Source organism: Rhipicephalus microplus, chromosome X, assembly GCF_043290135.1.
Source record: "Rhipicephalus microplus isolate Deutch F79 chromosome X, USDA_Rmic, whole genome shotgun sequence".
Taxonomy (NCBI): domain Eukaryota; kingdom Metazoa; phylum Arthropoda; class Arachnida; order Ixodida; family Ixodidae; genus Rhipicephalus; species Rhipicephalus microplus.
In genome coordinates this window covers 332,368,426-332,472,321 of record NC_134710.1, presented here as the reverse complement: position 1 = coordinate 332,472,321, position 103,896 = coordinate 332,368,426, and the positions used below count along the sequence as shown (strand labels likewise).

The window sequence follows — 103,896 nt, the reverse complement described above, 5'->3', positions numbered from 1 at the left end:
TTACAAAATTATGAAAGTTTATGGGTCGAGGGCTTCTTGCTCTTCGCGTGCACAGTGAAACTCCTATATGCCTCATATTCAGTGTTAGTTTGTGTACACTGTCACTCAACCGAGACGTTCTTGTCTCAGAAAATGTATATTTTCCATAAATATGCAACCTCAAAATTCCTATCATTGGTCCAGTGATGCTATGAGAATCTCAAGAGTGTACCGCCGAGAGTCTTTTCATTTCTTTTTCCGTGTGTTACCAGCCCTCCGAAGACGGTAAGATAATGATGTTTTCGAAATGCAACTTGCAGTGCAGATTTATTCAGTATCTCTCAAGTCTACCAACCTCGTCACGCCTTCTTACAAGCTCTTGAAATGAGTTTGAAGCTCCAACGAAACCATCCATCAAGTACGAAAACGTTTTATTGCTGTGTTCACTACAGTTAGCTTATCACGCGTTTTGAAGTCGTAGTGGTCGCCTTGGTGTAAACTTCACCCTGATGCCTCCGAACACCGATCGCGGATGAAGAATGGGTTGTGGAGAAAGTATCAGTCTGTCCCGGTGGTCAAGGGACATTATGCGGAAGTGTCTGAGCACTCTGGCCACTATGATCTTTTCTTCTGTGATGGCAAACTTCTGACCTGCGGGGAAAAAACATATTGTACATCTTGCGGTCATAGCATTTCTTGCTTTCTATTAGAACGACTGATATGTACACGTTAAACAGTTAAATTGGACTCAATGGGGAAAAGTCTGTTCAGGCTATGATGTGCCAGCTATGATGTGGCCATGATGTGATAAAATTTCAGCGGGAAATGCAACACGCATTGAAGAATAATAACTCTGATTCTAAAACAAATTTGTTTTGTATAAACAGTTTACCGCGTCAACGAGATGTACCAGTGGATCATATGCTAAAGGCAATATTGGGTGAAGTTGTATGTTTAACTTATCAAATACGCAGAAGTGTTTGTGTTTTTGGTATGTGGGAATGCTATCGAAATCTGCGTTAAAGGTAATGGTTCATGGTATTCATCGCATCTTGGTAATCCCTTTTCCGTTAGTAATAATTCTATCTGATGTGGGTGTTTTTACTATTGTAAAGGGGTTTTAGTGAGTGACCCGAGCACGCGGGTGGTATGTCGAAAAGTATGCAGGTGGACCAATATGATGGCGCTGAACTGCCAATCTTGTGCCTTCGTCTCGTGGTGATGAAAGCTCAACCCATCATATCAACGTCTTCCTTTCTACATTGTTATTACCCCGTGAAAAAGATGAAGCTATCCTGCCAATCTAACAGGTGGGCACAAGCGGGCTGAAGTACGGCTTGAGGTGGTCTACGTGAGCGATATCACGTCCACGCAGACGACGGTCGCTCAGTGGCGTTAGAGGTTCAATGGCTTAGTTCACTGGTGATGTACGCTCGACCACGTGGGAGGGACCATTGTAATTGGAAAGTTGCTTGGGGGATAAACCAGGAGTGCTGAGCAAGAAATGCAGCGATACAAGTGCCCCAGGAACGAGCGTCGCTGCTGCTTAAGGAGTATGGTAATCGTAGCGGGTATTCTTCTGGTGATGTTGGTCAGCTGTGGTAAGACGCTTGGTAAGCTTGCGGCACTCTTCTGCATAACGGGTGGCTTACGAGACAGGCATGCACTCAGAGGGATCTGGTGTATGTGGCAGCAAAGAGTCGATGGTGTGCAATGATTGGCAACCATACAGAAGAAAAAAAACGGGGAAAACCCGGTAGTGACTTGCGTAGCGGTGCTATACGCGTAGGTCGCAAATGCAAGAACGAAGCCTTAATTTGATCAAAAGTGATATGTGTCGAGAGCATGTCACCCAGATTACGATTATACCACTCAGGGAAACTGGTTGTCTCAGGGTGGTAGGCTGTACTCTTCCAGTGTACAATATGGCACTGTTGAAGAAATGCTTGGATTTCACTTGAGAGAAATACACGCCCGGCGCCGCCGCGGTGGTCTAGTGGCTAAGGTACTCGGCTGCTGACCCGCAGGTCGCGGGATCGGATCCCGGCTGCGGCGGCTGCATTTCCGATGGAGGCGGAAATGTTGTAGGCCCGTGTGCTCAGATTTGGGTGCACGTTAAAGAACACCAAGTGGTCAAAATTTCCGGAGTCCTCCACTACGGCGTCTCTCATAATCATACAGTGGTTTTGGGACGTTAAACCCCACAAATAAATCAATCATCAATCAGAAATACACGCCCGCGGTCACTGAGGAGTTGGCAAGGAGGACCATGACGAAGCAAACAACGATTGATGATGAAAGATACGACGTCTTCTGATGTCACTGTGGGAAGAGCAGCAGTTGCGGCGTACCGTTTAAGATGCTCCGCAACAGCAAGATCTTAATTTGGGTGTGTTGGTTCATCGTGGCTCTATTGTAATAACGGTGCGACTATGGTAGGAAGAGACATAATGGATAGGAACTGAAGAGTGTTTCCGGTCTATTTTTGCTCTTCCTACCGTTGTGGAGCTGGTACCACAATACGATTATATTCCACAACTGCGATAATCCATTGGTTGCCTGCCGTTGTCAAAAGTAATGGTGCATAGAGGTGAATTTTAAAGTAGTAGAATGGGCGGCCTGGTCATGGAATGGCTGCAATGAACCTGCTGCAGGATGTGACAGGTTTTTCTGCCGCTGACACTCGTGGCAGCCGCGAATGAACTGGCGGACGAAGGTGAACATTCCACTCCAGTAATACACTTTACGCGTAGGCACCCGCAGGTATTGAAGGCACCGGCGTGCGCAAATTGCGGGCCGGAATAAAACGACGCACAGATTGTAAAGCGCAGCGTTAGGGGAGTGACGTAGCGCCTTCCAACTATCTGGTGTGTTGTTGCACCGGTACAAAAGGCCATCACTAATAATGAAGTGCGGAGCCTGGCGTTACAGTGTTCGTGTGCTTGGAAGTGTGGGTGTCTCAGGTAACGCATCAAGAATCGAAGCTATTCATGGATTATTGCGTTGTGAAGAAGAGATGGTGGTCACGTCAAGAGCTAACAACATGTGCTCTGGGGCATCGATGCGATGCCTGAGCATAGTGCGGACCACGACAGTGGATCAGCATCGGCATGCTTGTGGCCGGAACGGTGTGTAAAGCGAATGTCATATTCCTAAAGGGGCTCTGAAACACTTTTTCAAGTACTATGAAAGTAATTCATTAAAAAAGCATATTGCCTCACGACTTCAACGCCGTAAACATTTTCGGAATGTGTCCAGTATGAGCGGAGTTACAAAGATGTGTCACACGCTGCTATCACATTGTCTCTTCTCTTGTCCGGACAAAAGTGCTTCAATACAAACAGGGAGGGATAGTAAGAACAAAGAAAATGCGTCATTCGCGACTCGCAACCTTTAGCACTGTTTTCATTTCCTTCGGATACGCGGTTTTGTTTAGTGGGACTGCGCGCGCACGCGTGCACAAGTCACGGCCTCCCATGGCGATCCTTGTAACGACTGAGCCTGCCATGTTGGCCTTACGAGTAATTTTTTAGCGCCTTCCGTCATTTGTCGGGAGAAGAGAAAGTAGCTTTAGCTGCCTTTGATAATTCATTGTGAATTCCAGGCCACGTGCTGCGCTATACTATTTCGCTCTCGTATTGTTGGGAGCCTCTACTGCCGATCATAAGCGCTTTCTGACCATGCTCAAAAAGTATTGCAGGGCCCCTTCAAATCCGAATGCCCCAACGGGCCAGACGACCTCATCGATCTTTCAGTGAAGACAGTCAGCATAATGTGTGGTGGTTGGTTAATAATTCATAAGTACGACCGTAAAGTTATGGGTGAACTTCACCAGCGCCCAAACGATCACCAAGCATTCTTTCTCCGTGACACTAAGTTCGACTCAGTCTTGGCGAGAGTGCTGCTGGCCTATGTGACGACATATTCGCTGAATCCAGGCTTTCGTTGCGCGAGAACCACACCGAGGCTGACACCGCTGGCGTTGGTGTGGACGCCACTTGCCACCGCATGATTGTAGGGACGCAGTATTGGAGGTGAATTCAGGAGACGACAAAAGGTGGAGATAAGGTTTCGTCACGCTCGGCAGACCATGACGAAATATGGGTGGCGCTGCCTAAACGTTGGGTCAAAGGCGCAAGATGAAGGCGAATCTATTAACTGAATAAGGGTGCGTGCACAGACACGGACACTAAAACATGAAATTGCAGACCAAGAGCTAGCCCAATTATCTGTGTTACTGCAATAGATGCGAAGTTGCGCATGAACCAGCGAAAGTAGGAGCAAAGCCCTTAGAAGCTCCGTAACTGCCTTACAGTCGTTGATTTGGGGAAGTAGGTGACAGTCTGTAATTTAGCCGGGTCTGGAAGTGTACCCTTGAATACGACGACACCGAGAATCGTAAGTGGCCGGGCAGTGAAGCAGCACTTTTTAAGGATGAGTTGGTTATGAGCATTCTTCGGGCAAGTGAGGCCGTGTTTAAGGTGATCGAGATGTGTTGCAAAGTCTGGCACAAAAACGACAATATTGTAAAGATAGCAGAGACACGTTTGCCACTTCGAACCCAAAAAACCCTAATCCAGCATGCGTTTGAAGGTGGCACGTGCATTGCAGAGGCTGAAGGGCATGAAATTAAATTAACATAGACCGTCGGGTGTTACAAACACTGGTTTTATCAACCAGCATCTGCTAGGGGCACCTACCAGTACCCTGAACACAAACCTCACGATTACAAACTCGGCACCATGTAAAGTATACATCAATGACATCGTCAATCATGAGTTTAGGGTACAGGTCTTCTCAATTGATCTTGTTTAGGCGCCGGTAATCCGCGCAGAAGCGAATAGAACCATCTTTTTTTAACGTGCACTACAGGTGAGTTCCATGGATATTGTGGAGGTCGAAGCACGTCCGGTTGCAGCATTCTGAGAATCTGCTTCATATTGACGTGGTGTTCTACCACTGAAACACGGTATGGTCGTTGCAGCACTGGTGCATGGAAGCCGGTGTCTATGAAATGAAGAGTGGTAGAAGTGCGGCCAAGACCAGGTTGAGCAACATCAAAAGATTCTAGAAAATTGTACAGGAGCTGGAGCTGGATCGTTCAGATGCAGTCAGTCTGCGTTCGTCGAATCGAATTCTTTGGAACCTGGTACATCAAAGTAGTTAAGGGCACTGATGGCGTCGAGGTCACATCAGGATGATTCTCACAGAACGGTAAACATTTGTCCCTTATTAATGGGCTACGCGCATCCTAGAGATTCACCTTCAAACAGTTGACGGGATACGGAAAGGGATTGGTGAGGCAGAAAGCTCTGGCTGCATTTGAAATTGAGAGGTCAAATAAGGGAGAAGAATTGGTTCGATTGATATGTGGGGTTTAACGTCCCAAAACCACCATATGTTTATGAGAGACGCTGTAGTGGAGGGCTCCGAAAATTTCGACCACTTGGGGTTCTTCAACGTGCGCCCAAATATGAGCACACGAGTCTACAACATTTCTGCCTCCATCGGAAATGCAGCCACCGCAGCCGGGATTTGATCCCGCGGCCTGCTGGCCAGCAGCCGAGTACGTTAGCCACTAGACCATCGCAGCGGGGCGAAGGAGAAGGGGTTTCCGACTTAGGAAATTGATTGATGGCTCACAGAATGCAACTTCATCAGTGTCATCACACATGTCATAGGAAAGTAGAGGGAGCAAAACAGCTGCTGTCGGTGAAATTTCGATGTCTCCTCTGACGAGCTCGTATGTGGCTTGATGCGTGTGGTCGTATGGCTGGTCGCAACGGGAGGAGCTCAAGTTCGGATCGGAAGAAGGAGCCAATGCGGTGGATGGCTGAGTTAGAGCGAGGGCACACGGCAATCCATCGAACGGCAAGGGCTGGCGTAGCTGCTGCCTTTTTACTGTCTAAGGGTAAGTAAGAGGCGCTGCGACAATGGGCTGCTGAAAAGACACCGGCATAGCCTGGAGAATCTGGCCCTGAATCACAAGTCAGAGCAGGCGAGCCAATGGGTTGGTGGCCGCAGCAGCTGCTGCGGCGGGAGCTAATGGCGCTGAGCAAACAGAAAGAGGGAAAGCTGACGTGGGACCTCCTCATGCACAAAGTCTTTCATTTGTGTGAGAAGGTGCGATTGGTGAGGCATGACGTCCAGTACAGCGAGCGGTTGGTTAGGTCGAGATGAATTATGGGTGAGAGCGCGTTGCCTCGTAATTCGTCGTAGTCCTGTAACAGAGTTATACCTTTAGACACCGTGCCAGGAGACTTCGCAAGAAGCATTTGAAACATGTCGTCGTGCTTCATATTGCGTTTCATAACCTTTCAAAATGTACTAGATCTTGGAACTTTTGCTCATTGCGGCATCGACGCGCCTGCAAAGAACGAGTATGTCCTCTTCAGGCGCCAAAATAACAAAAATTTAGGCGCCAAAACCACAATCTCTTTACGCAGCATGCCGTAGTATGGGGCTGCCGCAATTTGGATCACCTGGTGTTGCTTAACATGCACTTCCAAGTGTAGCATTTTGCCTCAATGGAAATTAAATCACAGTGGTGTCCAGTTTGGTGCAATATTGTCACAATGCAGAAACAGCAGCAGTTGAATACAGGAAACTCATTCCATATGTACCAGAACACTGGCAAACTGATCGGAAGAGAACCTCGTCTTTTTTTCTCTTGCTGCGCGTGTTCTTCGTTGTTCTCTTGGTGCTGCAAATTCAATGTGGTATTTGCCCCCCTCCAAAGAGCAGCGTCCCGATGCTCTTCTACAAAAGACGGTGTAGTAGATGTATGGTGTAAATCAGTCCGAAAAATAGGGCTTCATTCGCACAACGTGCACGATTTCTGGTTTTTGCTGGCGAGTTGTCGAGCGGCTATCAGGAACGACCACGTAATTAACGTCGCTCAGGCGTTGTAAAACTGTGTAGGGGCCAAAATACTTCTTCAGCAATTTCGCAGACAGTCCCCGGTGGCGGATAGGACTCCATATCCAGACTTTGTCGCGGGCCGTTACACGACATGTCAGCAGCGCAGATTATAACGTTGGGCGTCGTAATTTTGCTGCTGGGTGATTCGGACGCGTGCAAGCTGCCTCGCTTCTTCTGCTTGTTGGGTAAAAGATGCAGCGTCCAAATCAATGCCATTGCAGACGTGCAGTAACATGGCGTCAAGCATCGTCGTCACTTCACGGCCATGAAGGAGACTGAACGGCGTTATTCGTGTAGTTTCTTGCTGCGCTGTATTATAGGCGAACGTGATGGGCGGTAGAATGTCGTCCAAGTTCTTGCGATCCACGTCAACGTACATACTCAACATGTCGGCAATAGTCTTGTTGAGGCGTTCTGTTAAGCCGTTGGTTTGTGAATGATAGGAAGTGGTTTTCCGATGGGCTGTTCCACTGAGCTCAAGCACTGTCTTCAGGAGCGCGGCCGTGAAGGCGGCACCTCCATCCGTTATTATGATTGTCGGAGCACCATGCCTAAGGACGATATTTTCTACGAAGTATCGTGTGGTTTCAACGGCGGTGCCACTTGACAAAGCCTTTGTTTCTGCGTAGTGTCTAAGATAATCAGTGGTGAGTATTACCCACTTGTTGCCAGGATGAGAAGTCGGATATGGTCCGAGGAGATCCATTTCAATTTGGGCAAAATGTACCGTGGGCACTTGAATTGGTTGTAATAGTCCAGCTGGTTTTAACGGTGGCGATTTTTGTCGTTGGCAATCGAGGCACGTGCGCACTAATGCTTCACAATAGCTGGAAGTCTTGGCCAGTAGTATTTCTGTTGGATTCTGGCCAATGTGCGTGTGTATCCGAGATGGCCAGACGTTGGCTCATCGTGGCTAGCACAAAGTATCTCCTCACGAATTGACGTCGGAACGACAAGTAGGTGGGTGCTTCCTCTGAGAAAAAAGTTCTTATAGAGAACACCACTACGTAAGCAGAATGACGGCAGGCTCCTTGCAAATCTTCTAGGAACGGTTGTTGTCCGGCCATTCAAAAATTCAATAAGGGGAAGCAACTCGCTGTCTTCTTTCTGCTTGCACGAAATCGTAGTGGTGTCGACGACTCCTACAAATGCCTTGCTGTCATCTTCTGTGTCATCGTCGCGCTTTATCGGTGACCTTGATAAGCAATCGGCGTCAGCGTGCGGCCATCCGGACTTATACACGACCATCATATCAAACTCTTGAAGGCATGAGCTCTACCGTGCGAGCCAACCAGACGGGTCTTTCAAGTTTGTCAGCCAGCAGAGGGAATGATAGTCGCTGACTTCGTGGAAGGAACGACCATAGAGGTACGAACGAAACTTCATAACCACTCATACGACAGGAAGACACTCTTTTTCCGTTGTGGAGTAGTTGGACTCGGCGCGGGAAAGCGTCCTACTAGCATATGCGATCACACGCTCGGCTGACTCTTGCCACTGGACGAGTACAGCGTCTAAACCCACGTTGCTGGCATCTGTGTGGACCATGGTAGGAGCATTTCCATCAAAGTGAGCAAGCACAGGCGGAGTCTGCAGGCGTTGTCGGAGATCGTCAAATGCCGCCTGTTGATCGTCGCCCCATGTGAACGAAACGTCTTCTCTTGCGAGTCGTGTTAACGGCGAGGCTATGTGGGAGAAATTGGCAATAAACCTTCGGTAGTATGCGCACAGGCCAAGGAAACGCCTGACTGTTTTCTTGTCTGTTGGCACTGAAAATTTTCTGACGGCCACAATCTTATCGGGATCAGGTCGAACAATGCCACATTGAATATGCAGCACCAAGAGAACTACGAAGAACACGCGCAGCGAGAGAAAAAAAAGACGAGGTTCTCTTCCAATCAGTTTTCCAGTGTTCTGGTACAATTAAAGTGAGTTTTCTGTATTCAACTGCTGCTGTTTCTGCATTGCGACACTGGTGGAGGCGCTGGGTACATGTTCGGGACGCCTGACAACAGCCCCGCATCTAGTCCAGAAAGACTTCCGCGCATCGACACCCCCGTTAACAGCAGCAGGTGAATACAGGAAACTCACTTTAATTGTACTAGAACACCGGCAAACTGATCGGAAGAGAACCTCGTCTTTTTTTCTGTTGCTGCGCGTGTTCTTCGTTGTTCTCTGGGTGCTGCATATTCAATGTGGCAATATTATGAAAGTGAATAGACATACCAGCAAACACAAATGCCGTTGTCCCAACCACGATGGTGGTGTAAAGCTTATGGTGCTCGATTGCTGACCCACTTTTCGCGGATTGAAGCTAGGTCGTGGTGGCCACACTTTCGATGGAAACAAAAATACTTGAGGCTTGTGTGCTTAGATTCAGGTGCACGTAACCATAAGTCGTCTATATTGCCGGAGCACTTCACTATGGCATTTATCATAAACATATAGTGATTTTGAGGTGTTAAACACCAAGATCTATCAGAATTATTTGGCATTACCCCGAAACAAAGCTTCCAAACTGCCTTTTCCTGAAGCTCGTAAAAGCTCTGCCATGGCGTACTTGGATCCTATGAAAAATAGCTTCGTTAGATTACGGTTTCAGCAATGATTTAACTTTGGCGCGGGAGCCTTAACGCTGTCACGTTAAGATGAACAAAATCTATTCTCCTGTCACCATAGGCTGGCAAAAGTTGTGGACCCCACTCAAACTCACTCACGAAATACATTTTGCGCTTTGCACTCACTCAGACTCACTGAAAGTTTCCTGAGCCGAATTCCCTCAGACTCAAGCTCTCCAAAATGTTATTCAATCGGACGCTCTCGGATTCATACTGACCGAAGAATTACACACCCATACTGACTCACCCTCAGACTCACGGCTTGATCTGAGCCTTGTGACTTCGAGTGAGCGAGCACACAAGTCCATAAGCCTGAAATTAGCTTGTTCAACCATAGTGAAAATGCTCTTTAAACCAATATTTGTGGTAATCAGTGCTCGTTTTGGCGCCTTTTGATATTGTACCTTGCATTATGAGTAACAAGTGTTTGCAAACGAGTAAAGTAATATTTTAAAATATATATCAAAGTACGGTATATTTATCAAGAGCTTCGCTGGAAGAGTTGGCTGGGGGAGGTCAAGGTATGCCCTTACGTAAATCACGCTTCACACCTATAAATATCGAAATGGTGTATGAACGATACTACCTTAGAAGACGTGACAGTATAAATGTGCATTTAGGTAAGGTAGATAGTAATGCTGAAGAAGAACAGACGGAATCATAGGTCGGAAAAAATAAGTGGAACTCACTCACACTCACTTAATAAGTGCAAGTTGTGCTTTGGACTCACTCAGACTCAGGTTCACCAAACTTTTCCTGAACCATACTCTCTCGAACTCATACTCGCGAACTTTTTTCTCGACCGTAATCACTGGAACTCAAACTCTCCAAAACATTATTGACCCGGACTCATGCAGGCTCATACTTACGGTTCGATCTATGTCCGAATGAGTTCGAGTGAGTTCGGCAACCGATGCCTGTTCCTGTGTTGATGAATGTGAACCACCTGTGGCGCACACCAAGGCTTGCGGTATGCAGGTATTTATGACTTGTGACTGGTGGAAATAGTCGTATGACGTACGCGAAAGAGTGAGTCACGTTACTTATGTGATCACCTGTGAATCTTGTTCTTCACTGAGTCATGTCCTCCTATGCCAGGTTTTGTATAATGCCATGTTGAGGAGACGACTACGAGAGCGTCAGGACGTAGGCTGCTAGTTAGATAAATAGACCAATAGTAACGGTCAAAGATCCTTCTTGGATAAGAAACGCTTGGTGTTTGAAATCACAGTTTTGCCTCAAGGACGAAGCAATGAATGCGATAGCGACCAATCGTAATGGTATATCAAGGAACGCAAGCCGCTACCCGCCACGGTTGTCTGGTTATGGTGCTCAATTGCTGACTCGAAGATCGCAGTATCAAATATTGGCCGCGGCTGCAGAATTTCGGTGAAGCCTGCACACTTAAATTTGGGTGCACGTTGAAAATGTCCAGACAGTAAAAATTTTGGGAGCCCGGCAGGACAGGTTCTCTCATAAGCCTATAGTTTTTTTTCGAGGCGTAAAACCCGTAATATCATTATTTAGGCTAGCAGTTGACCTTTTTGCGTTCGACCTTGCCTAACTCTACACTTTATGCGTGACTTTTGCAGGCCGAATATCGTAAACCCTCATGTAAAGTGGAGCTCAGTGGAAGCCTTAACGATGAAACGACATAAGTGATCAAAGCTAAGCAAACATGGACATGGTTTTGCACCAAAGTAACTTCCTTAACCTTCCACCACCCATAGAGTTTCTCAAAATTAACTAGAGGGCACTCTGGCGCTGCGATCGTTCAGCGACCATGGGAGTGATGGGTAGTACACACATTTGCCTAGTCTTCGTACTTGCGGGCAGCGAATCGTACTTGCGGCTTCGTTTATTTCTAGTTACAGTTTCGTTTTAAAGAAAAGAACAAACCCTTTTGAACTTCACCACCTGATTTGAAAAAAGAAGTAAAAAAAATTGGGTGGTGAAGCGCAATCGCTGAACATTTGCTGCTTTTTGTTTTGTGAGAAAAAAACTTTAAGCCACATGAACACACACGGAGCCAAAGGCAAGTCAGAAGTACGAAGATTAGACAAATGTGTGTACTACCCATCATTCTCATGCTCGTTGAAGCGCCATGCGTGGCAGCTCCCATAGACACTAGTGCCAGAGTTCCTTCTAGTAAGTATTGTAGGAAACTCTATGCCACCACCAGCGTGTCTCCAACTACCAACTCGCCCCACTCCTACACTCGCCTCCTCTATACTATGTTATACTACCCCTCGTTTGCATCTTCAACACCCTGCCTCCCCCCCATCCCTGCTTATTTTACCATACCATGTACTCCAGTGCGCCTTTCTATGTTCTCACGCGTTTTTCGCCCAGTTTAGATTTGTCTGCTGGAATACACTACGCCCACTTGAGCGCGGCTTTCAAAGTGCTGCTGCATAATAGAGGTTTTTAGTCTGTGCGGTATTTTGGTAACGCAAAGGGCGTACGTATTACCGGATAGCGTGCGTCGTAGCTGCCACTACGTCATGTGACGCCACCAATGAAAGAAAGGAGACAATAAACAAACACGTGTTTTACGACCTCTAAGATTCCGGGAGCATAACTTACTAAGTGAGGAAACCAACCTTAGCGTAGATACAATGAATGATAATCTGACGAGTATCATTACGGAGTGTGCAGTGGAAGTTGGAGGCAGGGTAGTTAGACAGGACACTGGCAAGCTTTCCCAGGAAAGGAAGAATCTAATTAAGAAGCGTCGAAGCATGAAAGTCTCAAGTACAACAGACAAAATAGAACTGGCAGAGCTTTCGAAGTTGATTAATAGGCGTAAGGTATGCGCTGTAAGAAGGTATAACTTGGAGTGAATTGAACACGCTCTGAAAAACGGAGGAAGCGGCAAAGCAGTGAAGAGGAAACTTGGGATAGGCAAAAATCGGATGTATGCACTAAGGGACAAAGAAGGCAAAATAACTACCAATATGGATAGGATAGTTAAAATAGCAGAGAAGTTTTACAGAGATCTCTACAGTAGCCGGGACAACCACGACCTTAATACTATAAGAACTAGCAGTAACCCTGATGACACCCCACAAGTAATGATAGAAGAAGTCAGAAAAGCTTTCGAGAGCATGCAAAGAGGCAAACCTGCTGGTGAGGATCAGGTAACATCAGATCTGCGGAAAGATGTAGGACAGACTGTGTTAGAAAAAATAGCCAGCTTGCTTACGAGGTGTCTTCTGACGGGAATAGTACCAGAGTCTTGGAAGAATGCTAACATCATCTTAATACATAAGAAAGAAGATGACAAGGACTTGCAGAATTACAGGCCAATAAGCTTGCTCTCTGAAGTATACAAGCTATTTACAAAAGTAATTGCTAACAGAGTAAAGAAAACATTAGAATTCAATCAACCAAAGGAACAAGCGGGATTTCGAACAGGCTACTCAACAATCGACCACATTCACACTATCAATCAGGTAATAGAGAAATGCTCAGAATACAACCAACCACTATACATAGCCTTCATAGATTACGAGAAGGCGTTTGATTCAGTAGAAATATCCGCCGTCATGCAGACACTGTGAAATCAGCGCGTCGAAGAAGTATGTATAAACATCCCTGAAGAAATCTACAAGGGATCAACTGCTACCATAGTGCTTCATAAAGAAAGCAACAGAATACCAATCAAGAAGGGGACACAATCTCCCCAATGTTATTTACCGCGTGCTTACAGGAGGTTTTCAGAGGCCTAAAATGGGAACAGTAAGGGATAAGAGTTAATGGAGAGTACCTTAGTAACCTGCGCTTCGCCGTTGACATTGCATTGCTGAGTAACTCAGGGGAGGAATTGCCACTCATGATTACGGAGTTAGACAAGGAGATCAGAAAGGTGGGTCTTAAAATTAATCTGCTGAAAACGAAAGTAATGTACAACAACCTAGGAAGAGAGCAGCGCTTCGAGATAGGTAATAGTGCACTTCAAGTTGTAAAAGACTATGTCTACTTAGGACAGGTAATAACTGCGGAGCACAACCACGAGATTGAAGTAACTAGAAGAATAAGAATGCGGTGGAGCACATTTGGCAAGCACTCTCAAATTATGACAGGTAGATATCCACTATCCCTCAAGAGGAAGGTTTATAACAGCTGTACCTTGCCGGTATTCAGATACGAAGCAGAAACCTGGAGACTTACAAAGAGGGTTCAGCTTAAATTGAGGACGACGCAGCGAGAAATGGAAAGAAAAATGGTAGGTGTAACCTTAAGAGACAAGAAGAGAGCAGAGTGGATTAGGGAACAAACGTGGGTTAAGGATATCATAGTTGAAATCAAGAAGAGAAAATGTACATGGGCCGGGCATGTAGCGCGTAGACAGGATAACCGCTGGTCATTAAGGGTAAGTAACTGGATTCCCAGAGAAGGCAAGCGAGTTAGGGGGATCCAGCAGGTTAGGTGGGCAGATGAGATTAAGAAGTTTGCGGGTATAAATTGGCAGCAGCAAGCACAGGACGGGGTTAACTGGCGGAACATGGTAGAGACCTTTGTCCTGCAGTGGACGTAGTCAGGCTGATGATGATGATGATGTTGATGAACTTACCAAGGCTACAGCATTGATTATTTGAGTAAATCTCACAAAAAGAGTGCCAAATTGGCACAAACACATTGCTGCCGAAGGTTATGGCCGTCAATATCAAGCAAATGAAAACATCTATTCGAAGCTAGCAAGATACACAGCGCGCGGCAGCCACTCGATAGATTTGAGGTGGCAACAATCGTTTTGAGCGGCGCAGCCATGTTTTACAGGCACACGCATGTGCAGTTCACGCCCAGTATTCTGGTACACGCTAAGTATTCTGCGTATAGTGGTGGACCAGACAGAATAAAAACCTCTAATGCTGCTGTAAGGGCATACAACCACTACAGTTAAGAAAGTGATTTTTGTGCAGTTGGTTGCCTGAAAGCGAAGCCACTAAGAGCACAGCACGTACAAGGACATACGAGCCGTTTATTGATGTCTGTCGGGAGAGCGCATGTGCCAGTGCTCGGGACTGCACCCTCGCAGTCAAAGTCTACACTTGTTGCTCGAGCGAAGCAGCGTTCCACTCACATCGCCCTGGGCAAGACGGGCGCGAAGTTTCCTGTTTGTTTGAGGAGCACTCGACGGCATGCCTCGCACGAGGGACGTTATCACAAGCGCACTCCACGCGTGACATGAACCGTTTAGTTTAATCTGTGCTTCAGCTGTGTTCGTCGCCCCTACTCGTGCACTTTTACCGACCTGTAGAACATACGATGTGCGGGCTGATGTTATCGATTTTGACTTCATCCCGTTGAGAGTGTCCCTTTAACTGCTCTCACAACGTCACAATAAACCCTTCTAGACTGAAATGGTCCACCAGACTGAATGCTAGTCAATTCTGACGCTGCATGAACAGACTGGATGAGCAAGGGTTACCGACACGATGCTTACTGACATATTTTGTTGCTTACCAACACAGTTTCTTGGACCGGCGGAGAAAGGAATAAAGGCGTATGGATGCCTGCCCTTTGAGTTCTCCGGAAGAAACCTATCTGGATCAAATACCTCTGGATCAGGAAAGTAGGTCGGGTCCTTGTGCAACATTTGGCCAAGAATGACACAGGTGCTCCCTTTAGGTACAACATATTTTCCTGTTGACAAAAAGAATTCACAAATACTATGAATAATGAGGCGGCAGGGCGATGCTTTTTCTTTCTAAGAAACTGTTTTGCCGATGCACATTTCGGAGCACCGGAATAACCACAAATTTTGTTAGACAAATCTCAGGTGATCGAGGTGAAGCCTATGATAAGTTCTATGAAAATGTAGCCAGGTGACCGGTTATGTTGATATCGTGACCTATCTCGCTAACACAGCCTTTTCGTACTTGAATAAAAAAAACATAATTTTAAGAGCTCGTTCTCTTCATTAAATCCAATAGTAATGAGATTTCCCATGTTTAAGTACACACATATGTCGACGAAGGGATGACTGCCACCGTAGCTCAGTTGGCAGAGCATCGGACGCGTTAGTAAAAGGTCGCAGGTTCGGTATTTGCTGGCGGCAAGTAATGTTTTTGTCCTTTTTTACTTTTTTCCACTTACTTTGCAGTTACTACGAATAACATCCCTAAACGTTTCTTCGCCTCATTGCCTGTTAGGCCTCAGTAACGTTGTTGAACTTGGTGTGATAGCTGCCTATTGATCGCCAAGAAACATAAGGCCACTTGATGAGACGTTGCTAAACGCTGAACTATAGAAGAGCCAGCGTATCTCGTAGGAAGTACTGTAGGATACATGCACAAACACAAATATAGAGATACCCCCAAAATATTTTTATTACTGATATAAAAATACCTCGCAGGCCTCAGATAGAATTGTGTAAACTGAAGTTCTTCAAATTCAGAGTGAAACAACATCTTACTTGGTGAAATGAATGAATGAACTTGTCAAGCACACTTGTCAGCGTCCATTATACATTGCTTGTACGATTTACATGACCAGTAGTGTACACAAAAATTTTTAACAACTCGAATTCAAAAATGAATAATTAGTTCAAGCAGCATTATTAAACGAAAAGAAAATTCGTAAAGGTAGAACGTATAGTAGGGGACTAATAACCCAAAATATTTCAGTATTTTTTATTCGGGCAATTGAACATTGTAGTGCAGTACATTATAAGGTTTGTAAAGGGAAAAAAAAACGGCAATATATTGCAGGACTATAACATGGTACCAAAAATATTCATATAACGCAAAAAACGTGGTGTGGTAATAAAAGATGTCACATTTTTCTGACCAGATATAAAATCATCATTGTTAAACAAACATGGCAGCGTGTAGTAGTGAAATACATGTACAGGCGTGAGCATAAGTGTGCAGACCACGGGATCGTGTGGCCGAAGGCATGGACGCGCTATCTAGCGATGACACGCCAGCTGCGGTGCGCATGCGCGTCCCGTCGTATCAGTTGGCCTCTCAGGTCGCTCTCTCCGACGAGCTCGTAGCCATAACAACGCTTGGTTGTCGCGGTCCTTGCTCTATCAAATTTGTGGCGTTTTTTTTAATGCCGAGAATTTCTTTCTCGCACCATGTCACTCGTCGTCGGCGTCCACACCCCACTGCGCATGCTCGGCTTGTCTCCCTTCCCCCTCTCTCCTTTCATTCTCTCCCCCTCTTTCGCTTGACTTCACGCTTTGCTTAACTCGAGTAGATGCGATGGAAGCAACAGATAGCAACAGCACCTTCGACCAGTACTGTAGCACAACCCAACATCATCGTCCCACCACTCGTTGAAGGCAACGTTGCCCCACCCTGACCGTCTTCAGCGTCAACAACAGCAAGCAACGCAGAAGACAAGGCTGCGAAGAGACGAGCATACGACACTGAACGCAAGCGTTTGAAGCGAGCTGTGGATTCCGAACTTCGTGCACGAGAAGCAGCTGCGAAACGTGAGCAGCGAGCTTTAAGACAAGAAGTACGTGAGCGAGAAGCGGCGTGCAAACGTCGTCATTGAGAGGCGACTCGGAAGCTGCTCGTGAACGTGAGCACGCTGAGAAATGGGCGGAGCGAGCCAAGCAGTTTGCGAAGCCGGTCGCTCGTTTCAAATGCGACTTCGAAGACCACAGCTTCGGACGCAGCAGTAAGGTTGTGCAGCCGACTGCACTTCCACAACGACCTTACGCTGCTCGGGAGCATCAAGGGCAAAGCGAAGCAGACCAACGCGTTACGGGTTCTCTGGAGCACGTTTGGCGACGTCGACTTGAAGGGTGGCGGCGTCAACGACAACTTTACCAGCGACAAGGATGACGACGAGAGACTGCTGGAGCTGTTTAAGTCCTACTTGGTGTGCGCATCGTTTAAGGACTCGTTGGTACATGGGCATGTACCATTGATGAGCCTGACCTACGGTTACCGTTACCCGCCTCGACCCACACACCTACCCGAGATGATCGCTACCCGGTGAGTTCCAGACAATACCTAATTACGCAAAACTCACGAGATACTCCAACCACTCTGAGACGCATTTACTCGAGTTGCCCCCGTGGGAAGATGCGGGCGGCTTTTTTGTAACGTAGAGACGGCGACGGTGCCGCTGCCAACGCCAAATCGCGTAGTTATTTATACCGATTGATTCATAACTAAGCGTAGCCTTCATAAGCGTAGATTCATAACTAAGCGTAGATTCATAACTAAGCTAGTGAAACCAAGCACACAAAATTGAATTTCATCAGCTCAGCTCACCTTTGTGACAATAGGTCAAGTTAAACGTAAATGAGCCTAGTTGTAAGTGTAGCCGAATCTAATTCAGCCTAGTTGAGCATGGTATCACCTGATAAATTCGGCTGTAATCTTAAGCCCAGTCCAGGTTGCTGTTTTATCTTGAGCGTAGTAAAGCTTCGACGCGGCCAGATGGGTCGACAAAAGTACGCGTACAGCCAAATCAAATTAAGCATAGTTGACCATGCAATAATTTCATTTAGCCGAGCAAAATTTGGCCGAATAATCCAAGTCAACTTCCTAATGAGCCTGGAGGCGCCAAACCCTGGAATATAATAAGTACTCCCTACTGACACTGAACCAATCAATCAAATTTATGTGTTCACTCGTGTTAGTTATGACGTGTACCCGTTATGGTTGAATAATTAGTCTGATATCCAATCACACACGCATAACTAAGCTTATGAGGCAGTGCCATAGTAAGCATAAAAAATCTCACTGTGGGTGATCGTGGCATCATACAACTAGTCTGATTATAATTTGGTTAATAAAACAAATTCTGATAGACAACAAATAAAGTGTTTGAAGTTGAATTTTTATGAGCGCAGAGAAAGATACTTATTACTAGTCATCAAGTTTAGTCACATTAAACTAACCGTAATCTAAATACTCCAAAACTAATTTTATTTGCGTATTCGTATTTATTGTGCTTGTTTCATTATAACTAGGCTCATTTAAGTTCAACTTGTCCTAACGCAACAAAGGCAAGCTGAGCTGAGAAAACCTAATTTTGTGCGCTTGACTTCATCAGGTTTTGGGAGGCTGGCTACGCTTAGTTATGCTAATAAACCGTTATAATTCACGACGCGAGACCAGCAATGGAACCGGCGCCATTGCAGTTGCTACGTAAAAAAAGAATAGAAAAACAAAATGCACAAATTTTATGGAGCGAAGACAGGGGCACCCAGTTGTCGTTTTGGCTTCGAGCCCGGCAGAAAGAGCAACATGAGAGGCCAACTGATACGACGGGACGCGCACCACAGTAGGCGTCTCGTCGCCAGAGAGCACGTCGACGCCTTTGGCCACGTGACCCCGTGGTCTGCAGACTTATGCTCACGCCTGTACATTGGTAAGAGCCCGCATTCGGCTGAAATATTTATAAAGCCTTTGCGACGTGTAGTAGGGCCCTTTCAAGCATGCTACCGTTGTTGGAGACGGATGAAAAGAAAAAGTGAAACAGTGAATTTCACAAGGTTCATTCATTCGTGTGAGAAAGTTATTGTTTCGCCGTGAATAAGCGAAACAATACCTTTTGCCACAAACTTTCGCGCCAGGACTTCACTGAGCTTTCCGCCGCAAAGTTTACGTGGTGTCGCCGTATATTTGTACTGAACGGGACCAATTGCCTGCAAAAATTATTGCACCACGTGTTTAAAACGCCCGCGTGTTTGTTAATCCTGCACTTCTGTAATCAGCCGTTAAGAAGTGATATAGCAATTGTGCTACGCTTTGTGGACATGGGAGAAGCCACTAGTTTTTGTACTAATATTATTACAGAGAAAATATGCGAGTCTGTGTACTGGCTCCCTTAACGTGGCAATTTGTGATAAAGTAAACCATTGCCGGACTGCCCTCTGAAAACGTTGGTGAAAGTGAAAGTCATGGAGAAAAAAAAACTCTTTTCTTCTTCCGTGATGAAAGTGAATGAACTGGCAGCGCCATCTCTTGGCGAGAAGCATGCACAAAACGCCTTCCTTGATCTTAAGGTTCTGACTTTCCCCGTTAGGCGGCGACATCATTCCATTGACGCAAGAACCACAAATAGGGAGCCCAAGCGAATATGTGTTAAGCTTCGTTAGAAGAGGAAGAAGCTCCAAGCAAAGTTTGGTTTGAAAAAAATAAGGAAAACTATTGAAAGATAAAGAGGCTAGTAGTGTGCAGAAATGCATGTAACTTGAAAGCAGGGTGTGGGAATAATTGAACAAGGAATCAAAGGAGTTCGCAGCCACTAGCAGAGTAATAAAACGTGCAAATAGACGACGTTGGGTCAAAAGCAGAAAATAAAAGAATAAAATAGAAACAAAGACGGTGGATTGCCCAGAAAGTTTGTAAACAGAAAGACAATAGCGGCTTTCAAAGGTGCAGATAAAAAATACGAAAAAAATTGTAAAGGGAAAATTGGTATTTTACAGAGAGACCTGCGCTTTATCGCTATTCGAAGCACGAGCTGACTACCGGAGTATTGAAGCATGCCGGTGCAAGTATTCACAAAAAAGTGAGCCATGTGTCCAGGGCGAGAAAATCTGGAAACTATAGGCTGACAATATCGTAGTTTAACTCGTTGCTATTCATGTCACAAGACTCGCACAAAGCGCACCTCTGGTTTTGACGCAATCAGCATTTGATGCCAGTAAGACAAGTGCTGAGTATGGCGGGAGAATAAGCACCGATGAGATTTATAGAAAAGTAGTCGTTATGGACGTAGAGAAGAGGAGATTGTCGAAACCGAAGCTTTTAAGAAGCAGGACAAGTACGAGAGATAGAAAGGGAGCCAAAATACTAGACTGTAATGGATGGTGCAATACATGATTGCAACGAAAACGCTCCGACTATTGGCCACCGCTTCATGGCGAAGAGTATGTTCATGGCTATTATTTCCACCCTTACCACCGGGAATGTTAAAATATCAATTTTTGATGGGCATAATACGACCGTAGGACAAACTTGTAAGGCGAAATTCACATCGATTACAAAGGAATAAATGCGTGTGGTTGCAAAACATTACTTCACATTCATAGTGAAAAAACAAATCGACAAGGTGAAGAGTAGGTTCCTTTTTTTTTCCATCGAACCACACTTGGCATCCAAATCCGGGGGTGTTAAAAGATATACATTAGAGTGCCTATTTGAGCCGACCGGTACATGTCCAAGGAAACGAGAAACAACGGCAACCAGAAGACACAAAGCAGAGAGTGGCCAAGCACAACAGCTTTGACTCGAAGAGGCTCCGACTGCATATGGCAGGCTTCCCCTAAACAATTTACTGCCTTCAAGAGCAGAAGATGTTTTAGCAGACATAAAACAGCGAAAAAAAGAGAGAGAGATGATCATCAAGTAGAGAGTTCGTCTTCAAGAATGGTGGCCATTTCTTATTTACACAAAATATAAGAAAGGTATAGCACGAAGGTAGCACATAGTATAAAAAGAAAGGTAGTACGAATGCAGGCGTTACTGTTGTTTTCTCTGCAAAAATGTCTCTGGTATGTGCAATAAGGTAAACAGGGACGACACAGGGCCTCGTGCGTGTGATAAAAAACGCGCAAAAATGTTTGTTGATTACTCAAATAATGTAATCTTTGAAATACCCTTTCATGGGGTCGTTGGGTGCCACATCGGCCTAATTGTTCGGTGTGTATGTGACCCCATTAGACAACACTGAAATACATTGAAGGGTTCTGTTGGCAGCCTATTACCAGCGTACAGCTCCATATGTGATTGCCATGTACTTTTGACCAATGAAAAAAAAAACTAAGGCGTTCTAGTGACCAACGAGCAGGGGCAATATTTGAGGCCTATAGCGTTGACAAAAAAGAATTTATATGATTGAGTGCGCCTTCAATAGCACTTCTTGCCAATGAACTTTGATATCTTTCACGTGTAACATGACGTTTTCGTTTTTCAGTGCACAACATAGAATTGTTAGAATTATCTTTTCCCTGTTTCCCCTCACCCACATCATTTCATGACCAATGTGCTTATAGGGTGCTTAAAGAAACATGTGCAATAATTTAAAAAAATTACGAAAAGGCGTTATTTGCTCGCAGTCTTCCCATTTGCTTTTTATGTAGCGGCAGGCATCTTAAAAGGGTTAAATACATCATTTATACAGCATTAAGAAAAGTTATATTACATAAATCTTTATTTAGTGGAGTAGGCAGTTACGTCGAATGCAGAATTCCTTCATTAGAAGAACCATTTGCCGCTCAAGATCTTGGAAAAGTGGGCAATAGGCTGGCATTCTGGGTATAGTAGGCCGGCATTCGCCACGCCATCCTTCGTCATTTTTCTGAGAAGCGTGGTATCCGCTAAATATTTGCAAGGAATATTGTCTATTGTTCATGCAGTGGCTGACGACGATGAGGAGTTATGCCAGAAGTGGGTAGGCGCCACAGTTAATAAATTATCAAGACCAAGCTTTTGTAATGGGTTGGAGCATTGGACGACCCACTCGTTACGCTATTCGCACTGTGAGATGCCTGGTTGTTCTTTAGCTGTTTTAAAACGCTTTATTGCTCATATTAAAGCTATTTTTTCCCGACATAAGTCTGTTTAAGGCAAGTTTGCGAACAGGTACCAAGCACCGGCGTGGCTCAGTGGTAGAATATTGAGCTGGCACGCGGCGTACCCGGGCTCGAGCCCCACTGTGTCCTTGGTACTAAGTTCTTTTCTTATTTCGTGCGATAGTTGTTACGGAAATCGGCGGTGGTGGCAGCGGGCTACTATGGCACCGCGCGTGACCCGAGTTGTGATCTCGTAATAGCTTTCGCTGTAAAACAGGAAAGCTGTCCAAAGCCAAGAGGTGGTCGACAACAAAGAAAAGGGCCTAGTGTTGGCCCACGAACATGAAGACTAGACCGACGAGTAGGAAAATGCGATTCTAACCAACTAGTCAGTATTTACCACAGGGTGGGACCAAAGGCGGTGCGTCTGGACCTTGAACAACTGCCGGTAAGAAACAGCTCACGTGAGTCGAGAAATTTGTGCGTAGTAAGTTTAGAAGAAAATTTAGTATGCCATCAACATCATGTGCACTACTTATAAGGCGTAATATCCAATCTTTTTCGTTTCAAAATATAGTGATAGTAAATATTATGGAAACTTGAAATACAATGTTCCCACAGCCAGGCCACGCATTGTTTGCGGCAGTAAGCGTGGAATACGTGAGTACAACCAATTCTTTCATGAAATTGCATCGCTAGTTTTTATCTCGGCTCAAAACTCAATTCTGCACATTACTCCAACATTTCTCATCGTGAAAAAGGGTGGTGAAAGCTCGCATACGTAGGCACACAGACTTTTGTGCTACAAAAGTTTAAATACACTTCTTAAAATTTCTACACGTTTACTGAGCGTGTTCATGCCTATCAGGAAGTCCAAACAGGTGCACAATTTTGTATTGTTTTTCTTCTATAAGAAAGCTAGGCTTCCCAAAAATATTCCTTTTCCCTTGGATTATGCCTGAATTCATCCAGCGGGTAGCAGCGAGTGGTCATTCACCTCTGAGTGTGTGAGGCACACTCCACTTGGGAGGCCGGGGAACCTTAGTGAGGATAGAGAACAAATTTACCGCTGACATGTGCTGTTAAGTCCTGGATAATGTCATGTCACCAACAGAACTTTATTATTGCGATAGCAATTATATGGACCCTCTTGGTTGGATTTCACCACTGGCGTCACTCACCGTATATGAATACGTATCTATCTATATATATAAAAGCGCTAGAAATAAAAAAAAAACTCCAGAAAAAGACACCGGCGCACGGAATGAAACTTCGGACCACTGAGACGTGAGTGCGAGGCGTTAACCACTGAGATATGGAAAAGCACGTCCCAGAACGTTCACACGGCTAGATAGTTATATCCACAACTTACCGCTGATGCCGGGAATTTCGGGGGGGGGGGGCTATCGTGTTTTCAGCATTACCAGAAAGATGGCGCAATGAGCGCACGTCGTCACATAGTCACGCCGCAGCGGCACGCACTCATATCCCACGCGTATAGAATAAAGGTGTGTACGCTCGATCACGCGCCCTTATCTTGCATTTGTGAGGATCGTACGTTTTGGCTAGCCATTGGGTTTCGCCGGAACAATGTCGTTGTAGTTACCAGGCGCACAAAGGTCACTGCGATTGCTGCACAGTCTCTATTTGTGAAAACAGCGCGTTTTTCAGACACGGCGAAGTAACAACTGCCACGCTAATTCGCGTTCATCTGTACCTAGCACGTTTCTTGCGTTATTTGTGCGTGAGAAACGCGGGGCACGTTTCGATCGGCTTGACATTCTACGCGTGACCTTCCGATTCGTTGCTATCGCATTCATTGCTTCGCCTTTGCGGCAACGCTGTGACTTTTTTTCACAACACCAAAAAAGTTGGAGCATCACCATGGAGTCTCGACATGTGGAAAATTCTTGAGCGGCGTGTGCAATTTCCAGACCTCAATATTATTGAGAGCAGGTGGGGCACCGTGAAAGCGTCAATGTTACACCGGCTGCTCCTTCGACTCTCGGCGGATGCACTGTGGACCACTGTAGAAACAGAAGGGGAGCAGCGTAGAGCCATCAGCAGCCGCTTTGCGCGTCCTGTACAGCTCCCAGCCAGCGTGATGAGGGCTTTCATTTACGCTGCCGGAGACGCCACCTGTTACTGAAGCTAAAGAACGCTCAAGATCGAATTTATCAGAAAGCCGCGATCTGTGTTGATTTGGTGTCGCATAAAATCCGACTCGCAATTTAGTTCACCTTCTAGCTGCGACGTCACCAAGAAATATTTGCCGGGTCAGATAGTAATTTTGTTTCAACCATAAAAAGTTTTCGCTATTATCGTTCTTGAAACGCCTTTCGAACTACTCTTCTTTGATTTACAAAGCTCCAATGTGTTGTTTTATTGCTATCGCGACAAAAAGGCGAGATATTTGTGTATATTCTCTTTTGATCAGTTGTACACTCTTAGAAAAAAATTTAATAATCAGTTAGTAAACGCGTTTGTTTAATAGTTTCTGGAGTATTTTACTACCTTCACAACATACTTTTACTAGCCACCGGCTAGTACAGCTAGCAACTTTAGCCGTTACTAACCAGGGAACCTTTCTTAGTGTTTTTAGCTAAGCAAGTACGAAGCCGCTTACGTTGCCAGATCTGTCGTAGATACCGCAGTACATTTTGCCTTAATGGCGAAATCGTAAGTAAACTTTAGGCAAGCTCTATTATTTCTTGACTACCTTGGAATAGAAGTTTCATGCTACGTAATGGTGCACACATAAGTAAATATAAGGGTAAATGATGATGCACATAATACAACAATTATCTTATACATTCTGTGACTGCTAACCAGTACGAGGTGTGCGGTCCCAAAGCAGGGGTATATTTAGTCTTCAAGCTGCTGCTACGGTAGAATTCTAATACTTCCAAGTCTTAAAGATTTCCTTGCCGTAGGACTCGGCTTTATCAAGTGTGGGGCTCTTGGGACGGCTTTACGATCTCCCATAGTTGACTACCCAGTACACTAAATCGTTAAACATTTTTTCTAAACACACTTGTAAATGCATTTGCATGCGTGCTCTCGTGATCTGCTCATATGAGTTCTCATATGAGCATATTATCATGTGACCATGAGGATCATATGCTCCTATGCACTCATATGTGCATATTCCTATGGACTCATATGAGCATATCATATGCTCATATGAGTCCATATGAGCATATGAGCTTCACATTTGATCATACACATGTGAATATGATTTCATCATATGATCGTGTGGTCAATTCTCTATAGTATGTTGCTGTGCTGCACACTTACCTCAGTATAGATATATGATGTAATTAAAAGCCATTAATAATTTACGACCGCCATGTGAATTCGTTTTTAGCCTATACTTTTCTAATAAAATCATATTGATATGGCTACGTCCACGAACTATTAACAAAATAGGCTAAACCTTTGTTTGCGGGGGTTACTAACAACTTAGTAATGAATTAACCACTCGAATTAGCACTATTCATTTACCAACTAGGTAGTAACTTTAACTACCCAACCACGTAGTGCTTTCACCCAGCCTGTAAGTCTTTGGGCTAGTGTATGTTACGAGACCAACGAGGTAGTGTATTTCACTAGGGTTACTTTTACTAGCTGCATTTACTAGCTGGTTAGTGGATTCTGTAACCAGTAACGGGCTAGTACTTAGTGAATATACCAACCTTTTTTTTGAGTGTATGCGAAACAGTTGCAATTTAATTATTCATGTTTATGTTTTAAACTGAAAAGTCCTACTATTTTTATATTATCGGATGATACCAATCACGCCATCAAACGCCTGCGATCAAGACCGTAAACCAATGGTCAAGAACAAACCCTCAACACGCTCCCTCTGAAAATTCACGCGAAATTCTTGTACTCACTACACTCGTTAGCGCCGGCACCTAAACGTCTGTGCTAACGTTGCCTTGTCAAGTATTTTTTACGAAATTTAGAATTTTCTGCCACTTCTCACTGAAACATATTTATTTATCACCTTCAATTCAAAGCTGCGAAACTGTATTTTTCTAATTATTTCTATTACGAAGAGCACTTCACTAGCGTTCGTAATCTGGTGGTCTCCAAGTAGCGACACTAAATCTGAAGGCTGTTTTGGCTGCAGGAAATACGCCACATTGTAAGCAAAGTCTGTTTCGTGGCAACGCAAGCTCGGTGCAAAAAAGAGCGTGAGCATTGCAGTAGACGACACGAAGCCGCGCCTGCAGACACTGCCACACCGACGCGCGGACGGACTGGCTGTAGTTGCGCGCGCACGTTCGCCCTAACAGTGGCCGGAAGCGTACGTCGTATACCTAAAGCAACAAGTTCAAGTTTACCATAATAGTCATCGCCATACCACAACTTCTTGAAACTGCTGCGGTATTTCAAATTTTTCGGTAATGTCTGTGTTACGCAGAAGGAAACCCTCAAGCCCTGATTGTGTTGCGCATGTGCCCAGTCGTGGCCTGGATTACTATCATTTTTTTACGATGGGTGAATCTACAATACGTTGACTATCGCAAAGTTCTCTCATAACTAGTGCTTTTTTGTGTTACTCTTCAGGGTGCTTAGTGTGTGCCCTGGTTATAACTTAAATATTTGTGGGCCTTAAGCTCCTTCTTTTGAGCACTGAGCCACTGACAAAGAAATAAGGGTTGTGTATGGAGAGCGCAGTGCTAGAGTTGTCAGAAAACATCCTGCCAGATATGTAAAATTTGTACAATTCCACTAAACTCCGATTAAAACTAGGATAGGGGAACAATTTACAGGCGCATTTACCGGTGCAATGAGGGTCATTTTGTATACTCTGTCTTTACTGCAAGTAGTCGGTGAACAAGTACGTCGGCGTACATCTTTTGCAGTGGTGAGAGCGATCTTTTAACGAAAATGCCCGCGTTAAACCATCGCCATTGACTCATGTGAGCATAAAAACAGAGTAAATGCAGCTAAAAATATAAAGAAGTCACAACTTTGCCGCAAAAGCAAAAAAATCAACAAAATAGCAACAAATTGAAAGGTCATGCGAAGAATGGTAAGCACATCAAAACGTGTTCAGCGCTTATCCCGCACAAATAACGCACAAAACGTACTCACGGTTACAGATGAACCCGAGTAAGTGTCTCGGTTGTTACTTCGCTGTGTCTGAAAAGTGCGCCCTTTTCGCAAACGGAAACTGTGCAGCAAGTGCAGTGGCCTTTGTGCACCCGGTATCTACAACACAATCGTTCCGGTGAAAGCCAGGGGCATACGATTTCCCCCACCACGAGATAAGCACCTGTACGTGTGAGCATCTTCCCCACCCCTCCGCGGAGCAAAGTACGCGTGGGATGTGAAGTCCTGAGCGCGCGTCGCCGCGTCATGACGGTCTCGTGACGCGCGGCGCTCATTGCGTCATCTCGCTGGAAATGCTGGAAACACGATCATTGCCCGGACATGGGCATCGCCAGCGGTAAGTGGTAGATATAAATAGCTTGCCCTTTCAGCTTTCATGGAGATGCTCTTTCGTGTCTCAGTGGCTAACACCATGCCCCCACAAGGTCGGATGTTCGATTCAAAGTGCTAGTTATTTTTCTTTATTGCGTTTCACACACACACACACACACACACACACACACACACACACACACACACACACACACACACACACACACACACACACACACACACACACACACACGTGGTGCGCACGCACACAAACACACAAATATTTTCAACACACACACACACACACACACACACACATATATATATATATATATATATATATATATATATATATATATATATATATATATATATATATATATATATATATATATATATATATATATTTATATATATATATATATATATTTGCGATGTGAGATGGTGCTCGCCGGTGGCAAAATCCAGTGGAGAGTGACCATGTAATTGCAATTGAAATAACTGAAATACGAAAGACAAAGCTCCCAGAAAGGACGGTACATTCCCCACGGTTACGGTTGCTACAGCAACGGCACGGATGCATAGGGCCGTATCCCGATGAGTTCAGCCTGCCTTCCTTTCTTCCCTGCCCTTCAACTACAGCTCTGTACTGTACAGTAGTTGCTGTGCAAAATGTCGTTTTATTCTTTACAATGTACCACACGGGTTCTCGTACAAGCTTACTCACCCACATTGAAATCCTCTTGTACTTTCCGGCCATAGATTGGCAGTATCGTGAATATTCTTTGAGACTCCTGTGACAAAAACAAAATTCAGAGTGAAGCATAGCACGTGAGAGAGAGACCAAAATGACTGACGCAGATGGCTGTACTATCAACACTGTGGAGTCATTTTTGTTGGGGGGGGGGGGGGTTATGTGGTGGTGGCGGTGGGATGAAGAGAGGTAGTTTCGCAAAACGTGGGGTTAACTTAGTATTTTTAGAACGATATAAGGCTACTTGTATACATCATAAATCTTCGAAGCTCATGTGAAGGATACCTCTCCATTGTAGGCTGTCTCCAATGTTAGCAGACAAGTCTGAATGCGTGAAAACATACTTTTTCCTTGTACACCTTGCGTATCTGCAGGTGGTAAGTTTTTTTTTTCAAACCACGAAGGCATGCGAAGTCATTTTTAGTAAAGCAGTGCTAACCAATAGTTCAAACATATCACCGGCAGTAATAAGCCTTCAAATGGTATGCTTTCCTGTTCAACAGTAGTGCATAAGCTTTGGTGCCATCACTGTGTTAGAAAGCTTAACACATTGGCTAAGTTTGATGTTAGACAGAATAGAGCTCCTCCTCGTATACAAGGATTCACAGAAAGGGGAACTGCTAAAATCTAGAATATGCTTTACAATGTGTTACTTTTAAGATTACACTTGCGTGAACTGAATCTATTGAGCTAAATTATTAGGCTCGATTAGTTCACATCACTTTACACCACGAAACAGGCAGAAAAAGTCTTCACTTGTGAAACACACCTTGATAACGCACTCGAGGTACTTCATGAGTGAAGCGTCTTCTCTAGTCACATCACGTTCCACGTTTTCGTGAAATATTGAGTAGATTTCGTCGACAACTTTATCCTGGACATCTTGGTGGAGTCCTAAAATGTACAGCAGATACGTCAAACCCACTGCCGTCGTTTCGTGGCCCTGAAATTGCAGGTTCAGGTTGCTTAAAATGTGTGATCGAAGTTAACTGTTTTTACATGAAGATGCAGTGAGTACAAGGTTACATTCGTCAGTACAACGAGAAGTGCTGTGACCTCCTCTGTTTTGTTTGGTGCTATTAGTAATGACAGAATCACGTAGTGGTATTTAAATATGTTACCTGCTTCAATATTTTACCTTGAGTCTGAAATTTACACGTGCTTTCTGTAGACGCCATCTATAGCTGTTTTTATATACCCGGAAATTGACTGAAGAGAGCTGTAATGGAAAGGCTGGTTGTGGTTGGAAACAGTGCACTGGGATTGACAGGTTAGGAGGAGAAGCAAGGTTCACACTATGCATACAAACGGATGCTCTCACTCCATAGAAAAAAAAAAGCATTCGGTGTCCAGTCCGTTACGCGCGTTTCAGCCCGTCTGTGTGCATCAAGAAGCGCATCTATATACTTATGATAATAAAATCCCCCCCCAGCCCCCCTTGAAAGCCCACTGTCAGAGATATTACTAACTGCTCTTCAAAGAGGAACAAGCTTATTATCATTGCATGCAGAGCATTCATATAAGATGTTATATAGTTTCTTTTGTGTCGCAGGTGTTGCAGCTGGCAGTGTCTACCGTGTGCATTAGAAATCAGTTAGTATTACTGTATGCAACTCTCAGTAGGAAGCATTGTAACAATAATTCATGCGGTCAAGTTTGATCAGGTGTTACAGTAGGACTCAGATGAAGGCATACTGGAGAACATGTCACCTATTTTCGTTTGAAAGCGACCATTTTCGGTTGAAAGCAAATTTCCTTGTCACTGAAGACAGTGAGACGTGAGCGTTGCTCTCTTTTGTAATCGTGCGTATATGTACATGTGGGTGAGCTACTCCTGAAGAGCAATTGCACATGTTTTGTGCAATACTTAGCCTGTTAGAGGGACTTTCCTAACCGAAGCCTAAAAAGGGGTTGAATGAAACATGGATCAAAACCAGATCTTGTGGGTTTCTAAGGCTCGTGTAGTCATGTATAGATGGCCAATGCTCGCTAAGTACGAAAACGCTCTTTTTTGAGTCAAGTATTTCCGAATTCACCGAAATGTTCAGCTTCTGGCGTCAGCTGTCAAAAGCACGTCAATATTGAGTCCGTGAGAAGCGTCAACGTGGTTGGTCCGCGCGTCTGTTGGCTGCGAGATCGAGCGGAGTCGCCACCTGTGTTTATTAGGCCAGCTCGACATATATATTCATGACTAGATCACCAGCATAAAATTGAACCCATTTTCGCTCGCACTAATCTGTTCTATCACTCGCCACTTCTCATCGCCATTCGTGCATGGAACGTTCTGCCTACTGACATCGCTCACATTGTCGATCACGAATCTTTTGTTAATCATGTAAAGTCATTCCTCAAACTCGAAGCTAATCGTTATCAAGACTTGTGTTCTCCCTCTGATGAAAATACTAGTTATCGTTCAATGTTTGAATCGTGGTTGCTTTTCTTGTTATGATTGTTTTTCTTTAGCCATTGTTTACTTTCAAACGTTTCTGTTTTTACTTACTCTTTTCATGTATTTCTATTGTATTGTTTAGTGTTTTGTAATAATTGGCCCCAATCACTGTTAACCTTCCCCCTATGTAATGCCCTCTGGGTCTTTAGGGTATCTGAATAATAATAAAAAAAACAGAATCCGGCAAAAAAAAACATTAGCGTGTAAGGGCAAATGGTGGCACTGAACTCATCGCACAGATATGCGGGCTTGCTACGATCTTGTTTTCGCTCTTTTTAGGTTGTATGCAGATGACAAAAAAGTAAATAATTAGTTCAGTCACGTGCGTAGCAGGCGGAAAACAAACAGTCATTCACGGTGAGTATCCCTTTGAAAGACATAATGCGCTTAACTCGCTGTTAATGGTAACGTTGCGTAGACTTCGTGCACCGATTGAGCAGAGAGGAGCGTAGATATTGCTAAACCGCCTATCTAGACTCCGCGGAGACGGTGGTGCCACCTATAGACCAATCTTGCCACCAATAGAATGAGCGCTACGGAGATGCACTTGGCTGACTACTATTACTTAATCTGAGGCCTAAGGTCGACCCTATTGTCGACTGAATAACGCTGCGTTGTCAAGCGACATGATGCAAAGTCAAGCGACATGAAAAAAATTCAAGGTACGTGATAATTATAACTTCGGTTAGCTTACCAAAATAGGTATAATGATAGCAACCAGTGGATATCAGGTTAGTAGGAGAGGAGCCCTTTTTTCACTTTAAAAAGAAGCACACGCTTGCGGCGTCTCCATTCATATGGAGGCAACATCACCCCTTGAGGCACCTAAATTATGTGGTAGGATAATATATGCATTAGGATTGAGATGACGTACGGCGGCTTACATTATATCATCAAGCTTGAGGGATGATGAACACCTAAAAATTGCCTAAGCAGCTTCCATTACTACCATTGAGAAAGGTTCGTCAATTAAAGAGTCTTGCATTAGGAGGACGCCGTACATTTTCCGATCTTTTAGTATATATCTTGTCACCCGTGATTATACCGCAATACTTTCTCCAACGTCTAACACAAATTTATAGTTCTTACGCATATGCCGGAGACTGGTTTGCAAGACTGCACCACTTTGAAAGATTGATCTCTATTGTTTACTCTGTAGTTTTTTTTCTTGTGAAGTTGTCACACAGGTCCCGTTAATTAGGGAGGCGATCGCCGGGCTAATTCCAAGAGCCGAAGTATCGGCCCCCGAACCGCACCACGAAAGCGTGGACAATTTAGAAGTGGTCCTTATTGGCGCGCCAGCAGACGCCGGCTGTGGCCCAAAGAACAAGTCAGAGCCGAGAGTTGATAAACAAACAAAATTATATTCTCAATAATGGCAGATCGAAAACAATACACGAGTATGCACACTCCACAATAGTTGAGTACAATATGTCACCAATCAACCAACGTACTACACAGTACAATCAGCCACACTCAAAAAAACGGACACAGACAACAATTCACACTACAATGCAGTCGCATGCATTTAACAACCAAGACACTTAAAGACTAAAGAGATAGAAAACCTATTCAGTCCAAAGTCCTTGGAACAAAAGTCTGAATGATACTCTTCCGAGAATCACTCACTCAAAATCCAGCGTTGTTGTCGTTCCGCTGCCCCCTGAAGTTTCTCTTCCAGGAAACCTCGCCGAAGTTTCTCTTCCAGGAAACCCCGCGTCTTCAAATGGCCACTCTCCAAGCTTCAAACTTCTTCGCCGGAAACACGTCGGCTTCACACACGCAGCTGTTGCCACGCGTCTTCGCTCGATAGCGGTAAACACACGCTCTTGCCTGTAGCTCGAGCCTTCACCCCTCAGGTGGAAATTCTCTTCTTCTCCTGCTTTGTCGCTACGGACAAAACCTTCGCCGACTACACGGCGGGATACCCAACGCGCTCAGGCGCTAACTTCCGTCTTCTTCTGCTTTGTCCCTACGGACGAAACCTTCGCCGACTACACGGCGGGATACCCTACGCGCTCTGGCGCTAGCTTCCGTCTTCTCCTGCTCTCTCGTCTCGGCTGCTCGATTAAATACCCTCCGCGCGAGATTCCAGAAGGTTCTCGTCATTTCGTCGGCGCGATACGCAGCGAAGGCTGGGGAGAGGGCGAGACGGTTGGAATGCCCTCCGCGATGGATGACTCAACCCGGCGTGACCACGCCTCTTTCGTTCTAGAAATTTCGCGGGCTTGCTCGGCCGCCGATGTGGGGTGAGGAGGTTCGTCGGCGAAGCCACGCTTCCGAGGGGAGAGCGCGCGCCCAGGGAGCCTTGGACGTTTGTTTTCTTTTTTTTCTTTTGACCTTCCGGCGTCTCTCCCGCGCGTTATCGCAAGAATTTGGCGGCGCGCCCATTTTTAGCGCTCGTTCTGTGACACTGCCCCTCACTTTCAGAATATTATCTCATAATATTCAAACCCACACAAACGAGCGCGGACAGTCACCACACACTCTGAAAGACTGTAACACAAACCGTCGCTCATGACACTTCACATTCGGAATAGATCCTCAATACAACTGTTCATTGTAATTCAATTCCACGACACATGAAATATAGCCACAGGTACATGACTACAACACTTCATCACACATTCCAAACAATACAAATGTACAAAGTTCGGTCTTTACAACAATTATACAACACTATACATCACATCATCGCACAGAACACTTTGACTCGCTCGACATACACTTGAGACACAGGATAACAAGAATATTAACACAACATATGGCACTCAGCACTGCCAAACACATTTTGGTTCGACCTCAGCACTTATCCTGTGTACTTTGAGCGGCGCTTGCGCTCTTTCTTGCGGTGCTCGCTCGATCTCTTCTTGTGTTTCCACGTTCTTTTTCGGCGAGCCCTTTCCAACGACGATATATGAGGCGGCGTCTCAGCCATCGTTGTCGCTTCCGACACCGTTAACGGGTCATAACGTTCAACGGGTCCTGTCTGTTTATTTACCAGGTTGTTCATGTCACGGCATTGGGCTTGGCTGGCCAACTCCGTCACCATTACACTGTCGGTCGGTTGGGGTCGTGCCGACGTACGTCCAGCTGCCCAGCACGTGAACTCATTCAACACGATCGTCTTCTCACTCGCTGTCTCTTGCGCCGCAGCTTCACCTTGGGCTCTAGTGAGATCCGTCACGGGCTGCTCCTCCACTGTATCTCGCGGTCACTGGGTTGGCGAGGGCTCTATCTTAGGGTCTTCTCCCAAACATTCCGGATCATTCGGTCCTCGCGCCCCTTCGATGTTTCCGATGACAAGGTCGTAAAGGGGGGTCGTCATACATAAAGCAGTAACCTTCCCGCTGAAGTACGTGGTTTCAACCTCAATCTCTGCTTCGGGAAGTATCCGAACCGTACGGTCAATTAGGCAAACCGGTTTCGTTCTGCCTGTCAACTCACTTTCCCGTACCAAATTTCTCCGCACGATAACCGTGGAGCTACCGGTGTCTCTTAGAACCGTAATCTTCTTGCCTGCAACCTTTCCAGGCAGCGTTGGCATTCCCTTCGTAACACCGGTTGGCTGTTTTGACATTACAGCACCCACAATAGGAATTTTCTCCCCATTCTTCAACTCTACGAATCGATCGGTGATGGCATTATTATCAGATTTCGGTGCCACTTGCACACAGGATACTTGGTGAGTTTGACTCACTCCGTTCCGACAAGCATCTGCTTTGTGCCCAGTCTGACCACACTTGAAACATTTTACTGCCGTAGGGCTCGTAAAGATCGTTCGACTGTTTTTCGCGCGATGACCCACTCGGTTGCACAGAAAACATCGCGAAATGCTCTCTGGTGCACGCTTCTTTTCTTCGGGAGCCAATTTCTTCAAATCATCGGGACACTCCTTCTTGACTTTGGCCAAATTAGTTCCACCATGCGCTTCCAAGAATTGATCAGCCAATTCAAGCATTCCTTCAAGTGACTCATCCTTCCTCTCTTTCAAGTACAGCGACAGGCTTGGGTGGCAACTAGTAAGAAATTGTTCTCTAATTAGGAGCTCTCTAAGTTCATCGTACTCCTGCGCTGTTCCTGAAAGTTCAATCCATCTGTCGAAATAATGGCAAAGTCGGGCGGCATACTGCGTAGCCGTCTCACCATCAGCTGGCTTTCCTGTCCGAAATCTGTCCCGGAAACCTTCTACAGTAAATCTAAATCGCTTCAGCAAAGCAGCTGTCACCTTTGCGTAGTTGGCTGCATCGGTCGGCGTCAGCCTGCTGTACACACTGAGCGCTTCACCACTCAAGCAGGTACTCAAAGCAGTTGCCCATTGGTGTTCCGGCCAATACTGGCTCCTCGCAATCGTCTCAAATCGGTGAAGGTACGCGTCAAGGTCGTCCTTCCTTTCACCAAACGCTACGAGCAGCTTGCTTGGGTTCAAGCGGAAGCCGTGGTCCTCCCGTTCGCTGCTTTCAACTCTAGCTTGGACGGGAGTTTCACTTCGCTGTTGCAAACGGAGCCGCTCGAGTTCCATCTCGTGCTGTCGCTGCCGTTCCCTTTCCTTTCTTTCTTCTTTCGCCCTCTCAGCTGCCAGTCTTTCTTTCTCCAGCTCCAACTTCAATTGCAGCTCCCTTTCTTCTTTCAGCTGTCCCTCCTTTGCCTCTCTTTCTTCTCTCGCCCTTTCAGCTGCCAACTTTTCTCTCTCCAATTCCAACTTCAATTGTTGCTCTCTTTCTTCCTTCAGCTGTCGCTCCTTTGCCTCTCTTTCTTCCTTCTCTCTCGCAGCTGTCAACCTCTCTCTCTCCAACTCAGCTGCTTTTTCTTCCTTGGCCCTCTCAGCTGCCAACCTCTCTCTCTCCAACTCAGCTTCTTTTTCCGCTTTGGCTCTTTCGACCGCCAACCTTTCTTTTGCCAGCTCAGCTGCCTTTTCTTCTTTGGCCCTCTCTTTTTCTTCTTTTTTCTTCTGGGTGACCCACTTCCATAGTTCGGCGCCAGAGAGACCCATCTTCTCACCAAGAGCTACTAACTTTTCGAGATCCATGGTGTCTCGCAAATAAAACCTTGCCGCGTGCAAAAAGTATCTGCCTAAGTCAGTCTATCGGAACACTCTCCTGCACTCGTTAACGAGAACAGTGAACAACACACCAAATCGTTCCGATAGCACTATCAACAACTCGAGGCTCTTTCTCACTACCTTAGACACACTGTGCACCAAAAGGTCCTGTCGCGGACGCCAGATTAATTGTCACACAGGTCCCGTTAATTAGGGAGGCGATCGCCGGGCTAATTCCAAGAGCCGAAGTATCAGCCCCCCGAACCGCACCACGAAAGCGTGGACAATTTAGAAGTGGTCCTTATTGGCGCGCCAGCAGATGCCGGCTGTGGCCCAAAGAACAAGTCAGAACCGAGAGTTGATAAACAAACAAAATTATATTCTCAATAATGGCAGATCGAAAACAATACACGAGTATGCACACTCCACAATAGTTGAGTACAATATGTCACCAATCAACCAACGTACTACACAGTACAATCAGCCACACACAAAACAACGGACACAGAGAACAATTCACACTACAATGCAGTCGCATGCATTTAGCAACCAAGACACTTAAAGACTAAAGAGATAGAAAACCTATTCAGTCCAAAGTCCTTGGAACAAAAGTCTGAATGATACTCTTCCGAGAATCACTCACTCAAAATCAAGCGTTGTTGTCGTTCCGCTGCCCCCTGAAGTTTCTCTTCCAGGAAACTTCGCCGAAGTTTCTCTTCCAGGAAACCTCGCGTCTTCAAATGGCCACTCTCCAAGCTTCAAACTTCTTCGCCGGAAACACGTCGGCTTCACACACGCAGCTGTTGCCACGCGTCTTCGCTCGATAGCGGTAAACACACGCTCTTGCCTGTAGCTCGAGCCTTCACCCCTCAGGTGGAAATCCTCTTCTTCTCCTGCTTTGTCGCTACGGACAAAACCTTCGCCGACTACACGGCGCGATACCCAACGCGCTCTGGCGCTAACTTCCGTCTTCTCCTGCTTTGTCCCTACGGACGAAACCTTCGCCGACTACACGGCGGGATACCCTACGCGCTCTGGCGCTAGCTTCCGTCTTCTCCTACTCTCTCGTCTCGGCTGCTCGATTAAATACCTTCCGCGCGAGATTCCAGAAGGTTCTCGTCATTTCGTCGGCGCGATACGCAGCGAAGGCTGGGGAGAGGGCAAGACGATTGGAATGCCCTCCGCGATGGATGACTCAACCCGGCGTGACCACGCCTCTTTCGTTCTAGAAATTTCGCGGGCTTGCTCGGCCGCCGATGTGGGATGAGGAGGTTCGTCGGCGAAGCCACGCTTCCGAGGGGAGAGCGCGTGCCCGGGGAGCCTTGGACGTTTGTTTTCTTTTTTTTTCTTTTGACCTTCCGGCGTCACTCCCGCGCGTTATCGCAAGAATTTGGTGGCGCGCCCATTTTTAGCGCTCGTTCTGTGACAGAAGTCATATTTTGTTTAGTGTGCGCGTATATCCGAGAATCGAGTGTGTGGGCCTCTATCTTTTCATGACTCGCTGGTGTATTGCACGATGCCTATATATTCCAATATCGAACTCCGTACGAGTAACTTAAGAGGGCAAGTCTCGCATCCACTATTACCGCAATGTATCCGCAATTACCATTTGTACACTGAATCAAAGGCGGTTTTCAATCCAGCTTCCACAAAGGCTTCAAATGTTGACAAGTCTATACAACCAGATACGCCCTATGGCAACATGTTACCTTAGCACTTAGATGACAAGGTAATTAGGAATATGGTCGCGAAATCGTGTTTCTAATTCAGTACACCAATAAACGTTTCAGGCGAGGCATTCTGATGCTAAAGTGACATCCAGACCGCTGCTATTTCATTATCCCCTGAATAACGTCGGAGAGCCATCGTCTATATAGAATGTGTAAACTATGGTTGGAGACCGACGATACTGTAGAGTTCAACTATGCATTTGCACTTTCCTATACAAGAGGATGAGCACTGAAACCTCTCGGGATTATACGGTGGGTCGCAAGTTATCATAAAATAGTTAAAAAGCATTTATTACTCTGATATTATTATTATATGAGGTTCAACATTCCAAAACCACGATATGATTATAGGGGCCCATTAGTGGAGCGCTCGGGTAATATCGACCATGTGGTGTTTTTCAAAGTGCACTAACAAAGAACAGTACCCGAGCCTCTACAATTTCCCCTCCACTGAAATGCGACCACGGGCGGGATCAAACCCGTTACCTTTGGGTCAGCAAAGGAGCATCTTAGCCATTGATATACCATAGTGGACAGCCTCTAATCCTCTACGTGTCTTGTTTAGAAGATGTAATCTGCGAAGAGTGGGAAATATAAATTCTTTAGACTAAAGCACATGGTGGTTCTCACAATGGGAAGGTATATATTGATGGAGAATAGTTCTCGAGCTTTTTGGCCAAAGTGCACATTGAATGGATCCGCCGCGAAAAACACGGAAGTGCTGAAGGAAAGGCATGCAATGCAAAATTTGCGGCTGTCAGCCTTAATTTCAGGCCTGGGAGTGTGCTGGAAGGCCATAAAGACAAGCTAACACTCAAAATGGCTGAGGAGTATCAGAAAATGTTACTATGAGTGCGTGAGCCAGCCTTCGGTGGCTCTGCATGAAATAGAATTTGCACTTTTGGCAGAGTGCGGAAAGTCCCTATACCTCTCATGTATTCGCTCTCGGCAGTGCACTTTTACCACTGGCGGTTGTCAGGCATCGTACTAGATATAAATCACGAAGAGAAAATTTATTTCATGACGTCACTGCTGAGGTGCCCAAATACAGGGAAAGGAAGCAAAATGGCGACGAGGAGGCTTGCCGCGGAAGCCCTCCTTTCTTACTTCGCATACAAGCGGATGGCGCTCGTGCCTTCTTTCAGGTCCGCGGGCCGCTTGGGCGACGCGGCCATTCGTAAAATTTTGTTGATCTTCTTTTCTCTTATTTTGTTCATGTTTTCCGAAAACGCGAAAGTTAGGCTGACTGATTTGTTAGAAAGTTGAAACTCGATTGGCACAAATAAAAAAAAAACTTATTTATTGCACGTTTTTATTGATATGTGAGGTTTAACATCCCAAAAGCACTATGTGATTATGAGAGACCCCGTAGTGGAGAGATCCGGAAATTTCAACCACCTGGGGTTCTTTAAGGTGCACCCAATTCTCAGCACACCGGCATACAAAATTGCCGCCTCCACCTAAATATTGCACGTTTTGTATAAAAAAATAGACATATACGTAGTGTCAAAGCGTCAATCTATAAAAGCAGCTTTAACTTACAACTGGCATACGAGCATAATGAGGAAACGTTAAATCCAGATTATCCGAACCAATGCGGAAATTATGAGGTTGCGAGTACAAGTCATATTTGACTGAATCAAGTTTGTCATGTCGGCGGGCGTATTTTTCTTGCAGAACATGAGTACCAAACAAGACTGAATTTCAGAGGTATATGGGGAGGCTTGAAGCAATGAAAAATTTTTCAAGGGAGGACATAGCTTAAAACAGTGTATTGGCAAGCTGACTTGTTCACTTCAGGACAACAGCATCGCCTTGACGAAAAAATTTACTTGTCAAAACGTTGGCTCCATCAAAATTATCTGTAATAATTTTCAGAAGCTTTAGTCCATCACGTGTATTTGAGTGACACTATTTGAAGTAGTACAAGTTGCCATTGGAACTTGAAGTTAGCAACGTTTAACGCTAGATTCTTATCGAGTGAGGCGAGTCTAGCTGTACTATTCGAGGAGCTAGAGGGTGTTAAATGGGATGTAATAGGGCTCAGTGAGGTTAGGAGGACAGATGAGGCCTATACAGTGCTACAGAATGGGCACGTCCTTTGCAATATGTGAGCTGGCTGACAGAAGAGAACTGAGTGTGGGGTTTCTCATCCACAGAAATATAGCTGGCAGTATAGATACTATAACATTAATGAAAGGGTTGTAGGTATCGTAATTAAACTCAATAAGAGATACAAGATACAGGATACAAGATATAGGAGCTTGGCTGACATCTCCACCAATTAGTCAAGCGACGCTGCACTTCTGTCTGTCCAGTCAGGCTTGCAGAGAACTGGGTTGACTCATATGTACTCATTCCATATAAATACCTGCTCAAATAGTGGGTCCAAATTTTTGTGCTCACCCGTTGTCTTAGGAAATGCTGAAAACGTTCGCGGAACCAGAAATACCCGGGTTAGCATACCACAGAGCCGTGGAAAACATGCGTTTTTCGATCGAGCCATCTACGACGAATGCATGCTTCACTTGTTCGGCGTAGCTCACTGCGGCTTCCATTCTTTGCCCACCACAACTTTGCCTTTATCCTTCCCGTAGTTGACACGCCAACCGAACGAGATAACTTAGCGTGATTCAACTTCTTATATCGCTGAGCGAGGGGCGAGAATGAGTGGAGGCAAGTGCTGCGAACGAAAATCAAACACTTCCCGCGCTTCGGCTGATTTAAAATGCATGAATTAATGAATAAAAAAGACATATAAACAAAAGAGAAGTTCTTCATAGGGAAAGTGCTACTAATGCAAGTCAACCACTTGCCGCGGTTCGGCTGATTCTAAATTCACGAAATAAGGAATTATAAAAGACCTCTACACAAAAGAGAAGCTCCTTACAGAGGTATGGAGTTTTTTTTTGTAAAAACGTGCGAAAGCCAATAAATGCGAAAAATCACATAAAATTCCCTCCGTTCAACCGGATCTTAGGATGCCCGGCAACCGCTACGAGCGTGCGTGTTCGTTGAAACCCGAACTAGCGTGACGTTTAGTGTCTTGATTATTATCATTGTGCCTTCCTTTGTCAAGTGAATGACGTCTGTATGATTGATTGTTTTTCTATATATATATATATATATATATATATATATATATTTATTTATATATATTATATATATATATATATATATATATATATATATATATATATATATATCATGTGTGTCGTGAGCAGAACGTTTTCAAATCAGTTGGTAGTCAGCACTTTCGTGCTTGCGCTGCAAATCCTTTCAATAAACAGAATGATCGCGATACATTGTCGGGGCGTATCTCACACGGTTGCTCATGGACACGTTAAGTAAATAAAGAAATATTACTAAAATAGCAATTATTTATTTTTTATTTATTTATTTTCTATTAACAGTTTTTCTCAAGCAAGATGAAGCAATGACACTGATTAGGATGCCATGAAACTCTCCCTGTTACTGGAACAGCCTCTTTGGAGGCTTCTCGCGGGTGGTGTATGGTATAGACCACCGCTGTGAATATGTTAAAAAAAAAAACGTGGAGGCTCACCATACAGTTGTTAAAGCAGATTTTGTATTGCGACAGTGAATGTTAGTAACCGTGCAGCTGTGACTTGCTATGCTGAAAACTCCTGCATAGAAAGTGTTGATGTATTCTCCTTACCCCGGTGTAAGGACACAAATCGGATTTTTCATTCTGGTTAGCCTTCCTGTCTTTCTTGACCCTTTCCTACCATTCTCGCTATGTACCTGCAGCAACCAGCTGTTGTTATTCAAAGATACGCTGTCAGCCACCATAGCAAAGATGAAGCTACAAAAAAAAAAGCGAGATAAATTTCTTTGAAAGAAAGTTTTAAAGACGATAGTGTTTATTGGGGACCTTCGACGCAAAAATATTGGTCTGTCTGTCAGTCCATTTGTCTGTGTGTCTACCCTTAACGGTACCGGGTACTTCAAACGGCATCAAAGGGTATCCCAAACGGCCGACCCCATCCGCAGCGCCCACCAATATTGCTCAAGCTTGAGCATTCATACTTGTCCGATTGCCAATTAAAAAGCTATTATCGCGCATATCTGAGGCACCACAACAACACTTATATATTCGATATGTGCGTCTTTTACTAGAAAAGGCATACATAAGTTATTCTACGGACCGTAGCATTTATCACGCAGCGCTGACCATCGAACGCTTGCACGAAAAGGGAAGTATTTCAAACACTTTGCTAAGACGACACGGTGGTGGCACCTACCCGTCACCTAGCTTGTGTTCTACATCTTATCACCTCAGAGACGGGCCCGCACGCCCGTCTCAGAGCCGCGCGTTTCCTTGTCCAAGTACGTGTGACGTGACTTGGTGCGCTCGTTCGCTTCCGCTGCATGCTCGAGGCACTGTAACGCAGCGCCTCTAGAATATCATTCACCAATTTTCTTGCGCCGAACATCAAATAAACGTTTTGTTCAATCTCTCCAGACGCAAGACTATCGTCTTTCCACTACATTTGCCGATTACCATGCAGATACGGGGCCAATGTTTTTTAAAGCAACTTCTTAAATCAAGTCCCGATGAGAGCCTACAGACGGAAATGAAAACACGAACAGTAGAAAGTGCCTCAGACCGGCTGGCCGACGTTTTGATAAGAGCTAGGACTCATCTCTGAAGAATGCACCTTGTCATCTTTGGCGTGTTGACGTTTAGGGGTTCAGTGCTGACGTCATGTCCAGTGGTGGCGCGGGTCGCTGTTGGCAATCACCATTTGGTAAAAAAAAATGTTAGGCCTGCGCGGATGGCGCAGCACAGTCACAGACATGGTCACAGCGAAAACTAGAAGGGCGGCCTCTGTCTTTTCAAAACAATAATTGGGTAACTACTGCAAGCACACTTGCTTGATAGCCACCACGGCATTAATACTAAATTTTTGGGCAGTAGGCCGGCATTCGCTATGCTATTTTTCGTCATTCTTCTGAGAAGCGTGGAATCCGCTAAACACCTGCAAGAAATTTTGTTCCAGTTGTTCATGCAGTGGCTGACAATGATGATGAATTATGGGTGAAGTGAGTCTGCGCCACAGGTATTAAGCTAACAAGAAAAAAAGCTTTTGTAATGGGTTGGAGCACATGACCCACTCTTTACGCTATTCGCATTGTGGGACAACTGGTTGTTATTTCGCTGTTTTAAAACTTTTTATAAGTCGTAATAACGCATTTGCTTTCCCGACATCATGCCTGCCTAAGGCAAGATTGCCAAGAAGTCCCAGGCGTCGGCGTAGCTCAGTGGTTAAATTCTGGGCCGGCACAACGCATACCCGGGTTCAAGCCCCATTGTGTCACTGGTGCTAGTTTTTTTTTCTAATTTAGTGCGATGTGGTCCCGGACACCGGCGGTGGCGGTGGCGAACTGCGCGTGACCTGAGTTAGGATCTCATAACAACTTTTGCTGTGAAACACGCCAACGATGACAAGGCGCCTTTGGAAACTCTAGTTTCCCCTGTCGTAACGTCAGCCAGTCTGTCTGAGGCACTTTCTTCGGTTAATTCGGCCTATCCCCACTCCTTAACGGAAAATTTGTGTTTATCCGGCAATCCAACCCAGCACCAAACTCATTGCGAGGCAGTCACTCGGTCATCCGAATTAATTTTTGCGTAGGTTTGGCTGGATGACAGCTGTTTCCTTTGGTGAACCTCTTTTTAGCTTTTTGGCTAGCTTGGAACTCGTCTGCCACCTGTTTAGCCCTGGTCAGGGTTTTTGCGGATAGGTCTTGGAGCCTTCGCCATGGGTAACTGGTTGGTACATCAGCGCAAAGGGCACAAGACACCGCTGCACCCACCAAGTAACCTTGCTTACGTGATCCTAAGCAAGCTCCCAAACAGACAGAACTCTGTCGATGTTTGCCTTCAAGACAACTCTCCTACGCACTGTCGGCGATAGCCTGCCGTTGAGCTAGAACTCGTGTATTATCGACTTCGGAGACGTTCATTTTGGGGAGGAGATTGCAAAGGGTTTTTCTGTAGATGTTTACGCTCGTGTTGAAGAACCTGAGGTAGTTATTAGGAAGTCTTTCATTAATACCTGTAGCACAGGCATTTTAGTACTTCTAAAAGATGAAAAAAAAAATCGGCAAATATGTTTTAAGCAGTCTTCAACACAACAAGCAAAAAAAATCGTCGCGCCGAATTTTTTCTATTTCGGCTTGTGCTCGGAAACTAATCAAAAAGAAAGTCACGCAGTCCTTATTTGTGGACATGAATGTAACTAGATGAACTTCTTATGCAACCGTGTACTTGCTCAACATTTCAAATCAAATCACTATGTCGGCGTACATGTTGACTCACCGCGAAGAGGAACGTGTTCACTTCTTCTATGATGTCCTGTTCTGAGAGGGTAGAGTCCTCCATGTGGTGTTTCAGAAGAACATCCAGAAACGCGTTGGAATATTTTAAGTTTTGATTTTTTCTATCACCATTTTCCTTTTGTCTGAGTATTTCTTTCCGCTTCCTGATCACCTGAATAGTAAAAAATAGAACAAAGAAAATCGAGCGAAATTAGAATAATGCGCACTGCTTAAAAAAAACAGATGAAAGCAGCGACTCAATCTCAGAGAAGTTTTCGAGAACCTGCTCGTAAAATTGCGGCTCTGTAAAGTAAACCATCCACAAAATGAAGCCAATAGTGTGACTTACGCTTGTACATTTGTAATGGGTACGTACAGTACTTACAGGCTAAAATGTTGCTTTTTATATTTTTTTTATGGTAACGATGGCTAGAAGTAGTTGCTGGTGATAACCGCTTCGTGTCGTTGTCAATATGGCCGCTAAAGCTAATGCTTGCTCTGGTATAAGTGTTCGAGTAAAAATTACACCGTTATGACGCTAAAAACAAAAACATGATAAACGTTGGTATTTCAACCCGTCAATATTCTACCAAACGTCATATAGAGAGACTTGCGGCTTCTGGCCTATTAGCTTCGTTCCCAATGATTGGCATACTGCTTCCCATGTGCTGAGTTTCAGTGGTATTCGGATTCTTCAGAACTGTTGCGTGCAGCATTGAGGCTACAGTGAGAGCTTAAGGCAAGTGTTGCGGTTTTTTAGCTTCTACTTCCGTACGCGTTTCTCGTTGACTATAACTGCTCGCAAAGCATGTAAGCATCTCACTCACAATACCATATGAATAAAAGTAGTTCGAGCTCTTATAACTTAGTGTTTCGTACTTGTCTTACAGCTGACAGTGGCTACCATACGAAGAAGAGCAATGTCAGAGGACTCTCAGTGTTTCGGTTTTGTTTGCGAGTGTATATGGTATCTACAATCTTGTTGTGGCAGCTGTGCCGTTTTTGTTTATATCGAACGTGCAGCCGGATATAGCGCAGCACTCATAACTCTTCTCTGCAGATTGACGTTTCTGAATTAAAAACGAGAAAGAGGCTTTGGAGTGTCCATCATTCATAAGGAAGCGGAAGCATTATCACGTGTAATTTAAACTTGACGATTAAAAAACTATGAAACCTTCTTTCGGAGCGCAAAACAAAAGAAAACTTGTGTGTACTGTCTGACGGCGTAATGATGCGGGTGAATTCAATTTATTTGTTTGCTTAATACGTGATTCTTTTCTGATACTTATTTTGGCAACGTTTGGCTTATTCTCTAATGCAAGGCTGCACGACACACTCAAAAGTTTATGACTGTGATGAATTGTTGTTTTTAAGATTAGCCGAAAAGAGAAACCAGAATGGGGTCAAATTTTATCGCAACATAAATCACGTCTGGGTCTTTCTTTTATTAGAATTCCTTCTGACCAGAGCATGTCGATTACCGATTGAAACATCCACTCAATAGATTAGTTTGTAATAAAAGAAGTCAGACCCTCAACCTGTCTGAATCAAAGTGGGTGAAATCCACATGTAATTAATAGGCGTGTTTCAAAAGACTTCGTAACCAAAACATCATTCATAGTCACCAGCAATTCGCTCTGTAATTGACAAGTTAATGTGCTGTTGCTCCTTTGTCTAAAACTATAAATACAAATTTACAGCAGGGAAGATAGGAATGCTTATTGAGGTTTGTTTAAAGAAGATTACGCGCCACATTAGTCAAGCAAAGCATATACGCCTTACTTCGTGCACATTCTAGAAAAACAAAGAAAAAAAAATAGTAACCTGCTTTTGCGACTCAAAAATTAAGAAAGAGTGTCGGGTAGTATAAGAAGTATGTCCGTAAACGCCACGTTCTCGAACCTACAAAGGGTGGCACAAAATAAAAGAACATTTCCGAGGGTTAATTAGGTTGACAAAATATAGCCTATACGACCTATCAACTTATGTGCCCGACGACGACGTTTCTAAATGCTCTTCTGTGCTCACGAGGAGAGAGATACCAGTCACCGTGATCCATTGCTTATCCGGAATGAATGTGTGGACGGCCCACGAGCGCACCTCATTGACAAAGTTGTTGAGATCCTTGGCAGCCTTCGTAAATTTTCTCTTCTGGCTGGAAAGGTTGTACGCCGTGTTCCACCACAACCATGGCTTGCTCAGCCTCTCCATGCCACAGTTCAGCAGACTGCAAATGCCCGCAGCGAGACCAAAAAAGTTCACTCAAGTATTACTTTTTTACACGCAGAAATCTTGCCTCTACTTACGTATGCAGATTTTTAACGTAGCTATGTTGAGTGGTCCCCTGCGCTCCCAAGTGTATGCCCATTGATGATTCTAAGAGAGATAATGAAATGCATGGTATAGATAAAAGAAACGTGTCAAGGCATCGCAAAAGCTAAGGCACGTTGTTCTTTCACGGCCTATTGATGCTTTAGTTCTTTTTATTTGCAGCAAACGATGTTCGATAGCCGCAGCATTGATTGATGTGATTTATTGATCTGTGGGGTTTAACGTCTTAAAACACCCATATGTATATGAGAGACGCTGTATATAGTATAGGGCTCCGGAAATTTCGACCACCTGGGGCTCTATAACGTGCACTCAAATCTGAGCATACGGGCCTACAGCATTTTCGCCTCCATCGAAAATGCAGCCGCCGCAGCCGCGATTCAATCCCGCGACCTGCGTGTTAGCAGACGAGTACCTTAACATATCACCACGGCGGGGCTTTTAGCCGCAGCAGCGTAACGCGAAATAACTCTCTTCATACGCTAGGGACGTTTTCCATTTTGTGAACTCAGATATATTTCAATTCTTTTTGTCGACTCAGATGTGTTTAGTGAGGTTGACTGGTCGACTAAGTAAGCTAGTTTTTGCTAGCCGGCGAGTTAGTAGTCGAACTATCGCACACTAATAGAGGACAAGACACTCATACACAAAAAAGTTTATTGCAGTTAGAATGATTTGATTATCTTATATAAATATAATGAAAAGCTTCACTTGTATATTTTGTTGTTAATTCTGCGTACGTTGGCCTTCCCATATTTTTTTTAAATTCACCAACGAAACTATTGTGTCCTGTATTTAGTACTTTAAGCCTCTCAAACGTTGGCCATTCGACTGAATTGCAGCATTTCATTATGTGACAACTTTTAATAACACTTAAGTACGGTTTTTTAAACTTTCTCGTTATGGCAAAAACTGAACTAATAGCTTTGCTACTGCACCAGCTAATAATAACACTTGTCTGTGTATTTTTCTTCAATAAGCTTGGATGGAATACGTTGCCGCGGAACAGGGTCAGATCCACTATCATTTCATCGTTGTCAAAAATCAATCTGATCTATCAATTGATGTTCGTTCGTTCAGCGTAGTATCACTGTGTTTTTTCTTTTACATTTTTAAATGAACTTCTTTGCTAAACGATGGCACCTGTATATCCAAGCTAAGCCAGGAAATAAATTATGCTCACCTGTGATTACGCTCACGGTCTTAGTATATACTCACGTGTAATTCAGCTTTTGGGCATCAGTGCGGAAGCATGTGCACTGAATTTCGCAATAAACAACGTAAATTATGCCTAGAACAAAGTTATGTTTAACTTCAACAAATGTGTTGTGCATGTTTGCAATTGTAATCAATAATAATTATTGCAATAAAATATGCCCGAATGCGGGCATTTAAGGAACGTAGTACTTCATTGAAGTGCTCTTAAAAATAATGTATTGTGATATCCTTTCGGATAGGCTAGCATCAGGCTCCTTGTAATAATGATTACACGAACAATGCCTGCAGAATGCATTTATTTTATCCATTCCAATGTAAAGAAACAGCGCTCCCTTGAAATGTTTTCACCGAGAGCTATAAATCCTGTTTGAATTCGCTCACTTCTCTGAGCTCAAAACAAATTATCCTAATAACGAGGCCTCACACAGTACCAAATCAATGGTTTTTTTTCTTTTTCACTCTACAAGCAGACGCACTTATTTCTCGATCCTTGGCCGAATTCACAGAGCTTATCTTTTTTATGAGGGATCCTCGCGAATAACTGAATTTCTTCGCAATTAATATGTCTAGTGACAGGATCGGCTAGAAGTGCTTCTTACGAAAATTTCTTGACTAAGAGGTTTGTGTGAATGCCAGCCTCTATCGTTTTTAACTAGACAGCAACAAGTAAACAACAGCAAGGTAAATAGGTATGCAGATGACATGGTATACGTCAAAAAATATTGTAACGCATGTTTTCCCAATAAAACTGTCTGGTGAAAATTGCCCGTCATGTAACATTCGCAGAGTTCGGTCACACCATATTGCATTACCAGCGTCCTTCACTATCATACTAACAGTTGATTCAGCGGTAACAAATGATCACTTCTTATAGAGCCGCAGGCAGACATACATGAGTGGTTGAATAAGTATCAACGTTAAATTATCAAAAGCCTTGCTTTCGCACACTGCTTTTGGCTGTTAAATACGCACCAGGTGCACTACGCTGGTTCTACGCGCCATGAAATATACCCGCCCTGGTAGCTTAGCGGCTTCTCTGTTGCGTCCATAAACTAGAGAAAGCACGTTCGATATTATGCCATGGTACACGTCTGAGTAGATATGGCTTTTAGATAAGATCAAGAGGTAAGTTCACCCTAGAGGTCCATTTGGTTGCACATTTACAAATCACAGGTGGTTAAAAATAATTCGGAGTTATTAACTATGGCGCACCACTTAATATTATCTTGGTTTTGGCACATGAAACCCCAGAGTACATTTTTGTTTTGTTTTTGTGCGTTGAACCCCGTTATTTTTTTCACTACAATCATGATTCGCCGACATAGTTTATAGGCTTGGAAATTACCACAGAGCACGTCCAGTGTACAGTGTGTCATCATTGGAAACAGGTCGACGAAGTCTAACTGCGAAGAGTCTCTGATCTTCTGCAGCAGTACTCGGGCTTGTTCGTTGAATATACCTACGCAGCTGTCGAGGACGCGGAAATGGAATGCCGGAGTGAGAAGCTTCCTTCTTGATCGCCACTTGTTGCCTGTGCTGGTAAAAAAATACATGACAAAGCTTTGTGAAGTTCTCTCTTGGGTGTAGTGGAGTAATTTATGACTGGCTAGTTCTACGCAAAGGAAGAGGGGGGGGGGGTCAGCAAGGCACAGTGTTTGGAGCTATCAGTGGAGGAAAATAGTCATGCTGGGCATACGTAGAAAAACAAAAGTGAAATCAAAAATGCTATTTATGGACGATGCTAATATACAACCTGCTTAATTGGCTATAGTGCAGTTACTTACACCTGTGACTTACTGAGACATATTATTGTACGCTCCTACACCACATATAATTACTACACGGCTATTAGTACTACACTATATTGCAGCTAAAACCGTAATTCTTCCACTGTGCTTGCGAAATTGAACAACCTCTGTTTAACTTCCAAATGACAGGTACAAGAATATAGCGTTGATGTCACACATTACCGTAACAAACCCGCATACTATAATTAGGCATTTACACAGATATGAGTCATTGGAGCGCCCGTTGCTTGCTGTGTTACGTATTGCTTTTATAGTGTAGTATATTTTTTATGGCAGCCAAAATTCTGCAAAACTTCGGCATTACTATAGAAAAAAAACTTTTCTCTAGATGTTACTTTCGTAATAGAAGTCTCATCGCGCTTGTCAATGCACCACGATGATTCCACGGGGTGTCATCGACGGTTACAGAAAACAGAGCAGACGCGTGGACAGAAACTGTTTTGGGGGGGGGGGGGGGAGGGTTCTCTCTGTTTCTTGGAAGGGGTGGCACCTCCTTGAAAAGATAATTTTTTCGCTTTGTATGCTAGGCGAAAAAAAGCTTTTGGAGGGGGCACGGGCCTAATGCGCCTTCCCCTGGCTACGCCACTGGAACAAAATCACCAGTCATGGATGGCACAGATGATTCTGTCCAGAAGATGAACTGTAGAACAAATTCTGTGTCTGCGTTGTTAATCGGGGTTTTCTAAAGCACATTTGCGTCAGTATTGATGCTCTTATCATGTGTTATTACATTACTTTTAGGAAATATTGTGTTTTGACGATTCATAACTAAGGACAAGCTTATTTTCATTTAAGTTAGGCAGTTGTCGAAAGGTAAGGAAGAAAAAAACAACTGATTGTTGCCATTTATATGATTTATACATTGTCGTACGCATTGCAACAACTTCCTGCATTTTTGTAGACATATTGTAGTTGGTTACAATTTCTGTTTATGCATTAATATTGTCTGTAGCCATCTCCGAGTCTCATATGTTTCAAGCAAACCAAGTAACTTATTTTATTTTCGTTCTTTAAACTTCCTGTTCTTTTTATTTGGTAGGGAAAGCTACTGAGTTACACGGAGCTGTTTTCTGGAAATATTTCAAGATAGTTTAATGAAGAAGCTTTTATGGGTGAAATCTTTCTTCTACAAAACAATCACAAAACGTCACTCCGCATCGAATAAAGGCTGATAGCATAAAACTAAAGAATACTAGCGGTGAGAACTCCAGGGGTCTCTTGCGTATGGTGGCACAATTGCTAGATCACGTTATTCACTAACAGATGTTTTAGGTGAACATGTACAAAACGGGAAAAGGGTAAAGTAAATTTCTACCTTTGTTATAGCGTGATAGTGCGGTGCTATCCATCCCGAAGTTTCTGAATAATGCCTTTTATCGTCGATGTTTCGGTGCGCACCATTAGGACCTTCTAGTTTTTTTCAATTTTTGTGCGGTTCGACATAATGTGAGCAACGGGTGCCTGACAAGAAGCTTCCCAAAACTACGCGAACGCTAAGCTATAACTTGTTATACCCTATAGCATTGTTACCCTTATATTATACATTTATGACTACGTACATGGCTTCTTGAGTGGTCGCTGAGAACATAAAAAATGAAATTGTATTGTAACATCATACAGGCTCGTTTCTGATGCGTGATCTATTGCACAATACTTGCACTGCTTCAATACACACTAGCCCCGCCGCGGTGGTCTAGTGGCTAAGGTACTCGGCTGCTGACCCGCAGGTCGCGGGTTCGATTCCCGGCTTTTGCGGCTGCATTTCCGATGGAGGCGGAAATGTTGTAGGCCCGTGTGCTCAGATTTGGGCGCACGTTAAAGAACCCCAGGTGGTCCAAATTTCCGGAGCCCTCCACTACGGCGTCTCTCATAATCATATGGTGGTTTTGGGACGTTAAACCCCACAATCAATCAATCAAATCAATACACACTAACATAGCTACATCATTGCATGCACCCGATGAAATTCTCGTCTCTGAGTCATTGCAGAGAAGCTGGACTACACGTTATACGGACATGTGATGAACGTTAACATACTAAGGAAACGTGGTAAGTGAATGAATTGCTTCAGAATGCTCAATATATTAACGGCAAAGGCCCGATAAACAAATTAGCCATTCCGACCGGAGGGTGATGGTGTTGAACTAAATGCGTGCCTGGTTGGAATAAATGAATGATAAGGAGTGTTTGCAGTCTGCCTGTATTATTGTCCGCGTATGAAGAATCATTTCATTGTGCCAGCGACACTGCGCAGCTTTCTATAGGTAAGTGTAAAAGCCTTACCGCACTACATTTAAGTGAGGACCACTAGAGGGCGGCAAGACGAGAGAATGCTTCCGTATCAGCTCCACCTTTCGGCTTTCATTTCATCGGTCAAGTGTGGATAATCTTTCTAGATTATCTGCTGGTCATCTTAGGCAAGTTCTAGGGCACAACCAGCCCAGTAGACCCCCTTATCATCCTCTTTTGGAACATCGTTCCGATCACACTCGCTAGGCCTCGAGCAGGCCTAGCTTGACTACGCACCTCATTCGGTGCCGGCGTTCCCGCCGCAGCGTGGCCACCATGGAGAAGGGATCACCGAAGAAGAAGCCAATGCACCTGGCTGGATTACTGTTCACGAGAAACCCCCCGCAAGCCCGCTACAAGCTACCGGAAAACATCGCGTCCCCGCCGGCGCCATGTATACATGCCGAAGCATTGAAGAAAGTTGCAGCCGCCTCCCGGCTGCCACCTCTACCCGCTAATCAATGCCGTGTGGTCGCCCGCCCGGGCGAAGGACTCGGCGTCCGTAAGTCCAACGAGATCAAATTCTTACAATCACTACTACTCGCAGCACAGCTCCCGCCAACCGCTGCCGATGAAGACATTGTGTGTACCAACCACACGCAAAATGTCTTCGTTATAAGTCCACCGAGTACCAACAACGTTGAAGCGTATGCTAACGTGCGTGAGATTGCCCTGATGGAGCAACGCTACCGCGTTTCTGCTTACGTCGCCGCACCCGGCATAATCAGCTGAGATGTCGTGCGAGGGGTTGCAGCCGACCTATCTGACTTGGAACTACAACGCCTCTTTCGGACGCTGCACAACCCGATGTTTCTTGGCATGCGCCGCATCAGGAATACGACTACTGTGATTCTCCTATTCAATTGACTAAAAGTACCGACCTACGTGTGTTGTTGTACGTTACTGCTACGTTACACGCTATAGAAGAGACAAATAGACAATTGTCGCATTTGCGGCCGCGTCAGCCACCGCAAGGAAGTGTGTCTGACTCCGACGGCGAAAGTTTGTGAGCATTGTTGTGTTCAACTCACCCATAGTGAACATGAGTGGGTTCAACCGAAATACGAATTGTGAGGTCAAGCGCCACGTTAGCGGCGCTCACACATGCCCAAACCACTATCAAGTGCCCTACGTCGTCCGACGCCACCGCAGACGCTGCAGACGCAACACCAGTCAACCCACCAAAGGCAACCCAGTGACCACCAAACAGCAGCAGACGACGCCGACGCCCAAGCAGCTGGTCCATACCCAACCACCCACTTCAAAAAGCACGATGCAAACCACCTGGGCTGACTGAGTTGCCAATAAATGTGAGACCTGTTGCCCTGAACAGGCGAGACAACTGCCACAGCAAGTAACTGATAAAATACAGACACTCGAATGCAAGAAAGTCTTTCTTCGCAAAGAACTCGGCGAGATTAAGACAATTTTACAAAACATGAAGCAGGAGAGAGAACGCGCAGTCGCCGAACCACCTGCCGCACGAAACATGCAACAGCAGAACGAATGCCCAGTCAGCGGACCGTAACCCGACGCAACGGCCGCCTCCTCTGCAGCTGCAGCTCCTTCTAATGCAGCAGCCATGGGTCGCACCGCGAAACTCAGGGTAGCTGAAAACATAGAGGATGAACCGCTAACTAAAGCGAGCTTTACCGAAATACTTGAGCAATTTCGCACAGCTATGTTCGCAGAAATCACCCCCTATAATTGAACATTTTGTTGAAGTGCAAAAAAAAATGGATGGACAGAAGAGGCTGACAATGATTTGATTGATATGTGGGGTTTAACGTCCCAAAACCACTATATGATTATGAGAAACGCCGTAGTGGAGGGCTCTGGAAATTTAGACCACCTGAGTTCTTTAACGTGCACTCAAATCTGAGCACACGGGCCTACAACATTTCCGCCTCCACCGGAAATGCAGCCGCCGAAGCCGGAATTTGAACCCGCGCCCTGCGGGTCAGCAGCTGAGTACCTTAGCCACTAGACCACCACAGCGGGGTAAGAGGCTGACAAGGACAGCGCTTGCCGTTGTCAGCCTCTTCTGTTCGTCCGTTTTTTTAGTGCGCTTCAACCAATTTTTTAATTATGAACGTAATCCAACTGGCCCAACTTGCCATCTTGCTGCACCCCATATAAACTACAGCTAACCAAGCCGCGCTCGGCTACAAATGCTAAAAGAAGGAAGACAGATCACGGCGCCGCAAATCGCGCCTTCTCCCATGTTTCAACAATGGCTCCCACAACCAATCTTTTGCTAAAGAATTGCATCAGCTTCCGAAAGTGGAAGGCAGCCTTGCAACATTTCATTAAATCCGTTGCCGACCAGCTTGCCGTACTTCTACTAGAAGAGACGCTTACCACTGAACCCGCTTTGCGTTCCTACGACACCGAAGTGGATCATCGCGTGGGCACTCGAGGCATATCCACACTCATCTTAAATAAATACGCATACGTTCACCACGACGCCCACCCAGACCTCAAAGACGGATACAATTTGATTGAACTCATCCCTAACTCAATCTTAATCTTTATTGTATACAGCACATGCAAGAACACTTGGACCACTTCAGAAGTTCTCTTTCAAAGAGTGAGCGAAATTGCAGAGGATCATATGCTAATCATTGCAGGGAACGTTAACGCTCAGCATCAATACTTCGGTTACAGAGGCTTCTCTCGTAAAGGGACTGCTTTAGTTTTGCAAATAAACGCACACAGACTCACTCTCTGAACGAACCCTAACTCTCTCACCCGAATAGGCAACTCGGTTACTGACACCGCGCCTGATCTAACGATGATTCGAAAGGCAAGTCAACCCACGCAGACGAACCTGCGTGAGAACCTCGGCAGTGACTATTATGTTATTGAAACTGTAATCCATGCTTCTATCAACAAAATCAGGAACTTCCGCATTACGGACTGTAACCGATTTTGAGAACTCGGGATGTAGGACAATACCCATTATGATACACTAGCACAACTCATCACTCGACTTAAAGAGGACGTTGATAAGTTTACTAAGGGCATTGCAACAGATCGAGAGGTCGAGCATATTGACAGCTGGCTCGCTCACCTTCTCGAAGCTAAAAATTCACTTCATGCGAGATGGCGCACACAAAACCTTAACCGTAATCTACGCGAAAAGTTAGCTGATCTCAACCGGCAAATCGAGGACCACTGCCACACTCTTGAGCCTCAGCAGTGGGACGAAGTGTGCAGCTTGGTAGATGGTCAAATGAGAAACGGGGCCAAATCGAACTTGTTCAAACACCGACTAAGCGACAGACCATCCAAAGCGTCTTAACAACTCACTATAGACAGACTGATACACAAACTAAAATCCTCAGGTAGCACAGACGCTCCAATCATCGATGAACTAAGAAGACGTTACTTGTGCATCGAGCGTAGCTCGCCCGCCGGCTACTTGCCCGCCCAGGACGCGATAGAAGAGGATCCTCTCGGAGGCCCCTTCACGTGCGCCGAGGTAAGGGCAGTCCTAGTTGAACTCAATTGCCTTTTGGCCCCGGGCCCCGACGGCATACGGAACAAACTTCTTAAAAAAATTTGAAGAAGCAGACATTGAACTCCTCGCGGAACCCAATAACAAAATTTGTGAAACAGGCCACGTTCCCCCAAGTGGTGGGAGGCATCCCCAAGCCGGGCAAACCCCTAGCCATAGGCTCACTTCGCCCCATCTCACTAAGGTGCTGTGTGGGTAATGTGGCTGAGCAGGTCATCTTCAAACAAGTCACAACATTTGTAGATTAGCGACAAATACTACTACTCAATAAAATAGGCTTCCGTTCGCCTATGTCAACACAGGACTTCATGCTGATGCTGAAACACGAGCTTCTGGACAGTCTTCAGAGACACGAGAGCCATCTTAGCGCTCGCTCTCGAGAAAGCATTCGACCGAGTGAAGCACTAGCACATTCTTGCCTCGATTAGGCAGGCCGGACTAGGAACACGCTTCTATAATTGTGTTAGTTCGTTTCTATGTGACAGGAAAGCTACCTTGCAGCTACGCACATTGGGCTCCCAGCAATCCAGCCTAGGGGCGAGAGGCACACCCCAAGGAGCTGTAATCTCTCCGTTCCTATACAACCTATCCATGTGCGCACTCTCTCGGACACTTTCACAAATCACCGGCATCGGGCATGCCTTTACGCTGATGACAACACAATCTGGTGGACGGGGGGGGGGGGGGGGGTGACGGGCACATCGAAGAAATACTGCAATATGCAATTAACACAGTGCAAGCGTTTCTACAGAAGGCTCATCTCTTTATCGGCGAAAAAATTGGAGTTACTACTTTATCGCTCCAAATACAAGGCACGTAAATAAGTTTATTCAGTAATCAACCTTCATACGGCAGAAGGTTCACCCACCCAACGGCAGGGCAAGTACGTATTTTGGTCATGATTATAGAAAACAATGGCAGTGACGCCGCTAGCGTGACACGCATCTAGAAAAAGGCCGAAGCAATGGTAATACTCCTCAATAGAGTGAATAACAAACGTGGACTATCTGAGGAGTATCTCCGAAGACGTTTCCTCGCGTTTCTTATGATCCACCTAAACTACGTAGCCACCACCCACCTCTGGCAGTAAAGGGATGAGAACCACCTAGACGTAATCATTCGCTGGCGAGTTAAATATGTCCTTGGGTTGCCAGAAAACACCCGCATGGTAAAGCTTAATAAGCTAGGTATACAGAACACCTTCAACGAAATTGTCGAAGCGCCAAAATTATTCCAACTTGTAAAGCTGTCTTTCACTGAGGTTGGGCGATAATTATTGGCACAACTTGGGCTCAGTTCTCCGGCTACCCAACAACAACAGTGCCAGATCCCCGAGGAGTTACGCGCTAAATTCACAGTATCCCGACAACCCGAAACATGCACCCCACACTTATTGTGGGGGAGGGCAGGCACGGGCGCGAGCACTACTCAGTACCACCGCCACTATGGAGCATGACGTGGCCTTCGTAAATGCAGGGCAGTACGGTTACAAGGATCACTTTGTGTCGGTTGTCACCACACTTAAAGGCGACCATATGTCGTCCCTTATCTTATTACATGCGAATGCCGATAGCGCTGAACAAGTTGTGGTCGCACTAGCTCTCGCTGCCACCGAGCGCACAATTATCTACAAAGACTCGCGAGCAACCACCCAGGCCTTGATGGCGGCTTCGGTACGCCAGGAAGCCACTCTAGTTCACTCTGCTGCCAGTTTTACAGACAAAAAGCACATTATCTGGTTCTCAGCACAAGTTGGCCGACACGTACATGGAACCAACTTTATTTCTAACAAATTGACGCACTCCCGGGTGCGAATCGCAGCGTCCCATGCCCGGGAGAACCACTCGGAGGCAAAGGACACGCTTTGGTATTACCGAGATTCACTCCTAAATCAATTGGAACGGTGGAGGCTCCCCCTCCCGCATACAAGTTTATACAGAGCTCAGTCTATCACGTTACGTCAACTACGCACTAAGGCATACGCTTCTTGTCCTAAAGGGGCCCTGAAAAGCTTTTTTGAGCAACCATAAAATTAATTCACTAAAAGAACTTATTGCCTCACAAACTCATCGCCGGAAAACTTTTAAGAATCTGTCTAGTACGAGAGTTACAACAATTTGTCACACGCTGCAATCGCATTCTCGCTCGTCCCGACGAAAGCGCTGGAAGCTAAGCAGGGAGGAACGGGAGGGGCAAACAAAATATGTCACACGCGCCTCGTGACCTTGAGCACTTTTTCTTTTTTTGTCTTCGAATACGCAGCTTTTTCAGTGTGATCGCGCGCGCGCGCGCGGACAAGTGACAGTCTCCCACAGTAATCTCTGTAACGACTGAGCGCGCCATGTTCAAATCAGCTAATGGCTGATACATGTGCATTCTAAGATTGATTTTTGAGCGTCTTCCGTCATTATTCGAAAGAAGAGAAAGCCTTTTTTAGCTGACTTAGAAGCCTTTTAGCTGAAGGAAGACCAGCTACAGGTTATCCAGAGAGCCCATGACATGGTCGAGGAGATGCATCTGCCCGTGTCGTCATGGGTGCCACGCGCCGATGTGGTGCCTTAAGGGGGAGTGAGTGTCGGCTCCGGATCAAATTAAGTTGTTTTGCCTGCCTGCCTGTCTGCCTGCCTGCCTGCCTGCTACTTTCAAGCCTCCACGTGGCTTCTGAAGCTGTGCGAGTGGCATTCTATGGGCGATAAACAGTGTTGTTCTGTTCAATTAACTCATACAACAGAATTGACTCTATGGTATTGTGGCTGGGCACGGGCATTGCCATAAAACAGTGAGTCACGATAATTAATATATATTTTGACTGGTACTACAACAAGGAATATGCTGTACTGCCGACGTCGTACACATGCATGGTTATTCTACACAGCGCTTTTCATTAAAAATGGCATATGTTTTTCCTTAAAATAGTCGAATTACGGATAACACTCAGTGGACTCGCTCTGTTAGGGCAGTCAGCAATAATAAGAAACGAAACAAAAAACCGAGTGATATATATATATATATATATATATATATATATATATATATATATATATATATATATATATATATATATATATATATATATATATATATATATATGTGTGTGTGTGTGTGTGTGTGTGTGTGTGTGTGTGTGAGTGTGTGTGTGTGCGTGTGTGCGTTTGCGTGTGTCTTTGCGCGCAATATGCAATATCACCGATCTTTGTGTCTTGCATGTTGCATTATTGTGCTGCCAGTGCACATTGTGCAAGCTTTCATTCTTTTCACCCAAACATGGCTCGCGCAAGTCAGCGGCGTGCGGTTCGCATGCAATGTAGTTGTTTCCATCGGTGTTTCAATTATAAGACCCGAGTTCACCGCGGTGCATGATATCCTCGAAGTTCAAGCAAAACTAATATGAATAATTGAGGGGGCTCTGCGTCCCAAATGCATGATATGAAAATTAGTAACACCGTATTGCAGGGCTCCAGAAATTTTGACCACCTAGTTTTGCACCTAAATCTCATCACGGAGGCTGCAACTGTTTCACCTTCACAGAAAGCGGCGGCCAGGACTTGAACACTCCACCTCCAGGTGATCAGTCGAGCATCACAACCCCTATATCACCGTGGTTTTCTTCTTTCTTTCTTGACTAGATCACCGCGGTGGGTCTCAAGCAAAACTGTAATTGTAGTAAAAACTTTTTCTCGATGTTTCTGGGAAGCTATACGCTCTGTTTGAAAATACGATAAAACTTCTTGCAGGATATAAAGTTCTGCTCCAAACTGCTTCAAAAGAGAAATGTTGCTCTATGCTGCCCGAAACTGTGATTTTTGTCAGTAACTGCTCCAAACCTGCTCCAAAATAGAGCTGAGATATTGGAAACAGTGAACTTCAATCGCGTGACCATCTGGCGAGCCTAAGTGAAAACAAAGACTGGCTGTATAACAGCAGATTGAGAATTCTACGTGTACTCACTAATGTTTTGGATATATACTTCTGACAAGCAGACTTTTTGCGGAATGTGTGAGAAATTAGTTCAGCATCATAATGATTACTAAGTGCTGCTGTGGCGACTTTTACGCGTGACTGATTACATTTATTTATTTATTTATTTATTTATTTATTTTACCCTGAGGGTGCACAGTACATTTCAGAGGGGAAGGGCATGCACAACAATGAAAAAACAAGGAATACAATGCAAATGGCATAAAAATATTGTCACTAATTGGGGTACAAAGATGAATACTTCTAACAACTCACATCATAATAAAGCAAATGATAACACTAATTTTATCTTTATTACATGGTGAAGGCACAAAGCAATACAAATAAACAGTTTAACAAGCATACAGGGGGTAATTAGGTAATCATTGTTTTAAGGACATTCTTAAATTGAATGGATTCATTGATGCTTGTTATTGACGCAGTATGATGATGTTATTGAAACATTCATTTGTTTATGAGCTTTGGGCTCATTTATGTCGCAAGAACTCACATTTCAAGTGAATAGCTCATTTTACTTTTTCAAACTTCAAGGCTGGCTATTCAGGTGAATTATGAAAATAACATACAGTACTCGTATCAAATATAAACTGCTGCTTTGGCAAGTTACACGTGAGAATGGCTGCTTGTGCAATTTGGTGTTCAGCTTTATTGCTTGTATATCATATCATAATGGTTTCCATTTCAAAAGTAGATACCTACTATTACTGTTTAGTAACCATCCGTCTGCTTAATTAAATGTTTCGTGCTATTTCAGGTGATTATTGTATGTGCAGTATATTTAATAAGTATTCATATTTGCAAAAGCTTACATGACGCTTTAAACTGCGAGAGTCGCGTGGAGTTTCACCATCTGCTCCCAAAACATATAGTTCCTCCAAACTAGCATATTTTCTGCTTCAAAAACACTTATGGCTTCTCGAAAGCACCATTTTTCTTGCTCCGGAATCTGCTAAAAAATCGAAATGTCACTTCTATCACTGTTCTTGCTATACGTGTGCTCTTTCGCCCTTGCAACACTTGACCGATATCACTTGTTTCCTGCAACTAAAAAGAATGGTAGCCCATCCACGTTATTCGGTTTACTTTCCGGCGTGTGGTGTTCTCATAATTACGGATGTGATGACTGATTATCAAGTGAGCAAAAAATGCCTGAGTATTTTGGGTAGTAAATGTGCAATGGTATTGCGCTGCTCAGCTTGAGGCCAAGTGTTCGATTGTCGGCCATGATAGCTGCGTCATGATGGTGACTATACCATTAAAAAAACAAAAAACAGGGAAAACTGGTTGCTTAGTTTTAGGTACACGTTAAAAAAAAACCAGGAAACCGAACATGATGCAAGGTCCCCCTCTGCAGCATGCCTCATAACAAGACGGGATTGCAGCAGACAAGAACTAGGAACTTAAAGTTTAGAAAGATGGCCAAAGAATAACTGCGGTCAGGGTTAAATGACACGCCTTATTGGTGGACTGAGGATTAACTTGACGTTCCTGAGCACTTTTAACCGTCTAGCACGCTACAGCGCAAAATCAGATAATGAAGGAAATGAACAAGAGCGATGACGACGAGTGCCACACTTCGATATCAATTTCTGGAATAATTGCACGTATATTGATACTGTCCGACACAGGCTTCATCCAATTTACAAAAAATCCATTCCTAAAACTTAAAGATAATGAGGTGGCGTGCCTGCGAACGTGAAGAGAATGAAGTCTTTGCCGGACAATATACATATGCGTTCAATTTTTCCAATAACGTTTGCTGAAAGTGCATCAATGATCGTGGCTGCTTGGATTCCTTCCATTCGTTGAGTGTTTTTGCGCTGTAGTCCACCAAGATTATATACATACAAGGCCAACTCATCACTTCAATCAAGTTGTTTAACGTGTATGAAAATCTGAGGTGCTGTATTTATTTTTTAGTTTGCTACCAACAAGAAGCAGCCGCACTGACAAGGATCAAAATTGTGGCGTCAATATCACTCAATATCATAATCATCATCACCACCATCATCATCATCATGACTACATCCACTGCAGAGCAAAGTCCTCTCCCACAATTTGCCGATGAACCCGGTCTTTTGCTTTATGGTTCCACGTTATACCTGCAAATATTTTAATTTCATCGGCCCACCGAACTTTCTGTCTCCCCCCACCTCCCCTCGTGAGTTTGCTTTTTCTGTCAATCCCGTAAGTTAGCCTTAATTACCAGCGGTTATCCAGCCTAAGCGCTACGTTTCAAGCCCATGTACATTTCTTCTTGATTTCAACTACGATGAAATCAACTACGATGATGGAGAAGACGAAGAAGTGTGTTTTGAATAGGAGCTACTTCTGCTAACTCCGGCGTATTTCAGTTGTAATTTAAGTCTGTTGATCAGTTTTCGCTGCTCCCTCGGAGGGGATGGATGTAGACTACCCCGGTCGCCTGCCGGCACCAGCGGCGTCAGCGGCGTCCGCCTCTAGGAAGCGGATGGGACAAGCGAGTGACAGCGACAGTGATGATACTCATGCTTACTATCTCAGCAGTGAGGACTTTTCAGATGACGGTTTCCAACCTGTGCTGAGCCGCAAAGCGAAGAGGAGGAACATGAGGACATCCTCATCCTCAACTATTCAAACTGTAAGTGAAGCGCCAAAATCGAACACTTATACCATCCTGTTTCTGCCTGCACTTCCTACCGTCAGCATGAAACGCCTTAACAGACAGTCTGTGTCGAGGTCTCTGGAAACACTCGTCCCAAATGAGATCACGGACATAAGAGTGAACGCCAGAAAGAATATACTGGCTGTGGACGTTTTGCACGCAGGTGCATTGGGCGTTCTGCGCAGTGTAACTGACTTGGACGGCAACCAGGTGCACTCTCATGCTCCCTTGGAATGTGATGTAGTAACCAGCGTGATCTACGACATAGATGTGGCTATTTCCAATAATGACTTACAATTTCTTGTCAAGTCAACAACTGATACTCCAATTGTTGATGTCACCCGGCTAGGCAAGTCTCGCTGTGTGAAGATTGCCTTTAAGAGCACATCACTCTCCTCTCACGTGAAGGTGGGGTACTTCAGACATGCTGTGCGGCCTTTCATTCCAAAGCCTCTCCAGTGCCGTAAATGCATGAAACTTGGACATGTGAGCAGCGTCTGCGAGAATTCGGTGGTATGCCACCGCTGCGCCGAGCCCCATGAAGCGGATAAGTGCGTCGCAACTGTCAAGAAATGTTCTAATTGCAATGGATCCCATGAAGCCACATCGAAGGACTGCCCGCGGATTCAGAAGGAAATTGCCATCTTGAAGGAGATGGTGCGCGATCACTCATCTCATCGAGAAGCCGCAGCTAAAGTCAGAAGGCGTCGTTCACGTCGACGTCGGTCTTCAAGGACACCCGCTACCTCCTCGACACGTTTGCCAGATCCCTCATCAGTACCACCTCCTTTGCCTCCCAGACCACATGCCGTGGGAAAGGCTGTAAAGGACAAAGCCAGTGAGCATACCCTAACTGCGACAGAGTGGCCTGCACTTCAAAGGGAAGCAGCATCAAGCGAACCGAAGGAGTTTCATGACGGCCAGTCCGCGATCCCGGTTCGAGATCTTTCCAACCAAGACAGGCAAGTGACTGCAATTGTGCAATCATTAATTGCCACGATTCGCACTCTACTGAGCAGCATACAATCTCCGTCTGCTAAGAGTGCACTGGAAATACTGGATGCACTGAATCCAGTTCTTGCTAACGTCGTATAAGCGCAATGGCTCAACAAAATCTCATCTTCCGCACTGAAGTTAAATGCGCGTCGATTTTTCAGTGGAATGCCAGAGGCATGAAGTCCCGTATCTCGGACTTTCGCCAATTTTTTCGGGCCAATCAATTCCCTATACATGTCATATGTGAACCAAACGTATCAACGCCTTATAGATTGTCCGGTTATGAAGCTTTTTGTTCAGCCGCTTGCGAAGAATGAAGCAAAGTAATTGTTTACATTCACACAGACTTGACTTATCTTTCGCACCCAATAAGTTCAAATGACGACAATCAGTACGTGTGTCTTCGTGTAAAGAAGAATGCAGTTTCGTTCACGCTTATTGGTGGATATATATCTCCGTCATCGCGATTTGACTGCGACAGATTAAAAGACATCCTAATGAGGACCGATGGGCCTTGGATCATCACCGGTGACTTCAACGCCCATCACATGCTTTGGGGGAGCACTAGGATGAATGCCAAGGGCCGGAACATTATTACATTCGCTTTCGATTACGACCTTTCCATCATGAACGATGGTACCCCCACATATCTGCGGGGTCTCACGTATGGCAGTTGCCTTGACCTGACATTGGTGTCACGGTGCTTCTCTCACAAAGTTAAATGGTTTTGCGATATTGAGGCTCATGGGAGTGATCACATACCCACCTACGTGACGATCGATGGTATCATAAAAATTTCTTTTCCGGTGTTGTAATTGGCACTGACTGGTCGATGTTTACATCGCGTGTTGAAGACGCTTGCCAAGAAGGCCTCGCCTGCAGCCTGAAAAATACCATAGCGGAAGCTATGCAAGCGTCCAAATGTAAATTACCATTTTCGTCTAAAATAACACAGTTTGACATCGATCTGGAAAGATTACGAGCTATACGAAGGCGTGATGAACGACGATACAGACGCACAAGATCAATTTACGATCTGAGGGAAGCAAGGCGGCTTCAGAAAAAGATTCAACGACGCATTTACAAGCTGGAGAGCGAACGCTGGAAATCATTCTGCGAATCTCTAGACCCTCATAAACCGCTGTCATATATCTGGAGAACAGTTCGTGGTCTTCGCTCCTCTCCACAACAACGGCACCCTTTTAAAGCTTTGGCACTCCATCATGGAAAAACAGAACTCGAGGTGGCTGAAGAATTTTGCACGAGAGTTGCCGGGAATATTATGAACGAGAGCATCGACGCCGTGATCGTTCCTGAGACGCGATTACCAGAAATAGACAATCCATTCACCATGGAAGAACTGGAAGGTGCGTTAGTCGCTTCTAAGCACATGTTATCGCCAGGTCCTGATGGTATTACTTATAGTGCGTTGGGACACCTTGGACAAAAGGCCAGAAAAGGACTTTTAACATGCTTCAACAACTCCTGGCTCAGCGGCAGTGTTCCCCGAGAATGGAAAATAAGTTGATTAATACCACTTTTGAAATCGGGAAAATCATCATTGGACTTGACAGCGTATCGTCCTATTGCCTTCGCAAGCTGCCTCGGAAAAGTGATGGAAAGAATGGTTCTATTTCGTCTCGAGTGGTACTTGGAACGATACACCAAATACCCTTCTTGCATGGCAGGCTTTCGTCGGGGCCGCTCCTCCATCTACTGTGTCCTTGACTTATCGACATTTGTGCAACAAGAAAAAAGTCGCAAGCGCATATCAGTGGCACTCTTTCTTGACGTGAAGGGTGCATATGATAATGTAGCTCACGATGCCATCCTCACTTCTCTCGCAGCAATGGGCATTGGTGGACGAATGTTTCAATGGATAAAAGAATATAAAACTGGCAAGGGTTTCTTTGTGCAAGTATATGAGGGTACAACTGCTGAACATTACACCTACTGCGGAGTACCTCAGGGAGGTGTTTTAAGCCCCACATTGTTCAATGTTGCCCTCATTGGTCTGGTGAAGGTTCTGCCAAAGTCGATGTGCCTATCCATATACGCCGATGATATTTGCCTCTGGAGTGCTGCAGTTACTCGCCTTCAGGTGCGTGCACGAATACAGCGGGCAGCAACCCTTACAACAGCCTACCTTCAGAAACAAGGCCTAACTATATCAACTGTGAAGTGCGCGTTGATGGCGTTTACACGCAAACCAATGACGCCATACCCTGTTTACATCAATGGGCAGAGTGTCAAATATGCACGGATGCATCGTTTCCTGGGCATAATAATCGACATGTCTTTCGTGGAGCCCACATTGTGCGTACTTGAAGAAGAGACTGCTATCTATTGTGCATATAATGAAATTCATGTGCGGGAAAGCATGGGGAACTTCTGTGGCCTCCATGCTACAGCTGTACAGGGCCCTATTTCTGGGTCTATTGCGCTACAGCTTGCCGGTACTGACTAACACTTACAAATTCAATACTCATTCATTGGAGAGTTTGCAGGGTCAGGCCCTGCGTATCTGCCTAGGACTGCCCCGATGCGCTTCTACTTATGCCACAATCATGCTTGCCAAAGACCATCCGGTCAGGACCTATAGAGTTGTGGATTGCCTCATAGCGCACGTTCGACATGCTAGCCGTGTCCCCGACCACCACTTGGCCCTTCTGCCCTCCGGAAGGCCACGTGCCACGTTTTCAGACGTCATAGCCAACCACCTAAACAGCATTCCATCAGGATATACGCCAGCTGCGAGAATGGCATGTCCTTTGTGGTGCCTCAACCAGCCGAAAGTACGTCTAGAAATTCCGGGAATCAAAAAGAAAAGCAATCACTCCAGAGTAGCATTGAAGCAAGCAACACTGCTATTATTACATGAGTTGTACTTAGACCGAACGCAGGTATACACTGATGGGTCCGTTTTGTCCAGCACCTTATCAGGTGCCGCTGTAATTCCAGCTGCAGCAATGACAATCAAGTTTAAGTTGTCGCATATGACTACATCTACGGCATCAGAGCTTGCTGCTATAAGGGCTGCTTTGCAATACCTCGTTCAAGAACGTCCAGGAAAATGGGTCATATTCTGTGATTCGAAGGCAGCGCTTCAGAGTTTGCAGTCTGCCATGCGTAGGAGGAGTCATGACCAATTGGTACAAGAAATAAGACATTGCCATCATGAAGCTCTAGAGCGAGGGCATGATATTATATATCAATGGCTGCCTGGACATATTGGTATTACAGGAAATCAATTAGCCGATGATGCAGCCCGCTCAGCCAATGAAGGAACCCGTGTAGTCCCGTTTCCTCTATCAAGGAATGATGCAGCAAGACAACTTTACCTGCTGGCTCGAGATCTCACACGCACGTTCTGGTCATGTACCAGCTTCCAAAGGTGTCAATTTTATAAACTGGATCCTTCGCTCAAGCTTAAGCTACCATCACAACTTTCCCGCTCCGATGCGACACTGTTATGCCACCTTTTGGTTGGGTGTTGCATTTACAAAGGTTTACTCCTTTCGCATTGGTATGGCAGACACTCCTACATGCGACTACTGTGGAGCTGAAGGGACCATCGAACACGTCCTGTGCAGCTGCGCTTGCTACGACACACAGCGATGCCAGCTCCGGATGGTTTTGAATCAACTTGACCCCGGACCATTTTGTGTGCAGAAGATACTAGGACCTTGGACATCTGCCTCAGTTGCGCAGAAAGCAACTAAAGCGCTGCTACTTTACCTAAAGTCAACAAACCTGAGCGACCGCCTGTAGACTGTGTGTGCTCCCCGAGTGTGCTCGTGATTGTGTGTACCTTCTCATCTCTCTGCAACCTCTTTTCTCCCCTTTATCCCTTCCTCAGTGCAGGGTAGCAAACCGGATGTCCATCTGGTTAACCTCCCTGCCTTTCCTTGCATCTTTATTTCTCTCTTTCTCAACTACGATGTACTTAACCAGAGTTTCTTACCTAACTCACTCTGCTCTCTCCTTGTCTCTTAAGGCTACACTTATCATTTTCCTTGCCCACGCTCACGGCGTCGTGCTCAATTTATACTCAACACTGTTTGTAATCATCCAGGTTTTTGCTGCGTAGGCAAGTACTGGCACGGTGCAGCTGTTATATATACTTCCTTTTGAGGGTTAGTGGTAGAATAATACCATTCTTGATATGAGAATTCTTGGCGAATGTGATCCTCTCATCCTTATTCTTATAGTTATTTCACTCTCATGGTTTGGCTCCGTGGTTTCTACCTGTAATAAGTAGACACATTCCTTTACAATTGACTTCCAGCAACTCTCCACCTATCACAAAGCACTGTTTTCTGGCGAAATTTTTGCACATTGCTTTAGTTTTATGCATATTAGTTTCTGACTTACTCTTATGCTTCCTGTGTCTAGTTCAGTTATCGTGAGCTGCACTTCATCCCCTGAGTTTCTCATCAATGCAATGTCATCAGAGAATCACAGGTTACTAAGATACTTTCTATAAACTCTTATCTTTAACTCGTCCCGATCTAAGGCCCTGAAAACCTCCCGTAAAGACGCAGTGAGCAACATTGAAGAGATTGTATCTCTCTGCCTTACACCCTTCTTTTATGGGATTCTGTCGCTTTCTTTGTGGAGAACTAGTGGCTGTACACCCGCTCTTGATTTATTCCAATATGTTTATGAAGGGTTCCTCAGTGTCCTGATTTCGTAGTGACTGCATCACTGCTGATTTCTCCACTGGGTCAAACGCCTTGTAAGTTATTATGGGTATGTATAGGGGTTCGTTGTATTCCGCGCATTTCTCTATCACCTGAATGATAGTACAAATATGGTGTATTATTGAGTAGCCTGTATGAAATCCTGCTTGGTCCTTAGGTTGATCGAAGTTTTATGTTGCACTAATTCTATTAGGTATTTTCTTATGAATGGTTTGTAGAGAACGGCTGATTGACCTGTAATTTTTCAAGTCCTTGACGTCTTCTTTTTTATGGATTAAAATAATGTTTGCGTTCTTCAAAGATTCTGGTACTCTTCAAGTAAAGAGACTCTTCGAATATATAGTTGCCAATTATTCTAACACAAGTTTTCCGCCATCTTTCACCAAGTTCGTTGTTACCTTACTCTTACCAGCGGCTTTGTCTCTTTGTATTCCTTCTAGGGTTTTAATTACTTCACCTGTCGTTACTGGTTAGATGTCGAATACATCTGGGCTAAAATTCCTTCTTACGGTATCATCCTGGTTGTTTCAAATTCTGTATTGTTTGTAGCACTCCTCCGTCACCTTAACTCTCCTATCCCAATTGCCGAGGACATTTAGCTTTCTGTCCCTAATGCATACATCTGCCTTTTTGCCTAAAAAAATTTGCCTTCGCAGCTGTTAGGCTTTTCCTGCTCTTTACAGCCCGCTCGATTATCTCCATGTTATATCTTCTGATATTGGCTACCTTACACCTATTGATTAACTGCGAAAGCTCCACTAGCCGTGTTTTGCCGGTTGCATTTGAGGCATACATGGTTTGTAGTCTCCTAATGAGACTTTTCGTCCCCTGAGATAGTATGCCAGTGTCCAGTCTAGTGACTGTACTCCCGAATTCCATTGCTCGCTCTTTCATGATACTAGTAAGATTATTGCTAATTGTGTGAACGCTAACGTCAGCTACCTCAGTTTGAGCCGCGAATCTACTATGAGGCGAAACTGAATTCCTGTAGTTTCCCTCTTATCGCTAGTAAATAATTGGCTTCTTGCATATAAGTTTATGCCATTGCTTTTTTTAATTGAGTGGAATTTGAGCTTTTTTTTATGATCACTGCATCAGATCATGCCAACTACTTCTACAACCTGTAGAGGCCTGGGTTTGCACACAGAATTGAGTTGAGTTAATTTTTAGTTTCGCCATTAGAACTCCGCCACGTCCGCTTACGGTTCGCCCGTATTCCGCAGGGGATATTCAAGATAAGTGAATTATTATGTTTCGCGTTCTCTACTAATAACTACTCTCTCTCAGTTCTAGAGCCGATGCCAATATTAGTAGCGCGTCACTATAGCCGCTATCTCCTGCACCACGGCGTTCTGTTGAGGAAAATTGGGAGATCCCACGTACAGTGGGAATTGATGATATAGAAAGCACGAATGAGGAGGGTTGATACATCAGTATAAAATCAGCACAACGTTACGAGGCCGACGTAAATTATGCCGTATATGACTTACGTGTCATGATTATTATGCTTGGACGTGTTATTTACCTTGACGATCCATTGGCGTTATGTGATACCAAATTTAGTATATGTGGAGGTAACGAAACGGGCGTGAACGTGCTATGAGCGTAGCATGTGTTTTACATGACACGCATATCAAGATTATCATGTTTGAACGAGTCATTTACCTTCGTCATCCGTTGACGTCACGTAATACCAAATTTTGTATGTGAAGGTAGCGAAACGGCCGCGAGCGCATCACGAGCGTGGTATGTGGTCATGTTAATACATGGCACGCATGACATGATTATCATGTTTGCAGCTGCCATATACCTTTATCATCAATCGATGTCCCGTAACACCAAATTTAGTATATGTGAAGATGGCGAAATAACCACGAGCGCACTATGAGCGTAGCATGTAATCACGTTTTACATGACATGCGTGTCATGGTTATCATGTTTGGACATATCATTTACCTTCGTCGTTTTTTGACCTCACGTGATACCAAATTTGGTATATGTGAAGTAAGCGAGTCGGCCGCGAGTGCGCTTTGAGCGTAACATGTAGTCATGTTTTACATGACAGGTATATCATGATTACATGTTTGGACGTGTTATTATTCATGGTCCTCTATTCACGTTACGTGAAACAAAATTTGGTATATGTGGAGCTAGTGAAACGGCCACGACTGCGCTATGAGCGTAGCATGTACTCATGTTTGACATGACATGCATATCATGATTATCATGTTTTCACCAGTCATATACCTTCGTCATCCATTCACGTCCCGCAATACTAAATTTGATGTATGTGAAGATAGCGAAAGGACTGTACGCGCACCGTGAGCGTGGCATGTAGTCATGACTTACATGACATGCATGTCATGATTTCCAATTTAGTCTTTTACTTATGTCCGCCATGCAGTCATGTCATACCATACCAGTTTTGCAATATGTCATGTGGACGAAACCACCGCAAGAGCAGCAAGACCATGAAATTTAAATCATCACATTCATGACATACATGTCTCGATTTTCATGTTATTACTAGTCACTTGTGCTCTTAATGCAGTCATGTTATGCCATACCAATCGTGGTATCGATCCCATTTCCGAAATGGCCAGGAGAGCTTAAAATCGTAGGAGGCTAGATAGATAGATAGATAGATAGATAGATAGATAGATAGATAGATAGATAGATAGATAGATAGATACGCTCAAAGTCACTGAATTTCGCTAAGAAGTGCGTCGAATTTAAAATATAATAGCGACAGCGGTCTAGTGGATTTGCGCAGTGTACTGCGTAGCAGCCTTGTGGTCTATCTCAGCGACCTTTGAATAAGAAAAGTGAGGGCCTCAAAAAGAAGCCAGATACAGCCAGTGGCTTTGCTGGGGCCTATTTCAATACCTATCTCACATTATTGAAACAATTAAGCGCCACCTTTCTTCTTGAAACCCTGTGAAGTATACGTATTAGAAAATACACCGGCTAATTGCTAGCGACTACAATCGCAAAAATGAGTAACATCATTTCATGAGGAAGAAAGGCAGAGCTCAGTAGCTCTTTCTTTTTTAGTAACAATATCTGGCACATAGCTAAGAATAATTTTCCTCTCCACTCGTCCTCGGTCTCTGCTTTCTGTATTATGTCATGTATGCTTCAGAGGATTCTAACTCACGGACTCTGAAGATCATTACTCCTCTGAGGAGACTCAAATATTGTTCAGGTGAGGGCTTGCTTAAGCGCATATTTCTTCTGCTTGCTTTGTAAGTGCCGTTGAGTTTTTCACAAGCAACGTAACGAATGCAAAATAATGACGAGGCATCACTCCACTGCTAATGCGGCACTGCTTATACCATATGCGGAAGCACACTTGCGCACACTTCAGTTTACTTCTTTTTTACTGGAAAAGCAGCGATATACGAACGCGGTGTAAATCTAGCCAGCATAATTTCGCTATTGCATGATACAGTCTGCCCCCGGAATAATCGAAACTACGTGGACCTTGAGACTACAACTTAAATTGACACCTGGTCAGTAATCCCTCGCCGAGTACTGGGCCCAGAAACTGGTATTGTCCAGTCTTGGAGATGTTCACGGTGCTCGTCAGTAGAGGCTTAATGAAAGAGACAAAAACAAAACCAAATCAGTAAATCAATGGTTCTTATGAAGTGCGCTGCTTGATTAGCATACTTTGCATAAAAGCAACTTAACACTCGACACTTGTAAATTTCTCTTCCAGCTAAAAGTATTTCGCTCCTATCTAACATAGTTTTTTGGATATTTCAATGATTTTTTAGGTTGAATTCGTGGTGATTACTACGACCCTTTTGAAGTAAAATTAAAAGTCATACGGCTGCTCGATGTCTAATAGTAGTTTGTATTTATTTCTGATAATGCAGGCCCAAGAGAGCAGCATACTTATTTGGAAACTCTCTAGACGGAGGTAAATATTTTGAGTTGTGGAAACTGTCTTCCCCATTTAGATTAACTCTTTACTACGTTGATTTAGTGCATTGTGCATTCGTTAATTCAGCTCATTCAATTTTGTATGACTGGCGTTGTCATTTCAAATAATAATCTTAATATTGGTTGCTGTGCCTCACGCATCAATCACTGTGGTGATCTTCAGTCTGGTGACTGTCCAACCTTACGTCGTCTCAAATCAACCACAATGTGATTGCATACGGCACTTCATTTGGTTTTGCTTAATTATACAGCCTTTCATCAACCTTTTTATGAATTCTCTGCTTTAAAATATTCCAAGATCTACGTTAGATTGGTCTTATACACAGTGCCATTAGATGAGATATGAGAAATTGTTCAATAGCGAATGCGCTGGGAGCGAACAATAACACAAAAGAAACTTTCTTGGTCAAAGCGGCTCCACCAACCTTCCCGTTGAAACAGTTTTCGTCACCTCTAGGGCATCCATTTTCTCCAGAATTTCCGCACTGTTTAGATTACGTACGAGAGACATATGTTGGATGTTTATTACGTACGATGGATGTTGAATTATTTCTAAACTACTGGAATTATCATCCGTTTGTTCCACTCACTTTCCTTCCGGTTTGCGGCTAAACACACAAGGTGCATCCAAAATCACTCAAAACAGCCGCTCGATGATCTCAGAATAAAGGTACGCGGACACTGGCGGGAAGCATGCAGAAGCGGCGTCCCACCCGTCGGTGCCTCCGCTCGGCAGCCAGCGACGCGGTGTCCACATGGGCGGCGCCGCGCGAAAAGCGAGACAAGAATGGACCAGTGTTGCGGTGCGGGCGCCCTCATTATATTCCGATTCCATTCCGGGGAATGAGGATTTGACACAATTCCATTCCTTTTAATTCCTCAGAATGGAAAAAAATTGGTCCATTCCCACTCCGGGAATGGCGAGGCAGTTCAATTTCATTCATACAATCTCTCTATGTAGAAAATGCATCTCGATAGTTTTATTAAGTTAAAAATGAATGCCCCCAGAAATGTGGTGCCATGAGAGGCATTACAAACTGCAAAAGTACGTAAAACACGTTACTAAGGTCGAAGAATAGTGGTGGCGTGATTCGTGCAATACCCGGCCCTGGTGGCCGCATTTTCGATGAAGGCGAAAATGGTTGAGGCCCGTGTGCTTGTAATTAGGTGCACGTCCAAGAATGTCAGGTGGTCAAAATTTTTGGAGCCCACCACTTTGATGTCTCTCATTATGATATATCGGTTTTGGGACGGTAAACACCACAATTATTATATCTTGTGCAATAAAACCACTCTTATAATTCCCGTAGCAGCAGTTCTCCCTCTACATTTAGTATTGGCAAGGTCAGCATGTTTGAACAAATTGGGATGTTTTAATTGTTTAAGCTCAAATTTATTAAAGGTAAACTGATGGCATAGCGTATTTTTTTGCTGTAAAAAGTAGTATTCAAGAAGAATAAGCAGTTTTGTCACACGTCTGGAGCAGTTGTGAATATGAAGAAAACAAATTTGGTTAATGGGGAACAAAACGCTCCAGATCTGCTGGTATTACCACAGATCGGGCACCTTGTTTCTTAGCATCTAATGCCGAACACAGCGCCACATTGCTCGTGAGCACTCACGCTTGTCAAGCGCGCCTCACAAGGATGAGTGGGGAGAGAACTCTCTGTGCTCGCCTGTGCACAGGTATGCAATATCATCCTTGTCGCAAAGGTTACTCATGTGTGCCAGGTACTAAACTGCCCGTGAGATAAAGTTCAGGCCATGCATGGAGTTTTTGCCCCTTTTGTGTGGGGCTATCAATGAGAACCAACGTCGTTTCTTCCTTCAGTATCCGTAAGAATAATGCATTTGTTTTGTACGCTAACTTATGCCACGAATTCTCTTTGGCGAATTGGTCGATTGTTCAAACTTTCACACCACGCCTAGCCTTAGCTTTAGCTAACTAAAGGCCGCCCTAAAGAATGCGTTGTGGCCTTCGACTTCTATAAATTGTTCACACTCATACACCACGCTTACCCTTGGCTTTGGCTAACTAAAGGCAGACCTAGAAAATGTGTTTTCACTTTCAACTTCGACAGAGAATGTACTCAGGCTGACATGACTAATTTGAGCACGATAATAAAGTAGTAGCCACTAAGGGTGTAGGAAAATGCGCTCTTCCCCAATGTTCTCGTTGCTTGGGAATGCGAACACGAATATGTGCTGAGTCGTCGGAACCGAGCGAAGTTAGAAAAAAAGATAACAATATTAGTGAAATTATTTCACCCCGGAGCACTGGGAGTGTGGGATGACCAGCTCACAGCTCGAGATTCGGGATTGTCTGATCTCTTGGCTTTGATCTCGCAAACGCCTAATCTTCCGAACACATTGAGCAATTGGTCACGGCTCACTAGTTTTTTGGTCACTTGGTTGACGGCAAAGAATAGTTTAAGCGTCCTCATGATTTTTAAGAGCTGCAATAAAGGTCGTAATCAGTACAAAATGCAAAAATAAGCTTTATTTTGGTTTGGGTATATCGATTGAACTTTTGCGACGAAATGTTAGGACCAAAATGGACGCTTCGCCGTTTAGGTTTAAAACCCGAATCGTGACTGGACAGCTTTTTGATTGCTTGATTGAAAAAAGCGCGATAAGACAATTGCAGTCTACCTAACTATGTGTTGCGCTTCAGAAACACTAGCTGCTTAAGCGTGAACGGCTGGACGCAGGAGCCTGTCTGGCAGGGAATTATGATAGTGCGCCTCTAGCCGCCAACAAACGTGGCAGTGGTGGCGGCGCCACCTGGGCCTCGCCCCATCTTACAAAAGACAGAACATGGACTTTCTTCGGCGCGAATTGTCTTGTCGGGACTTGAGAAGATGCGGTAGTAACAGTGGTTATGTAGGTTTTGCTATTTAAGGGGGTTACCGGAACCAATCATAGTGTACAACTGTGTGCTCCGTTGACCTACAGACTTGTCGGCGGCAGAAATTCCACGACGCTCGGCGGGAGAAATACAGAAAAGCGGCGCCTCGCGAGCAGTGAGCTGCGCGCGTCAGATTGCCGCACTGCCAGTGTGAAACGGCTGCAGGCTCCTTACGGCAGCGCTCGTAGTACAAGCTAATCAACGGAAGGCTGTAAAGTGGTAGGGCTGTTTGTCAAGGTCACCTCATTTGTTGTTGGAGTGGTGGGAGTCGCTGGATTACTAAACGTCTTGCTGTGTATAGGTTACCTACTGCCAGATTGATTTCACTGTTGCAGTTGACGAAAAATTGGGGTATTATTAAGCTTCGCCTTTAAGAGTTAAACGCGATCGCGAAATCCGGCCCCTAGTGCACCCTTCAACCGCTAAGTGCATACTTATTCATATGTTTGTGTTACATACATACGCACGCTCACAAACACGCACACAGTAGTACACACTAAACGAAAATGACCTAAAATAACCTCAAAAACTGGGTAAACCATTTGTCCTCTAGCGCACTACCTTTCCTGGTTTTTTTTTACCACCTACTACCGAGGTAAAAATTTACTCTCGTGCTAACTGAGTTTTTGAACGTAGGGAGAGTAGTAAATATTTACCCCAGTGAGGTTCTCAGCGAGTATAGAGGGAGTAAATTTTTACTACCTTCACAAGGTTTTTGAGGTTATTACTGGGAGTTATTTCTGGTGGTAAAAAAATAAAAATTGACGGGTGCATTCGCCCAGAGACGACAAATTTATTGAATAGCAGAACTGATTGAATTTATTGAACGGCAGAATTGGTGACACATAGATTCACATACAGACAAACACGCACACACAACAAAAGCAGAATAATACACCACTAGAACAGACTGCACGCGCTGCTCAACTACACTTTGACAGTCCGGTATATATATAGGCACGACTTTTTGACCGGCCCTGTAGGACCAGTAGGAGAGCTCTTTTTTTGCATCGATAAACAAGAACAGTTGAAGGTGCAAGCGTAAACTTAAGGTGGGCTGCAGGACACTAAATGTCACACCGACCTTTTATTGTAAATCTACCCAATCTCACCTTTTTGAGTATCCAATAATTACTTGGCACACCGGGCTCATGGCCCCACGCGTGTTAGCACTGCTGATGCACAAGTCCATAAAATATACCTAAGTACGCACAAACCATGGTAGCTCAATGATTTTCATTGAGCGACGGTGCACAAACACAGTAGCAGCACGTATTCATCACAACGGGCGTAGAGGAGCGGTGCACGCCTGCACACAAGCTTCTTACCGACGGCGCACTAGGCCTTTTTGAGGAGCACGGCTATCCGATGAAACACAGCTGGCGATCACAGAACACATATCCTGTGCGAATTTCGTCGTCGTTTCAGACACAAATGAACACGTGGCCACTATCTTACGGGGACGGGGCGGTGTAAATACCACCGTCCGGGTTTTCTTCGTGCTCACCGGCAGCCGCTTGTTGGTCCCGTCTGCCTCGTATAGGCTTTGCGCTACATGTTTGAGAGCAGTTGGTGCATGAGGAGGGCAATTCGGGCAGCACTTTACTCATGCAGACATCGCCTACTGTGGAACAAAACATATGCGATGCTTCTTTCACCTGCCCCGGCGACACACTCCCACTGGTCACTGGCGGCCACGGCTCGGTGCCGACGACAGAGTGAAGCATTTTGGTTATTGCTTCTCCAGTAGGCAAGCACGGACGATGACACCAGATTGATTTTGTTACCACTGGCAGATATTCGCGATTCGGCTCGGAAGCGAGATATCCGCGACGTGCAGGTTCGGAGGCGTTCGGAAGCGCACGGTCGTTTGACGATGTAGGAAACACGTGAGATCCACAAGCCCAACCAGACACACAGATACCGAGCTTCTTGCACCGTCTGTCTCCAAGGCCAACGCCGAGCAAAAGCCAACAATTTGCGAAAATATGCAGGACAAGTTTCCTGAGCAGGTTTTCTTTCTTTTTTTTTCTTCTTTTGAGACCCCCCCCCCCCCGTCTTTTTTTCTTTTTCGTTCACAGAATGCTGTTCACGCTTGTTGTGCTTATGCTGCCCCCAGTTCCAGTGAAAGTGCGTTGACTCGATGTCAATCCCGAGGCACGGCGATGCCAAAAAAAAAAAAAAACTGTGGTCCTCGCGTACCTTCAGGAGAGCGTCACAATGGGGCAAAAGCCACCGAAGCAGCTGCACCTTGCAGTCACGTGGTAATAAACTCTGAAACGCAGGTTAAAAATCACGTGACTGAGAACTCCCTAAGTGGTAAAACTAGATTTTGACATCCTTTTACTACTTGCCTGAGAGGTGGTGGTAAAACTATGTCATGTACCATCTTTTACTCCTACACGAGGTAGTAATTTTAAACGCAAGAGAGCTTTCAGAGGTCATGAGCCGCAAAAACCCCAAACTCGGATAGTTTTTGCTTACAGTGTAGTTTGGACCAGCGCGCGCTATTATCGCCGAATGGGCTCGTTTTCGTCGTGACACCTATCGACCAAAATGCATTAAAGGGGCACTGAAACACTTTTTCAAGTAACCATAGAATTAATTCACTAAAAGAGCTTATTGCCTCATGAATTCAACGCCGCAAAAATTTTGAGAATCCGTCCAGTGCGAGTGGAGTTACAAAGGTTTGCCGCATGCTGCAATTGCATTATCTCTTGTTTCGTCCCGACGAAAGCTCTAGAAGCTAAGCAGGGAAGTGTGGCAGGGCAAAAAAACTACCGCGCCTCATGACCTTGAGCCCTTTTTTTTCGAATGCGCGGCTTTTTCAGTGTGATCGCGCGCGCACGCGTGGACAACTAGCGGCCTGCCGCGGCTATCTCGGTAACTTCATTTTGAAATCCGAAAAATGCGAAAAAAGTGCATTACACGTCTGAAATTGACTCAACCGTTGCAGAATCTGCTTACATACTGCTTTATAGGCGGATTCCTGACGCAGGTCGCAGATTGTATGAGGTAAAGTCAAAACTGAACCATAACAGGCACCAAAACATGACAAACCACCCCCAACATGAACACACGCTAACGACGAATCTACGCTATATAGACTCAAGCTAAGCGGACGCTAGAGCTAATTTATGTGATGTTGATGGCCAGTTGTCAGCCACTGTTTGGTGTTTGTTGGTATCATATGTGACGTTTTGGTTTGATGTTCAACGGTGGTCGTTGCCTGAGCTTTATTTCTGTACGTTTTGTCACACTGAAATTTCGCTAATTTTGCCAACTACACAAAAAAACAAAAAGAAAGATTTTTTCGGAATTTTTTAGTTTTTCTCCGCACCTCGCATCTCTAGTCACAAGTTACGCTATTGAGATACAAGCTTTCTGTAGCACGCCTTGTTTTATGAAGCTCACATAGGCTAAGGTATTGTAGCGTTGTGAGGTATATTGGGTGGGATGACCAAAATCAGGCTGGTGATGAAAACAAGACTTTCATTTAGGAAACTTGAAAAAGTGATTTATTTACATTTAGAGAAACGTTTACTGGTCTTCGTTGATCCGGCGCCTGCCAACTCAGCTTTCTCGTGCCCCTCTTTTCTCTCGTCCCCCTTCGTCCTTTTTACCCCCGTCGTTCCCGCCTTTCTCTCTCTCCCTCTGTACCTCAGTCCGTTTCACGAAAGGCTGGGGCAACTCGCAGTGAGCGGAGGAATCAAGGGTTGTGAACCATCAACACAGAGCCCGAGTCCCCCTCAGCTCGAAGGGCACGATTGCTCAGTTCTGTTAAGTCGACCCATCCGCTTCCAAAAACAGCGTCGACTCTTCCGCTTCCCGAAACAGTCGCCGCATTCCGCGGAGCTTAGTTGTAGCGCCAGCACGCCCGTCTCGCGACACCATGGTCAGCTTGTAGTAACAGTCGCCGCATTCACGGAACTGTGTTGTGGCGACAGCACGCCCGTCTCGAACACGTCACTGGGCAGCGGGACGCACCCAACTCCTCCGCCGCATAAAGACTCGACTCGAGGGTGACCGCCCCGCCGTAGTGGTCTAGGGGCTAAGGTACTCGGCTGCTGACCCGCAGGTCGTGGGATCGAATCCCGGCTGCGGCGGCTGCATTTCCAATGGAGGCGGAAATGTTGTAGGCCCGTGTGCTCAGATTTGGGTGCACGTTAAAGAACCCCAGGTGGTCAAAATTTCCGGAGCCCTCTACTACGGCGTCTCTCATAATCATATGGTGGTTTTGGGACGTTAAACCCCACATATCTACCTACTCGAGGCTGGCCAACTGTCAGGTCACCCGAAGCGTCGAGACGATATGTGAAAACACTCGGCCTCTCTGGGCCTCAGCACTCGCGTCACCAGTGACCCTGTCTGTCCCTGGGATACACAACACAAGCACACACTCTCTGATCGGCGTGCCCGAGCGACACGCCCACCGCACGCTATAACTCTAATGATTTTCCCCTCTATTTTTTGTGGTGGTCAGTTTTTGAAAATAACTGTTTAAGTGCCGCGACCTCAACCGCGATAGGAACACGTTAGGATCACGCTTGCTTTCTCTTTCACTTTTGATGCGTTGTATGTGTTGTGTTTTGCTAGCCATAGTAGTAATGCCCGCACAATATCATCATTAAAGCGCTCGAAGAACAAGAGAAAGAAGACTTCACTTTGGCATGAATGCGCGCTCAATATGCTACACTTGGCTGCTAAATGTGTGGCTTAGCCAGCGTTACGCCAACCGGTGACGGCAGCATACGACAGCAATGAGACAGCAGACCAAATCCAGGCCCCCTAAAGTGGTCCGCATTTAAAATATGCCTAAAAGAAATTAGAGATGTCCACCAGCTAAAAGCTTCTCTAAGCGCACAGAAGTTGGCAGAAAGAATGCAAATGGTTCATGTCAATATTGAAAGCAGTGACTGAAGGCAATCGTACAAGGTATCGTAAAATGACGCCTTCTCACTTGGAAAGGGCATAAGCCGTGTAAGTTGAGACTGTAACGATTTCACTTCTTCACATACTTTCGCATGCGAGCTGGACAGTGTAGCCAATGCACTAAGTACTGTGGGCTTTTAGGAGCTTGGTCGGCAACTTTCTATTGTACGCACCGGCCGCGCCACCCAAGGTCTACGCACCAGTCACCTCATCGGTGATTTCAACAATGCTCACTAGATAGCGCGCCGCCAACCGAAGCGTTGGCCCGCACGCTCCCCTCTTCGCTACTACGTCCACTTCCTTCTCGTCGCTTCCTAGGCACGTCAGCACGTGACAACTTCCTATGAGGAGTATTGAGCAAGGATACCGATATCCTGCCAAGCCCCCTCACCTGCCGACTCTCAACTCCGTTGAATAACACTGGGTAGCTTCACGATTGCCATTTATGAGTGTTAGGCATTTGACTCGCGGCCACGGCCAGTATAGCATAAAGGGCAGGTTGTTAGCGTGCCGATCGACGTGGCCAACACTGTGTGGTGCTGGCCATGAAACGCACCCAAGAACACGGCCTTCGACGCACATATCATGCACCGGCTCGTTAACAAGCCTTCCTAGAGAAATGCTCTCTCCAAGAAACACCCAAACACCCCGTGCACCTCGGAGAATGCTCCTCCATTAGACAGTTATAGTATACCGGGCTTACCACGATACCGGGTGTACCGTGATACCGGAATCAAAGTGCGCATGCGCAGATATGTACGTTACCCGTACCGCTTACCGTACGCGCGGTATTTTTCAGATTTAAGGTTACCGTGGTAGCGTATGTGTACGTACTGTACATAAACATGGCGGCACTTTCGAACACCCGCTTCGAAGTGATTTTCGCCTAGTTGTTGAAAGATTCACCTTGTTCGCAGGAAACGACTGTTTAAAGTGGCTTCGCTTGCCTTCAGTTAGCTTCGATGACCGAGTATTGCGGATAAGTTGGCGTAGTTTTTGAGACAGCTTCCCATTTCGAACGCGTCTAGGCCTAACTACAAGATCAATGTAAACAAATCGGCAACATAATTTTTTTCGCGTTTGGTGCGCGGTTCATATATATTTGCTTTTGTTATTAGTAAAATAAACTTTTAACAATGTCTCACGACGTGGGATAGGCAAACATTCTCGTTTTATTTTCTGTCACGCTCATTAACTTATTGACCTTCCGATAGGTGGCACCACTCTCACAGATGAGGGACGTAAACCACGTAAACATTATCCCGCTAAACTATAAATCACTGTCCACAATGAACGTTTGCTGCATGGTAACGCCATTCCCTTAACCTCCGCTATGACGTTAACCGTAAACTATAACTGTCTATTATTCACTTTGTGGATATGGTTTTGGTTTTTTTACACCAGAGTTTCACATGTCACAAGCTGTGCAAACTTCACCTGTTGAAAGCATGGTACCTCTATAGTGTGGGCAGCGTGTAGCACGACAAAAGGCTGCATCCCGATCCAGAAATGAAATATGCCCTCTTGGCTTGTGAGCTGCGCGTATCCGTTGAAGCTCTCGTACATGACTGGAAGAAAGAAAAAAAACAGAGCTTTATGAACTACACGTCTGCTGCTATGTACATGCTGGTGGTTATTTTGTCTATCCAATGGAACGGCTCCAGCAAACAGGATGGATGGTAGAATTTTATTTGTAGCCCTGGAGACACGACTAGCACGCAGAGGGCTTCCCCCACGTAGGGACGGGTAAGCAAAGCCTGACCACCGCATCGTGGGCTCTGGGGATGACCCAAAGTTGATATTCTTTGGTGGGCCATCTGATTATGACAGGAATTCTGCAAATTTTGTTTGTTTTTCCTTCATAAACAATGGAAAGTACTCACTCAGGGAGGTAGACCAAGCATGAGCAGATGAAATTTTCAAAAGTTATTCGAAAACGTCAGGAAATGTAATAAAACAAAAAATAGTATCCCTGCTTCGTCTTCGTAGCCCATATGTATCCATTGGTTCATTTCCTTCAGCCTTACAAAGTTTTTTAATTAAGAGATGCTTGGAGCAAATAGCCAGATATTTCAACCACCTGGGGTTTGTTAGCCTGCAAGTTGATCTAGATACAAGAGCGTTGTCATAATACGCCCTATTGAAATGCATCCATCACAATGTAAATCGAACCCAAGTCGTAGAACTTATGAGATTGAATCCAAAGGCGTAACCGGCGTGACCAGTGGTTATACAATAAAGCAGAAAAAAATTGCCCAGAATTTAAACTATATATGGAATTGTGATGTATATATACCCTAAGTCCGAAAAACTGCATAGATGTTTCTGAAATGTTTCTTGAAAACTCTGCGTGCACATTCCTGCAGGCTTCTTCAGTGGACAACTAGCGATGATTAATTTCAATGTGCTGCGTATTGCTGCAGAAGATCACTGTCTGGAGACCCCACCATATTCGATGATCGTTTGATGTGTCGCGTTCCAGGACTAATGTGAAAAACAATTTTTTTCTCCTCTCGCAATGAATACATACACACACAAAAACTGTGCATGTATTTCAAGTCCAATAGCTGATTCGTTTCATGCAGATACGGAAGCTGACTGGTGGCAGATTGATTAGATAATGGGTTACACGATCGCTCGTTTTAATTACAGAAGATTACCCCAAACAACACATTCCTTCATTTTCTATTTTTGATATATATTACTGAGTGTCATGGAATAAGTCGAAATATTCGTTACCAACAAGTGTGAAGCACAATGTTTGTAACACCAATATACATTATAAATTAACATAGTATTTTATATTGATCAACTACTACGCCGCGTAATCACAATAGTTCAAAACACATGGAAATCAAATACTACGAGAAATATGAAACTTGGAAAAACTTATCGTCACCAAGCCATACTACTGTGAATATAAAATAAGAACAGCGTTTCAACTTCCCATATATAAACTATTCCTGGAATTTTCGCGCCGATTTAGGAAAGACAAGTGGTCTTTCCAAAGTGAATACAGTGGAAAAACAATAGCGTATAACTTCAAAAATAGTGTGGTGGCTATGGGACAACAAATTGGGGTAAACAAAACGTCGTAACCAAAACTTATAACTTTCTAAATGACTACTCCTAAGCTACAGACCACCTAAATTCAAGAATTTTCAAATATGTTTTAGGGAAACAATAATAGTATTATAACAATCAGATGACTAAAACCTAAGTTAAAATAATAAAGATAATAACGTCTATCGTGTTTTCTTAAAGTGACTCGCAATATTTTATGTTTGTCTTTGGTGGCCCTTCATTGGTGCTTTTCTCAGGCTAATGAGTGATCTTTCTTGTCTTTTTGTGCGTAACTTATTAATTGCTTAGAAAGTGCTTAGCAAGCGGTATGGCACTAATTGTTTTTTATTTACAGGAAAAGCTGTTATGATATCACAACAGGAGATTTCGGCAGCGTAGTTTTCCCCTGCCGAAACCAGTGTCTATAACTGCTATCTCGCCGAATGTGAAAAACAAAATAAACAAAAAATATTCTCGCTTGGCACCACTGTAGTGCACAGTTGCCTTAACATTTTTTTTCAAATTTATTGATCGCATTGAAATTCTCTAAATTCTGAGAAGAACAGGCGGAACTGCCAATTTTTTATTCTCACCCAGCATTTGTTCCCGCTGAACATTCCTTAGTTGCGAGTGTTGCAAAATTAAACGACCACTCGCAGCCTTCAAAAAACTGACCTTGTAGTATCACGAATTGTATGCCCTTTACATCATGCAACATATAAAGCTTAATGACTTGCTCAACTTTCCTCCCTCTTTACCACTTGTACCTTTATTACTTTTACATCCCTTTATGCACATGACTTAACTACTTTAACAAACTTGCGCAAATCGAGGCGGAGGCTCACTTAAGGAGGATAATGTGGAAAGTAAGCAAAGTGCGATACTTAGGGAACTATTTCAGTTGTTTTATTCAAGTAAACGTTTTGTGACCAGTTATTCTTTATATTCTTAGCCTTTCTGGGACACAAAGACGTCTTGACACAGAGAATAACATTAGTTGCACAGATAGACCGTGTAAGGAAACCCTTTCATACTTCATACACGCTGCTTACGTACCCTCACATTCCACGCATGACGCAAACCGCTCTTTATTTCGGCCACTTTCTTGATATTGCATTGTTACAACACTTTTTATGCAGTATTTCAGCCTATATTAGCCACCAGATTAGTTGGCTCATACACCAGTAATCAGTTATTGTCAAGTGATCCAATACAATATATACATGATTTTACGTGGTTGCCTCGAATCAAGCATCTAAGTTTACTTCAGTCATAAAAGATTTTCCTATGAATTGATTTGAGCTATTGTTTCCGTCAAGCCTCATGCGACTTTATTCTTCGCGTGTTGATATACGTTGACAAATTATTTTCGTTGTGGCGGTTCGGAAATCCACTTGAATGATGCCCCGCATGATTTTGTTGAACACCAACGCGCTGATCGATTCACCCTTATGAATGGGTGGCATCAGATCGTAAAACATTCTGAAAAGGCCATCATCGTAGGTCAGTGCTTGGCCTTATGGGCTAGTTCATGTGGGACTCACGTCCTAGCTTGCGTGCGCGCGAGATGCGTTGCCATGACTCAATGAGCTCACACAGTGCCTTGAGGTACCGAATTCATTATATATATATATATATATATATATATATATATATATATATATATATATATATATATATATATATATATATATAATCAGTTCGCAGGTTTGCTTCCTAGTCACGGCAAGGTATCTTTTCACCCACTTTTCTTTCTTCACATTTACATTATAATGGGGGCTAATAACTTCTCCTATACATTCCTTGGCATTATTTTCTGTTAGATCTCACTTATATTGTGTCAAAACACGGAAAATTGAGTCCTTAGTTATGCACTTATTTCTCTTATTCATTAACGAGGGTCTCGTACTGGCAGGCTTCGTGCCGTTAGGTTGTATACGAGGGACTATTGGTCAGCAGCCAGCTCGTAGTAAGGTCACGTGCTACGTGACGCCACACAGGCTCATAAAAACGTGTTCCACACTCGCTGCCATGGCTACCGATGGCGCTGACTGACACTCCCATGTTTAAATTCACATATAAGCCCAATAAAGTGTATGAGGGATAGCCGCCGTGATAGCTCAGTGGTAGAGCATCGAACGCGTTATTCGAAGGTCGTAGGTTCGATTCCTGGTGACGGCAAGTCATCTTTTCACCCACTCTTTTTCTGTTCACATTTACATTATAATTGGGGCTAATAACTTCCCCTATACATTCCTTGGCATTATTGTCTGTTAGACATCATTATTATTGTGTCAAAACACGGAAGAACGAGCCCTTAGGTATACACTCATTTCCCCCCACCCCCCCCCCCCACACACACACATATATATATATATATATATATATATATATATATATATATATATATATATATATATATATATATATATATAGTAGATCCTGCGTGAGCATTCACAACGTGGTTTATTTCGACGTTTCAGCCAGAGTCTGGCCTTCATCAGAATTGAGGGTACAGTTTGTTGGTGCTCAGCTTCATACAATTTGAAATCAGAGGGGGAAAGAGAGAAAGAGGAAAAGAAAGAAAAAAAATGAGAATATAAGGTTGAATCCTCCGGGCGCCCCCTTTAAATCTTCTTTCCCCTTCCTCCCTCTCTCTCTCTTTTCTCCTTTTCACCTTTAGGATGTCTGCGGTCTGTGTACCCTTCCTTTTTACTAACGTATTGTTCCCGACCAGACAGCGCCGCATGGCCCTGACAGTTCGGTGGGGGGGGGGAGGGGGTGAAAGGGCTTTTTTAAGAAGTTTAAGCCTTTAACTACTCAGTGCCTCGTCGACATCTCGTCGTTGAAAGAGGGGCGCCGCGTAATGCCGCAGAGGCTGGCAAGCGAGTGCAATGTCTTGGCCGCTTCTGGATTACGTGTGAAGTAGGGGCCTCCCGATTGTGCACAGGGTTGTTGTCGGGCATGTTATTCTTGGCACACTTTACTGGACAGTAATGTAAAAACTGGTGCGGCGATGGCGGTGCGGCGATGGCGTAGTGGTTAGAGCATCCGCCTCGCATGCAAGAGGTACGTGGTTCAAATCCCGGTACCGCGCAGTTCCCAACCGGATTAAAAAAAAAAAAATCTGCGTGTTGATGGAACTGCATTAAGAGGCCTGGGGTGCGGCCTCACCGGCAAACACCGCCGAAAAACGCACTCCCTCACCAGAGAAGGATTGGCCACCCTGGTGCAGTATCTGGCCACTACCTCCCACATGCTTACGTCAAATAACTCACGGCCCTCAGTCCCCAGCAGCTGCGAAGCAACTGACCACGGCGGCGGTCAGATCTGCAACGCAGCAGAGGGTGCTAAGAATCTCTGGATCCGGACAGGCCGCCATTGGAACCTGAACTTGGCAACGTTTAATGCTAGAACCTTGTCTAGCGAGGGAAGTCTAGCTGTACTATTCGAGGAGCTAGAGGGCGTTAAATGGGATATAAGAGGGCTCAGTGAGGTTAGGAGGACAGATGAGGCCTATACGGTGCTACAGAATGGGCACGTCCTTTGCTACAGGGGCTTGGCAGACAGAAGAGAACTGGGAGTGGGGTTCCTAATTCACAGAAACATAGCTGGCAACATAGAGGAATACTATAGCATTAATGAAAGGGTGGTAGGTATCGTAATTAAACTGAATAAAAGATACAAGATGAAGGTAGTACAGGCTTACGCGCCTACATCCAGCCATGATGACGCTTCAGTTGAAAGCTTCTATGAAGACGTGGAATCGGCAATGAGTAAGGTAAAAACACAGTATACTATAGTGATGGGCGACTTTAATGCAAAGGTAGGGAAGAAGCAGGCTGGAGACCAGGCAGTAGGAGATTATGGCGTCGGTAGCAGAAACGCCAGAGGAGAGCTACTAGTAGAATTCGCAGAACGCAATAATTTACGGATTTTGAATACCTTCTACCGGAAACGAGAAAACCGCAAGTGGACATGGAGGAGCCCTAATGGCGAAAATAAGAACGAAATAGACTTTATAATTAGTGCACACCCTGGAATCGTGCAAGATGTGGAAGTGATTGGCAAGGTACGATGCAGTGACCATAGAATGGTGCGGTCTCGAATTCGCCTGGACTTGAAGAAGGAACGGCAGAAACTGATACGCAAGAAGCCAATAAATCAGCTAGCACTGAGAGGGAAAGTACAGGAATTCAGAGTGTCGCTGCAGAACAGGTACTCGGCTCTTAGTGAGGAAACCAACCTTAGCGTAGATACAATGAATGATAATCTGACGAGTATCATTACGGAGTGTGCAGTGGAAGTTGGAGGCAGGGTAGTTAGACAGGACACTGGCAAGCTTTCCCAGGAAACGAAGAACCTAATTAAGAAGCGTCTAATCATGAAGGTGTCAAGTACAACAGACAAAATAGAACTGGCAGAGCTTTCGAAGTTGATTAATAGACGTAAAGTATGCGATGTAAGAAGGTATAACATGAAGAGAATTGAACACGCTCTGAAAAACGGAGGAAGTGTCAAAGCATTGAAGAGGAAACTTGGGATAGGCAAAAGTCGGATGTATGCACTAAGGGACAAAGAAGGCAAAATAACTACCAATATGGATAGGATAGTTAAAATAGCGGAGGAGTTTTACAGAGATCTGTACAGTAGCCGAGACAACCACGACCTTAATACTATAAGAACTAGCGGTAACCCAGATTACATCCCACCAGTAATGATAGAAGAAGTCAGAAAAGCTTTGGAGAGCATGCAAAGGGGCAAGGCTGCTGGTGAGGATCAGGTAACATCAGATCTGCTGAAAGATGGAGGACAGATTGTGTTAGAAAAACTAGCCACCCTGTTTACGAGGTGTCTCCTGACGGGAAGGGTACCAGAGTCTTGGAAGAACGCTAACATCATCTTAATACATAAGAAAGGAGATGACAAGGACTTGAAGAATTACAGGCCGATCAGCTTGCTCTCTGTAGTATATAAGCTATTTACAAAGGTAATTGCTAACAGAGTAAAGAAAACATTAGAATTCAATCAACCAAAGGAACAAGCAGGATTTCGAACAGGCTACTCAACAATTGACCACATTCATACTATCAATCAGGTAATAGAGAAATGCTCAGAGTACAACCAACCCCTATACATAGCCTTCATAGATTACGAGAAGGCGTTTGATTCAGTAGAAATATCAGCCGTCATGCAAACACTGCGGAATCAGGGCGTAGATGAAGTATATATAAACATTCTGGAAGAAATCTACAGGGGATCAACTGCTACCATAGTGCTTCATAAAGAAAGCAACAGAATACCAATCAAGAAGGGTGTAAGGCAGGGGGACACAATTTCCCCAATGCTATTTACCGCGTGCTTACAGGAGGTTTTCAGAAGCCTAGAATGGGAACAGTTAGGGATAAGAGTCAATGGAGAATACCTTAGTAACCTGCGCTTCGCCGATGACATTGCATTGCTGAGTAACTCGGGGGACGAATTGCAACTCATGATTACGGAGTTAGACAAGGAGAGCAGAAAGGTGGGTCTTAAAATTAATCTGCAGAAAACGAAAGTAATGTACAACAACCTCGGCAAGGAGCAGCGCTTCGAGATAGGTAATAGTGCACTTGAAGTTGTGAAAGACTATGTCTACTTAGGGCAGGTAATAACTGCAGAGCCGAACCACGAGATTGAAGTAACTAGAAGAATAACAATGGGGTGGAGCACATTCGGCAAGCACTCTCAAATTATGACAGGTAGTTTGCCACTATCCCTCAAGAGGAAGGTATATAACAGCTGTATCTTGCCGGTACTTAGCTACGGAGCAGAAACCTGGAGACTTACAAAGAGGGTTCAGCTTAAATTGAGGACGACGCAGCGAGCAATGGAAAGAAAAATGGTAGGTGTAGCCTTAAGAGACAAGAAGAGAGCAGATTGGATTAGGGAACAAACGGGGGTTAAGGATATCATAGCTGAAATAAAGAAGAAGAAATGGACATGGGCAGGGCATGTAGCGCGTAGACAGGATAACCGCTGGTCATTAAGGGTAACTGACTGGGTTCCCAGAGAAGGGAAGCGGGTTAGGGGGAGACAGAAGGTTAGGTGGGCAGATGAGATTAAGAAGTTTGCGGGTATAAATTGGCAGCAGCAAGCACAGGACCGGGTTAACTGGCGGAACATGGGAGAGGCCTTTGTCCTGCAGTGGACGTAGTCAGGCTGATGATGATGATGATGATGATGATGAATGTAAAAACAGAAACAGACGACAGCTGTACTTGGGACGAGTAGTTACACTTGGAAATATTTTGAGTTGTCCTGTGCCCTTCGCAGCTGCAGTGCCGTGAACTTGATTATTTTTTTTTCATTATTGCCGTTATTGTTTTCTAATGCTTTAATTGCTGCAAGTGTACCCGGATTCTCATTTATTCCTCTATCGAGGGTGTTAACTTGGTGGATAAGGTATGACTCTCGTTGTTCACGTTCTCGGTTTGATTTAAATCCCGTCTCTAAGAGTGTTACTGATAGTTTGTCGAATGCATGGTAGATTTGGGGTTGATTTCGCATGGGCTGTGTGATTATTGAAACGAATCTTAAATGTTGTTTTTGTTTGTCCGATGTACTGAATACTGCAGACGTTGCGTTAGAGTAGGTATAGCACATTAGAAGAATCGCATGTTAAGTTTCCTTGTATTGTGTGCTGGTTTCTTTGTGTGTTTCTCGCATCGCTTTACATACGAGACGTCGTGACTTTAAACAAGGTCTGCATGAATTATTAAGGAGTGATGTGTTAATTTGAGAGTGGACAAGGGTGTCTTTGAGGTTGCGCGGTCGTCGGTAAACGACGCCAGGAGCGGATGGGAATGCGCGTTTCAGACGTTCACTTTGTTCCAGAATGTTGTAATGTCGTTTAAGGATTTTGTTTACATTGGGAAAATTTTGCTGTAGGTTAAGCAGAGGTTTGTTCGTTGCGGGTCTTCTTGCGGTGGTCGCTTCATAAGTACGTCATCACGCTTCAGTTTTATCGCTTTTTGAACGGCGTCATCAATTACATGTGGGGGGTATTTTTGTTTATCAAGCATGAGTTTTAGCCTCTGTGAGCTCGTGTCAAAATCAGAACTGGGAACGTTAGCCGCACATTGGAAGAAACTCGGCGTGATCGGTGCCCTTTCTGTAAGACTGTATACTGAATCGCGATATGTCGAGCGCAAAATTTACCGAATATGAATACGTGCTACACATATATAGCTTCAGTTTTAGTTAGGCATCGTATGTGTGAGAACGCTAAAGCAATCATATGTCGAGCACGCGAGTCAAGGACCACGTGAAGATTGTTTTTTTTTTTTTGTGGGGGCGGGGGGCTCCGACGACAATTGTGTTCCTTCAGGGGGGTAGGGAGGCACAGAATTTATGTGTCGTGTTTTTACTATGCTTGCTCATTGGGGGAGGGGGGAAAAGGGGCAGAAAAGAATGTTTTGGAAAAGTCTCCAGCCTACGCGTACCACCCCACCCCCCCTGGCGAGGGTGTGCTTTCCTTGCAGTGTGATCGAGTTTCATGAATGTATTTCATAAACCACATCCATAGAACTGATAATTCGCAACCTAGTATGATAGTAGTGTAACGAGGGCAGTGGGCATGGAGCTCGAGTATAGAAAAGGAAGAAGACTTGCTGTGATCGCAGGCTTGCGTTCAGTTAGCCCTTGCGCTTAATTGTCCTCGTTACTGTAGTACTAGACTGATAATTAAGACCAAGCTACTCTAGCAGTCAGTTGTTCCGGCTCGTACCGCCAAAAGCCGCACGTCCCCGGCAGCAGTTAGCCGCTGCAGTGCCTAATCTCGGTGTTTTTAGTTTTTGATTTGTGTAGTCGAGTCAAGGTGAGAACATGACTACTCATGGGTCAGTTATGATCGAAACTACATTTTAATTGTTATTATACTCTTCCTAAGTGAACATCCCCGGTATTCACAGCGACCGTGGCACACGAAGTATAGCCCTAGGCCTAAGGTCTTTTTGGCTAGAGTGAACTGCTGCTGTCGTACGCGGAACGTAAGGACAGAAAATACTTCCAAACGAGAGACGAAATTTACAGTGTTCAGATACACGCTGTTTTCTACATAGGTACGACTAACCGCATCGCCAGTCACTGCGATTGTCCTAACACATCATCGGTTACGCTAATAAGTATTGCGGCAACACGTACCAGATGTCATCCAAGGCAACCCGTAACAAATAATCTAAAAAGCACCTGTTGGTTCGCGCAAGCACGAAGAAGCGAAACTCTGCGTTTTTAAGCGACAAAATAAAGATATTAGATACCAGAATTGGTTTTAACACGAAGTAAAATACATTCGTTCTCGGCTTTCAGGTGTGGTCTAGTGGGCAGTGTGTAGGACGCGAGATTTGTGATCTGATAAGGTAGTAGATTCGATTATCAGTTACCGACTTTTTCTTATTTTCGTCTTTTTTCTTTTTTTTCTCATTGAACTCGTATTTCAGTCTTATTTGCAATGCGCGCATGACCAATGTTTCTAAAAAACTTTAAAAGCCGTATTTCAGTCGATAATTGTATGTCCCAATGAGCAGCGCGCCAGAGTGCCTCGTACACTGCAGCGTGCCAGCGTGCCAATGTCCAGCGCCACACTGGTCCAGTAATCAGGTATGGCACTGGGACAGTGACGCTGGGTTTAGCGATAGGGAACACAAATACTTTTAACTCAGATGACGCAAGGAGTGCAAGCTCATGCTCCTACAGTTCCTCAACAATCAGATACCATTGACGCCCCTCAACTACATACCATAGTGCTGGACAAACTGTATCAATGTGTACATAAGGCTGAGCAACCGTTGTACCCTCGGACCGTTGTACACCTCAGCCAAGCACAAGTTATGATACAGATATGGAAACTGAGATCCGAGCTGATAAACGTGTACGATCGCCTATCTCTGCGAACCTAAAGTGAAAAATTAAAAATAAAGAGTTGTTGCTTGCAAGATATTATACCAAGAAGGACAAGGCATGTGCCTCGGCGGGCGCTCATCACCATTGGTCAACTGAAGGTACTTCAGTGGAACTGCCGTTCTATATTCTCAGCCTCAACCAAATTACATAAACTTTCCAACCAAATTAACCCTGATATTACGATTCTGCAAGAAACTTGCTGTACACCTGATAAAATCCTTATTGTACAGGATTTCATTCTTTTCGAATAGATCGTCAAACACGTGATAGTGGCTTAATGATATTGGTATCAAGTAAATTGTGTTATAGGGGAAAATTGCTTTCAGGATGTCAGTCCCTGATTGTGAATTAATAGCATTAGATTTGTACATTCCAGGATACCACCCTTTTTAAATCATAATTTGTTATTTCTCCACTACTGCACAAAGTACAAGTCACTTTAGCAGCACTTTGGCAGCCTGTCAAAAGGAAACGGTGCTTACAGATGACTTTAATTCTCGTCATTTGTCTTGGGGGAGAAAGACAGACCTGTGTGGCAGTGTGGTAGACTGCTGTGAGAGTGAACCATTGACAAAAATTTCTCGTGTATTGGTACAACACACGTAACATTTGTTCGAGGTCAGACTGAATCAGTGTTAGATTTGACTTTTTGTACCAATACGATTAATGTTCTGTCATGGTCTGTGGTTGACTCTGCAACTAACGGTGACCGTTTTTCAGTAGTGTTTGACATTGTATGTTCACTAACCACTTTAGAGCAGCAACCGCGAGTATATGTCAACCAGAAATTTCAAACCTGTCGGCTTTCAGCCATTGCAAAACTTCAGGATGACAATGGTCAGAAAATTGCATCTAAGATCGCTTCTATACTTGAGGGATGTCTGAAAAACTCAGAGTTCTTTATTCCATTTAGTAAACGGCCCTCTTTTCATTGGTGGCCTGACGAATGTTCGCGCAATTACAGAAGGCGGAAAGCCGCTTATAGAAGAAGCTTTTGCACTATCAATGCCCAACAAGTTGGAAAGACTATCACTTTTTTTATCGTCGTATTTAAGCGCACTATTAAACATGCAAAATAAGTATATCACAGACTACATTTCAAAAATCTTTCAAATCAAACAATAAACGTGCTTTTTCGCGTATCTGCGGTCAACAAAAGTACTGTCAACATGTTGGCAGTACTTTTACTGCCATGACTCTGAAGTTAAAAGTGCACTTTTAACTTCAGAGTCATGTATTTTGACGCCGCAAGAGATGAACACCTCGCTGGAAGAAATGACTAAAGGCTTAGAACGCCGCTTTAGTACAAATATCTCAGATATTCGCAACATGCAGGTAGCTTCGTATATATTTACAGAAATTTCTGTATCTGAATTGACTGAAACTGTACTTTGTTTACCAACGACCGCCCCTGAACTAGATTGAATTACTGATTCTATGTTAAAAGTTTTACTTCAAGAATCACCAAATGTTTTTTTAGATATTGTAAATTATTTATTGAAGAACTTATGGATACCGCAAGAATGGAAACTAGCTAAAATTATACTTTGGTGAAAAAACAAGACGGCAGGTACATACTGGACAACTTGAGGCCAATTACCTTCACATCATATCTGGTGAAATTGACTGAGAGAATTATACATACTCGAACCAATCGATTATTGACAAGAGGTCAGTTCAAAGCCCCTGTCAAATCGGGTTCAGGGCTGGGCATTCTATATGGAATGCTGATGTTGATTTCGAAAGTCGTTTATAGTTAGCCCAATGGGACAACAAATATGCAGCTTTAGCTACTTTGAATATCGCTAAAGCATGCGATACTGCAGAGCATGGTATTTTAATAGACCGACTGGAATCTCTCAATTTTTCGGCATATATAGTAACCTGGATTCAGAAATTTCTTTTGGAAGGGAAGTTTGATTGTTTCAAAGGTGCCTTTTCATCCACCGTGTACACACATGCGACAGGAGTACCCAAGGTTCAGTACTGTCCCAGGTATTACGTAATGTGCTAATGAGCACCATTCTACGTAACCAGGACATTACAACTTTTGTTTATGCAGACAATATTGCATTATTTGCAACGGCAGACACTATTCAGACGTTACACGAACGGCTGTAGTCTTAACACCCTGAAGAACTGGCTTGATGACAATCACTTCTCACTGAATCCGAGTAAATGTGCCCTTCTTGTCTTCTCCTTGAAATACCCCGTACACATCTCATTATGTTGCCATTCTGAGGACATACCATAGGTGGAATTTCACAAATATCTTGGGGTAATTTATAATGCATCTCTTAGGTGGCGCCAACATATCGAATACATAGCTGGAAAGGGTGCACGAGCCGTCGGCATGTTACGTAGGGTAAGCAACTACCGAATACGGCTACTACCGATTTGCGTTCGTCCTCTTCTGGAATTTGGATGCGTGCTTTTCTCTGGTGCTCCACCCGACAGAATCCGGCCTCTCATTCTTTTAAAAGGAGAATCGTCACGCCCATGCCTTGGTCTCCCTAAAAGGGTTTCTAACTGCGTTTTATACCTAGAATTGAGAGTTCCTTCTCTTTCGTGCAGGTTTCCTATCTTGACCGTTCAGGTGCTTTCAAGAATTTGAGTCACCACTCCAGCAGTCGCAGACAAAATTTATATCCTCTCCGGAAGGATTTTCGAGTGTTAGATGGTCATGGTTTCACATCCCACAAATTGTATTTCTACAACGTTTACTGGACCCTCTGAATGTACGTATCTGCGAGATAAGGCCGACTAGTGATAATTCCGTTCATGTGGATAATAAAATTGACGACATTTTTTATAATGAAGCAAAGGTACTCCACCATCATGCTCTAGATGGTTTATTGCAAGAACACTTGCATAGCGTCAAAACAAGTGTATATATTGCTACAAATGCATCACAGTGTGATGACAAGTCAGCTGTTAGTTTATTGAGCCCGAACTTAGATTGATCCTATTCGTTCCGACTACCTGATTTTATACCCATTTTTGTGGCTGAGTTTCTGGCAGTGGTACTCACCTTACGATAGTAAAAGGCGGAAATACATCGGCTGTTATAACTACAGATTCCCTGTCTCTTTGCGCTGTACTTTCTGTTGGTGCTCAATCGCACCCATTTGAGAATAGTTAGATTATTTTGGGTACTTGGTCATAAAGGGTTGCTCCTAAACGAAATGGCCGATTCTTTAGCAAAGCCATGAATAAGTGGACCAATTTTACCATGACTTCTACCATCCGCTTATGTATCAACTGCGCAATTTCGCAGGTGTACCATTATGAAAAGCTTTGCTGGCAGATAACTCACCGATTCCACAAAATATGGGCACTTATTATATCTCTGGCGCCGATCCTTTTGGGACACACGTGAACTAGAAGTCACAACCACGAGGCTGCGCTGTAGGGTGCCGCAACTAAATATCTACCAACACAGGTCTGGTTGGGCTTTTTCTCCAATGTGCGCCTTCTGTGCCGAGCCAGAAAGTGTGGATCATTACTTTCTAACTTGTAGGTGATTTACTACAGCTGGTAGATCCAAGTTAGAAAGTCATTTACGTGCTATTAGACAGAATTTTTCATGCTCATGATTCCGTCCTTTGGAGCCTATATTTCTGGGTTTGCCAATGCGAAAGTTTGCGTGGCAGTGTGGAATTATCTGAATGAAAACAAAAGACTAACAAAGTAATCTATAATATTATCTTTCTGTGTCGACAGAGGCATACCTTTTTTTAAAGTTAGGTTTTGATCTAGCTTATTATCTATTACTAATACAAAAGCTTTTTAGTAGGTACAGTTCAGTGAGCATCAAAATTTCATTCCAAAATTTGTAACGTTTTTATTTTATAACTTATTTTACTCTAAAATTTATTATTTTAAGACCACTCAATTATTGGTCAATTTTATACTGTGGGCATGAACCACAAGAAAAGGTCAACAAGAACACAAACAATTACTAGCGCTGTCCTACTTCGTAAAAACAATGATTTATTGCGCAGTGATCTTGCAGAAAGCGAAAGCATCAAACGCAGTTGACGTTGTCACCTTACTGTAGTGTAACAATTGTAATCTACATATAAAGAAATTCTAACGCACGAAAAAGCACCCATTTGATGGGATCATAAAGCCACTAGGACGAAGGAAGGAGAGGGAGGTTTCTAACCGACATTATCAATACGATTAGGAGTTCGGCTGGCTAACACTCCTAGGGATCGTAAGCGCATGAATACCCAACCAAGTTAACATAAGAGCGCCCTTCATCGCTACTTCATTAAAGCAACAGGCGCGTAGTTGGAAAGTTTGGTGTTCCGATCTCAACGAACAGGGAGGATTCTTTTTCACCCCCTTCATCTTTTCAACTTATGCCATATTCATTACACTGCAGTTAACAAACGACAATAAAGTACCTAGGTTTCCTTGGATCAATTGTTTCTTGGTTTTCTGACAAAGAAATGAGCCTCTGAAACAAGTATTTCCTGTTAGAGATGTTTGGAGGAAAAGCTAGGAAGTAAATTTTTGTTTGAAAATAAATTCTTGGGCTTTCTATGCCAGAAACTTACATGCCAAGGTCAGCCAGAATGTGCCAAAAAATTTCGGTTACTATGACTGGAGACACCCGTTTTCCCAACGAGATGGAATGTTCCATTGATCACGTGACCGCGGTGGGACTGAATGTTTCACGAGACGGAATGTCCACCCGAGAGTAAATGTCCAATGAGACTGTATGTCCAACGAGTCAGAATGTCCAATTGACTTCTAATGTTCAACTGAGGCAGAATGTCCAACTGCGAAGGAATGTCTAACCTGACGGAATGTGAAGTTGATCTATATAGGCTGCTTGATGCGTTTAACTGATATGTAGCGCTTGCGCTCGCGAGGAGTGTAACCCCGGACACGGCTACATAAATCAACTTCAGCAGATGACTTATAACTATAATTAAGGTTAACCAGACGTCACGGCTGTATCGTAGGAGTCCATATGTAATGTTTATAAAATAGGATAGCCATCACTCTAACCACAATGAACCTTTGGGGAACATTCGGGTCTATTTGAAAAGCAGTTCCGCGACATGGCATAGCTCTGCGGTAAAATTCTTCATTGGCGTGCAGGATGCTCGAGTTCGATTCCAGCTGGGAGCCTGACATTTATTATTTGCATTCATCGGGTTGACGATACCAATTTCGGTATTTCTCAACGCTCACATGTTAAAATCGCTCATGCTTGTTCTCGTCGTTGCTGGGTAAATACCAAGTGTCAGTCACATGTGGCACATACCCGCATACCAGCGGCATATACCCACCCGTGGATATGTGCCACCGCCTGATGGGAAGTGTTAGACGACGTACGTGACAGGATTGTGACATTATTCATGTCATGACCAGCGCGTCATATTTGTCAAACCATCTTGGCAAGCAAAGGGGGTTACCACAAGAGCACCCAAACTTAAGCGGCTAGATAGATAGATAGATAGATAGATAGATAGATAGATAGATAGATAGATAGATAGATAGATAGATAGATAGATAGATAGACTCAATGTCTCCGAAGTTCGCTAAGAAATGCTTAGCATTTAAAAAATTTTTTTGAGTGTGTGGAACATCATCGAGGGTTGTCTAACACCCATTCAATGAGATTCGATTATGTAAAAAAAGTCACAGCATATCCACAGAAACAATGATGATGAGTTGGGCGAAGCGTTCGTAAATCTGTCCGTCTATCCATTCATGCGTCCGTCCGTCCATATGTGGCTCTGTTGTAGAATGGTGGACGGCAACGCAGAATAATGGGTTTCAATTCCTACTGGGACCCTGACTTTATTCTTTGCACTTATTGGGTCGGCGCTGTTGACCTGAGCTTTTTCTTAACACTCTCGTGATAAAAATACCAATATCTGTTCTCACCGTCCCTCGGTAGATATGGTGTGCGGGTAAGTGTCATAAGTGTCTCGCGGAAAGGGTTTGACGACATACGCGATGTAATCGTCACATTATGCACGTCATGACCAGCAAGTCATATTCTGCAAACCATTTTACCCTACCATACTTAATTTGGTTTGCCCACGTTATTGGGGTGATCACGACAGCACACAGACGTGGGCGGCTAGATAGATAGGTAAATAGGGATATATGTAGATAGATGGTAAAAGTGTCTGCAGTACGCAAAAAACTTAAAAATAAAAAAATAAAGTAAGTATTCGATACATCTGCTCAAAACCTAAAAATGTAATAATACAAAATAAAAATAAATATAAAAACGTTGAAATAATGGTGAGTGCAGTTAAAAATGAATTTGGAAACAAGAATACGACGTCCGATACAACAGAACAACAGACAGTCAATATTTCTAAAACGCGCGAAAATATTTTGTGTTAGGCTATCTTCACACAGTGAATCAGTTGTCTGGCAAACTTCAAACTGAGCCACACTTTTTTCTTCAAAATTGATATTCTGTCTGGGTTGGACATCCCTTCACGTTGGACATACTGTCTCGGTTGGACATTCCGTCTAGTTGGACATTCCGTCTAGTTGGACATTCCGTCTAGTTGGACATTCAGTCTCGTTGAACATCCAGTCTACTTAGACGATCAGTCTCGTTGGACATTCTGTCTCGCTGGACCTTCAGTATCATCGGTCACGTGACCCAATGGGCATTTAGTTTTGTTGGACATTCAGGCTCTGAGTCCTACAAGACCCACGCCAGCCATCGCTTCAAACGCATCTTCCAACGCTCTCTGCAATACCCGCGTTAGTGCCGTTAAACCCGTGACGCAACCCGTTCGCAACGCTGCTACTTCACATTTTCAGTGCGTTTTTAACCATAACGTAAGGAAATGAATGGATGTGCTCAGAATCGTCGTTTCAAACTGTACTAAAATGTCTGCTGTGAGTGCAATTTCAGTGACAACCACGCCCTAATTGTTCCTACTTGGAATCAGTTAAGGGCCCACTACGCGTTTGTTAGGCGATGCGCGAACGATTACTGCAGCACTTTGTATTAGGTGAGCTGTCAAAGCACCCACTCAATGCATAAGTTCCATCTTTTAACGCCTCACGTGATTCTACACTTCTGCCACGCAATACGTGCGTTGAGAGGATTCCTTCCCATTGTTGACATTCATACTTTGTTTTTTGTTTCAAATACGACAGTCTTTTTTTGGATATTTCGAAGCAAAAAGTTTGGCCTGCTTGCTATCTGATGGACTGCCAGTCACACAATTCAACTACCCAGTGAAAGTTTAGGCACCTTCTAAACGCCCAGCCGTCCTGATCAGCTTGCTGCTTTCATACTTGTGAACATTGGTAATCCAAAAGCAAGTATTACGCACATTTTATATGAACATCAATACGGAAAAAATATGTAGCGTATTTTTTATATTTAAAATACATGTATATTTAGTATTAAACACCACAGTGCTTATTACGCTGCACTGAAGTTCCAATGCTATGAACGAAAAAGCGGGTCTATCCTACGCTTTATTAAAATGACATGGTGCTGCTAGCTATCAGTGGCTCTACGTTCCAAAGCAACTTTCATTTCTTGAAACTACTGCCAGGTGGCGTTGATACTTCACGGAGTGCCTACTCACTGATCTTTTTCGCGCAGAACGTCACATAAACGTATTACACTCTTTCACCAGACAGAAGACTTTCATCTTTGAAGCTAGAGAAGCTAGCAGAAACTCGGTCATTTTGTTTTTCGAAAGAAGAGTCGAGCAATTGTGAGACTTGGTGGTCGTACACCAGCTTGCCACGCAGACAACCTGTGTTTGATTCTTCCTCGGACTGAAGCTTTACAGCAACAGTTGTTGTGAGATTAGAACACGAGTCACGTGTGGCGCCATAGTTGTCCACCGCCACCAACACTGCTGGTGTCCAGAACCAGTATCGCAAAATAAAACTCAATAAATAAAAAGCATTTGGGACACAATGGGATTCGAACACGGGTGCGCTGCGTGCCAGCCCAGTATTCTACCACAGAGCCGTGCCAGTGCTTGGAACTCGTTTCCAAACTCCCCTTAGGGAGGCTTGATGTCCGGACAGGAATCGCGTTAATATGAGTAACGAAGGGGTTTAGAACATGAAAGGGACAATCAGACGTCACACACACATCGAATTGCGTAACGAGTCAGTTGTCCAATGCTCCAACCCATCACAAAAGATTTTTCTTGATCACTTGTTAACTGTGCCACATACCAACTTCAGGCATAATTTTCATTGTCCTCAGCCACTGCCTAAAAAAAGTTAGACAAAAATTCTACGAATTGTGTACAGGGTACCACGCTTCTCCGAAAAATGACAAGAAATAGCATAGTGAATTCCGGCCTACTATTGAAAATTTTTGCTTATTCATGGCGTAGTAGGTACCGAGCAAGTGTGCTTGTAGTAGTTACTGAAAGAGTGTTTAAAAAAGGCTCTGAAAGCTCTTCGAACTTTCGATGTGACTGTAGTGCGCGTTCCACGCAGGTCAGGTGGTTTTATTCATTCCTTATTTGATTCGCTTCTTTCTTGACATTTCTGTCATGAACAACATGATGACTTTTCGCTCGCAGCCAATGACGCTGACGCCAAGGCTGACACGGTAATTTCAGTGAAACGAGCTTTTTATCGGTAGAGTGCTAAGTCAGAGGCTGAGAGGTTTTTAACCAACTGGCTAGATCAGTTCAATTCAAGAACAGCCTCACAATCTTCAAACATACGGAAACATCACAAACTAGACGTGTAAACATACTGTATTTATCCCCGTTACCATTAACGGCCTACTTCATGTTAAAGACCCGGAAAATTCAGATCTCTCAATCGGTTCTTTTTCGTGTAGATAGCACACAATTGACTTTACAGAAGGGGAGCCTGGAAGTGTGAAGTTAACGTAAAGGTGAACGAAATGACATCTTTCTTCCCAAAAGTAGCCTCCGATGGCTGCTTCAAGCTAATTAATTATCTATCATTAAAGCAATAATGCACACAACCGAAAATTAGGATGAAACATTGCTTATTATGATACTTGTTTTAGAAGGAAGGAAGCCATAACGAACGTGGTACTATACCACAGCTCTACAACCACTCTCGTAATTTTAATTTTCATATTTATATTATACTTTTTACAGTGATAATCCTCGTTTTCATAACTGCCACGCTACGCTTGGTTTTTGCCATTACGGGACCACTGCTTGCACAGATGGACATATGGCCTCTTGTCCATGAAGTACCATTTGTCACCATCATAAAAGATGCGGTGAAATAGGTGACGTGGGAAGAAGCGATTAGAGAGAAGGATTGTGCTACGGCCGATAGCTAGGGATCTATAATTGCGATTGTGTTGGTTAAGAAATAAAAACCCCATGTCAAGGCTGACAGGGACGAAATGAATGCGTCTATTTCGCTTACCTCCTTGAATGCGTACTCGTACGGCACCACGAAAGGAATATTTATAAAGAAGCATAGTTGTCCTACAATCAGTAAGCGCAGCGTAAGCATTCTGTAAAGGTTCACTGGGACATTATTACCGACAGCTGGATCCATGGGATTGCGAAGAACGGCGAGCACTTTGCTGATCCCAGAGGCAATATAGCGGCCAGAGTCTTTGGGCATGTTCTTCAGCAGGTTCATTTGCCTTCGAAAAACACGGTAACGTGCCAAGGCGAGCACAAAGAGAAACACAAACGCGCTGACGACGACTGCGAGCACCAGCCATAGCCTGACTTCAGCGAACCGGATCAGACGTAGAGGCCGCGTCAGGCCGCGCCATGCCTGTTTCACCATCGCCCACAGAAACACGACTTCGCCAGGGATTCGCAGTGGGTCATCACTTAAAACACGCGTTCGACGCCGCTATTTCTACCATTCGAAGAACGGAAGAGTACCGTGCAAAAAAGTGTCGCTCTACGTTTAGGAAATGTTTGCCGGTCATACCGAACACCGGCTTATGTCTCTGTGGACGAAGCAGCGCATGTGCAACGCGACCAGGAAGCCGGGTGTTTGCTCAGTTTGAACAGGCTTACCGTCGTTGGAACAATTGTTTTCGTCCCTCGAGATGGCGTTAAATTTTCAGGCACGTGTAAGTGCTTCTTTTTGTTTTTATTTACTGCTTCAGACAGAGAGAGCGTCTGCTTGCGGCAGGGAAAGGAGTCGAACAAGCCAAAACGGTGAGCTCCCAGGCTTAAAGCAGTGAGCGCTTTCACCGCTAAGCCTTTCCTTCATGAAAAAAAGATGCGAGTGGCTACCCAGCACTGACACTAGAGCCAGAGGCGAGCCTTTCATAAATGCATAAAACGACAATGCGGCATCTTTGGGAAAACAATGTACGCAGACGTTGTAAGAGGATTATCTTTGCTGTAGTTTTTGTTTTCGCACTTCTTATTCATGAATATTTTTTTAACCGTTTAACTGGCGGAAGTCGTAGTTCAAGCATGTATCCACATAACACTTCGCATTATTTAAATAGTCACCGCATACATTGTCTTTTAAAGTCTTTGTAGTACCATAACACAGCCGCGCAAAGAGGTGTTATGTGGTATAAGCGCATAAATGACTCCGCTGAGAAGTAATAATTCTTTCATGAGCTGTCGAAGAAAACAAAACTACTGAAGAGGGTGCTTTGAAGCTACATGACATTATTTAATGATTATCACTATTATTAGAGGTGGGACACTTGAAGCCTGCGTCACCTCGATGGATGGCCGAGCCGACGTTTGTATCTCCAGCATCTGCCCCCGCTCACCCTTTTTCTCCGTGAGTGAGGAGGCCAACGCATAAAATTCGGAACTATAGACGTTTTTTTAGTAGGCACCGCCATCTTGCTAGTGGGCGGCCCTTTTCTGGTCTGGCAACCCATCTAACATGCGGGAAGCTCGCTGTTTGCAAAGAAGGTGAGCATGCGGCTGCGTTTAGTCGTTTTGTTTCGGTTTTTACGCGGTGAATTTCGACTGAAGTGCTGCAGGTTCTTTAGAAAATGAGTTTACGAGACGTTCTGACAAGTTTCAAGTCGATGAGGGTAAATTGTTTTATTATACAGTGCCATGAACGAGGCCGCCTGTGTTGAGTAGTATATTCGCAGCACCAACTTTCTTCTCGAAGAATGCGAAGTATTCCGAGGTCTTTATTTTCCAGTATGAGCAACAACACTTTGAAAGCATGTGAACATATTTCTTGGGGTGTAGTCATCCGTTTTCCTAACGAGATTTACGCCACGCTGTCGCATTGGCTGCCGTTTTTGCATGAAGCAGTGCGCTGGAGTGTAGTGGTTCGTCTTCATTTCGTGGCATTGACGGTTTTATTTAACTGCGCACTAACTGATGTCTAAAGCGTTTCTCAACTCTGAAGAAGTGGCCGTATCTTCCTCGCTTGTTTGTATTTACAGGTGTGCACCTGAATACATCAAACGACGCTGACGTAGCTGCGCGTCCCCTATTTATCTTTTTTTAATCGCGATATTTGAGTGACTCTTGGTGCGTTAAGATCGTTTCTGCTGACAGTGAAGCAGACAGTGCACCCGATGTGCCACAGTGCATGCCCGTGCTGGAGCCCCTATCACGACCGTAAAGAGCACCGCGTATCTCTGCACAGCAGACTATTGGGTTGCTTACCCTTCGTTTCTTCGTTTGCACTAGCTCTTGCTTCCCTATTCGTTACCGCGGTACTTTGCCCTGCGATAGAGAGAAATGTTACGTGGGGATGTTTTTCGGGGAACTATTGCACCGTTGGAATAGTTGTAGTCTGCGCACCTTCCGTTCATAGCCGAGGTTAACCCCCGTATTCTAGAACGCCCTTTTACTCAACGCTCCACCTTCACTTGAGAAAGCCGATGGGAGCGCCATCTTTAGGCAGGGCAAGTCACTGCATATCGGTGATAATTTGCTGCTATTCTTGAGTTGCGCAGCGTCATTTTCAGCCGAACAGCGTCGCAGTGCTCAAGTTTGTCAAGTGAAGGGTGAAGGTCGAGTCGAGGAGCGTTTGTGAATACGGGGGTAAGCATCGGTGTCGAAGTCGTTGCGGTTCGTTCCCCTAAGAAATGTCCTGAACATACCCGAGTACCCGTGAATTTTACAAAGTTTTCCCTGTTTAAGTTTGCAAGCCATAGAAGCCGCTGCTTCTCGTCAACAGGAAAACGATGCAACTTGAAGAGTCCACAACCACAAAAACTCCGCGTCTGGTAATGCACAAAGAATAATTCTTCCGACAACAGTTTCCTTTTTTTTAGTTGTTACTGCACCCCAAAACAGCGCAGTGGTTCTCTGATGACCAATTCTTAGCTGTCATGGCAATGAAGAAAAAAAAATCTGCAGGTTGCTTAATGCACGGCAAATTGCTCGATAACGTCGCACCAGCATCGACACACACAATCCGAGCCATCGCCCGCATGCCAGAGAGGCAGTATGCGTAAGTTGCCAGTCCGGACCTCCTCGCTCGATGCAAAGGTTTATATGCTCAGTGCCATACTCATAAATTCGGGACATCACTTTTAGTTAGCCGGTTTGCACACCACATGGCGTGCACACTTTCAACTTTCAAAACTGGCGTGATAACGTAAGCCACGCGGCAGGCAAAGTGGATAAACATAAAAAAAAGCAGTTCGATGTCGACTATCACGACCAAGAGTGAACCGTCATCGCTGACTGATGAGCGCTAGCCTCGCCGCGGTGGTCTAGCGACCCGCAGGTCGCGGGATCTAATCCCGGCTGCGGCGGCTGCATTTCCGATGGAGGCGGAAATGTTGTAGGCCCGTGTCCGCAGATTTGGGTGCACGTTAAAGAACCCTAGGTGGTTGAAATTTCCGGAGCCTCTCAATGCGGTATCTCTCATAATCAGATCGTGGTTTTGGGACGTTAAGCCCCACAAATCAATCAA

The 103,896-nt window shown here is 44.5% G+C and overlaps 1 protein-coding gene across 1 annotated transcript; it reads right to left on the bottom strand.

The window, feature by feature from the left end:
- Positions 1–393: 393 nt before the first annotated feature.
- LOC119161241 (cytochrome P450 4c3) lies at positions 394–100,867 on the bottom strand. The gene is made up of 11 exons (XM_037413615.2): positions 100,557–100,867; positions 80,497–80,609; positions 70,763–70,848; positions 48,661–48,851; positions 46,073–46,142; positions 45,867–45,993; positions 43,768–43,938; positions 28,974–29,147; positions 28,178–28,244; positions 14,988–15,167; positions 394–630 (listed from the first exon to the last, which is right to left on the bottom strand). The coding sequence occupies exons 1-11, from the start codon at positions 100,810–100,812 to the stop codon at positions 440–442; spliced, it is 1,626 nt and encodes a 541-aa protein (XP_037269512.2). The 5' UTR covers positions 100,813–100,867; the 3' UTR covers positions 394–439.
- Between the last annotated feature and the right edge of the window lie 3,029 nt (positions 100,868–103,896).

Bases quoted from the DNA above. Each gene is read 5' to 3' on its own strand.
- LOC119161241 (XM_037413615.2), bottom strand. From the start codon at position 100,812: ATGGTGAAACAGGCATGGCGCGGCCTGACGCGGCCTCTACGTCTGATC. The intron at 29,148-43,767 runs GTGAGTCAACAT...CTGCAATTTCAG, and splicing joins TGAACACGTTCCTCTTCGCG to GGCCACGAAACGACGGCAGT. The intron at 28,245-28,973 runs GTGTGTTTCACA...TTTTTGTCACAG, and splicing joins ACCTCGAGTGCGTTATCAAG to GAGTCTCAAAGAATATTCAC.